The 127,354-nt window shown below is 40.2% G+C and overlaps 1 protein-coding gene across 4 annotated transcripts; it reads left to right on the top strand.

The window, feature by feature from the left end:
• The first annotated feature begins 7,059 nt into the window (after positions 1 to 7,059).
• Positions 7,060 to 101,029, top strand: TGFBR1 (transforming growth factor beta receptor 1). 4 transcript variants are annotated; one of them, XM_060300700.1, is made up of 9 exons: positions 7,060 to 7,086; positions 67,948 to 68,193; positions 71,055 to 71,297; positions 76,761 to 76,991; positions 81,004 to 81,171; positions 82,950 to 83,106; positions 92,491 to 92,615; positions 93,619 to 93,749; positions 96,754 to 101,029. In XM_060300700.1, the coding sequence occupies exons 2-9, from the start codon at positions 68,058 to 68,060 to the stop codon at positions 96,877 to 96,879; spliced, it is 1,317 nt and encodes a 438-aa protein (XP_060156683.1). In that variant the 5' UTR covers positions 7,060 to 7,086; positions 67,948 to 68,057; the 3' UTR covers positions 96,880 to 101,029. The 4 variants fall into 4 exon arrangements, with proteins under 4 accessions (XP_060156683.1, XP_030685690.1, XP_030685689.1 ...); XM_030829830.3 differs by lacking the exon at positions 7,060 to 7,086 and adding an exon at positions 27,031 to 27,200 and having other exon boundaries at positions 71,067 to 71,297; XM_030829829.3 differs by lacking the exon at positions 7,060 to 7,086 and adding an exon at positions 27,031 to 27,200.
• Positions 101,030 to 127,354: the final 26,325 nt, after the last annotated feature.

The following is a 127,354-nucleotide window of genomic DNA, read 5'->3' as shown; positions in this document are numbered from 1 at the left end:
CCCACAGCTTCTCCCTTCCAGTTCATTCTCTACACCAGGAGACAGAACTTTCTAAAAAAAACTTGCCACACTGTCAGTGTTTTGATTTGGGGTCCTCCTTAGATGAGGATTCATTTGCCAGTAGTTTATGTGGGAGGTGATCCCAGGATACACCAGTAGGGGAATGGGGAAGTGAGATAGGGAAGGGAAGGCAGGCTTTAAAGGGGGCATCTAGTCACCAAGGGCACATCTGGTAAAATTTCTGAATTTCAAGTATAGTGTAAAAATCCTATAAATTTTCAGTACAGAAAGAAATTCAGACTGGCATTGGAGTTCTCGTTTGCAATATTAAAAATTAGAATACAATGGAGCAATGTGTAAATAATCCTGTAGATTAAGAATTATGACATTAAAATTTTGCAGCCAAACTGAGAACAAAGGAGAGAGACTTCCAGAAATGTCAAGACTCGAAATTATAACACCCAAGTACCCTTTGTGAGAAACAAACTTAGTGGAACAATTATAACCCAATATAAATGAACAGAGAATTAGGCGCTCACAAAGTAGAGGGCATTGTAATACACTAGAAATCTAATAAGAGAGTCAGGGTAATTTATAGTTGTGTCTAATCAGTGTTTCCCAATTTGTAATGTGTGTACCACATCTAGATTGAGGTGATTTTTCCTTTAATGGTTATATACTTATTTTCATATGTGTTAGAAATATATAGGGAGCACCAAATCAATAATTTCATGGTTGTTTTTATTCAATATGAAGCTTAAGTGGGTATTTAAGTTTTTAAAAATATGTTGGTTTAAAGAAAAATATTAGGTAACTAGCAGTACAAACGGTATATTGTTAAGATAGTAGGCAAATGAGTGAGTTTGGGGAAAGGTTGGACTAAATAATTGTTGATAGTGGGGTTGTAAAATATGTTCCAGACTTTACCAACTTGCGATGATGATAAAATAGGTTCATGTTTCCTTTAAAACCCAAATTATAAGTCTGATCTCCTAGGTGGGAAATTAACACAAAGTCCTTTTCTTCCCCAAATATTCTTCAATAATTCTACCTTCAAATATATAAGGTTTGCTTATATTTTCCCCAGGAATCAGGTCTACTCATCTTCTACCTGTGGGTACCTGCTGGGAGAGGGGAACTCAGAGATGTCCCTTGTGCCAGACTCACTTCCCCGGTGTCAGTGCTCCACCGGCAGTTAGCAGGGAGCTTATGATGCTGAGAACTGTGCTGAAGTCATGCTGGTCTTGAAGAGATGGGCTCTGACATGACCACCCTGTTCTGGTGTCTTGACACCTAGACCACCTCCCCCGTCCACTGCCACCAATATAGATCTCTGCCAATCCATGCCATGGTGCTTTCTCAGAACTCAAGCAAGGATGCTTCTTCTCACAATGTTCTCATATTTAAGGTGTCCCCAGTGTCACAGCTCTTAAATAGTACGGCATTTTGTGTTCATCCATAGTGCAATCTTCTTCAAGGCATCCCCACCAGCAGGAGGGAGGCTGACTTAGAAGTTCCACCATTAATCCTACTCTGTATCCACATCAAACATGTCCCAGACTGTGATGATGAGTGTTTTGGTGTCCCCAAATGCACAGCCTAAGACAAGACTTGATGCAGGTGATCCCAGGAAGCAAAAGAGAGGGAATGGGGAGAGTGAGACAGAGAAGGGGGAAAAGTCCATCTATGGATGGATCATAATCAATGATGTGCTATGAAAATGTAATGATCAAAACTGATGCAAAAATACATAGAAAATCTTAATATTCTAACCACAAATGAAATGTAAAAGATTATTAAAAAAATCTCATCTCCCCAAATTCTGCATTCTTAGATAGTTTTATGGCCGGGATAGGAGCAATTCCTCAAAGAAAGGATGATGCTACAGATGAAAGAAAAATTAAATTGGCAAATGAAAATGAAAGATGCCTATTACATTCGCCCTCTTGGGTTTCTCTCTCTCTCTCTCTCTCCATCTCTCTCTCTCTCTCTCTCTCTCTCTCCCATATGTACAATACAATTAACTCACGTACAATAAAAATGCACTCACCCCCTCCTTAAGATTTGACAACCAAAGTGACATTCAGCTATCACATCTAGCTGCTGCAAATTGAGGGTCTCTGGCTGATGTACATTCCACTCCACCAGGTCCTGATGCTGGTCATTAAATTATTATTTATTGAGCAAATTGGGGTATAGAAGAAGAGTAATTGCCCTTGAAGATCTTATATTCCAGTGGGAGGGGAAATATAAGCATGCAAACAAATAAATAGATAAGATGAAATCAGGTACTGAAAATATCTAAAAGAAGACAAAATAATGAGGTGTGATTTGGGCAGGGGGATGCTGAGATAGCTTTCTGAAGAGATGACATTTGAGTTGAGATGTTAGCAACTGGTGTATTGAGATGTCTTGATTAAGGTATAAACATAGAACTATTTGACTTCCTACAGATGCTATCCCTGGCCATACTATATTTGGGGCACAGTCCTTTGTAGTATAGAACCTCTGGGGAAGTATATGAGTTAAGGTCCATCCAAAAGACAAAAAGCACTCTCAGTATTTGAAACAGAGGGAATCTGATGCAGACAATTAGTTACATGAGTGTTGGGAAAGCTGAGGAACAGAATAGGACACAGTAAGACTAACCAGATATTATCAAAAGAGGGACAAAGGGAGGAGAGTGTGTTACCAGAGCTTAGAAACGAGCATCAGGCAGCAGAAGTTGGAACGGGCTGAGCCTGGAGTCATAAAGGAAGAAGAACCCACAGCCAGAAACTGCACTAGAGGCAGATAGGGGGAAGAAAAATGCCTTGATTCCTTCCTTCCTCCTGCTTTCCAATCCCTCACCTACCAAAGGTAGTCTGAAGTCATCTGAGCCAGTAGCTTGGGCAGCATGGCCTGCAGGGATCAGGCTCCCACCCCCAACATAGGGCAGAATTGGGAAAGAGTGAGAAATGCACCTTGAGGGCAAACAGGCCCGGGAGAGACACAGGAAGAGTCCATGACTTCTTGGGTATTAAAAGTCTACTTTAAGACTTCAGTCACGGGACTTCCCTGGTGGCGCAGTGGTTAAGAATCCACCTGCCAATGCAGGGAATGCGGGTTTGAGCCCTGGTCCGCGAAGATCCCCCATGCCACGGAGCAACTAAGCCCGCGAGCCACAACTACTGGGCCCACGTGCCTAGAGCCCATGCTCCACAGCAAGAGAAGACACCGCCACGAGAAGCCCGCATACCACAACGAAGAGTAGCCCCTGCTCGCCGCAACTAGAGAAAGCCCACGCGCAGCAACGAAGACCCAATGCAGCCAAAAATAAATAAATAAATAGAGAAATATATTAAAAAAAAAAAAAAAGACTTCAGTCACAAACTCTATTTCAATCTCTTTTCCCTTTCCCCTGCCCTCACGCAGAGCATTCTTGAGCTGAGATCCTGACCTCTAGGAATGAAGATGGGGAAGGAGTCTGATCAAGTTCTGAGGTATATTCTCCCCTTCCTTCTTCAAGGCTCAGCCCTTCAGGCGTGTTTGTGGTGGGAGGGAGGAGAGGAAACAGGACAAGGGTTTCTTTACTTACCTGGCCAGGGCTGTCGTCCTTTCTAGGTTGGCTGTTCCTATTTCTCTAGCTTACAGTGGCCACTGACACCCTCTCTGTGGCAGGCACTCAAATGCTGGTGAATCCTCTGGAGGACCTTCCTACAGGAGGTGGGACCAACTACCTTCTGTAATGTCCACTTAGCCCAACTGAGAATCTCACCAGGGCAACAGTAGAGGATAGGTAGCTCCCCTTTTGCCCCAATTCCCATCTTGAAACAAAGTCGATCTTCCTCTACCTTACTCGGCTAAGTCCAAGGGCAAATTAGAAAAGGCTAACTGACTTGAGGACAGCATGCTCATTTCCCCTTCTCTCAGGGACCCCTCTCTCTTGCTGATTCTTTGGAGCCTCCCCAATATTTGGCTTAGGGGGAGGTCACCTCTCATCACAAACACTGCACTCCCCACAAAGCAGATGATTCTTACTCTAACTCCCCTCCTTCTCTCCTTCCCCGTCATCTCATGAAGATTAGAAAGGAGGGATGGGTGGTAGGGACTGTCTGACACCTTTCCATGAGCTCTGGGAAAGGAACCTGGTGTCATGGTGGGCCGCTGTCTTGAGAAAGGGCCATTCTCCAGTTCTCATCTCTGGGCTTTAGCTGGAACTCCCGGACAACAGGAAAAGTCCCAGTGAACATCCTGTTACCTCTGTTTTGTTTTGTTTTTCATAAATTTATTTTTGGCTGCGTCGGGTCCTCGTTGCTGCACGCAGGCCTCTCACTGCGGTGGCCTCTCCCATTGCAGAGCCTGGGCTCCAGGCGCGCGGGCTTCAGCAGTCCTGGCATGTGGGCTCAGCAGTTGTGGCTCACGGGCTCTAGAGCTCAGGCTCAGCAGCTGTGGTGCGCAGGCTCAGTTGCTCCATGGCACGTGGGATCTTCCCAGACCAGGGACTGAACCCGCATCCCCTGCATTGGCAGGCGGACTCCCAACCATTGCGCCACCAGGGAAGTCCCCATCCTGTTACCTTTGAACAATGGAAGGGAGGCAGAGACCCGGGGGAATAGTGTCCCAGGAAGGAAGAACAGCAAATTTTGTAAAGGTCTTGAGATGCAAGCTCACTTGGTGTGTCTAAGGGACAGAAAGAAGCTGGAAGGAGCTGAAGGGAGAGTAAATGGGAGAGAAGACAGAGCAAGACAAGGGAGTCTAGGTAGGCAGCTGCAGATCACCTAGGCCATTGTAGACTAAGGTAAACGGTTTGGACTTTATGTCTGGTTGCTCTGAGAAGCTACTGGAGGATTTTAAGTGAGAGAGGGACATGAACTGGTTTTATTTTTATTTTTTGAGGCAGTAGTATCATCATGACATTATCCACCATCAGAAAATACAAAACCAGCATGGACCCCTTAAGTACACAAGGAGAGTCTCACAAGCACATACCTCCTGAAGCTAGCATTCATTTTATTACTGAGATAGATACAACTATCTAGATTTTTGATTTCACCAGATCTATTAGGTTTAAAACTATGTGAACTGATTTTTGTTTGAAAAGACCACTGTGACTTATGTGTGCTGAGTGGACTGTGGAGACAAATGGACCAGTTAATAAACTGTTGCCATGATTTAGCTGAGTGGTGATGATGTCCTGGGCTATGGCTGAAGCAGTAGAGATGGTGAGAAGTGGGCAGATTTGGGATGAATTTAGGAGGAGTCTGGCTGAAAGGTCTCAGTTATGAGAGAATGATTCCTGGGATTTGAGCCTGGCCCATTGCCTGGATGGTGGTACTATTCTTGGTATGGGAAGGAAGAGGAGGGCAAGATTTGGTTTCGGTTGGTTGTTTTTCTTTATTATCATATCTCCAGGGTCTAGAAGAGTATCTGAGTAGGTGCTCAGTAACTATGTGTTGAATAATTGAAAAAGCAATAGTTTGATCAGGTTCTAGTTGAGAGGCCAATTGGCCATACTCACGTTCTTGCCACCTGTGATTAAATGGTACATTGAACCACTCCATATATGTTTGTGAAATTCTATTTAAAAGGGGGAAGGGGAAACAATTCCAGTTAGTTGTCATTTGCCGAGTAGCTACATCCCATTCTTCTGCACAGGGACACCAAAAACTCATTTCTCTGGCAGAGGAGCAAATTCCTTCTGTCCTCCTATTGGTCCTACCTCTTGGGGGACTTGGGAGAATTCCACTGAGCAGTGGCAATCTGGACCCCAGAGTGGAGGGATCTCTGCTCTTCACCACAGGGTCCATTTTCTGGGGACTCTTCCTCCTGGCCTGAGCTGACTTGAAGCTCCGCAAGGTGATGAAGGTCCCCACAGGCCTTGGGCTGTGTTCCACTCAGTGGGGTTTCAGGATGAGATTCTCCCTCTTACTCCAGCTCCCCAGGGTACCCCTCTTCCCAACGACAGATTTCTGCTGTTGAATTACTTTAAGGAAGAATCATCAAAATCTCTGCACCCTGGAAATCTTGCTGCAAGGAGAAGGACCTCCCTTTTATCTCCCTGCTGTTCCCTACTGCTTTCAAACAGCCCGGCTTTGACGGAAGCATCCTTTTGGGTAGCGCAGAGCCAACCCACTCTGACACCCTGACATCTTTTGACCTAGACCTTTCCTCACAGCTGGCAAATATTGCCAGGCTGCTTACCAGCCCGTGGCCTGGAAGGCCAGCCTCTCCCCATCCTCCCGGCTCCTCACCACCTTGCCTCGCCAGTTCCACGTTTTAGAGTCTATTATTACTTACAGGTCCCCCTTTGCAGGTATCAATTTCTGTATTATTCAGACTTCTTTGGTTATGGGACAGAAATCAAGCTATACCTAGCTTAATTTTAAAAAAGAAGAGTTATTGGCTCCTGTAAAAGGTGGGCCTGGGGCTTCCCTGGTGGCGCAGTGGTTGAGAGTCCGCCTGCCGATGCAGGGGACACGGGTTTGTGCCCCGGTCCGGGAGGATCCCGCATGCCGCGGAGCGGCTGGGCCCGTGAGCCATGGCCGCTGGGCCTGCGCATCCAGAACCTGTGCTCCGCGACGGCAGGAGCCGCGGCGGTGAGAGGCCCGCGTACCGCAAAAAAAAAAAAAAAAGAAAGGTGGGCCTGGCACTGAGATCACTGTGTCCAGTAAACAAATAACATCGTCAAGTCCTCTCCCTCCGGCTCCCATCCTTTTGCCTCCATCACTCACCTTGACTTTTCTCTGTGCTCGGGCCTCATTTTCTCTTGCTTGAGTTGGCTTCATCCTGGCAAGGACAGGGCACAGAAGCTACGACCACCGGAAGCTCCTGGCTTATATTATTTAGCTCAGTTATGCCTAGGCAATGAGAAGGTGTCTCTTTCCTCCCCCCTGCTTTACTGGCTGTAAGTCCCAGCTGATCGCCCCAGCTTTTTATCAGTCTCCTCATTCAGTCCTGGAGGCCGGGGATGGGGTTCTGTGATTGGTCAGGCGCAGGTTGCATCATCATCTGTGCGGACAGGGGTCAAGAATCAGTGATTGGCAGCCTCAGTAAAATCTACGGCCTGGCTGAAGCAGGGGAGGAGCAGATCTCTAAAGGAAGAAGGTGAGTGTGCTCTCCCTTAAGAAAGGAGGAGGTGGACAGGGAAACACAGCAAATCCCTCTCGTAGGAAGTCAGATTTAATGCCAGGAACCAGAGAAAGAGTACACATTCAGACGCTGGTTTTGTTTTCTAGGTGAGACGAGAGAAGTGAACTTTGTCGGCAGGAATTGTAATGAGGAAGTGAGCGCAGGGGTTTTCTTCCGTGGAGAAATAGCACTAAGGGGGAAGTTGTGAGAGGAGGCCTACCCTGCAGCCCGGCCTGCGGGAGGCTCTTGGAGGTGGAAGCCATTTCAGGTGATGACTCAGTGCGGTGTATCACGCCTCCCTCAGTTCTGCTCTGTCCAATGCTCCAAAACCAAATAAATAGGAACTGTGGCAGACTGGGTTCTTTTTAGCAGCAGTACACTCGGGTTTGTTTTCATGGGCATGAGTCCACTGCAAAGCAATTATTTTCTCTTGCCTCTTTGCTGCGTTAGAGAAATTGAGCAATTTTAAAGAAATTGAAAGAAACAAATTCAAAGAAACAATTTTGTAACTTGCAAAATGGAATCACATAGTAACTGCCAAGTTGGCTGTGCTGATACATCATCATGACTGGTTCTCCTTTTTATAAAAAATTAAAATTATATGTATTTAAAATGTACATGTTTTGGGAGTTCCCTGGTGGTCCAGTGGTTAGGACTCAGCACTTTCACTGCCGTGGCCTGGGTTCAATCCCTGGTCGGGCAACTAAGATCCCGCAAGCCAAGTGGTGCAGCCAGAAAAAAAAAGTACGTGTTTTGATGTACATATACATAGTGAAATGATTACTATAGTCAGGCTAGTTAACATATCCATCTCTCCATATCGTTACCATTCGTGTGTGTATGTGTGTGTAAGATGAGAGAACCCGAGATCTATTCTCTTAGCAAGTTTCCAGTATACAATACAATACAGTATTATTAACTATAGTCATCATGCTGTACATTAGATTTCTAGAACATACTCATTATATATAACTGCAACTTTGTATCCCTTGACCAACATTCCCCCACCTTCCCACCCCTGGTAGCCACATGCTACTTTCTGCCTCTATGAATTTGACAGTTTTGGATTCCACATATGAGTGAGATCATACAGCATTTGTCTTTCTGTGTCTGGCTTATTTCACTTAGCATAATGTCATCCAAGTCCATCTATGTTGTTGTACATGGCAGATCTCCTACTTTTTAAAGACTGAATTATGTGTATATATATATATATATATATATATAATTTGTTTATCCATTCATTTGTTGGAAGACGCTAAGGTTGTTTCCATATCTTGGCTATTGTGAATAATGCTGCAATGAACATGGAAATGTAGACACCTCTTTCATTGGAAATGTAGACACCTCTTTCATTTCCTTCAGATATATACCCATAAGAGGGATCGCTAAATCATATGGTAGTTCTATTTTTAATTTTCTGAGGAATCTCCGTACTGCTTTCCATAACAACTGCACCGATTTACATTCCTACCAATGGTGTACAAGGATTCCATTTTCTTTACATCCTCTCTGATACTAGTTATCTCTTGTCTTTTTGATAATAGCCATTCTAACAGGTGTGAGGTGGTAGCTCACTGTGGTTTTGATTTGCATTTCCCTGATGATTAGTGATGTTGAGCATCTTTTCATGTACTTGTTGGTCATTTGTATATCTTCTTTGGAAAAATTTCTATTCAGGTCCTTTGACCATTTTTAAAATTGTGGTTTGTATTTTTTTTTTTTTTGCTATTGAGTTGTATGAGTGCCTTATAAATTGTGGATATTAACCGCTTACCAGATACATAGTTTGCAAATAGTTTCTTCTATTACATAGGTTGCCTTTTCATTTGTTGATTGTTTCCTTTGCTGTGCAGAAGCTTTTTATTGACAGTTTGATGTTGCCCCACTTGTTTATTTTTGTTCTTGTTACTTGAGCTTTTGGTTTCCTATCCAAAAAAATTACTGCCAAGACCAATGTGTCAAGACTTGTCCTGATCGTATAGTTTCTATTAAAATCTTAGCGTGCCAGAATCAGAAGGGATCTTAGAGATCATAGCCAACCCTCTCACATTACAGAGAAGGAAACTGAGGCCCAGAGAGGGGAAGGGGGGTGATTTAAAGGACCCAGTGAGTTAGAGGCAGAGTGAAGTCTATCACTGAGGTCTTCTGAATTGTTGCACGAAGATCTTTCTATTAAGTCACTCAAGGATGCTTATAAGGGAGTGTCTGCTACAAATTTGCTTGTAAATGTCCTTGAAAGCAGTTGATGGGAAATTTCAGCCTGCTGCTTCAAGTGAAATTGCTAAATGAATTCGATTCTTGCATGCCAAAAATATCTCTGCAAAGATGTAACTTCGTCCTGGTTTAAACACGGGACACTTGAATTCAGCCATCCAGGATGTGCCCTCACCTCCCAATGGCCTTTTTGTCTCTGAATCCCTGTGGTCTGAAGGTAGTCTTCCCAAATCTACTGTTTCACTGTGTTTTTGTTACCTGGTACCCTCTGGGTTCCCCATCTTGACTGTTGGGCTCTGCAGGCCTGTCGAGCTGCCCCCACTTTCACAGCGAGGCTGTGAGCCAGTTGCTCCTCCAGACCCACCTGATTCTGTGCCCTGCAACCTGATCCATCTGGAATACAGCAGTGGGTTCTCTTGCCCTGTGATGTCCAGTTAGGTTAGGCCAGTTGGCTGGAGATAGGAGGGAGGGAGAAGAGTGAACTTAGGGTACTTATTTGCCGGGTTCCCTGTCTATGGGATCTCTAGGTCTGGCTGCATTCCCCCATTGAAAAGCTCAGCTCCCATCAAGCAGCTCCCTGCACAGGACTCTCTCTCCAGGCACCAGTAGCTCTTCCTTCCCTTTTCAGGCCTGTGCTGGTAAGAGCACCTTCTGTTACCAGTGCCTCCATGAGCCCTTGGCGTTCTGCATTCTCCCTTGTGGTTTCTCCATACCTGGCCATCTCTTTGAAAATAATCCTTTTATGAAACTCCCCTCCAATGACCCCATTTGAGTGTGCCACCTGTCCAGCTGGGACTCTGACTGATAAACTACCTGATTCCAACCTGGGGTCTCAGTCTCCCCCAAGCTCTGGGGCATATTCTATCCCGGGAGAGAGAATCTTCGGAGCCTCAGTTTAGGCGTCAGTTTGTCTGTAGGGTCCTTGAGCCTGAACTCTTAGGTCTTAACAACAAATTCTAACCTTATTCTGGAGAACAAGCCTCCGACACCTGAAGGTGGAAAGGAGATGGCAAGGAGCCAGAAATCAGGACCTGCAGAGCTGGGCTGGGCATCTGGCCGATGTTAGGTGTGTCATATAATAGAGGACAGGGTCCAGCGATCCTGAAAGAGAGCCTACTCTGGCAGCATCAGAAGCCAGCGTGTTCCTGTGCTTTCAGAGGCTGAGGAGAGCTGGGGGAAGGCATTTGTGTCCACGTTCAGACCAGAGCACTGGGGAGACGCAGCACCTGCGAGGGCCCAGTGTGATCACGGCGGCAGGGGTCTGCTGACTTGACCGAAAGAGCCCCCAGGGAAGGTGAAGCACAGCACGCTCCTCTCAGCTCTGACACCCTCCCCCACCCCCAGTAGCATGCTAGTCCGAGTCCTGGGTCCCAATGGAGCCCTTAAGCTCCAAGTCCCTGATCTGACAATCACAAGCTATTCACTGGTAGCCAATGTCGTCTTTATTTGCATCTTTATCGTGCTAGACACAAAATTTGTTAGATTGAGAATAATTCACAGTTGCTTACAACCTGTTTCCTTTAGACTGCCACTTGAGCCCAAAACTGTGGGGTAGTGCTTTCACAGAAGAAATGCACAGTTGAAAATATGCCCAAAGTGATAATATTACCTCACATTTTTAAAGTGTTTCACAGTTTGTCAAAGATTTTCTCAAGCATCACGTATCAATTGATTCTCACAATAAACCTATTATATATGTGTATATGTATATATCTGTCATCTATCTATCATCTGTCTACTATCTATCGTCTGTCTACTATCTATCTATCTATCTAACATCTATCTATCTGTAAAATGTATCTGAAAAGCTTGAGGATTCAAGAAATAAAATAATTTACCCAAAGTCATAAGTCTAGCCAGAATGAATTGCTTCTTTATATTTCTTATGATCTCATGTGTAATATATTCATTGTGATTATGGCTGTCTTCCACTTAAGTCTGTGAGCTCATTAAGCATAGGGTTCATGGCTTATTATATTTTTTGTCATACATACCTAATAGGTGTGTGTATATGTATATACACAATGCGTCTACATTGCATTGTTAATGTTTAATAAATAAGAAAACAACCAGACATGTATCTACCAGATTAGGAAATGAAACGTTGCCATAACTGTTGAACGACCCTCTGTGTCCCTTCCCTGTATCTTTCTCTCTCAATCTCAACCACTATTCTGAATTTTGTCTTTATCATATGAATGTATCCTGAAAAATATATGATTTACTTATGTATGTCATTTAACTTTATATAAATGGGTACATGGCCTGTTTATCCTCACTCCTCCTGCACATCCTCCACATACACAGACACTGCCCTGCTCACAGTAGGTGCTTGGACTAGCCTGGCCCTAGCGTGACCAAGAAAGCCTCTGTCTGCTCACCATGCTCTCCAAAGAATTGAAGAAGTCTGCTCAGAGGTTGGAGTTGGGTTCTGGCTAAGAAAAATCGTAGAACAAAACAGCTCAGGGCATCCAGCTGTGTCGCATGCCCATACTGCCACTCCAGGGGAGTCCCTTGTAGTCCCAAATCTGATCTATTCAGGGGGATAGTCCCAGTGGACTGTCTCATTACTTGAAGCTGGAGTCCCACTTTGGAGCTCAAAAGTGTCTTCTCTCAAGGCTTTTTCTGAGTCACAAGTGGCAAGTACCACCCCTTAATGACCTTGTACCCTCTATTAACCCAACTTCCACTTCCTTACACATTTCCCTCTTAAATTCCTGGAGAATTTATGACACATTTTAACAACCATTTAAACAATGCAAGCAGTTTCTGCAAACCTTAAGAGTGGCACTTTTCAAACTGTGGGCCATGAACCATTAGTGAGTTGTGAAGTCAATCTACTGGGCTCAGACCAGGATTTTTAAAAATTGACATAGAATTGAGCATTACCTGGTCAAGAAGCTAGGATTACAAAATATCAGCATGCGTTCCCGGTAGCAAGCGGTAAATATTATCTTGTGAAAGTTCACAGAGGGATCACCTTGTGGTTTGGATGGGCTCTAGGTGTTTGAGTGTCCATGACTGACCTTAACAATTACCGTAATCCCAGCCAGTTGCCATATGGTTGGTTCAGGGATGGACAGTAATCCTCGGCCTCAGCCAGTTAGGATGTGTCACTCCCTGGCCACAGTTGGGGGGACACACGTCCCAATTAATCCAAGGATCTGTCTCTTAGGGAATCCAACCAAATCCTTTGACGGGCCTGGAAATTTCACAGATAAATACTTTGGAGATGCCAATCTGGTCTGAAACACAAAAGGGCTATTCACTGTTCACCCCACCTCCATCCCAGGTCAAAATTTGCTGGGGAGGGAGGAGAGACCAAGAGCAAACAAATAAGACACAGGGTAATTTCCAAGTTACATCATCAGTAACCTACTTATAAAAGTCATGGTTTCGCTGCCCTAAAGAGAGCTTTGTAGGCAGCCACAGGTCCGTCTCAAGCTCCAGGTAATCCTAAGGAGTACTTTACATACTGGAATTACCTATATAAAAATATATTATATACTGGATACTTAGGAGGCTGAATTCCTAGGGAAACAGGGGTTTGGGAATCAGCTGCATGCCCATGCCAGGGGTGGGTGGCAGGCAGGGGAGCATTTGAGGTTGTCCAGGAAGGACTGTAAGTTGAGTCAAAGTGAGAAGATGTGGGACAGACCCCAGGGAGAGCAATAATGCTTGGGGATGTACAGAGAGAAGAGTGGTAAGAGAGAAGGCCGCCACCACCACACTTGTACTGTTGCATCGTGGTGACACAAACAGGAGCAAATTGTCCCTCCTGCCATCTCTGGCAGCCTGCCAAGACCTTGTCCACATTTGCCTGTCAGATTCCCAAGGCTTTTGGGATAGAGAACTGGGTAGCGGGAGAAGTGGAAGGAGGAGGCTACTGGATATGCGTTAGAATGGATAGAGGGCCTCTCGGAAAGAAGGAAGAGCATGGGGTGGCACAGGATACATTGTGAGATTTCAATGTAATCCTTCTGGCACCATTAACAGTTTTTCTTTTCAGTAAAAACTTATATGACTTTTTTGCGTGTGTGGGGAAGTCAGACCATTGTTTCTTTTGATGAAACATTATGATAAAGGGGGCTAGGAGGTGGTCCAGCTCTACTGGAGTTATGACACTACAATAGGTATTAATCATGTGTAGCCATCTCCCTCCCTATACTGTGAGCTCCTAGAAGGAAAAAAGAGCTAGGCTAAAAGGAGGTGACCTGCCTATGTTTGAGAAGGAAAGAACAGTTGAGTGGAAAGATCTTATGCTGAAGTCTCGCCCCTCCGGGGATACCCGCCCTTCCCCCACTCAACTCTACCCATAAGGACTAGGAGAGAGAAAGCAGTGCGTCCAGGAGACCTGACCCCATACTGGCTTTTGGTTGGAGTTGAGAGGAAGAAACCCACCTCAGAAATACTACGGAGTCATGCATAAAAGGAACTCTCAAATAGAGTGTGGAATAGAACCTTCCAGAAGCTGAGACACAGATCCTATAAGCTTGGTGGGTTTACAGCATTTTCTTCTTTCATTTCCTTTAGCGTCACAGTTAAATTCCTTTGGAAAGTACCACGCTGTCTCAACTATCTTAACGGAAATGAGGAAGGAGTCTGAGTTACATTCTGGAGTCTGAAGGAGGAGTCAAGAACTGTCCTCTGGGGCGCTGGGTGTGAGACCCTGGGGGTGGAGTTAGCCATGCTAGTGTGCTCTGTCCCCACCTGAGCAGCGCTCATCCAACGCTCAGCTCTCCAAAATCTCTTCGAAAAATATGTCCTAGCTTTTGCTTTTGACTTACACGAGATGCTTCCCAGAACCTGGCTCCTGCAGCCATGTGCCTCATCCCTCAGCTCAGCTGTGGAGCCATGAAGACACTGGGACTCCTCAAGAAACAACCCCTCCTTCCCTTTTTCTCAGAACTCTGAAGGTGGCCAGGGCCCTGGGAATGCCACATGGCCTGGTTCTGATGGGCTCACACAAGAGAAACAGCACTTGCCCTGGTGTGATTAGTCTGCAGAACCTCCCTCGTGGCTCTTGTTTGGTCCAGCAAGTTCGGTCCAGCTGACTGTTGGTGCTGACTGGGGACGTAGGGACCCTCAGCCTCTTGGGGACAAAGTCCAGGGAGCATGTAGAGGAGTCAAAAACACAAGGGACCAGGAGGGCCTCCGTGCCAGGTGAAGGGGGATCGGTTTTGAGCTGGAGTCCTGAGATTTAGGATGTGGAGTGACTGAAGCCTGGGGACTGGTTGGTGGAAGGCGGATGGTAATGCTTCACCTTGGGAGCACTCACGTTTCCCCTGAAAGATGGGGGCAGAGGCCTGCAACCAACAGCCGTGGGGCTTTGTCTGCACAGCATCCCTTCTGCTAATAGGAACCTGGTGAGAATTCCTTTGGGAAATGACTCCTGCCCAACCACCGGTGCCTTATGTGTCTGGCAGGGTTGCCAAACCCAATGGCCCATCCATCCTGATCTCCACCACAGGAAAGGGCAGGTGACAAGGGCACCAATCACCATGCCCCGAGACCCTGGCTTCACTGTCTGGCACAAGGCAGTGGTTCTCCACATAAGGCAGTATTGCACCCCACAGCCCTGGCCTTGGAAAGGGAGGGGTGTGCAGTTTGGTGGTGGTTGTCACAATGACTGGGGAGCACTTTGGCATCTAGTGACTGGGGGTCCTAAACATTAGCAACTCCCAGGACAGTGCTCCATAACAAAGAATTGTCCTATTGAAAGGCTAGTAACCTCTCTGTTGAGAAACCCTGACCCAAATGATGGGCACCTGACCCCAGCTGGGCCATTCAGAGTCTATCCCTGGGATTTTTTTTTTTTTTTTTTTTTTTTTTTTTGCGGTACGTGGGCCTCTCACTGTTGTGGCCTCTACCATTGCGGAGCACAGGCTCTGGACGCGCAGGCTCAGCGGCCGTGGCTCATGGGCCCAGCCGCTCCGCAGCATGTGGGATCTTCCTGGACTGGGGCACGAACCTGCGTCCCCTGCATCGGCAGGCGGACTCTCAACCACTGTGCCACCAGGGAAGCCCCTATCCCTGGGATTTTGTTTCAGAACGTCTGGCAGGAGAAGGTGGTGCTCATCCCCTCTACCCCAATACTTGCAAGAGTATGTCTGCAGGAGAGAATGAGGACCAGGCAGAGAAAAGGCTGAGATGAGAGATGAAGAAAAAGAGAGCTTGAGAGCTAATGACATCATCTGCCCTTGTTCTTTTCTGGTATTTCAGCCAAGTTTTTCTTCTTTTGTTTTTTGCCTAATGCTTTTGAGTTGGCTTTCTCTTGTAAACCAAAGAATCTCCACTAGCAGAGGCTTTAGGAGGCAATGTTGCTCCTCCCTGGCCACAGGTGTAGGGGATCCAGATTTTAGAAAGCAGCTTTAACTCTCTGTCTAGTCTTCCCAAGCATCCCTCCATACTTTCCACAGATAAGGAAACAGATCCAGAGAAGGGTCAAAAAGCAATACGTCAAGGCTTCTGCCTCAGAGCTCGGAAAAGAACAGAACAGCCTACTCTTATTTAATGAGATCAAATCTAAGCTCCGGCTATTGAGTTGGGGGTGCGATTATGTCTTTAACGTGCCATTTGGCATTCAGGGGAATGCTGAGAGACACCAAGGGGAGGTTCACCAGGAAATTTCAACCTGGTTGGGGCCAGCATGGCTGCTTGGATCCTGTTGGTCTGGCTTAAAAAGTGGCATATTCAGATGGAACTGGAAACACGGGGCACCCAAACTGAAGGGCAGGGAATTTCAAGCCCACTAAGGCTCACCCTCCTTCATCCTAGTTTTTCCAGTTCAGGTAACTTAACAGGTCTGTAGGTTCTGCCATTTCCTTTGCAAAAGACCTTCAGGAGAGAGTCGGCATCCCTCTTGGGCCCAGAGAATTTTTAGAGGTTGCTTGTGGCCAAGATACTATAATTAGATGAATGGGATCCTTTGCCCTTGCCCTGTAGGTTGGAAGGAGTTGTAGGGCTGGTGCTTGCTGACTTGGGTGGAGGCTGCCCTGGGGGCTGTGGGCCACCTGCTTGCCTGTAAGTGCAAACTTCCATCCCGACCTGTTGGGAGATCTGATCCGTTGGAATGTCCACTCTCCACTCTGGCCCCCACCTTCCCACTCCCCGTCTCCCCACCCATTGCACAAACTTAAAAGTCACCGTCAGTTTTTTCTGGCACTGAAATAGTCTTCATTGCTATTGGTATCGAAGGGAATTCAAACAAACTCTATTGGCAATACAGTACAAGAGAAATTCAGCTTCTGGTGTTATCTCCCCTTCTCCAACTGTGAGAGCATGCTCACAGGCTGTCGTTCCTCCTCCCTCTTCCAAGCTGATGTCTCCAAATGCTTGGGTTACTTTAGGAAATTTTTGTAAGTGGTTTTTGAATTTGTTTTCACTTGAACTTTTGTTACAAATGCCCAACTTTAAACACACCAGAGACAGGGATTTATCCTCTACTGTTGCTGCTTTGGAGGAATTTGTTGAGGTTTCTTCATGTATGATTCAGTTTTGTAAATATCCCATCGATACTGAAAAACAGAAGTACTCTGCATTTTGCACACGTGACCTTGTGTGTGTTGGTGGGGGTGGGGTGGGGGGAGTGTGAGCGCTTACTCAGCCTTGGTATTTATCCTTGATCGTTTTTTGACTGCTTGATCTGCCACTTAGAGTTGTATTAAGCTCTCCCCAGTGCTGCTGTGTTTCTGTTGAATTCTCTCATGAAATGTGGGTGCTGTTTTTTGGATGTCTAGTTCTAAATGTGCAAGTGAATTTGTATGTGTGTGTGTCTGTGTGCGTGTGTGTGTGTAAAATTAAACTTGTGCAGATCTCCTACAAAGAGGCCACATGGCTGTGTGCTCCATATCTTCTGGCTTTTTTTTCTCTTTATACTTTTTAAGAACGTGTGGTTAAAGGGAAATTTGATCCAAGGGGAAGGGGTAGGGGCAACCTATTGAAAACCTTCAATTTGTCTTGCCCACACGGAATCTTCCTGGCTGACCAGGGGGAAAAGCTGGGCTCTCCCTGAGACAATGTAACTGGCTAGGGCAGACCAACCCAGAGGAAGGGTAAGCGACCTTAGCGAGGCACCGAGTCTAGTCAGGGCAGGCGGCAACTGAGGGAAGAGTGACACATGACCACGTGCAGACAGTCCACTCTGGAGATTCTAACAAGGAGCAAGACGCTTCCGCAGACGAAGAGAGAGCAGCAATGGGTACTTGAAAAGCGGAGGCAACCACATTAGGAGGTCCGTCTGCATGGAGCAAACACTCATCCACTGAGCTCGGTTTTGGCCAGAGATTCCAGTCTTGAAAAGGGGGTGATAAAAAGGAGTCTGGGCCAGACGGAGGGTGTAGGCAACACAGGTGACCAGTGCAGCAGCCTAGACTTGAGAACAAGGCAGAACCTAGTTATCAGCCCACTGGAGGCCGAGTCCCGGAGAGGGAGGCCGGGATTGCTTAACGTCCAGCTGTCTGAGAGCAGGACTGGTGCAAACAGAGCCACAGTCTGCAGCTTGGGACTGTTTCTCGGGGCCAGAGAGAAGACAGCTCCAGCCTGCTAGCCCCCAGCCCTAACTCACAGGGGCCAGGAGATTGGCATTACTTTTTGGCTCTCTTATGGGGTAAAGAGGGTGGTCAGGCCCAGAAGATGTGTCTCTGGGGAAAGAGGAAAGCAGGAAGGAGAGCTTAATGTACCTGTATCTGTCTTTGCAGATCAAGCAGTCAAAATGAGCAAAGGTAAACTACCAGGATTAGATATACACACACACACACACTCACAAATTCATGTGAGCAGGAAGAGTCCACTTCTGTTTTCCAGTATCTGTGGGACGTTTACTTAATCTAAATAAATAAATAAGTTCTTCAAAGCAGAGAAACTTTCCACAGAGCAATCCTTTGTCGGTAGTGTGTTTAAAATTAGACTTTCATAACAAAAGTCCAAGTGAAAACAAAACAATAAAAAACAAAAACCAAAACATTTTCTTAAAAGTAACCCAAGCATTTGGGGAAACCAGCTTGAGAGGCGAGTGGGGAGAGACAGACTGTGAGTATGTTTTTAATGTTTGAGAAGGGGTAGAGACACTGCCAGAAGCAGGGTTTTTCACATACTGTATTGCAAAACAGCTTTTGTTTGAACCCCTGTGAGACCTATAACAGTTACAACTGCATTCTGCTCTAACAGAAAACTGGATAGCGATTTTCAAGATGTCTGCAGGATGTTAGGTAGTAGGAGTTCCATTCCTGTTAACTGGTGGATTGACCCTTCCAAGGAAAAAATTCTAAATGCAGAGGCAATATATCTTCCTAAATGCATTTATGAGCTGGCAAGAAAGTAAGAGAGTCTCAGGCAAAAATCCTAAGTGAGTACTAAGTGAAAGAAGGACTGCGCTGGCTGTGGCTCTGAGGGCATTGATTGAACCAGGTGGACTTGAGCTTCTGTTGTCGGGCCTCACAGAGGACAGAGAATCATGAATTACAGAGACCAGGGCCATCCAAGGCCCCTAGACACCTCGTCCGTAAAGGTGAGGTGTCTAGGGGCTCAAATGTCAACCCCCAAATGTCTACACTCCCAGTTTGTGTAAATGGGAAATAGCTACTAACCCCATCAACCACCAGGGGGTTGCAAGACCCTAGGTGCTAAGCAAAAAAAGGGAAATTAATGTCGTTACGGAGCCTGTGGGACCACAATCTGCCCCTCATGTAGTTTGAGGCCCAAATTCATATTACCTGTGTGTTCTAAACAGTAAACAACAAACAACCCACGCCCCCCAAACTCAAGCCAATAATTTGTTAGGTTAATCTGAGACTGGTAGCGGTACAGGTGGCAAGAACTAGTGCAAATCCTTGATAGAGGAACCTACCTTTATCTCAGACCTTAAAGAATTTCCACAAATAAAATCTCAAGGAAATGCACAGCTTTCAATAAAAAGGAACCATCCTTACACAGAGGCACTGTAAATGAGAAAACAGACGGAAGAAATAGACCCACAAGAGTTCAAATACTGGAAATATCATACACAAACAAAAGTAGGAAATAACTATGATTGCTATATTGTTTTTTTAAAAAGAACAAATTGAAAAACAAGGAGATATAAGGAAAGATCAAGCAGATTTGGAAAAGGTCCAAATATGACTTTTACAAATGAAAAATCAAATAAAGTGAAAACTTAATGGAAATGACAAACGATTAGAAAATGAAATTTAAAAATTAATTACAGGGAATTCCCTAGTGGTCCGGTGTTTAGAGCTCTGTGCTTTCACTGCCTAAGGCCGGGGTTCAATCCCTGGTCCGGGAATTAAGATCCCACAAGCTGTGTGGTATGGGCCCCCAACCCCCCCAAAATTAATTAATTCCACTTACAATAATGTACAAATTTACCTAGAAATAAATTTAACAAATGTTACAAAAGGCTTGTAGCAATAAAAACTACAAAACATTGTTGAGAGGAATTAAAGACTTGAATAGATGGAGAAATATACCATGCTCACAAATTAGAATAATCAATATTATAAAGATGTACATTCTCCCAAAATTGAGTTATAGATTCAATGCAATTCCAATAAAAATTCTAGCAGGCTTTTTGGAGATATTGACAAACTATCATTAAAATTTACCTGGAACTGTAAAGGTCTTAGAATGGGCAAAACGACATTGAAGAAGAACAAAGTTGGGGGGGTTACTCTACATGATTTTAAGACTTACCATAAAGTGTAGTAATCAAAACAGTGATATTGGCATTAAGACAGACAAATAAACCAATGTAAAAGAAAAGAGGATCCAGAAACAAACCCACAACCAAATGATTTTTGACGAATGTACCAGTGTAGTTTTATGAGAAAAGAACATTTTTTTCAAGTCACGCATCGACCGAATGTCAGTATGGAAAATATTGAACCTTGATTCATACCTCACATCCTACACAAGAGTTAATTCAAAATGGCTCAAAGACTTAAATGTAAAAGCTAAAACTATAAAGCATCTAGAAGAACGTATAGGAGAATATCTTTGTGATTGAACGTAGGCAAATATTTTCTGGACAGAACACAAAAAGAACTAACTATAAAAGAAAAAGTTTAAAATTACTGCTCTTTGAGGATAACAATAAAATAACAGTCAGAGTGAAACTATTTACCATACACACATCTGACAAAGGACTCGTATCCGGATTATATAGATAACGCCTATAAATTATTAATAAAAGACTTGGGTGAAAGACTTGGACAGACACATCATAAAAGATGATACGCAAATGAGTAACAAACACAGATGCTCAACAGAGAGCAGCGCTCAGCGAGCCTGCAGCTGCTAGAATTTGCAAGGCAAGAGTTCAGGAGAGAAAGGAGCTATGTAGGATGTTTAGAAAGCTGCATAGGGGATCTGTTTGAGTCTGTGGTTGAATATTCATCTACGCACACAGGGAAGGAAACCCCACAAAGCCAGCAATAACAACTTTAGAGGAAAGAAAAATTACTGAGATGCTATAATGTTCTCAGGTAATTCTGAGCTCAGACCAGGTCAGGAATCATTTGAGCTCTCTCCAGCCAAAGTAGAGACACTTTGTTGAATATATAGAGCATTTAACAGAGATCCCAGAAAGGCCGTACCTTACAAGTGAGGAAAAATTAGTCTTAGATTAATGGCTACTTCGGACTTGTCCTAAAGGAGTTTTAAAATAAGCCTCAAAAGAATCAAATTAATCTGCAAGTAACCTAGCTCACTGTCAGAAAAATTTCAAGATTCTTTAAAGGAATACAAGAAAATCAAGCATGTCACACCCTAAAATTTGCAATGTCTGGCATCCAATAAAAAAAGTCACTAGAAATACAAAGCAGTAGGAAAATGTGAGCCCAAAATATCAGTAAACAGAAACAGACCCAGAAACAACAGAAATGATGGAGTTATCTGACAAGTACATACATTAAAACGGCTAGTATAGCTATGCTTCATATGCTTAGGGATATAAAGAAATACGTGGACGCAATGAGAGGAGAAATAGAAGATTTTTTAAAGAACCAAATGAAGCGTCTAGAGATGAAAAATTCAACAAAATAAAGCATCCAGATATGGAGCAACAGGACTCATTCATTGCTAGTAGAGATGCAGAATGGTATAGCCACTTTGGAAGACAGTTTGGCAATTCCTTACAAAACTAAACATACTTTCATCATATGATCCAACAATCATGCTCTTTGGTATTTACCCAAATGAGTTGAAAACTTATGTCCACACAAAAACCTGCACTCAGATGTTTACAGCAGTTTTATCCATAGTTGCCAAAGCTTGGAAGTAACCGAGACATCCTTCAGTAGGTGAATGCATAAGTAAACTGTAGTAAGCCTGTAGAGTGGAATATTATTCAGTGCCAGAAAGAAATTAACTATCAAGCTATGAAAAGATATGGGGGAATCTTAAATGCGTATTACTAAGTGGAGGAAGCAGACCTTAAAATACTACGTATTGTATGATTCTGACTATATGACATTTTGGAAAAGGCAAAGCTATGGAAACAGTAAAAAGTCAGTAGTTGCCAAGTGATGGGGGAGAGAGGGAGGAGTAGGCCAAGCACAGAGGATTGATACTATATCAATACTCTGTATGATACTATAATGGTGGATACATGTCATTATACATTTGTCAAAACTTACAAAATGTTCAAAACCAAGAGTGAATTCTAATGTAAACTATGGACTCTGGGTGAGAATGATGTGTCATTGTAGGTTCACTGATTGTAATTAATGTACCACTCTGATGGGGGATATTGATAGTGGAGGAGGTTATGCGTGGAGAGGGCAGGAAATACATGGGAACTCTATGTAATTTTTGCTCAGTTTTGCTGTGAACCTAGAAAATAGGTATTCTTATTTATTATTTATACTTTATTTATAAAATATAAAGTCTATTGAAAAAGCAGAGAGAAAAGACAGATTACCTACAAAGGAGAAATCAACTAATATCTGATTTCATAAAAACAACAGTGGAAGCCAGAGACAGTGGGATTATGTCTTCAATTGTTGAGAGAAAACAATTATCATCCTACAGTTCTATATCCAGTGAAAACACTGTCCCATAATAAGGATTAAATATAGACATTTCAGTCAAACAAAACTAAAATTGTTTGCCACTAGTTAACTCTCACTAAAGGGAATTCAAAAGGATATACTTCAGGCAGAATGAAGGTGATTTGAGATGGAAAGTCTAGAAGTAAAAAGAATGAAGATCAGAAAAAGTGGTAAAAAGTGTATTCAAAAATGGCCACACTTACTCCCCTCTTGGTCTCCACGCCCTTTTGCAATGTGATTTTGCAGATCCTTTTATCAAGAGAGGGAGTCTATTTCCCCACCCTTTGAATCTGGGCTCAGCTCAATTCATGCCAAATCAATGGGATGTGGCAGAAATTATGTTGTGCCAGTTGTAAACTTCCATTCACTATTTTGGACCCCTGAACTGTCATGTTAACAAGTTCAGACTAGCTTGCTAGGATTAAAAACCACGTAGAAAAGCTGACCGAGACTATTATAGATCTGTTCAGCATCAAGTTGATCTGCCACCCGACAGCAGATTCATATGGGAGCTCAGCTGAGATCAGCTTAAATTTGCCTAGACCAGAAAAACTGCCCAGCCTACCCACAGTCTTGTGAGAAATAATACATGGTTACTATTCTAAGCCACTAAGTTTTGAGGTGATTTGTTATTCAGTTAGGAGCACCAAGAGTTAGCAATAGATAATAATGGTATAAATTGATAATGTCTTATGGGTTAAAAAATAAGATAGAAATAAAATATACAGCAATAGATAGATAGCATATGACTAGAGTTGAAGTGTTCTAGGGTTAAAAGAAAAGATGTTTATTTTTCTCATGTAATAAGAACTCCAGGGATAAGCATTTCAGAGCTGGTTCAGTTGCTTAAGGAATTTATCAAGGACCCAGACTGTCTCCATTTTTCTCTCTGTTATTATTAGCTATGGCCATCATCCTTATGTTCACAAGATGGCTGCTGCACCTCCAGTCATTGCAGCTGTGTTCCAGGCAGAAAGAGGGTAAGAATGTGATACGTCTGTCTCTTCTTTATGAGGAAAACAATATCTTTCCCAGAAGCTCTACCTGGTAGACCTCTGATTATATTTCATTTGCCAGAAATCTGCCACATGGCGATATCGAGGTGCCAGAAGCCTGGGAAATTTTTAGTTAAGTGAACTGCTTTGCCAAAGAAAATGAGGATTCTGTTATAAAGTGAATGTAGCAGTGGATGTAGATTAGGCAACTAGCAGTCTCTGCTCTCTACTTAAGAGAAAACATCTTCCTTGAGGGAATAATACAAAATGAAAAGCAAAGCAAACAATGTACTTAGCATAGAGATGGAGAGGTAGCATTGTGCAGGGGACAGGGCACTAGAGTGAGAGTCTCCTAGTCCTGGCTCAGAAGCTGACTTGCTGGGGGACGGTACCTCATTTTCTTCCCCTTTAAATCACGACGTTGGAGTAAACAAACTACACATTTTTGAGGGCCTGTAGAGACTGTGAAGGGAACTAACGTTTATGATCGATTCTTCACGTGCAAGAGCACATTTAGACCTTACAACAAATACATGAGTGTCATTATCCCAGTTTACACCGGGGATGTGAAATCTCAGAGAGATCAAGTAGGGTGCACAGATCCCACATCTAGTAAATGGCAGAGCCAGAATTCCAACTAGGGCCTGCAGACCTCCAAAGCCAGAGGCTTCCTTCGATTGCCCATTCGTTTCCAGAAGGTGAAATAAGCACATGCATTTTTATTTACTGAGTTTTAAGGTCACACTTCCTAAACGAAGTGTCTTTTAAAGCATGACCTGGTGACACTTCCCCTGGGGGTGTTTATTACATACGCAGACTCCTGGACCTCCTTCAGATGAACTGGAGCAGACTCTCTAGGGCTGACACCAGGAATCTGCGTTTTAAAAAGCTCCCCTAGAGACCTCCCCGGTGGCATGGCGCAGTGGTTAAGAATCCGCCTGCCAATGCAGGGGACACAGGTTAGAGCCTTGGTCCGGGAAGATCCCACATGCCGCGGAGCAACTAAGCCCGTGCGCCACAACTACTGAGCCTACTCGCCACAGCTACTGAAGCCCGCGTGTCTAGAGCCTGTGCTCCACAACAAGAGAAGGCACAGCAATGAGAAGCCCACGCACCACAACAAAGAGTAGCCCCCGCTCCCGCAACTAGAGGAAGCCCGCATGCAGCAACGAAGAACCAGTGCAGCCAAAAAATAAATAAATGAATAAAAATTTAAAAATAAAAAAATTAAAAGCTCCCCTAGTAATTTAGAGACATTTTAAATTGGAGAACCATGATTATAAACGTATAATGTATTGCTCCATTCTAATATAGTTTATTTATAGATCAGTGGCTCATGGAAATTTCCTCCAAATATCAGGAAAATAAAATTTAAAAATAGTCTGTTTCTCCTTCCTGTTCCTTAGTTTCCTAATGAATATGCTCAATTCCATGGAAATGTGAAGAACCTGGAAGTATGTCATAGAAGATATCTGATTAATTGAGGCTCTGTAAGGCAAAGGCACGGATTACTGTGAATGTGAACGCTGATTAGAATCACACAAAGCTGGAAGGGGATGGGCAAAGGAAATGACGTTACTAAATATTTACTATGTTCCAGACACTATTCAGACACATTATGTCATTTAAGTGGTCTAAGACATGTGATTCGATCCCTTTTATTTATAAATGGGGCAGGTACTATTATACTTCCATTTTAGAGATGAAGAACTTAATGATGAGAGAAGAACAATCACTTGTCTGAGATGACTCATTCATTCATTAACTCATTCACACAGTATCTCTTGAGGGCTTATCTTAAGCAAGACATTGAGACCAGAGCAGCAAAAAAAAAAAGCAGTCTAGAGACCTCAGCTGTCACAAGGCCCTGACCTACCCACCAGGTCTCCACTGAAGAAACCAGAACTGAGAAAGCAGATTGGGGCTGAAGCCTGGCAGAAACAGGCTCCCTGGGGTTGGACTGCCTGCTGCAGGGAGCAAGAAGAAAGCTTCCTGCTGGTGGTCTCAGGCAGCCCTAGAGAGCAGGCGGTAACCTTGGTTCCAGCAGTAGCTGCATCCCTGGTTAGGTGGTTCAGTGTATGTATACCAGACCCTTACTTGCCCAGAGGAGAGGAGCAGGTGAGGGGTCCGATGAGAGAGAGCCTAGAAGTAGAATTTGAAAGGGAAGAAGGGGAGCCCCCAAATCTGAACATATCCTCTCACTAACCTTGGGAGATAGATATTATTTCCATTTTATAGATGAAGAAATGGAGGCTCAGAAAGGTTAACTGACTTTCTCAAGTAAATGTTCAAGCCAGAAGGGGAATAGTGCCTGTCTCAGACTTCAGCTCCAACACCTCCACCTTGCCCCTTTAATGCTCAGGAGGGAGGTCTTCACAGGGTTGTAAAATGCTCACCAAGTAGTGCTAAAGTAATTTACAAAGCGATACTAGAGGCTGGTTCTGATTCCTGTTACTAAGGTTTTTTTAACTCCAAGTTCAAATCGCACAGAAAATAAAATTTTCTCCCTAAAAGGTTCTGTGGAAAATGTTCTCTGTTCTATGTAACAGCCTCCTCATCTGTGTTTGTGTCTGAAGAGAGGACTAGTCTGACAGGAAGAGTGATAAATCTGGAGCTTGTTTTGGCGTCCCGGAGGAAAGGTGGGTGGAGCGTCTCACAGTAAATTAGGAATTCAGAATGAAAACGTAGCCGAGTTTATTTGGGTTTCTAGTGACACCTCAGAATTATTGTGCAGGCGTGTCAAAGGCGGCTCAAAGTAATGACTGCTCCTCCTCCGCCCTCGGGATGCTGCGTGCTAAGAAGGGGGAATGCCTCTCCTTTGGGGATGAGGGTGGGAACCTTCCCTTTCCCACCTGAATCAGGAAGGGACAAGAGGAAAGGATTGTGGTTTGGAGTCCAGTCTGGCTCTGCTGAGTTCCGGAGAGGGGCGGGAGGCAGTTCGGGGGCGTGTCTGAGCTCGGGATTTGAGGTCTGACGCCAGGATTTGGAGACTTTCTTCAGAATTTTTTTTGGGGGGTATCTACGTTTGGGGGTGGACGCTGACAGTGGGAGGAAACAGGAGACTGGGTCGTATCTGAAAGGCACTGAGGTAGGATCTTGGGGCGGGGGGCGTTGAAAGTTGAGGCGAGGATCTGGGGGGTGGAAGTTGAAGCCTGCCTGAAGGTACTAAGGATGTGGGTGAATGTGTCGGGTATTGATGGTGCAGGGCTGTGAATGGGAATCAGGCTCAGTACCAGATCTTAGGTGAGAAGTAAAGAGGCTAGAAGAAAAGAGCGTCGAGCAGCCACAGCCTTTTCCTAAAGCGACTCACACCCAGACACACCCATCGTCCCAGACACACCCAGTGCCCTCGGTGGCTGGAGGCAAGGCAGTACCGGGGCCGGCTAGACCCTGCTCCCACCGGGCCTTCTCCGAACTCCCAGCGGCTTCCACAGCTGCAGGGGTCTGGCGGGTCCCCCCAGCGGGGAGTCTGAGGGCGTGGCCAGCGGCCCGGCGCCCGCGGCTCTGGATTGGCTGCCCAGAGGGCCCGTAGGCGGGGCTCTGGGTTGGGTCCCGCTCGGCTGTTCGCAGACGGCGGGGAGGCGGGGCCGGCGGGAGCCCGGCAGCCAATGGACGCGCAGCCCCGGAGCAGTTACAAAGGGCCGAAGCGAGGCCGCCGCGGCGGCGGGGGAGGTGGGGCGAGGCGAGGTTTGCTGAGGCGAGGCGGCTGCCGGGCCGGGCCGGGCCACAGGCGGTGGCGGCGGGACCATGGAGGCGGCGGCCGCTGCTCCGCGTCCCCGGCTGCTCCTCCTCGTGCTGGCGGCGGCGGCAACGCTGGTCCCGGAGGTGACGGGTGAGCGGCGGCGCGGCGGGACTGGCGGGCGGCTTCGGGGCGCGCGGACCGGGCCCGGCCTCTGGCTCGCTCCTTCTCTTTCTCAAACATGGCGCGGGGCCGGGGGCGCAGGTGGCGGCGCCTGGGCCGGGGCCGGGCTTTCCTGCTCGGGCCGCCGCCACGCTAGCCGCGGGTGGGGAGCGGAGGCGGGGCTAGGGTCTGGGTCCGAGCGCGGGTGGACTTGCCCGGCAGCCCGCGGCCGCCCCGGCTGCCGGCTCTCCGGGGGAAGTGGCGTCGGGCGAAGCCGTCCGGGGTCGGGGCTGCCCTCTGGGGAGCGAGTGGGCGCGGGCCGACGGCCGGAGGGTGTGAGGCTGGCCGGGACCGGCAGAGCTGGGACTGCTCCCCATTCCCCTCGGGGCGCTGTGTGGCGTTGTCCCGGGCACCGCACCCTGAACGAGTAGGTGCTCCAGGCTCCGGGGTCCCGGGAGGGATTGGGGTCCGAGGAGGCTTCCAGGGCGGGGTGTGAGCTCTGAGCCTCCAGGGCCTCCCCTAGCAGTGGGAGGGGGGGATGTGTGGCAGAGACCCCCGGGTCAGCAGGGCCGCCCTGGCCTTTGGCGCCGGCCTGACCCCGCCGAGAGGGGCCGCTTCTCCAGACAGGGGTGGCTTTGGAAGGGGAGCTACTGTGAAGCTTTGTGTGAGGACAAGGAGGCACTAACATGTGCGGAGTGCTTCTTCTTTCGTGCTTCTGGGGAAGTGTTGAAGTGAATCCAGTAACCAGAGGCTACAGATTGTTTTCGTAGTAGAAACTTGAACGTTTGCTCACTCTGCGGGGGTTTGGAATGTTTGAATGGAAATGACTCTGAATTGATCAAACGCTTTTATTTCCTCGAAGGAACATCGCTAGAGATGTTCCATTTCTTGAGTGACAGTAGTTTGAATCAGTCGTCTGTGTAGCTGGTTTTCGAGGGAGTGTTTCCAGCGTTTTCCAAAATATTAAATTAGGATGGGGTATGGTCGTCACCTACCTCGCGGAAGGAGAAGTGAAAAACTTTGTTAGCATCCAAGTTATAGTACTAGAAACTGAAATATAGAGCCTTAGTGTAAGCAACTAAGATAAAGTGAAAGTACGTTTCTGTGTCTGTAATTGAACACCAAATGTTTTTAAAACAAAAACTTCAAGACTTAGGGTGCCAATTATTATTAATAGCTACTGTTTTTTAAGAGCTTACTATGATGCAGATGCATAAAGTACACCAAAGTACATTATCTAATCCTCACAACTAAACCCTTAGGGCTATGTGGCATTTGCCCCATTTTATTTATTTATTTATTTATGTCTGTGTTGGGTCTTCGATTCTGTGCGAGGGCTTTCTCTAGTTGCGGCGAGCGGGGGCCACTCTTCATCGCGGTGCGCGGGCCTCTCACTGTCGCGGCGTCTCTTGTTGTGGAGCACAAGCTCCAGACGCGCAGGCTCAGTAGTTGTGGCTCACGGGCCTAGTTGCTCCGCGGCATGTGGGATCTTCCCAGACCAGTGCTCGAACCCGTGTCCGCTGCATTGGCAGGCAGATTCTCAACCACTGCGCCACCAGGGAAGCCCTGCCCCATTTTATAGATGAGAAAACTGAGGTGTGGAGAGGCTAAGTACTCAATTATTAAGAGCTGGAGTTAGTACACTGAGGGTTCAGTGTTTCCAAAACCTATACACCTTAATATATACACCTCACTGTCTGGCATAGCCCATTTTTCTTTTTTAGTCCTCTAATAGTGATCTTTATTATTCACTTTTAGATTTTTGTCCTCACAATTAGAAAAACAGGTTGGCTTCTTTCTGACTCCTAGTACATTCCTTTTTTCTGGCCCTGCCACGCAGTGGTATCTAAATTCCCCAACCAGGGATCGAACCCGTGCCCCTGCAGTGGAAGTGCCAAACCCTAACCACTCCTAGTACATTCTTGGAGTCCCTACACACTGGGCCTACATTAGAGGAAACAATGGAGTTTTGACATTGGCCTGAGAAGGGGGACAAGATAAATGTGTGGACAGGTGGGAGAATCAATATAGTTATGCATCAAGCATAAGTAACATTTCCACACCACTATTAACTCAAGTAGCGTAGTTCACTCTTTTCCACCTAGCTTAGCACACAAAGTGTTCGTGTATTCAAGCTTCAGTATTGGACTTAATAGATGTACAGAGTATTGCTCAGCCCATGCCCTGGAGGAGCTTACAGACTACCCTGGCATGCCTACAATACAAAGCCGATCCAGGAGCTATTACTATGCTTAAGCCTAGACTACCTCAATTGGTCTGCCTGTTCTCCTTGATTATGTTGATGTTTCCATTCATCCTTTCATATATTCTGAAGAAGCGCAAATGCTTTTTAAAATTTATAATTTGACTTCCTTTTTAAGAGTTTGCAGTTGTTCCTTATTGTCTCGGCATCAGTTTTGTATTTCTCTGCCCAGCTTCTGCTCTCTCCAACATAGATTTCTCTAGGGAAATTGGTTCCTTGTCCGTGGTACACAGTTTAGTACCACTATGTCTACATATATATCCTGTGTGAGAATGCTTCCTTTCTGCCATTTCATAACCTTTTCTTTCAAAACATGCCTAAAACCCAACTCTTATTTACATTAATGCCTCTTGAATGTTTTGTCCTTTCTTCATATGCAGCCATCAGTTTAGTCCTGCCTGTTACCCCTCAAATCCATTTGCTTTCCAGAGTTTCTCTCACCTAGGCTTTTTTATAGGCTGCTGCCAAGCTAATCTTCCTTAGCCATCCCCACAGAGGGTTTACGAGATTTCCCATTTGTATTCAGTGCTTAGAGCAGTACTTGAGGCTTATGATTAGGGCCATCTCTGTGTATCCAACCAGAGATCTCACATCCCACTACTGCAAACCCTCGATTCCAGCATTTTCTATTTTTCCACCCACTCCACTTTTCAGCCTTTTCACTACATATTTAATTTTGCCCCTTTTGGGAGTGTGAGGAGAGAAGTTCTCAGTCCTGACTTCCTATACTGCTTTAGTTTGTGAACTCTTTATTTCCCTGAACTGTATAGAACTTACACTTTGTGTTGTCTATTTCTACCATGTTGCACTGTTACTTAAAAATACTCTCGAATGTGTTATAAGTACCCAGAGGGCAAGGATCATGCCTTTTATTTCTTTTATGGTCTCAGAACCTAGCACTATGTTTTATATTCTGTTCCACTTAAATGCTTGTTGTTTAAATTAATTCTGTTTGACTTGAGTATTCCTTTAGTGTTTATACTGTTATATGTAAGTACAGTTTATACAATATTAATTGAGAATTCTGTGTACAATCAGGAAAAGCCATGTGATGTGGTAAAAGAAGCAGTTGGTTATTAGATTTGGTTATTAGCCCCAACTTCTAGATATGCAGAAAATGGAGATGATGCCTACTTTGTCTAGTTTATGAGATTGTGAAGATCAAATGAGAAAATTGTATTGGCATTTGAGGTTGCTATTTTGTATTGTTATTAATAGGAGGGCTGATGTTCAACCAGCAATTCCCACTGGGCCACGTGTGTTTTGATTGGTTAGACATTCTTTCTGATTGGTTGGTACCACTGGGTTGCTAGTTGTTAATACTTTTAATATCACCCCTGCAGAGAGGCATCAGTATTCAAAGAGGGAAGTGAGTATTCTAGACTGAAGTGACTGGGGGAGGCTTCCTGGACACTTTAGGACTTAAACTGACTTTGAAGGGTGGCTAGAATTCAGTTGGGCAGAGAGGGGGATTTGATGAGTGTTAAGCTCTCTCTTTGTAAGCTGTGTCCCCCAACTCCCCTAGGGCAGGAAGCAAAAGCTTCTATTGTCTGGCTGGCAAGTTACTCTTTATAGAGTTAATTTCCTTATTCTGAAATGTGGGGTTTGGATATATTAACCACTGTTATTTTTTCCCAAATTCTAAAAATTCTCTAATATGTGACTGGAAACAGAAAGGTAATCTAAGTGGGATGAGTAAGGGAGAGTAATATAATGGGATGCCCACCAGGGCTAGGCATTCAAATGTTGAAAGTCATAAATCACTGAGTTTACGGATGGAAAAGCATAACTCTAGAGCTTAGGTGAATTTCTCAGGGTTGGGCAGAACCAGGACAGGAACTTTGATTTTTCTGATTCTAGATCTTGTGTCCTATATGGCAGTTTAAAATGTGAAGGATTTGGAGGGGGGAGGAACAGAGTTAATGGAGTGACTTACCTAAGTGAAGTTACCTTGAATTTCACAGAGCTTAAGAAAAGTGAGTTCTGAAAGTGGGAGGGAGGGGAAATAATTATAGGTTATAAAGTCCTCAATAGAAGGTCAGTACCTTTTTTATACTGCTGAAAAAAGGGCCTGGTGTAGTGCTTTTTTTTTTTTTTTTTTGCGGTACACGGGCCTCTCACTGTTATGGCCTCTCCCGTTGCGGAGCACAGGCTCTGGACGCACAGGCTCAGCGACCATGGCTCACGGGCCCAGCCGCTCTGCGGCATGTGGGATCCTCCCGGACTGGGGCACGAACCCACGTCCCCTGCATCGGCAGGTAGACTCTCAACCACGCAGGGAAGCCCGTGTAGTGCTTATTGATTGAGAAAAGTAGGCTTATAGTAGTTTGGAAATTTTGGTTTAATTGAAGTGGGATGTAATTGAAAGGCCTTGTAGCACATGGTTAGGTTTAGAATTTTAGATGATCTACTTTGTTGTTGAAATTAAATGGGGAGGAACTTCCCTGGTGGCACAGGGGTTAAGAATCCACCTGCCAATGCAGGGGACACGGGTTCGAGCCCTGGTCCGGGAGGATCCCACATGCCGTGGAGCAACTACTGAGCCTGTGCTCTAGAGCCCGTGAGCCACAACTACTGAAGCCCATGCTCCTCAACAAGAGAAGCCACCTCAATGAGAAGCCCTTGCACCGCAACAAAGAGTAGACCCTGCTCACAGCAACTAGAGAAAGCCCTGGCACAGCAACGAAGACCCAACACAGCCAAAAATAAATAAATTAATTTAAAAAAAGAAATTAAATGGGGAATGGACATGTTCAAAATAATGAAGAAGGAGATAAATCTTGTTCCTGTGGGGAAGGATGCTCCTGTGAAGACTTTCGTTGACAGCTTCTCCTAGGCCTAATTGAAACAGTTGCCTGAACTCAATGCTGTTCTTTAGTACAGTTGTATTGTATCAGATATGTTCATGTCTAATGAAGTGGGTTTTGAAAATGCCAGTATCCTATGGATGGCCCTTTTGATATGAGAACATGTCTTTTCAAACCACAGAATCGCCTGCACATGTCAAAAAACCTCATGCCTTTTGCTGTTCTTTCTTGGTCATGGCTTGCATAATGCAACTTTTTCTGAAAAGATGGACGCTGGTTTGATACCATGTGATTGGGTCACATCTTCGCCTCTTGGTTCTGGAATTGACAGCAGATGCTGGCATGTTTCTCAGGAATTTTCATGTCTTGTTACATAGAACTGGCTGAAAAAAACTTTTGGAATCTTCTCAAAATTTATAGTCTGTCTTGACCCAGCCTAACTGCAATACTTAGGATAATATTTAATGCATTATTTAATGTAATTTTCTCAATATCAAATCTAAGCAGTTTCCATAAACATTAAGATTTGCTGCTACGCTGAATTAGATCCAGGTTTAGCTGTACAGTTTTAGTCCAAAACTGCAAGTAAGTTTCTTATGGTTACCCTTTTTACATGTGAACTTAACGATTGATTGACTTGTAGGCTTTTTGCCTTAGACACTTTCTCAAACACTAGGTAGAGTAAGTCTGATTGGTTTTATGGGTCAAATTTTATAGATCACATCTGGCCTTTTGTAAAGCTGCTCTTTCATTTTGGCAATCTGAGAGCAATATACATTATACAGAATGATTTATAACAAAAATATTATGACTTGCAGGATGTACACACAGGTTGCTTTGACATTTCTGTGAAGGTTCAGTGGTCCTTGCATCATTTTATCAATCTGTAAGGAATATATTTTAAGAATGTGCTAGGAATTCTACCTGCCTTGTCTCATTTAATTCTCATAACCAGCCTTGGATGATAGTTGTGTAATAGTACAAAAGCTTCTTACTTTTGTACCAGTTAATTTCCAAAAGACTCTCTTTTTTAAAAAAAAAATTAATTAATTAATTAATTAATTTTTTTGCAGTACGCGGGCCTCTCACTGTTGTGGCCTCTCCCGTTGCCGAGCACAGGCTCCGGATGCGCAGGCCCAGCGGCCATGGCTCACGGGCCTAGCTGCTCTGCGGCATGTGGGATCTTCCCAGACCGGGGCACGAACCCGTGTCCCCTGCATTGGCAGGTGGACTCTCAACCACTGCGCCACCAGGGAAGCCCTGTCGTTCATATTTTAATCATAAATACATTTGTAAAAGGAAGACACTGCTTCAAATGGAACAGATAGTGACTAACAGTAGTCCAACCACTGAGACTCAAATGATTGTGCATTACCATTGTGCATTACCATTAACTCCATCAGCCTGGGTAGGCAGAGTTGTCAGGATTTTGCTCAGATTGGAACTTAGTTTGTTCCTTTGAAAGTTTGTAAATAGAAGAGCTTCTGTGTTTCCATTCTACAGACCAGGAAACTGAGGTCATGATGTTAATGAATGATGGAGCCTGTGTTTAACCTTTGCAGAGTGTGTACTCTTTCCTCTACATCATGCTGCTTTCATACACAGTAAATATCTTTTTTTTTTTTTTTTTTGCGGTTCGCGGGCCTCTCACTGTTGTGGCCTCTCCCGTTGCGGAGCACAGGCTCCGGATGCACAGGCTCAGCGGCCATGGCTCACGGGCCCAGCCGCTCCGTGGCATGTGGAATCTTCCCAGACCGGGGCACGAACCCGTGTCCCCTGCATCGGCAGGCGGACTTTCAACCACTGCGCCACCAGGGAAGCCCAGTAAATATCTTATAATGCTCATTTTGTCAGGAAGGTTTTCTTCCTTCCTTCCTCCCTCCCTCCCTTCTTTCCTTCCTTCTTTCCTTCACCATGAGAATATGCTTCAGCTTGTTCTTATTACAGTTTGCATCTTTGCAGCTTACTCAGATGCTTGCAGTCTTTCTTTGACGTTATATTTTTCGGTAATTCGAATCTCTCCAATGATTCTAATGATGGTTGATCCCTCACTATTTGTGTTGATTTATTTATATTCATAGCAAACTCTTTGCTTCTCAAATTAACATAGGCACAGACCTGAAAATTTGAATCAGAGAAGAGAAAAAAGCTATCATTGTCCATCGTTAACATTTTGGCTTATTCTATCCCTTTGCATTTTTTTGTATAATATAATCATTCTTTAATCATTCTGTCTCAATAGTTTATCAAAGCTAAATAAATATGTTTTTAAGATGGCAGAGCTTTGGCTTGTAGAAGAAATAGCTCATTTAATCTTAGCAAATATTTAGTAATGGTCAACTCAGTAGGAGGTATAGAAAAAGACGCACACTTGCTTTCAAGGAGTATGATGCTGGGGAAATATGAATACAGATTCAGTAATAGCAACCACAGGGATTGCTCTCTAAAGGTGATAGGACTTGATCTTGTGCCTTGCAGAATAGGTAGGGTTTAGAGAGGATGAGGGGCAGAGGGAAAGTACTCCTAGGTAGGGGAGGATGATGTGAGTGAAGAAGGAGCATGCTAAGTTTAAAAATTTTAAGGGGAGGAATGGAAGTTCATGATTTAAAGGGTGGGCTCAGAGAATTATGAACCTTGAAAATCAGGAAAAAGAATGTTTAACTGCACCACAGAGGAAATGGAGTAGGGTGGCTACCTAGGAGGTTTTGGAGTAGGTATGATGGCCTTGGGAATGGAGTGAATGGGTGGCTCTGTGACATTTTAAAGAAGTAGGAGCAGCTGGTAGTCATGCCTTTGCATGGCTGTTGCCTTGCCTGCAGGCTCTTGGCTTCCTCCCTCACCTCTTCTATGTCTTTGCTCACATGTCACCTTTTTCTCAAAGAGACTTACCCTGACCACCCTTTTGTAATTGTCATTACCTTGCTTTGCTTTTTCTTTCTTTATTTTTTATTTTTTTTTGCGGTACGCGGGCCTCTCCCATTGCAGAGCACAGGCTCCGGACGCACAGGCTCAGCAGCCATTGCTCACGGGCCCAGCCGCTCTGCGGCACGTGGGATCTTCCCAGACCGGGGCACGAACCCGTGTCCCCTGCATCAGCAGGCTGACTCTCAACCACTGCGCCACCAGGGAAGCCCTGCTTTTTCTTTTTTTTAACACTACCTTCTGAAATACAGTATTTACTTATCATATTTACTTATTTACTATGTTTATTGTTTCTCTCTAACTACTAGGATATAAGCTTCATGAAAGTGTATATCTTTGTTTTGTTAATCAGTGTATCTAGAGTGCAAAGAAAGTGCCTGGTGCATCGTAGGCACTCAGTAAATATTTGTTCAATGGCAGTCAGTGGCTCTTAACTGTAAAAAGGTGGAGTACAAAAGTTAAGAAGGACTCTATGAAGTAAAAAAAGAATGACTCCAGGATTTTTATACCTATATAATGCCTTTAACTAGTAAGGAATTTGGTGAGAGAAAGATAGAAGGGTAGTGAATTCTGATTTGAGCATGTTGAGTTTGAGGTGAAAGTAGGATAGGCAAGTGAAATGGTTCAGTAGGCAGCAACAATATAAGACTGGAACATGGTTGGAATGGGAGAGGACCTTAGGCAGAGAAATGATTATCAGCATTTCCTTCCACCCCATTCTTTTGGATTCTCATGCCCCGCAAACCACCTTAAGTGGAGTATTTATTTTGATCCTGAATTCCTGGCTTAGATGTGGAGCCTTGCTCAGTTCACTGTTAGATTCTTCACTCCCGGTTGCAGGTCCATGTTTTGTTACCCACCCCCACCCCCACCCCCAAGCCAAAGAAGTATATATTCAGAATCATTTGTGAACTTCTGGTTCTACTGAAATTGGCCTTTAGGCTATGCTGCTTTCTCTGCAGTAATATGACTGACTTCCTGGGAATCTGCTCTGGTTCCTGGCTGAGGTACAAGAGAGGGAGTTTCTTGTTTGAGGCCTGCATTTACTCCACTGGCTTCACGTCACGGTTGTGACGTTAATAGGTATTACCTTACTGTCTCTTGGAGCTTCCTGATGGCAATATTGTTAAACGCTTTTCATGCTACTGTTTTTCTCTGTGAACCAAACACTGGTGCAGTTGTACATATCTCTAGACCATCTTTATTTTTCTCTTTGGATTGATCTAACTTATTTGTTTTCCTTCCAATTTTGAAGGCATTTAAATCATGTGACTTGGTTGCCAGAAATGTAATAAAATCTTTATGGGAACAGGTATAAGAGCCCCCACATATTTGTCTGGCATTAGATTCTAATCAGTGTGTCTCTTTGTCTGGCATTAGATTCTAATCGGTGTGTCTCTCTGGGACTCACTTTTCGCAGGAGGATAACACCTAACTTAAATGATGATTGTGAAAATAATATGTATCAATAGTAGTGTTTATAGAGTACCTAGCACATAGCCTGATACTGATAAATATTCAATAAATGAGACATACATTTAAATAAGTGAAGAAATGCCTTTTGGAAGAGGAAATACATGTCTGTGTAATGAAGAACTATGATTAATTGGTAGACTGAGAGGCAGATTTCACTCAATATAAGAAAGGACTTTGTATCAATGGGAGCTGTCATGAAGTGGAACATTATAAGGTGTTATGTTCCCTGTCACTGGAAATATTCAGGCAGAGGTGGGAGGCAGAGATAACCTTCTGTCCAAGAAGTTGTAGAACACATTTCTTGCATTAGGTGAGAGGATGGAATTGATTATCTCCAAGCTCTTCTTCTATCCCAGAATTCTGTACTTACAGGTGTAGTCCAGGCTTCCTTGCTCATTGCTTTTAGCCAGCATACAGACTCTCAACTTCCCTAGCATTCACGGCTTCAAGATGAGCACTGTTTTATAACTTTATCTTATTGTATGGGAAAAATTTATTCAGTGCTTGGCTTGTCCTCTGGCCGTTTTCTATAAAAGAATTTAGGACGCTTGAAATAAAAATATATGCAGTAAGACCAAAACTAGTGATCAGAAGGATAAGAACCAATAAGTAAAAGAGGAAAAGAAAGAGAAAAATTAGCTATAACTTTTACCTGAGGAAAGCTTTAGTAGTTGAGCACAATAATTAACTTTGAGTTTTCCAGGATTGAGGGCAATAAGGGAACCCTGAGAGTTTGCATAGATCTCATTGCCTGTTGTTGAGAACACATGAGGAGGCTGCCACCTTCCTTAATAAAATGGAGCCCCCAAACACGAAGACTGCAATGCAGGGAGAATTTCCAAGTGTTAAAAGAGTTCCAGGACCTGGCAGCCCTGATTCTTGTTCTCAGCCTTCCTCTTTAATATGTTTGAGGATTCAGTTTAGTGCTGCTGCTACCATTTTTATTCTGTACTCTAAGGACACACTAGTTTTACCTTAATGCCAGTGAAACAGCTGGTATAAGGCTGGAATGTTTAAATCAAGCTATCCTAAAAGCTATGGATAGAAAGCAACATAAAACTATTCATTCTGGTTTACAAAGACTCTGTCTTCAGGTCCTTATCTTTTGGCCTGTCTCCATTTGGCAGACAGAGTCTGAATACTGCCACCAAGTGAACTGAGCCAGACATCTACCTCTTTTCCCACAGGCCCAACTCAGCAAGGTCCAGAGTGTGTCTTTGCTTGGGTTTCCTGTTTGAAGAACTGCCTCCTTTCTGGGTGATGAATTATGGGAATGATGACTTCCTTTAGGAGAGACTGCAGTTACCTAGAGAGCATATGTTGGTTGTATAGTAACCCAATATTCATATGAAAGATACCCACGTATGTTACCATAAAGGACATTCTTTGGTTAGAGACATGCTTATTTCACTGGGGAAAACAAGTTTCTCTCTGCTCTTGAGCATAATCTATTATAGAAATCTTTGTATAAGGGGCATTGGGAAAAAAGTGAAGAATTTGGGTTTATCACTCTCCATGACTTGAATGAATTCACTTGCCTTGCGTATTCTGCAGTTGCAGAGTTACTTTAGGCCTGTTCCAGTGTTTCCTTGTTCTAATCAACAGGCTGAACCTCCTTATTTTTGTTCACTTGCTGCAGGATAACCATTCCATCTAGATTTCCGAGGTGTGAACCTCACTGATTGCATAATAGTGTATATTTATAGTTCTAGGACACCTTGTACAGGCATCCTGTTACATTTCTACAATATAAGATCTTTAAATATGTATGGAAATAACAAATAGCTCCCATGCAGAAAAGCAAAGACAAATTTTTTTTTTTTTACTAGAAATAAGGACTAATATACATATATCAGAGCACTGAACATAGAGGAGATAAACCTGAAGAGGAATATAGAGATAAAAGCAGTAACGGTGGCTTTTCATTTATACAAACACACAAACTCTTACCCTCTCTCTCTCCTCTCTCTCTCCTCTCTCTCTCCCTCTCCCTCTCTCTTTCTCTCTCTTTCTCTCTCTCTCTCTCTCTCTCTCTCCCCCCCTCTCTCCCTCTCTCCTCTCTCTCTCCTCTCTCTTCTCTCTCTCTCTCTCTCTCTCTCTCTCTCTCACACACACACACACACACATACAATATGTGTATGGGGCTTTTTTTTTTCTTGATGTATTCATTCCCAAACCAAACTATAATGTGCTCTAATTGAGTCTCTTTGTTTAGCACATGGCTATTGATTTGAGTACTTTCTCCAATTGAAAAACTGACATTTAAATTTTGTTATTCAGTGTACAACTGATTTGAATAAAACACCAAGATTGTGTATTGTAGATTTCCTTCAACAATAATTATATGTAATTATTTTACCAAAATAAACAAGTTAAAGTAGTTTTAGCTATTTTATCTCATTTCACATTTGGGGAAAAAATTACAGACCAGGGATAGAGTTTGCTCTTGTTTCTCAATGAGGAAAGCTAATTTCTGATTGCTAGTTCCAGCTGGTTCCACCAGAGAAGTGTATAGTTGATGCTAGTAAAGAGCACTGAGCATGTGGAGAGGAAGCACAACTGGAAATAGGTCAGGCTGGCCACATGCTGCTAAAACAGGTGACAGTTTTCATGAGTGTGGTATCTCAGAAATTTTAAGGAACCTGTGAAGATTAACTGAGTTTATGCTCCTAAACTTGGAGCATACTTCCTGGCACATAGAAAACATGAAGTAAATGATTGTTATTAAGAAAATTGTTTTTTATAGAATCATAGAATTTTTAGACTAGAAAGGACCATGAGACCGTGATTATCATTTTGTCTAACGTTATAAGTTAGGAAACTGGAGCTCAGACATTACGTGGTATTTCAGGATAAGCAGGATAATTTCAGGATAATAATTCAGCTAATGACTGAACAGGAATCCACTCCCTCCTCACAATTTTATTTAGCATCCCTTTTCTGACTCAAGCCTCCATTAGGGAGAATGATGTTTTTAAAATCGCCTAACTTTGTGGAAGATTTCTTTAAATACTATCAAATCAGACCCTAACAGATGGATGCATAGATGGATACATAATGATAAAATCAGTATAGCAAAATAGTAGCAGTTATGGAATTTAAATGGTGGTTATAGAGGTGTTCACATTTCTGTCAATTTTTCTGAATGTTTGAAAATGTTCATAATATAATGTTGGGGGGGACTAAAAAAAATCTATACCATCTCCTCACCCCAGATATGTTTCTATTACTGATTTCTTTGAACACAGACCAACCAGCGGTACTTGCTACAGCCAAAGGAAATAAAACAACTGGGGGTCCAGGGCCCTCTGGCATGCACATTCTAGGCCCTTTCCTTGACAGTCTCCAGGGATTGAGAACCACAGGTCTGTTTCTGTCCTTTTCTTTCTTTTCTCTATCCTTTTTTAAAATTACAAGTGATAGTTGTGCATTGCAAATTTGAAATTCCCTACTCACCAACAAACAAGCCAATTAACACAATTAGCACTATAGGTGACTTTCCTATGAACAAAGGCTCTATTTTTTTTCTTTCTATTGTTTTGCTTTCTCCCTTTCCGTGGTAAATTTTACTTTTGTTCTTTTCCTTCTTATTTTTAATGCCTTTATAATCTTGAGTATTTCTATTCTTATATAATCTTTCTCCCCAAGATCACAATTGTTTCTTCCACCTTATCCTTTAAAAACAAAACAAAAACAAAAATGTGGCCACATAAATATTCTTTTAGCTGGGGCCTTTCCGCCCTTTCTTATATATCACCTAAGTTTTGTCAGATCCAGCCTACCCTTGCCTTGTGATCGGAGAAGGCGAAGGAGGGAGTTTCAATAAATTGGGTTTTAGGACTCAGGCAGAAACCTTAGGGGATACTCTTCAAGGGTCAGCAGACTCAGAATTAGCTGTGCATTGCAAACAGATGGTATGCCCTAAGGAAATAGTTGCTCTAAGCAATTGGGTCCTTGCATCTAATTTAGCTTAGAGATCCTGGAACAGGGAAAACAAGTCTCATGAAGCAAATGAGTATAATCACCTATGAACCATTATAAACCATAGCTAGGGCCTAATAACTATTAACTTATGTATAGACGTCATAACTCTGTGCCGCCATATACACATGCTGCATAATTCTGTACAACATAATTCTGTGCTGTATCTTCTATTCTCCAAAGGATAAGTAACATCAAGCCTTAGCAGACTCTAACCAAGCCCCTGCTAGAGGCCTTCTTCAGTAACCAAAATGGTACTAGTAATTGGAAAGCTGAATTCCTAATGCTAAGTCTTGGGACGTCTAGATTTTGAGGTCTGAAAACTTTTAGGTTGATTACAGTACATCCCCAAGCTCCAGTTTTTATATACACATAGTTTAGTCTTAAAAGGGTAGTGTTCCTCAAAGGAGTTCAGACAACCCTAGCTGCTTGCATCCTCATGCCCCAAGGGAGGCCATGGATTCAAAGGTTAGAAATATTGTAACAATATAACTATTATAAAAGCGTCTCATTTTGAGTGGGCTTTTCTGCCCTTGCTTGGTTTAGTTCAGGTTTCTCTAGGAGACTGTAACTAGAATTGAACTGCTTTCTTTGACTTTTTATTTGACAAGGGAGATGACCATTTCAGACTAGGGAAGGCAAGAAGGTTATAGCCTGTGTAAGTTGTGGTTCACCAAGTCTCAGATTTCTAACAGTATCTATCATCTTCCTTTTGGCTAAATTCTGTTATTTTTTCCTTTGTTTTGCAAAGGGGTGGGAATGACATAAAGCTAAATACCAAGAGACTCAATTAAGAGTAGAAAATGTGATTGCTTCTGTGGAGCGGGAAATAGGAAGGGTTGATTGTTCAGGAGTTGTTACCTTTTTTTTTTTTTTTTTGGTAACAGTCTTGTAGAACTATTTGACACCTTAAACTCTATACATATACAACTTTGATCAAAATAAATCTAAGTTAAAAAAATTAATGGTAAATATATGGCAGTTATAAATCCATGAGTGCTTAGTAAATATGAAGGATTGAATTCCCCTGTTGAAAAGACAGACTCTTAGATAGGATTAATACAGACACAGAGGCCTGCAATCTAACAAAGTTTTTCAAGAGACACTTAAAGTGACATCAAAGGTTGAAAGAGTGGAATAGAAAAAGGCAAATCTGACCCAAAAAAAAGTAGGTATGATAAGATTAGTACCTGACAAAATAAAATTCAAACTACAATAGCATTAAAGGGAAGAAAGAGATGTATTATATTTTATTTTAATAAGAGGTACCATCTCTTAAGACATGTCATGAATCTTTATGCAACTAATAATATATTGTCAAAATATGTAAGGCCAGAATTGTTAAAAATACAAGAAGACATTGATAATTTCACTGTTTGTAGATTAAGAAAGCAGTGCTTGAATAACATAATAATAAATAATGTATTCCAATTTCATAATCATGAATAATATTTTTGCAAAATAATTCTGCAATTTTCCAGGAAATTGATGATTTGGAAGTCTATAAAGAAAGGTCAGATTAAAAATTAACAACCAAAAAAAAAAAAAAACCAAAATAAAAAATGTATCTACTTGGAAATGTAAGATTCTTCTTCTAAATAATCCTCAGGTTAAAGAAGAAATTACAATTGTAAATTACAAGCCATTTAGAAATGAACAAGAGCATATCAAACCTAGTGGGAGTTTTGCTGAAGGAGTACCCAAAGGAAAATCTGAAAGTAAGAATATTCAAAATCAAGCCATAGACCAAGTAAATACAAAGAAAATAAGGATTTAGAAACAAATGTAAAAAAACAGATATGGTACATAGAACCCCAAATCAGTTCTTTGTAAACACATTATTAAAATAGACAAATATTTGTTAAATCTAAAACAGAAAGACATGGATAGAAAAATGGCAAAGGAGAATGGTGTCTTTTTGTTGAACTGTAATGTATTTTAATGTCCAATTTCAGTTTTTTTCTCTTTAAGGTTAGTGCTTTTTGAATGCCATTTGATTAATATTTCCAGATTCAATGTCTTGACAATGTTTTTCTGTGTTTTCATCTAAAAGGCTTCTTGTTTTACCTTTCACTTTGAGATGCACAGTCCATTTGGAGTTGATTTTTGATTATGGTACGAGATTTTATTTTATTTTTTTCATTTTAAAAATATGTATGCCCAGTTGACCCAGTACTATTTGTTGGTAACGCCTTCCTTTTCCTAGTACACTGTGTTGTCACGTGTACTATAAATCAAGTAGTTGTATATGTGAGTCTGTTTCTGGAATCTCTATTCTATTTCATTGGTCTATTTGCTGTTGTGCCAATACCACACTGTCTTAGTATTATAATGTTATAATGGGTCTTGATATCTAGTAGTTAGGTTTTCCAAAAGCATTGTTTTTGAAGATTGCTTTGGCTGTTCTTGGGATGTTTTTCCACATAAATTTTAGAATCACCTTGTCAGTACACACACACACACACACACACACACACACACACACACACACACACACACACACACACACACACACACACACACACACACACACACACACACACACACACACACACACACACACACACACACACACACACACACACACAACCTGTAGGATTTTTTCTTTCTTTTTTTTTTTTTTTTTTTGCGGTACGCGGGCCTCTCACTGCTGTGGCCTCTCCCGTTGCGGAGCACAAGCTCCGGACGCGCAGGCTCAGCGGCCATGGCTCATGGGCCCAGCCGCTCCGCGGCATGTGGGATCTTCCCAGATCGGGGCACGAACCCGTGTCCCCTGCATCGGCAGGCGGACTCCCAACCACTGCGCCACCAGGGAAGCCCAACCTGTAGGATTTTGATTTGATTTTGTTGAATGTACAGATCACTTTGCAGAATATTGACATTTTTACAGTATTGAACCATCTAGTGAGGAGGCTGGCATGTTTCTCCATTTATAGATAAATACATTTTATTTTATATTTTTCATAATGTCTATCAAGTATTGTTTTGAAGCTTTCGCTGTAAAGGTCTTACATGTTGTTTTTTGTTAGATTTATTCCTAGACATTTGATTTTGGGGGATGCTTTTGTGAATGATAATATTTTATAATTTGTGCTTTCTATTTGTTGCTGGTTTAAGAAAAGGCAATAACTTCTTTGTATAGTGACTTTGCTTTATCTTGAATAGGTGTTGAATTTTATCCGTATTTTTGTTTATGTGATCTATTCACATTTTCCTAAACTGCCTAAATAACTCTCTTATTCCTGAGTCTACATACAATATCTTTGTATATCACCGCCCTTGAATGACCTCCTTTCCTTTTTTAGCCTTCCATAAGCCTCAGTTGAGATGTCATCTTTGAGATAAGTCTCCCATTTCTGTGCTGCCTCTGCACTTTGTCCATATTACCCTTTATCAGTTGCATGTTTGTTCTCCACATTACATTGTGAGCTCCTTGAGAGTAGGAGTCTCATCCTAATCATCTGTCTTCCTAGAGGTGTGTTCTTTCTTCCTTCACAGATGACAACACAGTGTTCTTTTCTGGTAAAAGGTGTTCAGGCCTTATTCTCTGCTTCTAAAATTACTAACTACACAGGCCTTCGCCTCATATCTTCAACTATGGCTCTAGTAGGTCTTTTGCTGTTTGCTGGCCGAGGTGAAACTCTCCTCTGCCCTTAATTCAAAGGCAGCTGGTGGGTGGTTACCACTTCATTCTCTTACAAAGTTCTGTTTCAAACGTCATTCCCCTATTCCAGAATGATATGCTACTTTCATTTAGGTTCATCACCATATCTTGGTATGTATGCAACCAACTCACAATGTCTCCTACAGCCACTCTTGCTTTCCAGAGGGAAAGGGTTGAATCCTTTGTCTTGTTCTACTTGGGAGAGATCACCCTAGATTATCTAATAATCCTTTTTTTCTTTTTGTGCTTTTAGAATAAATCTAGATTACATTGGTATAACTTTTAGGGCACTCCTGTTTACTCATCTATAAAATAAAGGGTTAGGATCAGGTAATTATCAGTTGCCTTCCAGCGTTAACATTTTATGGTTTAATGAATTATGATTCTTTATCATTTGGGGGTATTACATATAAATGTGTGTACTGGATGTGTCCCAACACTTCGTTAATTTGGGTTGGAACTGAAAACGTACTTCCCTGTAGGTATCTCTCACATGCTACAAGAGTGAAGTTCTTGGGTTAACCCTGTTCAAGCAGTCACATTGCTGAAAAACTCTGTATGGATATTTGTGAATGGAGAGAGAAACAGCTACCATGAATGCTCGCTTAGTGCTGTATGTGTGCATGTTTATATTATATTGTGTCAGTGTTGCCTCCTAGAGCTGTATAAAGGTTTGTGTTGGTTCTCTGTCCAGCATCTAGAACAGGAACTGGCACATTGTAGGTGTTAAAAATACTTGTTGAATGAGTGCATAAATGAATTTTTGAGCATTTTATTATGTGCTAGGCACTGTTACTAAATCTTCTGTTATCTCATTTAACCCTCAAACCTTCTGAGATTGCTATTATGCATTTAGGAAACAGGCTCCAAAAGTTAAGCAACTTCCTCAGAATTACTTAGAGGCTGATTGGCAGAGATAGGATTCGAACTTGTTTGTTTGTTTGTTTGTTTGGTCTCTGAATTTCATGAAAGAATGAAATGAATTACTGTTCTCTTGTAATACCCACTAGTCAACATAGAATCCAGTGAGAAACTGTATAAAAGTGTGTTTAGATTGGGGAAAATAAGAAATTCATTTATTTATTTTTTAGCACTCCCCATCATAAATACTAGTTTGTCCATTTTTTTCATGGGCTAGGGTGAGGCAGAGTGCACACATCTGCTCTGTATATTAACATACCCCCTCAACTCATTGCAGTGGAACAAAAACAAGAAGATCACCTGATAGGAATGGAATTATAATCACTTTGTATACAGCTTTAATAGTAAGATCATTCCTTTGTCCTTAAACATACTTCTATGAAGTATCAGCTTTAATGGCTATATAGTGTATAACTTACAATTGTATCATAATTTATTCTGTCATTGCCCTGTTGTCACTCATATAGGTTGTTTTCAACCATAAAACGCTGTAACAAACATCTGTGTGCTTATATCTTTGCTATCATCTATTGTTTTCTTAGACTAAATTTTAGGAAGTAGAATTAATGAATTAAAAGATATAGACTTTTTTTGTGTGTGTGCGGCACGCGGGCCTCTCACTGTTGTGGCCTCTCCCATTGCAGAGCACAGGCTCCGGACACACAGGCTTAGCGGACATGGCTCATGGGCCCAGCCGCTCTGCGGCACATGGGATCCTCCCGAACCGGGGCACGAACCCATGTCCCCTGCATCGGCAGGTGGACTCTCAACCACTGCGCCACCAGGGAAGCCCGATATAGACTTTTTAAAGGCTCTTACTATATCTTTGCAAATTATTTTCCAGAAAGAACAGTTTGAAATTGACAATCCTTAGGGTTAAATATCCTGAGTTGGAGTTTTGAAGACAAGATAGGGAAGAGGGATGGAGCACAGAGGGGCATATTAAACATTTTTTATAACTTTGAAGAGATATAATACAGTCACATTTTTAAAAATTCAAAATGTGCAAATGGATTTATAGTGAAAAGTCTCCTTCCACTCCTATCTTCTGGGTACCCAGTTCCCTTCCTTGGAAGTCAGTGTTACCTGTTTCTTTTATATCCTTCCAGGGAGATATTTTGTAATATTTGCAAGCCAATATATGTATGCATTTTCCTCCCTCCCTCCATTCCTTCTTCCTTCCTTCCTTTTTCTAGCACAAATGTTACTATCTCTGTGATGACCTAGATGGGTGGGATGGGGTTGTGTGGGAGGGAGATCCAAGAGGGAGGGAATTAATGTATACATATAGCTGATTCACTTCACTGTACAGCAGAAACTAACACAACATTGTAAAAAATTATACTCCAATTAAAAAAAATAAAATTTATATTAAAAAACAAATACAGTGTTGTGCACTATGTGGATTTTCACTTAATATGTCTTCAGGTAAGTCTACAATGTAGTACATAGAAAACATCGTATTTTTGTGTGTGTTTGTGGCTATATGATCTTCCATTTCATAGTGGTACCATTATTTTACCAGTTCTATTGATAGATGCATAGGAAAGATTACAGTCTAGTATAACTGATTAGGAAATTAATAACCTATTATGTAAGTATATATAAGCCACTTTACACATGTACAAATTTATCTATAAGTTATTTTCCTTCTGGGTCAGAGGGTATGTTCATTTGTAATTTTGAAAGTGTTGGGTTGTCCTCCATTTATATGATGAGAGAAGTTATTCTGGGCAATAGGATATTTTACATCAAATGGGCTTGAGAGGTACCTACATGGGAATTTTGGACAGTTGAAAGGAGAGCACTGAGAATTGGGGAAAGGATTTCAAAAATGAAGGTAGTAAGGGATAAAAGAGAAAATTTGCTTGCTTGGCCATTTTATTGAGGACCCTGCTAGTAGCAACCAGCCACATACTAAAGAGATATTCCTTGGATGTTTTTTTAAGAAACACATACTAGATCTCTCCTGTGTGCCAGGATCTAGGGATGCAGAGATGCTTAAAGCATTAAACTAGTTCCTGACCTGAAGCAGTTCATAGTTTAATGGAGGAAAAAGAATAAACGATTATAAAATGAGGTGCACTGCTGTAGTTATTGCACCTTGAAGATGTTAAGTTGAACTAGGTCAAAAAATGAAAACATGGATATTTAACATTTGATGTAACTTGTAAAATAATAGAATCTTACTATTTAAAGGATTGTTGAGTTTTGGACTAACTTTTCATTTATCACAGAAGATCCCTACTTCACGAACTCTGGCTATTGGTCATTAAGCCTCTGCTTAAATATCTCTAATGACAGGGAAGTCATAACCTTCTGAGCAGCCAATTCCATTGTAGGGAGGAGCTGTAGTTAGGAAATGATTCTTTATGAAACAAAATTTACCACATCCTGACCTCATGATTTGATTTAGTATTGGAGTAAGATAAATTGACTCAGTTGCTACATCTATAAAATGAGATTGTCTTCACAGCGATGGTATCTTTCAGATCAAACTTTGCTGAATTAATTCTTTGATTCTCTGACTCATTTACATGGCAGATTGATATTCAAGTAACACTTACTGATTAGTTGTTATATTGGACATTTGTGGGATTTTGTGCCCAGTTCTCCCTCTGTCTCCCCCATCACCATGGCTACAGTTAACAGTAAATGTTGTTGACTCTTTTTAAATCTGTTCTTAAACAGATTCCCCAAATCTACTAAGCAATTATCCTGCACTTGTGCAGTTTATTTTGAACTTAAGTGAAGGCCTTTGTAGTAATTGCCCCTATTAAATCTCATCTTGCCATTTAGGCAGCCTTTTCGTAGTGTGCTTTTCTCTGATAACAGTTAACATTATATCAGCTAATTCTGTGGAGCTTTGGAGACTAGAAAATGGAGGTATTGTGAAAATCAAGTGATTGAGAATTTCAGAGTGCCCTCATTCATTTGTTGAATTATATAAATGATTCTTCTTAAGTGCTTTAAAGGTGACAGAAGTAAATGGAATTTATCTGAAGAAATGTTTGGATAAGTCAGGTTTTTGTTTTGAAGCCCAACATTTTGGAGTGAAATGTTATCCAGACTAAAGGAGAACTTACTTTCACAATGTATGGTGCTGTTATGTTGATAAGCTTGCGTTGACATTACTGCTGCAGAGCGACCCAGAGGGTGTGGAGTTAAGAAGAACCACTGAATCCTTTGAGGAACAAAGCCCTTAGCAGCAGGGTTTTGGCCTTGTTTATAGAGATATGCAGCATATTTTAAAAAGAGGAAGAGAACCTATGTGGTTCCCTAGACTTGGAAGAGGGAGAAGAGGAGAGGATAGGCCTCCTTGAGATGGGAGTGGAGAGAAGAGAGAAAGGTGGTTTACTCAGAGAAGCTTGAGTAGACCAGTAGACTAGATGGTAAATTGACATTAGTACTGGAAAGGATTTAACTTTGAACTTTTGCCTTTGCCTTTGCCAGCAATGGCGTGATCTTCTGCTTTTAAGCTAGCTAAGCGGACTGAATGAAAGGCATTGTGCGTGTTAGTTCCTTTACCTGTCTGTTGGTGTGTATTTGTTATATTTGGAAATACTGACTGTGCTGTAAAGAATAACTGTGCTGTAATAGACAGGGTAAGGGAAAGAAGTGTCGTTACCAGCAAAGTCAGAGTGGTGAAAAGATTGGAATCCAGTGTCTGGTGAGAGCAGTCTTCATCCTCCTGTTCCTTTTTAGCTGCTGATCTGTCTTATGTCTTAGCAAGAAAAAACCTCTGAATCCTTCCAGGGGCCTTTTTTATCACAGATACTACTCTTGGAGGAATAGTGCTGTATTTGGTTTTGAATGTGTTGACTCTGCACTAACAGGTAAGACAAAGTACGCCCTGGAAGGCAGTTAGAAAAGGAGTTTGGAGCACAAGTGCAAGGAACGGGGAGTTTAGAGACAGATGTGAGCTGCAGCAAAGGGCTGAGTGTGCTGGTGGGCGCAGTGTCATGTGACTGAGACAGAAGGTTGTTAGTGTGTCTCATGTCCTAAATATTTAGAAAAGGATGAATTCAATCAAAAGGGCATCACGAGTGAATTTCAGTGAGATGTTTCAGTCTAGTTCTTGATGGGGGAAGATGGGTGATAGAAGGATAGAGAGACCAAATAACAAGGGTTGAAAAAGGAGAGAGTATTTAAGGGTATGCCTAAAAAGAAGGGTAAGTTGTATAGACACTCTAGGCCTGGGAAGACAAAGTTTCTGGTACTAATTTTTATTTCATCAACAAGGCTCATAGAAATGCCTGTTCCATATAGTATTCACAGGCTGTCTACCTCTCCACTGTCAGATATAAGGGCTCGTGAATCAACCCTTGGTAGCCCTGGTATTATTAGGTAGAAGTAATAATGCCTTGATATGTGACTGCTGGATACACTGAAATGAAGGAATCATGGAAATTTCCTTTATAGATGGGACCAAGAGCCAGAATCTCAACTTGGAATTTATCCCTCTGATACTAGAGTATAGTGAAAATGATAACCCCAGGGGTTCTGCTCTTTTTACTCTTCCCACTTCCCTTGACAGCTAGATGTTTGGTTTCTGACAGTCCTTCACGTCACACCAACATCTTCAAACTCAATAATTCTATGATCTATTCTGCAGTATTTGGAAATTTCTACTGCTAATAATTGTATTCCTGGCCTGGGACTGACAGTTTTCTGTGAACACAGTAACTTTTCATTGCAGTGCTGAATCACAGAGAAATCTTTGTGAATACATTTTAATAGGGATCAAGCTTAAGTTAAATTTTAGTTGCAGGAGAGCTACCAGTGCAAATAGTTAAAGTGATAATTAACTGAGTAATACCTTCCATGCATAGGCAAGTTCGCACATGCATAGGTTGTAACAAGTACATCATGTCTTACCTTTCTGTCTAGAGGCTAGAGTTTTGTGTTTTGTTCGACCTTGATTGTGACACGAGTGCAGATTTCCAAAATGTTAAAGTGTGGGAAAATGTGCATCTTAGAATTGAGGAAGCTGTGGCTACTAGTCGAGATTGGGGCACAGAAGCAAAAGGTGGCTAAGGTAGGAGAAAGGCACTAAACAGGGAGTTTAGTTCTTACCTTTGCAATCAAGCAGAAAAGTCAACAGGAAGCTGTACTATTGAAAAGTTTTGAGTTACTTCACATATGGATACCAGTATAGAAAAGAACCACATATACTTATTCAGGTTCATGATGATAATTTACTCACATCCACCTTAGGCTGGGTAGAATATTGTTATAAGTCATTTTGTACTCCTAAGTTTTGGTTTCTTCATTAATAAAATGGTAGAACTGCATTAGAACTAGATAACTTTCAAGGTTTTGTGTGGTTCTGTCAGTCCAGGATTCCACAGTGGAATTTAGGCACTACATTTGGGAATAGGTGTTTCTTTGGTGGCCTACAGATAAAAATCATGTTTGGAACAATGCTATGTATTGTATGTGATAATTCTGTATGTTCACATAATTTATATTAGTTTCAGAATATGTTAATGTATCTCATTTGATAATCTCAATGAGATGATGAAATAGGTCAGGAAGGTATTATATTCATTTTGCTGATGAAAAGCCATTGTGGTTAGCATATTGAATAGTTATTTAAATTTGATGATCTTATTAACACTTGAGATACTAGTCACGAGGATGAAATCTTGCCGCTGAGGAAGAAAACCCTGTCAAAACAACTTCCCTACCTTCATCTATCTGGCAAATTTACATATTCTCCAGTTCTGACTTGAATATCCTGCAAAGCTTTTCTTGATCTTTCTTATACCTCAGCATATTTGAAGCACTTTGATCAGCCTGCTCAGGACTCTGGATTTGAATGATCTGTTTAATGCCTTACTCATTCACCCTAGTGAACTCCTTAACTCCAGATACCTTACACCCCACAGCCTACATAGCACCTGGCATATAGAGATGCTCAATGAAAAACTGCAGAATGAAATGAAAGAGCCCAGTTGATGGGCTGGTGTTAAAAGGGTGCTGTGGAGGAGGGGAAACTTGGGCTCTGGGGTGGGAATAAGACATCTTGTATACTTTTTTTTTTAGATAGAAATTTTGCCCTGTACATGGATTTAAAAATTAAAAAAACAAAACAAAACAATAACCTAGTTTAATAAAAGGGAGGTAGCTAGGGATCAGATCTATTAATGAAATAAATTTGGATTTTTAAATAATGGGAATTAAAGCTCATGAATTCATGGGAATTTTTAAATTTCTGTTTTTTTTCCCTAAACTACATTACTATATCATACACATTTAACAGCAACTTTATATTTAATTAAGACTGATTTAGAGTACTGCAATAGAATTTTTAAATTCCCTCAAGAAATAAACCCGTACCTGGTTAAGCACTGTGTTATATGATGTTTTTATTTATCTAGAGACCTGTTCTTATTGAAAGACTCTTGTTAAGAGAAGCCCTTTTTTAGCACTGACTTTCTCAAACTTGCCATAATGTAATGACCCCTTTTAAAAGAAAAATACAAATGTATTTTTCATAGTAGTTGTATAGACATGAAAGTAGATATAAAATCTTTGTTTTTGGCTCATCGACAACTATAAACCAAGTCTGCAAATTAAATATAAAGACAATTATACAAAGCCAAAAAATTCAAATTAATACAGTTATTCAGTGTGACGGATGATATTTAGGTTTCACAGTAGAAAAAAATAGCCTTGGGTTTGATTTCATTTTAAATCTGTTTCTATATTTTAACTTCAGTGATACTGAAAGCAGCAAGTGCTGATTCTCAGATGTAATGTTGTGCAAGGTGGTATTAATTTCTGCAAGGCTTTGTAAGTTCAGGTTTATCAGACCTCATACCTAACCAAACACTTGCCCGCACACATTCCTCAAATACCAATTTTAATGAGATGTCAACTGTTACGTTCACTTGCTGATGAGGTTAACATTATGACATTATTGAAATCTTTGTTAAATGGCTCTCTAACACAATTAATGCTGGAAGTGAGAATGGAAAAATGTCATTGCATACTTACAACCACATTTACTGCTAATGAACTTTTGCAGATTGTACTACAGAGGTGGGACCCATGTAATACTTGTAGCGTGTATTTGGTATTGGCTTTTGAAAATACCATGAATATACCATGCCTATATCACCATATGCTTTGATGATTCAAGTTCCCTGTACTTTTCACTCTTTCAATTACAATTACTATGAAACGCTTGCTCGTAGAATGTGCCATGAGGACATTTGAAGGAGATCTTAACCTAGCTGAAGAAGCAGCAGTGAAAGCCTACTGACAGTACTTGTTTAGATAGCAGTTACTCATGATCCAGAATGTTTATCATTCATCTTAGATTATCTTTTAAATAAAAATATTAAAAAAAATTTTGGGGGCTTCCCTGGTGGCACAGTGGTTAAGAATCCGCCTGCCAATGCAAGGGACATGGGTTCAAGCCCTGGTCCGGGAAGATCCCACATGCCGCAGAGCAACTAAGCCCGTGTGCCACAACTACTGAGCCCGCGCCCTGCAACTACTTAGCCTGCGCTCTAGAGCCCGTGCTCCAGAACAAGAGAAGCCACTGCAATGAGAAGCCCACACACCGCAATGAAGAGTAGCCCCCGCTCACCACAACTAGAGAGAACTGACAGCAATGAAGACCCAACGCAGCCAAAATTAAATAAATAAAATAAATAAATTAAAAAAACAATTTCTTTGTACACAATTTTAGACTCCCCTTCTTCTCCCAACATATTTGTGACCTCCTGTTTGGGAAACACTGCTTTGGCAAAAAAAAAAAAATTTTTTCTTTTTTTCTTTTTGGCCGCGCTGCACAACATGTGGGATCTTAGTTCCCTGACCAGGGATGGAACTTGCATCCCCACTGCAGTGCAGGCACCCAGTCTTAACCACTGGACCACCAGGGAAGTCCCTGGCAAATATTTTTATTTCTTTTAAAGAAATGTTTTTTATTTTATCTTTTTACTTTATTTATTTTTGTTTGTTTGTTTTTGTTTTGTTTTGTTTTTTGCTGTACGCAGGGCCTCTCACTGCTGTGGCCTCTCCCGTTGTGGAGCACAGGCTCCGGACGCGCAGGCCCAGTGGCCATGGCTCACGGGCCCAGCCACTCTGCGGCATGTGGGACCTTCCTGGACCGGGGCACGAACCCGTGTCCCCTGCATCAGCAGGTGGACTCTCAACCACTGAGCCACCAGGGAAGCCCCTTACTTTATTTTTTTAACATCTTTATTGGAGTAAAATTGATTTACAATGCTGTGTTAGTTTCTGCTGTATAACAAAGTGAATCAGTTATACATATACATATATCCCCATATCCCCTCGCTCTTGGGTCTCCCTCCCACCCTCCCTATCCCACCCCTCTAGGTGGTCACAAAGCACCAAGCTGATCTCCCTGTGCTATGCGGCTGCTTCCCATTAGCTAGCTGTTTTACATTTGGTAGTGTATATATGTCCATGCCACTCTCACTTTGTCCCAGCTTACCCTTCCCACTCCCTGTGTCCTCAAGTCCATTCTCTACGTCTGCGTCTTTATTCCTGTCCTGCCCCTAGGTTCACCAGAGCCATTTTTTTTTCTTTTTAGATTCCATATGTATGTGTTAGCATACGGTATTTGTTTTTCTCTTTCTGACTTATTTCACTCTGTATGACAGTCTCTAGGTCCATCCACCTCACTACAAATAACTCCATTTCGTTTCTTTTTATGGCTGAGTAATACTCCATTGTATATATGTGCCACATCGTCTTTATCCATTCATCTGTTGATGGACACTTATGTTACTTCCATGCCCTGACTATTGCAAATAGAACTGCAATGAACATTGTGGTACATGACTCCTTTTGAATTATGGTTTTCTCAGGGTATATGCCCAGTAGTGGGATTGCTGGGTCATATGGTAGTTTTATTTTCAGTTTTCTAAGGAACCTCCATACTGTTCTCCATGGTGGCTGTATCAATTTACATTCCCACAAACAGTGCAAGAGGGTTCCCTTTTGTCCACACCCTCTCCAGCATTCACTGTTTGTAGATTTTTTGATAATGGCCATTCTGACTGGTGTGAGGTGATACCTCATTGTAGTTTTGATTTGCATTTCTCTGATGATTAGTGATGTTGAGCATCCTTTCATGTGTTTGTTGGCTATCTGTATATCTTCTTTGGAGAAATGTCTATTTAGGTCTTCTGCCCATTTTTGGATTGGGTTGTTTGTTTTTTTGATACTGAGTTGCATGAACTGCTTGTAAATTTTGGAGATTAATCCTTTGTCAGTTGCTTCATTTGCAAATATTTTCTTCCATTCTGAGGGTTGTCTTTTTGTCTTGTTTATGGTTCCTTAGCTGTGCAAAAGCTTTTAAGTTTCATTAGGTCCCATTTGTTTATTTCTGTTTCTATTCAATTTCTCTAGGAGGTGGGTCAAAAAGGATCTTGCTGTGATTTATGTCATAGAGTGTTCTTCCTGTGTTTTCCTCTAAGAGTTTGATAGTGTCTGGCCTTACATTTAGGTCTTTAATCCATTTTGAGTTTATTTTTGTGTGTGGTGTTAGGTAGTGTTCTAATTTCATTCTTTTACATATAGCTGTCCAGTTTTCCCAGCACCACATATTGAAGAGGCTGTCTTATCTCCATTTTATATTCTTGCCTCCTTTATCAAAAATAAGGTGACCATATGTGTGTGGGTTTACCTCTGGGTTTTCCATCCTGTTCCATTGGTCTGTATTTCTGTTTTTGTGCCAGGACCATACTGTCTAGGTTACTGTAGCTTTGTAGTATAGTCTGAAGTCCAGGAGCCTGATTCCTCCAGCTCCGTTTTTCCTTCTCCGGATTGCTTTGGCTATTCGGGGTCTTTTGTGTTTCCATACAAATTGTGGAATTTTTTGTTCTAGTTCTGTGAAAAATGCCATTGGTAGTTTGATAGGGATTGCATTGAATCTGTAGATTGCTTTGGGTAGTAGAGTCATTTTCACAATGTTGATTCTTCCAATGCAAGAACATGGTATATCTCCATCTGTTTGTTATCATCTTTAATTTCTTTCATCAGTGTCTCATAGTTTTCTGCATACAGGTCTTTTGTCTCTTTAGATAGGTTTATTCCTAGGTATTTTATTCTTTTTGTTGCAATGGTAAATGGGAGTATTTCCTTAATTTCTCTTTTAGAATTTTCATCATTAGAGTATAGGAATGCAAGAGATTTCTGTGCATTAATTTTGTATCCTGTTACTTTACCAAATTCATTGATTAGCTCTAGTAGTTTTTTGGTAGCCCCTTTAGGATTAGTAAACAGTGTAAACAGTGACAGCTTTATTTCTGTTTTTCTGTTCTGGATTTCTTTTATTTCTTTTTATTCTCTTATTGCTGTGGCTAAAACTTCCAAAACTATGTTGAATAATAGTGTTGAGGGTGGACAACCGTGTCTTGTGCCTGATCTTAGTGGAAATGGTTTCACTGTTGAGAACGATGTTGGCTGTGGGTTTGTCATATATGGCCTTTATTGTGTTGAGGCAAGTTCCCTCTATGCCTACTTTCTAGAGTGTTTTTATCATAAATTGCTGTTGAATTTTGTCAAAAGCGTTTTCTGCATCTACTGAGACGATCATATGGTTTTTATCCTTCAGTTTCTTAATGTGGTGTATCACATTGATGGATTTGCATATATTGAAGAATCCTTGCATTCCTGGGATAAACCCCACTTGATCATGGTGTATGATCCTTTTAATGTGCTTTTGGATTCTGTTTGCTAGTATTTTGTTGAGGATTTTTCCATCTATTTTCATCAGTGATATTGGCCTGTAGTTTTCTTTCTTTGTGACATCTTTGTCTCATTTTTTTATCAGGGTGATGGTGGCCTTGTAGAATGAGTTTGGGAGTGTTCCTCCTGCTGCTGTATTTTGGAAGAGTTTGAGAAGGATAGGTGTTAGCTCTTCACTAAATGTTTGATAGAATTCGCCTGTGAAGCCATCTGGTCCTGGGCTTTTGTTTGTTGAAGATTTTTAATCACAGTCTCAATTTCGTTGCTTGTGATTGGTCTGTTTATATTTTCTATTCCTTCCTGGTTCAGTCTCGGAACGTTGTGCTTTTCTAAGAATTTGTCCATTTCTTCCAGGTTGTCCATTTTTTTGGTCTATAGTTGCTTGTAGTAATCTCTCTAATCTTTCTAATTCTATTGATTTGAGTCTTCTCTCTTTTTTTCTTGATGATTCTGGCTAATGGTTTATCAATTTTGTGTATCTTCTCAAAGAACCAGCTTTTAGTTTTATTGATCTTTGTTATCGTTTCTTTCATTTCTTTTTCATTTATTTCTGATCAGATCTTTATGATTTCTTTCCTTCTGCTAACTTTGGGGTGTTTTTTGTTCTTTTTTCTCTCATTGCTTTAGATGTAAGGTTAGGTTGTTTATTTGAGATGTTCCTTGTTTCTTGAGGTGGGGATGTATTGCTCTAAACTTCCCTCATAGAACTGCTTTTGCTGCATCCCATAAGTTTTGGGTCATTGTGTTCTCATTGTCATTTGTTTCTAGGTATTTTTTGATTTCCTCTTTGATTTCGTCAGTGATCTCTTGGTTATTTAGTACTGTATTGTTTAGCTTCCATGTGTTTGTATTTTTTACAGATTTCTTCCTGTAATTGATACCTAGTCTCATAGGGTTGTGGTCGGAAAAGATACCTGATATGATTTCAGTTTTCCTAAATTTACCAAGGCTTGATTTGTGACCCAGGATATGATCTATCCTGGAGAATATTCCATGAGCACTTGAGAAGAAAGTGTATTCTGTTATTTTTGGATGGAATGTCGTATAAATATCAATTAAGTCCATCTTGTTTAATGTATCATTTAAAGCTTGTGTTTCCTTATTTATTTTCATTTTGGATGATCTGTCTATTGTTGAAAGTGGGGTGATAAAGTCCCCTATTATTATTGTGTTACTGTCGATTTCCCTTTTTATGGCTGTTAGCATTCGCCTTACATATGAGGTGCTCCTATGTTGGGTGCATAAATATTTACAATTGTTATATCTTCTTCTTGGATTGATCCCTTGATCATTATGTAGTGTATTTCTTTGTCTCTTGTAATAGTTTTTGTTTTAAAGTCTATTTTGTCTGATATGAGAATTGCTACTGCAGCTTTCTTTTGATTTCCATTTGCATGCAATATCTTTCCCTCCCCTCACTTTCAGTCTGTATGTGTCCCTAGGTCTGAAGTGGTCTCTTGTAGACAGCATAAATACACGTCTTCTTTTTGTATCCATTCAGCCAGTCTGTGTCTTTTGCTTGGAGCATTTAATCCATTTACATTTAAGGTAGTTATCCATAGGTATGTTGCTATTACCATTTTCTTAATTGTTTTGGGTATGTTATAGTAGGTCTTTTCCTTCTCCTGTGTTTCCTGCCTACAGAAGTTTCTTTAGCATTTGTTGTATAGCTGGTTTGGTGGTGCTGAATTCTCTTAGCTTTTGCTTGTCTGCAAAGGTTTTAATTTCTCTGTCAAATCCGAATGAGATCCTTGATGGTAGAGTAATCTTGTTTGTAGGTTTTTCCCTTTCATCACTTTAAATATGTCCTGCCACTCCCTTCTGGCTTGCATAGTTTCTGCTGAAAGATCAGCTGTTAACCTTATGGGTATTCCCATGTATGTTTTTGTTTTTCCCTTGCTGCTTTTTTTTTTTCAATTGTGAAAAGATATATGTATTTTTTACATCTTTATTGGAGTATAATCGCTTTACAATCGTGTGTTAGTTTCTGCTTTATAACAAAGTGAATCAGTTATACATATACATATGTTCAGATAGCTCCTCCCTCTTGCGTCTCCCTCTCTCCCATTCTCCCTATCCCACCCATCCAGGTGGTCACAAAGCACCGAGCTGATCTCTCTGTGCTATGCGTCTGCTTCCCACAAGCTATCTGTTTTATGTCTCGTAGTGTATATATGTCCATGCCACTCTCACTTTCTCACAGCTTACCCTTCCCCTACCCCATATCCTCAAGTCCATTCTCTAGTAGGTCTGTGACTTTATTCCCATCTTACCCCTAGGTTCTTCATGACATTTTTTTTTCTTAGATTCCATATATATGTGTTAGCATACGGTATTTGTCTTTCTCTTTCTGACTTACTTCACTCTGTACAACAGACTCTAGGTCCATCCATCTCACTACAAATAACTCAATTTCGTTTCTTTTTATGCCTGAGTAATATTCCATTGTATATATGTGCCACATCTTTTTTATCCATTCATCCAATGATGGACACTTAAGTTGTTTCCATCTGGCTATTGTAAATAGAGCTGCAATGAACATTTTGGTACATGACTCTTTTTGAATTATGGTTTTCTCAGGGTATATGCCCAGTAGTGGGATTGTTGGGTCATATGGTAGTTGTATTTGTAGTTTTTTAAGGAACCTCCATACTGTTCTCCACAGTGGCTGTAAAAATTCACATTCCCACCAGCAGTGCAAGAGGGTTCCCTTTTCTCCACACCCTCTCCAGCATTTACTGTTTCTAGATTTTTTGGTGATGGCCATTCACCACTGTGAGATGATATCTCATTGTAGTTTTGATTTGCATTTCTCTAATAATTAATGATGTTGAGCATTCTTTCATGTGTTTGTTGGCAGTCTGTATATCTTCTTTGGAGAAATATCTATTTAGTTCTTCTGTACATTTTTGGATTGGGTTGTTTTGTTTTTTCGTTATTGAGCTGCAAGAGCTGCTTGTAAATTTTGGAGATTAATGCTTTGTCAGTTGCTTCATTTGCAAATATTTTCTCCCATTCTGAGGGTTGTCGTTTGGTCCTGTTTATGGTTTCCTTTGCTGTGCAAAAGTTTTTAAGTTTCATTAGGTCCCATTTGTTCATTTTTGTTTTTATTTCCATTTCTCTAGGAGGTGGGTCATAAAGGATCTTGCTGTGATTTATGTCGTAGAGTGTTCTGCCTATGTTTTCCTCTAAGAGTTTGATAGTTTCTGGCCTTATATTTAGATCTTTAATCCATTTTGAGTTTATTTTTGTGTATGGTGTTGGGGAGTGTTCTAATCTCATATTTTTATATGTACCTGTCCAGCTTTCCCAGCACCACTTATTGAAGAGGCTGTCCTTTCTCCACTGTACATTCCTGCCTCCTTTATCAAAGATAAGGTGACCATATGTGCGTGGGTTTATCTCTGGGCTTTCTATCCTGTTCCATTGATCTATATTTCTGTTTTTGTGCCAGTACCATACTGTCTTGATTACTGTAGCTTTGTAGTATAGTCTGAAGTCAGGGAGCCTGATTCCTCCAGCTCTGTTTTTCGTTCTCAAGATTACTTTGGCTATTTGGGGTCTTTTGTGTTTCCATACAAATTGTGAAATTTTTTGTTCTAGTTCTGTGAAAAATGCCAGTGGTAGTTTGACAGGGATTGTATTGAATCTGTAGATCGCTTTGGGTAGTAGAGTCATTTTCACAATGTTGATTCTTCCAATCCAAGAACATGGTATATCTCTCCATCTATTTGTATCATCTTTAATTTCTTTCATCAGTGTCTTATCATTTTCTGCATACAGGTCTTTTGTCTCCTTAGGTAGGTTTATTCCTAGATATTTTATTCTTTTTGTTGCAGTGTTAAATGGGAGTGCTTTCTTGATTTCACTTTCAGATTTTTCATCATTAGTGTATAGGAATGCCAGAGATTGCTGTGCATTAATTTTGTATCCTGCTACTTTACCAAATTCCTTGATTAGCTCTAGTACTTTTCTGGTAGCATCTTTAGGATTCTCTATGTATAGTATCATGTCATCTGCAAAGAGTGACAGCTTTACTTCTTCTTTTCCGATTTGGATTCCTTTTATTTCCTTTTCTTCTCTGATTGCTGTGGCTAAAACTTCCAAAACTATGTTGAATAAGAGTGGTGAGAGTGGGCAACCTTGTCTTGCTTCTGATCTTAATGGAAATGCTTTCAGTTTTTCCCCATTGAGGACGATGTTGGCTGTGGGTTTGTCTTATATGGCCTTTATTATGTTGAGGAAAGTTCCCTCTATGCCTACCTTCTGCAGGGTTTTTATCATAAATGGGTGTTGAATTTTGTCGAAAGCTTTCTCTGCAACTATTGAGGTGATCATATGGTTTTTCTCCTTCAATTTGTTAATATGGTGTATCACGTTGATTCATTTGCGTATATTGAAGAATCCTTGCATTCCTGGGATAAACCCCACTTGATCATGGTGTATGATCCTTTTAATGTGCTGTTGGATTCTGTTTGCTAGTATTTTGTTGAGGATTTTTGCATCTATGTTCATCAGTGATATTGGCCTGTAGTTTTCTTTCTTTGTGACATCCTTGTCTGGTTTTGGTATCAGGGTGATTATGGCCTCATAGAATGAGTTTGAGAGTGTTCCTCTGCTATATTTTGGAAGAGTTTGAGAAAGATAGGTGTTTGCTCTTCTCTAAATGTTTGATAGAATTTGCCTGTGAAGCCATCTGGTCCTGGGCTTTTGTTTTTTGGAAGATTTTTAATCGCAGTTTCAATTTCAGTGCTTGAGATTGGTCTGTTCATATTTTCTATTTCTTCCTGATTCAGTCTTGGCAGGTTGTGCATTTCTAAGAATTTGTCCATTTCTACCAGGTTGTCCATTTTATTGGCATAGAGTTGCTTGTAGTAATCTCTCATGATCTTGTGTATTTCTTCAGTGTCAGTTGTTACTTCTCTTTTTTCATTTCTAATTCTATTGATTTGAGTCTTCTCCCTTCTTTTCTTGATGAGTCTGGTTAATGGTTTATCAATTTTTTTTATCTTCTCAAAGAACCAGCTTTTATTGATCTTTGCTATCGTTTCCTTCATTTCTTTTTCATTTATTTCTGATCTGATCTTTATGGTTTCTTTCCTTCTGCTAACTTTGGGGTTTTTTTGTTCTTCTTTCTCTAATTGCTTTAGGTGCAAGGTTAGGTTGTTTATTCGAGATGTTTCCTGTTTCTTAAGGTAAGATTGTATTGCTATAAACTTCCCTCCTAGAACTGCTTTTGCTGCATCCCATAGGTTTTGGGTCGTCGTGTCTCCATTGTCATTTATTTCTAGGTATTTTTTGATTTCCTCTTTGATTTCTTCAGTGATCACTTCGTTATTAAGTAGTGTATTGTTTAGCCTCCATGTGTGTGTATTTTTTACAGATCTTTTCCTGTAATTGATATCTAGTCTCATAGCATTGCGGTCAGAAAAGATACTTGATACAATTTCAGTTTTCTTAAATTTACAAAGGCTTGATTTGTGACCCAAGATATCTATCATGGAGAACATTCCATGAGCACTTGAGAAAAATGTGTATTCTGTTGTTTTTGGATGGAATGTCCTATAAATATCAATTAAGTCCATCTTGTTTAATGTATCATTTAAAGCTTGTGTTTCCTTATTTATTTTCATTTTGGATGATCTGTCCATTGGTGAAAGTGGGGTATTAAAGTCCCTTACTATGAATGTGTTACTGTCGATTTCCCCTTTTATGGCTGTTAGTATTTGCCTTATGTATTGAGGTGCTCCTATGTTGGGTGCATAAATATTTACAATTGTTATATCTTCTTCTTGGATCGATCCCTTGATCATTATGTAGTGTGCTTCTTTGTCTCTTCTAATAGTCTTTATTTTAAAGTCTATTTTGTCTGATATGAGAATTGCTACTCCATCTTTCTTTTGGTTTCCATTTGCATGCAATATCTTTTTCCATCCCCTCACTTTCAGTCTGTATGTGTCTCTAGGTCTGATGTGGGTCTTTTGTAGACAGCATATATACGGGTCTTGTTTTTATATCCATTCAGCCAGTCTGTGTCTTTTGGTGGGAGAATTTAATCCATTTACATTTAAGGTAGTTATCCATAGGTTTGTTGCTATTCCCATTTTCTTGTTTTGGGTTTCTTTCTTTTTTTTTTTTTTTTTTGCGGTACATGGACCTCTCACTGTTGTGGCCTCTCCCGTTGCAGAGCACAGGCTCCAGACACGCAGGCTCAGTGGCCATGGCTCACGGGCCCAGCCGCTCCACGGCATGTGGGATCTTCCTGGACCAGGGCACGAACCCATGTCCCCTCCATCGGCAGGCAGACTCTCAACCACTGCGCCACCAGGGAAGCCTGGGTTTCTTATTGTAGGTCTTTTCCTTCTCTTGTGTTTCTTGCCTAGAGAAGTTCCTTTAGCATTTGTTGTAAAGCTGGTTTGGTGGTTCTGAACTCTCTCAGCTTTGGCTTGTCTGTAAAGGTTTTAATTTCTCCATCAAATCTGAATGAGATCCTTGCTGGATAGAGTAATCTTGGTTGCAGGTTTTTCTCCTTCGTCACTTTAAATATGTCCTGCCAGTCCCTTCTGGCTTGAAGAGTTTCTGCTGAAAGAAGAGCTGTTAACCTTATGGGGGTTCCCTTGTGTGTTATTTGTTGTTTTTCCCTTGCTGCTTTTAATATGTTTTCTTTGTATTTAATTTTTGATAGTTTGATTAATATGTGTCTTGGCATGTTCCTCCTTGGATTTATCCTGTATGGGACTCTCTGTGCTCCTGGCCTTGATTAACTATTTCCTTTCCCATATTAGGGAAGTTTTCAACTATAATCTCTTCAAATATTTTCTCAGTCCCTTTTTTTTTTCTCTTCGTCTTCTGGGACCCCTAATTCAAATGTAGGTGAGTTTAATGTTGTCCCAGAGGTCTCTGAGACCATCCTCAATTCTTTTCATTGTTTTCTCTTTATTCTGCTCTGCAGTAGTTATTTCCACTATTTTATCTTCCAGGTCACTTATCCATTCTTCTACCTCAGTTATTCTGCTATTGATCCTTTCTAAAGATTTTTAATTTCATTTAGTGTGTTGTTCGTCACTGTTTGTTTGCTCTTTAGTTCTTCTAGGTCCTTGTTAAACGTTTCTTGTATTTTCTCCATTCTATTTCCAAGATTCTGGACCTTTACTATCATTATTCTGAATTCCTCTTCAGGTAGACTGCCTATTTCCTCTTCATTTGTTACGTCTGGTGGGTTTTTACCTTGCTCCTTCATCTGCTGTGTGTTTTTCTGTCTTCTCATTTTGCTTAACTTAAGGTGTTTGGGGTCTCCTTTTCGCAGGCTGCAGGTTCATAGTTCCCGTTGTTTTTGGTGTCTGCCCCCAGCAGGTATGGTTGGTTCAGTGGGTTGTTTAGGCTTCCTGGTGGAGGGGACCGGTGCCCGTGTTCTGGTGAATGAGGCTGGATCTTGTCTTTCTGGTGGGCAGGTCCACATCTGGTGGTGTGTTTTGGGGTGTCTGTGGCCTTATTATGATTTTAGGCAGCCTCTCTGCTAATCGGTGAGGTTGTGTTCCTTTCTTGCTAGTTGTTTGGCATAGAGTGTCCAGCACTGTAGCTTGCTGGTCGTTGAGTGGAGCTGGGTCTTAGCATTGAGATGGAGACCTCTGGGAGAGCTTTTGCCATTTGATATTACATGGAGCTGGGAGGTCTCTGGTGGACCAATGTACTGAACTCGGCTTTCCCACCTCAGAGGCACAGGCCTGACACCCAGCCGGAGCATGAAGACCCTGTCAGCCACGCAGCTCAGACGAAAAGGGAGAAAAAAAGAAAGAAAACAATAAAATAAAATAAAGTTATTAAAGTAAAAAATAATTATTAAAAATAAAAAAAATTAAAGAGTAATTTAAAAAAAAGAAGAGAGCAGCCAAATTGAAAAACAAATCCACCAATGATAACAAGCACTAAAAACTATACTTAAAACAAAACAAAAGAAAAAAGCAAAAACAGACAGAACCGTGGGACAAATGGTAAAAGCAAAGCTATACAGACAAAATCACACAAAGCAGCATACACACACACACTCAGAAAAAGAGAAAAAGGAAAAAAATATATATATCATTGCTTCCAAAGTCCACTACCTCAATTTTGGGATAACTCATTGTCTATTCAGGTATTCCACAGATGCAGGGTACATCAAGTTGATTGTGGAGATTTAATCCGCTGCTCCTGAGGCTGCTGGGAGAAATTTCCCTTTCTTTTATTTGTTCGCACAGCTCTTGGGGTTCAGCTTTGGATTTGGCCCTGCCTCTGCATGTAGGTCACCTGAGGGCATTTGTTCTTCGCTCAGACAGGACGGGGTTAAAGGAGCTGCTGATTAGGGGGCTCTGGCTCAGGCCAGGGGGAGAGAGGGGTACGGAATGCGGGTTGAGCCTGCGGCGGCAGAGGCCAGTGTTACGTTGCAACAGCCTGAAGTGTGCTGTGTATTCTCCCAAGGAAGTTGTCCCTGGATCACAGGACCCTGGCAGTGGCAGGATGCACAGGGTCTTGGGAGGGGAGGTGTGGTTAGTGACCTGTGCTTGCACACAGGTTTCTTGGTGGCTGCAGCAGCAGCTTTAGCATTTCATGTCTGTCTCTGGTGTCCATGCTGATAGCCGCAGCTCGCACCCTGAAACAATGGTCTCTTGCTTCTTAGGCAGTTCCAGACTTTTTCCCGGACTCCCTCCCGGCTAGCTGTGGCGCACTAGCTCCCTTCAGGCTGTGTTCACGCAGCCAACCCCAGTCCTCTCCCTGGGATCTGACCTCCAAAGCCTGAGCCTCAGCTCCCAGCCCCCGCCCATCCCGGCGTGTGAGCAGACAAGCCTCTCAGGCTGGTGAGTGCTGGTTGGCATCGATCCTCTGTGTGGGAATCTCTCCGCTTTGCCCTCTGCATCCCTGTTGCTGTGCTCTCCTCCATGGCTCCACAGCTTCCCTCCCACCATACCCTGTCTTAGCCAGTGAAGGGGTTTCCTGGTGTATGGAAACTTTTTCTCCTTCACAGCTCCCTCCCAGAGGTGCAGGTCCTGTCCCTATTCTTTTGTCTCTGTTTTTTCTTTTTTCTTTTGCCCTGCCCAGGTACGTGGGGAGTTTCTTGCCTTTTGGGAAGTCTGAGGTCTTCTGCCAGCATTCAGTAGGTGTTCTCTAGGAGTTGTTCCACATGTAGATGTATTTCTGATGTATTTGTGGGGAGGAAGGCGATCTCCACGTCTCACTCCTCTGCCATCTTGAAGGTCTCCCTTGCAAATAATTTGCTGATCACTGCCTAGGAGTACAGGATTCAAAGATGGGAAAATAAAACAAATTTTAAATCTTGGCCCTTCTTAATGTAATGAGAGACACTTAACGGCAAAGTGTAAATAGATTGATTTGTGCTAACCTAAAGGTATGCAAAGAGGGCTATGGGAAAAAATTGAAAGGAGTCACCCAGTTGTCTTATGGGTAGGGGAGAGGTTTAGATCACATCATGGAAAAGATCTTGTTTGAATATGGTCTTAAAAGATGAGAGGGTGGTTTCAAGTAGGCAGAGAGATAGTATGTGTAAAGACCAAGGTCATGAAAGACATGATTATCATAATAATGAGACGTGTATGGCCCAGGATAGCATTTGTAATGTGAGCAATAAGTTGGAACCCCAAAGTAGAAGTTTTCATTGTTAGACCCACTGTTTAGCTCTTATTTCATATACTCTAAGGGAGCCATGAAGATCATAGAAAAGGGAGAGGTATTCATGGTAGTATTTTTATATATAGCGATTACCATAGTGTATTGTAATGTTCTCCTTCACTGGCTGTTGGAGCTACTCAAGGGCTATGACCATGAGTTATAAATTTTTGTATACTAAGCTTTTGGTAGAGCAGCTGTTAAAGCTAATGCTTAGAAAACATTGGTTGAATGACTAATCATGAGTAAAGAGGATTCGGGAGAGAATAATGACAATCTCCTGTGGTGGTTTTAATTTTTTGTGGGTGATAGACCACTTTGTGGTTCTGTTGAAAGCTATAAACCTTCTCCTTGAAAAGGTAAATACGTACAACATTTGGCCTACAGTTTCATGGGATCCTTGTATCCCTGAAGCCAGTCCGTGGATTCCTGGTTCAGAATCCCTCCTTAGGAAATTATACCCAGGGAACCTACAATCACCGCCAAACCTCACCATGAATAAGCTACTGTCTTTTAACAGTCTTTTAAATGTTAGATTATAACTGTATCTTTTTCTTATAATTTTCTTGAATTCTCTTCATGCTTGGGAGGATTTAGTTTAAAGAACTGAATTATCTATGGAGAAAGAAAATAATTTTTATAATGATTGAGGTAAAACTTTGCTGGTCTGTAAAGATAATAGACAAGCATGCTAATTAAGCTAGCAACCAGGAAGCAGCTGCTTGAGGTAATGCTGATGTTCCTTGAGTTTGGGTTTAGCAAGTGAGTTAGGGGTCCTCAGGACCATCCTCTAGCCTGATGATTTGCTAGAAGAACTCACAGGACCCAGAAAAGCTGTTATACTCATGGTTTTTATTTATTACAGTGGAAAGATACATATTAAAATCATCTAAAGGAAAAGGGACACCTCATGGGGCAAAGTCCAGGAGAAACCCAGTACAGGCTTCCAGATGTCCTCTCCCAGTGCAGTAGCACAGGTGCACTCCATAGCTTAGCAATGATGTATGATAGCACATGTGAAGTGTTGCCAACCAGGGAAGCTCACCAGAGCCTTGGTGTCCAGGGTTTTTACTGGGGCTCAGTCACAAAGGGTTTGCAGCATTCTTATCAGGGAAAATATTTCAAGGTGTCAGAGCTCATCTCCCAGGAACTGGCCAAGGGCCAGTCCTGAAGACAGGCCTTTCTTGGGGATGTGTAAGGTTTGAGCAACTTGGGCCTGCTGAGTGAACCCTTTCCTGCACACCAAGTTAGCTGTTCAGAGTTAGCTAGCTTTCTTCTGGCCTGCCCGCCTAGCCACTCTTTTTCTAGTTACAGTAGGCCTCTCATCACAGATGGCCATTCTGCAAACCTGGACTCTTCCCTTTCCCTTACCAACATGTAAAGTTTGATTGGACTCAAGGACATATGTGTGCTTTGTTGTTTCATGAGATCCTAGTGATCTGTCACTCATTCAGCACTTTTTGAATGTTGCTGTGTACCAGGCCTAGTTTTAGATGTGGATCATGAGGGAGAGGAAAAAATAACAGTTCTGGTAAGCAGTGTATGCTTTGGGGAACACTTAATCTTGTTGGAGCTTAGTGAAAGGTTGTGTGTGTGTATGGGAAGGTGTTGGTGATAATTAGAAGACTTCCCTTAAGTTGAGTATAAATATCAAATAGATAAAAGTGGGCATGGAGCTAGTGTTTCTCCAGTCATTTCTGTAGCCAGTTGCCTGTGTGATTGGAGCACATATGTATTGTTACCTTGCTTATGAGAAAGTACCCTAATCCTAGTTAGAAGATACATGTCTTTTGGGGATTTGCAAAGGAGAAAGGAATGTCTGGCTTAATACAAATCTATTTCCATTACTCCATTACCATAAACGTACCCTGACATTTCCAACCTACAGTGAGGAGGTGGTAGTATTTTCACATTGCTCCCCAGTCAGGGGAATATATGAATGCCTAGTTTTGGACCAATAAGAATAAGTATAACATTTATAAATTTCAGTGTACTTTGTTTCAAATGGGAGGGCAAATGCTTGCCTTACATTGATGAAATTGCATGTAACAGTTTTTCTATACTTGGAAGCCAAAAGTTTTAGGAAAAAGCCTGGGTCCAAATTTCAACATGTTTGGCTCCTACATATGTGTGCTTCTTAACAGAATTTGGAACTTCTCAGGTTAACAAAGAGTTTGGTTTTTTGAACAGAGCAAAGAAATTGTATAATTATAATAGAATCAGGAATGTATTAGTACAGAGAATATGGGATAATTTAAAATTGTTAACCTTGAGAATTTTTTCTGACAGGATCTTTTCTTTTCCCCCCAGCATTACAGTGTTTCTGCCACCTTTGTACAAAAGACAATTTTACTTGTGTCACAGATGGGCTCTGCTTTGTCTCTGTCACAGAGACCACAGACAAAGTTATACATAATAGCATGTGTATAGCTGAAACCGACCTAATTCCACGAGACAGGCCATTTGTATGTGCACCATCTTCAAAAACTGGGTCTGTTACTACAACATATTGCTGCAATCAGGACCACTGCAATAAAATAGAACTCCCAACTGTTGGTAAGTTGTTGTATAAGTTTTTTCTTGATACTACAAGAAAAGCTCTTAGACTCTATGATTTTAGAGCTGGAAGGGATCTTAGAAATTGTCTATCCCAGTTTATTCAGTATAGAGGCAAGAAGTAACTTGTCCAAAGTAGTAGAGTTATAAGGGTAGCCAAGATCCTGACTCCTGCGTGTGTGTTGAGAAGGTGGTTCCAAGATACTTTCTCTGAGGTCTGTTGTGCCTAAAAGGGTAGCCTCTTTAGAGAATACTGATAAAGCCCACCATAGCAATATGTCCTCAGAGTGAAATTTTTTCCTTGTATAATGCTCCAGTCTTTTAAAGCAGTCAGTAATGGGAGGGAATTGAGAACAGCACTAAACAGTCCAGGTGCCTTCATTTTGTAATATCACCTTGCCTTATGATCTTTATGTATAAATTATTATATACGATTTCTAGGTTTTTGGTCCTTCACCATAGTTTACATTTTAAAATGTCCTGGAAGAGCCAGGAATTTGAAAGCTTCATAAATGCTTAGGATTAGATTAATTTTAAGGTTCTGATTTAAGATGCCAGTCTAAGCTCATCTGTTTAACTCTTCTGACACTTTCCCCAAATCCAAAATACCTACTGTAATAATCAAAGGAATACAAAAATGAGGAAAACCTATATTAATGCTAAGAGAATTAATGGAAGAAATGCTACCCACTTGCCTATAGTTGTGAGGAACTCTGCAGTTTATAGTGCAGATTATAACAGACTAGTGAAGAACTGACTAACTATAGGAAAAGAAGTAGGTGAAAGACCCTCTTGCAGAATCCCACCAATACCTTAAGCTGAGGGGCTGGGTGTGAGGCTAGGCTACAGGGGCAAACTCTCAATTCTCCTTTAGGAAGCACCTGCTTTCAGTGCTCACTTTCCACTCAGAGTTGGTCTAGGCATCATGCTAATTAAAGTAGGAAGCACTGCTGTAGCTCAGAGGAAAAGGGCCAGTCCTGCCAGTTGTAGAAGGAAGGCAGTCCTCCACCTAGTTCGAGTGATAACAGCAAAGTAAAACCAAATCTTCAGCATGATAGAGAAGGTCCCTGTGGCAAAGCTCTGTCAGACTGTAATTTTTCTTTTATATAGGCATCTGCAATTCTAATATGACAAGGAGAATGATAATTCCAGAATTTCCCATTTCCATTATTTGAAATGGCTTGAAATATCAGAATGGAGACTCACAAAACCTTATGAAGAGCTCACTTTATTTTTAATGCTAAAATACACAAGTACCTCATTCCCAGGTCCCTGATAATCAGACAGCAAAAAAATTTATCAAATGGAAAGATTGCATGGTTCAAAAGAAGTGAACTGAACTGGATAAATGAGAGTAGATGTCATCCTATGAAATACACTTACAACATGTTAGGGAAGAACTTTCAGACAGTCCAAGGTCTGTTTTCAGTTGTTCACAATGAAATGAGAACATTGCACAGTTGTTAAGATCGCTTTCAGATGAAAAGCTCAATTGATGAATTATTTTTAAAAATGCAGTATTGAAAGTGAACAGCAGACTGGATGTTGTAACTTTATTGTCAAGTGTGAGACAAGCTTAAAGCAAGACAAACTTGAGAAATTGTGTTACAATTCAGAGAAAAAGATAGTTGGTGAGCAAATTAAGAGACATAGAGGACAGATCTAGGTGATCCAATATGCTTAGCATAAAACCAGAAAAAGGCAAAAGGACAGAAGAGAGAAGAAATACTATGTAAAATTAATGAAAAAATACTTAACCAAATATATATAATGAAAAAACTATCAGTTTTCAAGAATAAAGAAAAATTGTGCACACATTCAGCACAAGTGAACACTGGTTACCTATAAAAGGAAGAAAAAAGTTCAGATTTTTTCCTTTTTTTAAATACCAGAAGGCAATGGAATATCATAACATTGCTTGTTACCCAAAATTCTTTAGATGAGCCAAGATTTTTCATATATAAAGGCAACAAGCATCTTTAGATAATTAAGTATTCAGTGTATAAGGACCCATATACTCTTTCTGAAAGGAATTACTAGAATTAGGATTCTTTATCATATGAAATCAATCTAAATAAAAATCTCAAGAATGATAAAGATGTGATGTGAAAGAAAGGGTGGTGAGCCATGAACCAGCATGTGTCAGAATGAATGCCGAAATAGCTGTAATTAATGTGTTTCTGAAACAATGCAAATTGTTAATTGTTAAAAGAGATTATAAAAAAAGATCTTTAATTAAAAGTCTAAGTGATTAAAATAAACTAGAAAGTATACACATGCAAACTATTAAAAAAAGAGGATATATTTTTGCATGAAAAAAATTGGTGGAGATATATACACAGGTGAGTTTGGGGGGATGGTGAGGCTGTAGTTAATTTTTTTTTTTAATTTTGCTCATCTGTATTTATATTTTTTAATTTTTTTTCCTGCTATGAGCATATACTAGCCTTCGAATAAGAAGATAAGCCAAACTATTTTTTAATAAAAAAGAAAAAGAAGACAATGACTTAAGAAGAAATATTTAATGGGAGTTGTTCCAGATTATTGGTTCTTCTATTAGCGATCTGACAGGGCTAAGGGGGGTGGGTGGTGGTCCTACAGTGTTTGTGGTAGCTGGCCTTGTTATTTAGGGGATGGCTCAAGACTTCAGGAAGACTAAGTGGATGTTCATAGCGATCATAAAAGGAGAGCCAATGGGAGAAGATTAAGTGCTTCACTTGTTACGGGTTTGAGCTTTATGAGCTGCTATGATGAGGCTCTGAATAATGGTAGTAGTGGCCAACTGCAGGAAATGTGGAGGATTTAGGAAATTGTGGATGCCGCCTACAGTGTTATTGTTGTTGATGTTTATTTCACTTGAGGCCCTTTTCCAGGAAAGCCATCATCTGGCCTTGGTCCTGTCGAACTGGCAGCTGTCATTGCTGGACCAGTATGCTTCGTCTGCATCTCACTCATGTTGATGGTCTATATCTGCCATAACCGCACTGTCATTCACCATCGAGTGCCAAATGAAGAAGATCCTTCATTAGATCGCCCCTTTATTTCAGAGGGTACTACGTTAAAAGATTTAATTTATGATATGACAACATCAGGTTCTGGATCAGGTAATGTATTTGTTTTTTTCTTTTTCCTAAGATATCTTTTTAAAATTAACTGTGTTATTTATTAGTTGGCTAAGCCAGTTGGCTTAGTATGTTAAAACTTGGGATAGTGTGAATACTACTCCAGCTTTGAACCTAATAAAGGTCTTTAAGCTAGGTCTGTATCTGACTATGGCTAGTTTAGTAAGGACAAATAAAATTGACTGACTTATTTGAGCAGTAAAAGTAAGTCACCTTCACATTTGTGTAACTTTCAAAACATTCTCACCTTCTCATGACTCTGTGAGAATAAGGACAGTTATTCCTCTGTAGCTGAGGCCGAAGTTCACAGATGTTCAAATAATCTGCAGTTTACCCATTCTCTTCAGGACTGTTTAGCAGCTTTATTTTTGTATTGAAAGCAGGCATGACAGAGAGTGTGTTTGGAATTGTGAAGGTTATTTGCTTTTTCAACATTAAATTGCTGTCTCTGGCTCAGGCCTAGTTTTTTATTAAACTAATGAATTTTTAGTCATTTTCTCACTTTAGAAAAAAGTCTGACCACCTTGTTATTTAATATAGGTTTATGGATCCATGGCCCTTCTGATATTTGCTTTTCTCAGTTCTCTTTGCTTTTTGTGGGATCAGAAATAGATTATCTAATTACCTGAAGCAAATTTTGGCATAGCAGTCAGTGCTTCGTATTTAAATCAAAAGGGAATTTAATTTTCACTTTTTCTTACATGTGCTTTGGAAGGATACTAAGAGAAGATTCCTATCCTCTACAGTATTGTAATTTGACACTTAATGCCTAGCCAGGAATTAAGAGATCTAGATTCCAGTGCAAGCTTTGTCATTGATTGGCTGTCTGATCTTGGTTAAACCATGTTTTCTCCTTGGGCTTCTGTTTCCTCATCAGAAATATGGGACAGATACTGTTGATAATAATACTTAAAGTGGTTTGTTAGGACTTTTAAATGAGATGTACTGTCCTTTAAAAAGTATAAATTAACTTCAAATAAGGGCTAGATTCATGGATAAAAAGATTTAAAAATATATGTATAATGAATTTTATAATCAAGTGATTAAAGGAACTTTATTGGTTTTTTAAATTAATTAATTTTAATTTTTGGCTGCGTTGGGTCTTTGTTGCTGCGCGCAGCCTTTCTCTAGCTGTGGCGAGCGGGGGCTACTCTTCATTGTGGTGGCTTCTCTTGTTGCGGAGCACGGGCTCTAGGTGCGTGGGCTTCAGTAGTTGTGGCACGCGGGCTCAGTAGTTGTGGAGCACGGGCTTAGTTGCTCCATGGCATGTGGGATCTTCCCGGACCAGGGCTCGAACCCTTGTCCCCTGCATTGGCAGGCAGAGTCTTAACCACTGCGCCACCAGGGAAGTCCCTGAAGGAACTTTAAAGCAGAAATTGTGATTGGGGGAGGAATATGACTCTGAAGCACAAAATCTCACCTGATGATACAGAAAGTTCACATAATGACAAATGTCTTTAAGGGAATGAAGGTATATTCATGTATATATATGTATGTTTATTCATTTAAATATGAAGAAACTGACTTCATGGCATAAAGTTTTCTTCTGTAGAATTTGGCCGTACATATTCAGTAAGTGAGTTCTGCCCATGACTGCTAGGATACATACAGGCTTACGGTGGAGCCCGGGTCTCTTAAGGCAGCCTTTAGGGATCCCTGTGACTGTTGTGAGGAGGGAGGCAGTGACTGGCTGGATTGAGATGGAGCAGCCTTAGTACTAAAGATGTGACAGTCTTTGGGCAGGAGTGGTGGAGGAGTGGAGAGAGATTATTTTAGGGTTCCCCTTTGATTCTGAGTTAGTTCAAAGGGTTCCCAAAGAATATCTGGCTCATTCTAGAAGCTAACCTGGACCAACAAAATATGATAAGCAAGGGCCAAAGTCACAGAAAATTAGGGTGGCTTTAGATCATTTGGAATTAATCCCTTGGACCTGCTCTCTTGTTGCCACACTTACACCCAGGGAAATCAAAGCAGTTCCTGCCACTTGGCACAGTGGTATGTATCAGGCCTCAAGGAGAGCAAGCCTACCTAAAGGATTAAAACAAATTGCTGTCTGGATGGCAGTTTGTTTCTGAATAAGAATATATTTATTTACCTTTTAAGATACAGACATGAAGTAAAGAATGGAATTGTAGTAAAGAATGGAATTGTTCTTTTTCCATTTTATCTATATTTCTATATATGTCAGGGACCCAGCTCTATTGTTGAAAGCTTCTCTCCCTCCTTTTATGCCTCCTTTTACACGCTGCAAAAACTTGTCTGCATTGTTTGCCAGCTCTGTGGCTTTGGGCAGTTAGCTGATGTCTCATGCCTGAGTTATTTCGTCTTTAAAATGAAAGTAATGAACCCTGCCCAGTGTACATTACTGGATTGTTGTGAGGTTCAAATGAAACGAGATGTTTGTGTGAAAGCACTTAAGCACTTGGTAGATTGTAAAGTTATATCCAAATGACAGGTGTTATTCTTATTGAAAAGATATTTGGAAAAAATCTGATATACAGTATGAATTTGCTGCATTTTACAAAAAAACTAGTTTAAGGCCTCCTTCCCTGTCATAGTTTATTCTGTGTTAATGGCTTTCAGATTTATCCAGACAGAAGGTATCTTCTGTTGAATGACAGCAGAAAATTCCATTGCTTTTCCTTCTATTTATTATAAAGACTGAATGCCATTTCATGAATGGGACTCATGCCTCTGAGTAAGTCAAATGTCTGTGTATAATATCCTTTTTAGTTCTTTCACTCATTGAGGAAAAGATAAAACATTTTATGTTATGAATTCAAATGTTTATTACTCAGTACTATGACCATAATTGAGGAAAGGCCCTATCTCTCTCTCAAAGACTGTACTTTTAACTTAGGAATTGCAGGGAGACAATGGAGAGATGTGTTCTGGAACCTAGCTCTAAACTTAAAGCTAATCGTATCCCTGTTGCATTTATTTGAATCACAGGTTGTGCATGTGCCCATATTTAAGCTGTCATTAGATTGCAAAGTATGTGGGAACACGCAAACATGTGCCAGATTTATTTATTTGGTTGTGCAGGGTCTTAGTTGCGGCAGGCAGGCTCCTTAGTTGCGGCACATGGGCTCCCTAGTTGTGGCACTCACACGGGATACAGCTCCCCAACCAGGGATTGAACCCGGGCCCCCTGCATTGGGAGTGCGGAGTCCCATCCACTGCACCACGAGGGAAGTCCCCTGTGTGCCAGTTTTTGAGAGTGTGCGTCTCTTAGGCCAATGTTTATTATGTCTCATTCATGCTTACGATCTCTTTAATGCATGCATGTCCTTCAGGTCTTATTTTTGTTGTTCACTGCATGTAAAGGTGCTTGGACCCTGTTTCCCCATTAAAGTTTTCGCTCAAGCAGTTCTAAAAGGTACAGAAGTAAAGCAGAGAATATAGAGATCTGAATTAGGCCTGTTTATTTTTGTCTTTAGAAAAAAACTATTACTTTTTAAAAAATGCTCAGATTTTCATGTGGGTTATGGTAACCAAATACAGATAATATGATAAATCTAGATTTGATTTTTAATTCTAGTTCTGCATCTAGAATCCAGTTGTGAAGGGGAAGACAAAGACTTTCTTTGTCCTGTTAGGCTTTCTTGACCCTGCGTGAGTCCTGAATATGTCAGGCATTTTCAGACTTCCCATTTGCTATTCCCTTTCTTCTTTATTCCCTGCATTTCTAACTTCCAGATCAGCCTCCTGAAATGAACTCTTAAGTATACTTTAAATCTTTAAGTACATGGTGTGGCCCTGTTCAAAGGCTTTAAGAAAATTTTGTAAGTTAGTGTCTACTGTAAACAACATAATTAGGAATTGGTTATTCATAATACAAAAGAGCTCCTTGACTTAAATAAGGATTTTTCACAGATTTATTTTTAACCAGCAGTCTCCTTATAAAAACAATTGTTTACAATTAGACTGCTAACTACTTTGCAGGAAGTACGGAGGATGGATGGAGCAAGGGGAAGGAAGGATCTATTTGAGAAACTTAAAGATGAAAAGAGACAACTTAAAGATTTAACATTTGGATTTATTAGTATTTCACACCAGAGAATCAAAGAGACCAGATAATTTTATTTACTTCCATTAGTTTAATTTGATCTAGCAGGCAACTCAAGATAGATTATAAGTGACACCAATTTATGTGTATTAGACTATAAATAAAATACTGTAGAACACGATGTACACTGATATTTTGTCAGTGTCAGTATAATTCGACAGTTCTTAGTCCATGGGGAATTGGACTAGTCCCAAATATAGTGTTACTTAAATTTTGTAGGTAGTTAGTAAATACTTTTATGTAAATGAAATAAGTGTGGTAATATTTAAAACTATGTATTTTATAGTAAGGTAAGTTCAGTTAGTGAGAAAATTGCCAATGTTTCATCACCAAGGTAAGTTACTTGGCATCTTTCCTTAAGATATTAGTGTTGCCTAGGCAGCCAGTTCCTGGCTCGTAAATTGGTAAATTGCTTGCCTTGAAATGGTTTCTGTGATAATTTTTACTGATTTATTAAAAGTTAGACCAGAATTTACTTCTTCATTTCTTATGCTTACACACTTTTCTCCTCCTTTTCTCCTTACACACTTTTCTCCTCCTCCTTACACACTTTTCTCCTCCTCCTTTTGTAAAACTGTTACCAGACTCATCTTTCTGAAATAAGATTTTTAAATTATTTCTTTCCAGTCATGAAATGAATGGAAATGTTTACTAGTTCCTCTTTCACCCACAGCTCTCATTGGTCATCTTGAGCCGGGCATTCAGTACTCTTCACATTCTGGTGCAGCTTCTCTTCTACTGTTTTACTACATACATCTTTTTTTTTTTTTTTTTTTTGGCAGTATGCAGGCCTCGCACTGTTGTGGCCTCTCCGGTTGCGGAGCACAGGCTCCGGACGCGTAGGCTCAGCAGCCATGGCTCACGGGCCCAGCCGCTCCGCGGCATGTGGGATCTTCCCGGACCGGGGCACGAACCCATGTACCCTGCATTGGCAGGCGGACTCTCAACCACTGCGTCACCAGGGAAGCCCCCCATACATCCTTTTTCTGCTTATCTATTTAAGTTGGTTCCCTAAACATGTATCATCCATTTCTTCTACTTTTGCTTGCATATTCCTCCTACCTAAACACCTTACCTCCTTGTCTTCTTCTTTGTCCTATCCCTTCTGTAAAGGACAATCTAAATTCAGCTTATCTTTTAAAGCCTACCTTGAGTCTCTAGGCAGGAGTTTCTGGATTCTTTTATTGTATTTATTATTTTCCTTTTATCATGAATTATTGTTTTTTGCAAATTTACTCTATATTTCCTCAGTGAGATTGTAAGTTCCTTTAAGGAGTTAAACCTTTCTGAGTCACTCTTTTAACGCCTATCGTGGTGTTAGAAACAGGTACCGATATTGGTTGTTTGTGTCGAATACTATTTATTTTTATCTTTAGGTTTACCATTGCTTGTTCAGAGGACAATTGCGAGAACTATTGTGTTACAAGAAAGTATTGGCAAAGGTCGTTTTGGAGAAGTTTGGCGAGGAAAATGGAGAGGAGAAGAAGTTGCTGTTAAAATATTCTCCTCTAGAGAAGAACGTTCATGGTTCCGTGAGGCAGAGATTTATCAGACCGTCATGTTACGTCATGAAAACATCTTGGGATTTATAGCAGCAGACAATAAAGGTGAGTAACATTTGCTTCTCCTTTGAGTGTTACAAAATATACTTAATCCTTTCCACAAAGAAGACTACTAAACCTTGTCATATTTGATGAGAAATGGATGTTTGTAATATAAATTAGACCTATTAAGTAAAATAGAATATATTAGAAGCCTTTAGGAACAAGAACTTCTTAAAGATTTTCTTGACTCTTGACAACATGTTCCTAAACCTCTAATTGCTTTATAAAATGTAAAGAGCTATTTAAAAAAAGGTTACATGCTTTTGTTGTTTGGTTCTGGGAAGTTAGTTACTGAGGATAGTCATAACGTAGAAAAAAAATTTATCAACTCTGGTTGCCCAGAGTTTTGAGATAGGCTAGAGCTCATATGTTTCCTTTTAATCTCTTCCTGACCATTAGGGCATTCTAATATTTCTTAATGACCTTATGTATAGGGAGAGTAAGAATAACTTCTCAGTGTATTCTGTGTTTAAATTGCTAGGCTAAATAGATTAATCTTTTAAGTAAACTCACTTAAATAGAGAAATGGTTTCTCCAAAACCACCTTGCCCTTAGTAACCATGTGGACCTTTTCTTGCCTGTGGTACACAGGTGCTTGAGGCCTGGGGGCAGATGCTGAAGCAAGTGAGGAAGCCATGTCAGTAGGTAGCATGAGAGGTGACTGTGAAAAGTGAAAAGTGACTTCAGACTGCACTTCATTTACTTTCCTGGCTTCAGTTATTATAGTAGTGCCCACAATCGTACCTTTATAGCTTTTGTCAGAGGCTTGTATTGGGTTGGCCAAAAAAGTTCATTTGGGATTTTCCATGAGATGTTACAGAAAAACCCAAATGAACTTTTTGGCCAACACAGTATTACAACTCGACTCTCATCACACCCACCCTGAATCAAATGTATTTCCCAGCTTTCCTATTTTTTTAAAAAAAATGCTATCATCTTTTTTAAAGGCCATAACCATAGTCATCTTTTTACTTCTCTCCCTTCCCATTTTCTTCAACAATATTTATTTCTTTGAAATATTAACAATGTTTAATCTCAGTTTGTGTTCATGGGTGATTTTGATTTTTCTTTTTGCTTCTCTGTATTTTCAAATTTATTTACAACAAATATTTATTACTTGTTTTTTTAAACTTTTATTTATAGAAAATTTCCAGTATATAGAAAAGCAGAGAATAGTATAATGAACCCCCATCACCCAGCTTCAACAATTATCAGCTCACTGCCAACCATATTTGAGCTCTGATTCCACCTACTCTGCCCCCTCTGAATTATTTGAAGCTAATCCCAGAGAGCATATCTTTTCATCCATAAATATCTGTTTGTATCTTCAGATTATGGGGAATCTTTTTTTGTGAAACATAACAATACTACCATTGTCAATTTTTAAAATGCCATCAAATATCTAGTCAGTTTCACATTTCTGCAGTGGTCTCCCCCCTTTTTTTTTTTTTTAACAATTGGTTATTCACTTTAGGATCCATTGCATTTGGTTGATATTTATCTTAAATCCCTTAAAATCACTAGGGTTACCCTTTGTCTTTTTCTTCTCGGAGTTTATTTGTTAAAGAAACTGGATTGTTTGTCCTATAGGGCTTATCATTAATTGAATTCTTATAGTATCTCTGAACTTGCTCCTTGTATAATTTGAAAACTGGTAGTTAAAATTAGAGACTGAATCTGATTATTTTATTGGTTTCCTGAAAGTATATACGTTCTACATATTCTTTCTATTGCATCAAATCAGGAGGTGTATAAGTGTGATTATCTGCTTTTCGTGACTTAGGGGCGGTGATGGATGTAAGCAGGGATTATCAATAGATACTACCAATTCAGTATTACTTAATTTAAAAACAAAACAAACAAAAGCAGTGATCATAGTCTGACCAAGTCCTTAGTTTTCACTTTCTTCTGTCTTCGACACCATTTAGCTTCTCCCCCAACCCTTAAAACAACCTTTGTTTTCTGTGACTCTGGACTTTCTTATTTCTTAATAGGTGTTTTTGTTTTCTGAAACTCTTCTTAATACATATGAAGGCTCTAATTCTACAAATAGTAATTTCTCCCTCAAAGAACTTACCCACATTTTTGCTTTCAAACTCAATGGTAGGTAGTGGTGACTTTCAAATATACATTTTGAGGTTCAACCCTGACCCAGGCCCAGCATGTTTTAGGCTTGTTCCAAGTTGTAAACACACTAACTGACACAAAATGTTCCTGCTGCTGGTGCCCTGAACTCTTCCCTTTTGCTCAGGCAGCAGCCAAGCTGTTACTGTCATCTGGAGGTTACCATGGGAACTGACAACCCTGCTGGCTTTTCCCTACACCTCCTTTCTTCTTTGTCAGGGTTAATGGACTTTGCCTAGAACCTAGCCCCTCCATCCCCTATTCCCCTTTTCTTTATCTTTCTCATACTGATTTAGTTAATTCCACCTTAGACAACCCTTTATGTGGGCATAGCCTCTAATATGTCCTTCTTCCTTCCACCTCTCTTGTCACTTACCTCAGAAAACCTCCCATTCTTCCATCTTGCTGTGTTCCTATTTATTTCTTGTATTTGTGAGCCTTTCTGAATTCAGGTATGGTTAATAAGCATGCAGATAAAGCTAGTGATGTACCTGTATCAAGGAAAGGTATAAGTTTGAACAGAATCAGTTTACAAAGTTTATGAAGAAACAAGTTGATAAAGAACTAGTATCATGAATATTTAAATCCTTTCGAAAATACCCAGAAATCTCCTCCAGAATCTTCTGAAAACATTTCATTCCTTAATCTTTTCTAATCAGAATTGCTTTCTTTCAATTAACAACCTTCAAAATATAGAAATTGTTTTATGTCAATCAGTTTTTCTTTTGTTTTACAACTAATGGGGAAGTTCTTATGTGCCATGCATTGTACTGAATGCTTTTTAAAAATCTATTATCCTATTTTTTAAAATCTTCTTAGTAGTCTCACAAAGTAAGGTATTCTTGTTGTGTAAAAGAAGGAACAAAGGCTCATTGGTTAAGAAACTTGTCTGAGGTCATGTAGTCAGTGACAGCCAGGCCCTGATTCCAACCCAGGTCAGAATGACTCCAAGTGTGCATCTTTTACTGAATTGTCCTGCCTCCTAGTATTGTTGTAATATTTTTGCTTTCATGATTTTGTGAAATATATGACTTGCCAGCTACTCCTAGGTTAAATTGGCTTTTGTGGACCAGCCTAGCCTAGAAGCCCAGCCAGAACCTTTACCATGATTCTCATGGGAACATACATTTCCAATTCATGTACTGGCTTACAAATGAACTTTTGGAAGGACACATATTCCTAGTTGTTGAGGTTCAAAATCACCTTGTGTAAAACTGGATTCAGTCCTAGCCTTTTCTCCTCATGACATTTTTAGCTCCTGTCTCAGCTTCCCCATGTGTCAGTGATACCACTATTTTTATATTTTTCTAATCTGGAAACCTTGGAATTGTAATCTTTTCTGGCTTCTTTGTGAACGGTACACACAGTCTGTTTGTCATTAAAGCTTGCAGTTCTCATTTAAGCTCCCTTTCAGTTTCCAATAATATTCCATTCCCACTATAGCCACACTAGGTTCCAGGTACTTCTCATCTTCTTCCCTCCCTCCTCCCTTGTTTCCCTCCCCCCTTCCAGAAACAATCGTTGAGCACCTAACCTGAACCAGGCACCTAACTTGAACCAGGCATTCCTCGAAGCATTATCCCAGCCCTGCTACCATCTGTGTGGACTCAACATCACCATTTTTTAACTATGATTCCCTCTCTCTTGAATGGGATTAGTTATCCTTGCCTTATCTCAAGATTAAAGGGGCTTACTTTAAGGATCTAAAGGATACATACGTGAAAGTATAAGAAAACTGAAATATAAGAAAATATGAAAGAAATATATACAAATTTGAGGTACCAACATATTGCAGTTGTGTGATTCAGGATTGAGAGTAAAAAATGATAACTTTTGAATAAGTCATAAATGTTCTATAGCCCATCTGAAATATTGTTATTCTACTTGGCAGACAATGGTACATGGACTCAGCTCTGGTTGGTGTCAGATTATCATGAGCATGGATCCCTTTTTGATTACTTGAACAGATACACAGTTACTGTGGAAGGAATGATAAAACTCGCTCTGTCCACAGCAAGTGGACTTGCCCATCTTCACATGGAGATAGTTGGTACCCAAGGTAACTCAAAGCAATCCTGTTGTTTAAGCTTTAAATTCCCATGGATCTAATGTCTGTTCAGAAAATTTTTGCAAGAAGTCAGCTTAATTGGAGATATTTAAAATGAGTTTTTAGATGAGAATATTTTACCTTTCTGTTGAAAATCTAAGGTGGATTTATGAATCTGGGAATTCGTTCAGAGATTCTCCAGTCATTGTAACAATACTGATATTTTTGTAAGTTCTTAAAAGTAGTAGCGTTTAGTCTTTCTTGTGATTTTTGAGGATCTTGATTTTGGAATTTAGTTTATGTGCAGTACCATATGAAATGTGAAAAAGCTTTGTAAACATCAACATGCTCCATAAATGCTATCTGGCTATCTAATAATTATATTTGACCCTAGGATAAGGAGACTGCATGAGACAGTTTTACAGTTGAAAAATTGAATACTAAGTTTATGAAATTTTTATGCTTTGATTTTTGTGCCATATAAGATATCAGATGCCAATATATTCTCTGCTGTAATGATTATCCACTTGCTACCTGATGACTCCCCCAACTCCCAACTTTACAACACACATGCTGTTTTACTATCTCAGCCAGCCCCATCTTTGTAAATTTTATTATTGTTGATTATAATAGCTTTATTGAGTTATAATTTACCCATTTGGTATACAATTCAGTGGGTTTTAGTATATTCACAGAGTTGTACAGCTATCACCACAATCAGTTTTAGAACATTTTCATCATCTTAAAAGAACCCTGTAGTTCTTAGGAGTCATTCCCCATTTCCCCCCAAACTCTTTAGCCTTAGGCAACCTCTAATACACTTTCCATCTCTATAAATTTGCTTATTCTGTACATAGCATACAAAAGGAATCATACAATATGTGATCTTTTGTGACTGGCTTCTTTCTCTTAGTGTATTTTCAAGGTTCAGCCATGCTGCAGCATTTATCAGCAATTCATTCTTTTTTATGGCTGAGTAATATTTCATTGTATGGATATACCACATTTTGGGTATCCATTCATCAGTGATGGACATATGGGTTGTTTCCACTTTGGGCTGTTATGAATAATGCTGCTATGAACATTGTTGTACAAGTTTTTGTGTGGACATGTTTCCAGTTCTCTTGGATATATACCTGGGAGTGGAATTACTGGATCATATAGTTACTCTAAAGATTTGTGAAACTGCCAGACTTTTTTTTCCAAGTGCCTGTACTATTTTACATTTCCATCAGCAGTCTCTGAGGGTTCCAAGTTTTCCACATTGTAATTATTACTTTTTAATTTTAATTATTTTTAAATTACTTTTAAAATTTTATTTTTTTTCATTTTAGTGAGAAGACTAAATAAATAGATTAAAATACATAGTCCCTGCATAGTACAACTTTTTCTAGTGGTATTAAGGTATATTATACATTTAGTGAGTACATTCCAGTTGATAGACAAAGGAAGTGATTGAGATTCTTGGTTCTTGAATTCGAATATCAGTGACTAGGATTCCTGTAAAAAATTCATAGGGTATCAACAAACTAGTATCTTTAACCCCCAGTCTTTGCATATTAGACTTATATTTTTTGAGCATCATCCATTTTCTTTGAAGAAATGTAATTTCAGCAACTTTTTGTGTAATGATTCCCTTAAGGTGGTTTAGTAATGGCCTAGGTATTGCGGTGATGGGGGTTGAAATGCTTCGACACTGGGATGGGAGGAGAAGCTTTTGAACCTAAAGGTGGGATTTGTGATTGGTATTACCCTTTAAGCAACCATGTTTAATTTTTTTCTTTCTTTAGGAAAACCAGCCATTGCTCATAGGGATTTGAAATCAAAGAATATCTTGGTAAAGAAGAATGGAACTTGCTGTATTGCAGACTTGGGACTGGCAGTAAGACATGATTCGGCCACAGATACAATTGATATTGCTCCAAACCACAGAGTGGGAACAAAAAGGTATACTTATGGCTACACAGTGATTAATATGTTCTGAAATTGACTTCTTTTCCTTCTCATTTCTAGATACATATCTTTTCTGAAACTCGACCTTGTACTTTATTAGATTGCTCACAGGTAGAAGATCTCATGGTCTTGCCTGCTCTGAAACCAAGGTTACCTGACTTAAAAAGGTAACTGCTGATGAAAGGTGGCCTTTCCAGAAAATATTACCGTTATCATAATAGTAGCTAATGTTTATGGGGTACCTACTATGTGCCAATCATTTTAATGGGTCTTTTATGTATATCATTTATTGTTCTCTACAAATGTTGTGCTGTAGTTAGCCCAACTGTTTTCATATTTTTATCTCCTGAAAACATGCCTTTCTCTCTTCAAACTTTCCCATGTGCTGTATCCTAGAGCATAGTTTCTGCTTTTATTTCCCTAGCTTGTACTTAGTCTTCCTTTCTCATAGAAATCCTTTTCTGGACTGTTAGATGTCCTTGGCAAGGGCCCTCACTGCATGCTGAACTTGGACCATTGAGGCACTTAGCACATTATAACTGTCCATTTATTTGTCTGTATATTCCATTGGATCATAAGCTGCTTGAGAGCAGCCTTGTATTCCCAGCATCCATTTGTGCCTAATACATAGTAAGTCCTCAATAAATATTTGTTGAGTCTATGAGTACTCAAAGGACCTAATTAGGTAGGTATCACTACCCTCAATTCAGAGATGAGGAAACCGCCTTGTGGAGGTTAAGTAATGTGGCCAACCAACCTCATGGATGGTAAGCTGAAGAGCCGAGATTTGAACCTGGGCCTTTCTGACCCAAAAGGCTTTGCTCTGTGTATCACACAGCATTTGCCACCACATATCTTCAAACTGCTACCTTGGACTTGAATAGAGCCAATGTTCTATCTCAGTCGTATTTGTGACTTACGGATTCGACAGGGACTCTCAGATCTCTTGACTCAGTGTTCCAGGCAGTGGTTGCTGCAGGTCTTTGTGAGTCCTGGGACTTTTGAAGCCTCAGAACTGTGCAAGGTGGTATCAATAGGAGAACTGGCATTCATTTTTATCTATTATTTTGTTCCCTGGAGTATGTCTTTGTCTTTCCTTTTATCCTGTATTAGTGAGAAGACTTCTAGATTAAAATATAGTACATAGTACATAGCCAAGTAGGTGGTGTACATTAGGACACCTAGGATAGTCAGTTATTACTTGTGGGTCATTGGAAACTTAGATCATAAGGCAGATAGCATAAAATTGCTGTTTCAGCTTTTCATGGGATTTGGTTGACATCATTAATTTACAAACTAGTTGGGATATTTAATATTTTTCTTGAGTCTAATATGATCTCAGTTATGTGTGGAAGCTTGAGCTTCAGAGATCAGACCCAGGGAGAGGACAGGGGTGGGCTGTGTAGAAACAATCTGAAGGGGCTGGAGGCTGGTGCAACTGACTGCACCTGAGGTTATACACAGAGGAAGCCTGGGCTGCCTTAGAGGCCAGGTGCCATTGTGTGGGCAGTGCATGAGGGGAGGGTTGGGACCTGCCATTACAGCCTTTTTCCTGGCATGAGCTCTCAGGCAGCAGGACACAGCCTACACAAACTCCTGGAGCAGTCACAATACATACCCCACCCCCCCACCCCAGGCTCCAGGAGCAATCGATCGTGAGCTGCCTCTGCTCCCCTCATGCGCTCTGGGGGCACACGTGAGCTGCCACCACCACCAACCCCAGGACCAGGCATCCGCCGCCACATCTGCACACCCTCTTTCAAGGGGATAACTGCCAGCACATGCTGAGGAAAGAGGTGACAGGCATCCATACTAAAAACAGCCCTTGCACCAAAAGTATTAAACCCACACAAGGTACACAGGGACACCCCCACATATAAACAGTCTTCCAAGATCACCATCAATAACTGTTTCTCCTAAACTCACAGAATAAGAAATACAAGTAAAGTGAAGAAGCAGAGGAACCACTCCCAGTTAAAAGACCATTAGAATTCCCCTGAAAGAACAAACAATGAAACAGACCTCTTCGGTCTAGGGGACACTGATTTCAAAAAGGAAATAGTGGAAATACTGAAGGAATTAAGAAAGGCTATCAACAGAAATGCAGAGTACTATAAAAAGGAACTAGAAACCATAAAGAGGAACCAAGAAAAATTAGAAGAAAACTCACTTGTTGAGACGAAAACTAAAGGCAATGAATAGCAGAATAAATAATTGAGAAGAACGAGTAAGTGAACTGGAAGATAGAATATGGAAATCACCCAATCAGGATGGCAGACAGACAAATGAAAAAAAGAGACCTATGGGATAATATAAAGCATGCCAATCTAGGCATAATAGGGATTCCAGAAGGGGAAGAAAGAGAAAAGGGGATCGAAAATGTATTTGAAGAAATTATGACTGAAAACTTCCCAAACCTAAGGAAGGAAACAGATATCCAGGTACAGGAAGCACAGAGGGTCCCAAACAAGGTGAACCCAAACAGATCTACACGACGACCTATTATAATAAAAATGGCAAAAAGAGAGGATTCTAAAGGCAGCAAGAGAAAAACAAAGAGTTAATTACAAGGGATCCCCCATAAAGTTATCAGCTGATTTCTCTACAGAAATGTTGCAGGCCAGAAGGGAGTAGCAAGATATATTCAAAGTCCTGAAAGGGAAAAATCTGCAACCTAGGATACTCTACCCAGCAAGATTATCATTGAGAATAGAAGGAGAGAGAAAGAATTTCTCAGACAAGCAAAAAACTAAAAGAATACAGCAGTACTAAAGCTATCCTAAAGGGAATATTGAAAGGTCTTCTCTAAATAGAAAAGGAGTAACAGTCTATAGGGAAGAGAAAATCACAATTGGAAAGCAAATTACCTAAATAAGCCAGTACACACACAGATTAAAAAAAAAAAATTCTGTGAAAGTAATGGTAACCACAATGAACAGCAAAAGGATGAACATGAAGATGTAAAAGAGGACATCAAACTCATAAAATGTGGGGAAGGAGGGTAAGAAAATGTAGATTTTTCTTTTTTTTTTTCATTTCCTAGATGTGTTTGAGCCTGTATGACTACCAGTCTAAGGCAAGTAGATATAGGACGGGGTTAATATATTTCAGAAACAGAGTAAACACAAATCAAAAACATATAGTACCTTGACAGAAACAAAAAAGAAGAGAATGTCAGTGTAATACAAGAGAAAATCATCAAATCACAAAAGGAAAAATAATAGAAAAGGACAAAGAAGAAACATAAAATCAACAGGAAAACAAGGTCAAAACGGCAATGAATAACATATCTATCAATAGCTACTTAAATGCCAATGGACAAAATGCTCCAATCAAAAGACAGAGTGGTAAGCTTCTGCACAGCAAAGGAACCCATAAACAAAACAAAAAAACAACCACAGAATGGGAGAAAATATTTGCAAACTATGCAATGGACAAGGGCTTAGTCTCTAAAATTTACAAACAGCTCATATGGCTCACTATCAAAAAAAGCAACCCAATCAAAAAATGGGTGGAAGACCTAAATTGATATTTCTCCAAAGAAGACATACAGATGGCCAAGAGGCACATGAAAAGATGCTCAGCTAATTATTAGAGAAAAGCAAATCAAAACTACAATGAGGTATCACCTCACACCAGTCAGAATGGCCATCATCAAAAAAATCTACAAACCATAAATGCTGGAGAGGATGTGGAGAAAAGGGACCCCTCCTACAACTGCTGGTGGGAATGTAAATTGGTACAACCACCATGGAGAACAGTATGGAGATTCCCTAAAAAAACTAAAAATAGAACTACTATATGATCCAGCAATCTCACTCCTGGGCATATATCCAAGAAAACCATGATTCAAAAAGATACATGCATCCCAATGTTCATTGCAGCACTATTTAAAATAGCCAAGACATGGAAGCAGTCTAAATGTCCATTGACAGAAGAATGGATAAAAAAGATGTGGGGTGTGTGTGTATTCACACACACACAGGTATATATACATATACACACACACACACACAATGGACCATTAGCCATTAAAAAGAACGAAATAATGCCATTTGCAGCAACATGAATGGACCTAGAGATTGTCATACTAAGTGAAGTAAGTCAGACAGAAAAAGACAAGTATCATATGATATCACTTATATGTGCAATTTAAAAAATGATACAAATGAACTTATTTACAAAGTAGAAACAGACTCACAGACTTAGAAAACAAATTTATGGTTACCAAAGGGGAAAGGTAGGGGGGGAGTGATAAATCAGGAGGTTGGGATTAACATACACAATACTATATATAAAACAGATAATCAATAAGAACCTACTGTGTAGCACAAGGAACTCTACTCAGTACTCTGTGATAACCTATATGGGTAAAGAATCTGAAAAAGAATGGATATATATATTAACTGAACAACTTTGCTGTACACCTGAAATTAACACAACATTGTATATCAACTATACCCAAGTATAATAAAAAATTAAATTAAAAAATAATAAAAATATACTCTCTCTCAAAAAAAGATCTCTCAATATCCTGTGGTAAACCATAATGGAAAAGAATATGAAAATATATATATATATATGTATATCTGAATCACTTTGCTGTACAGTAGAAATTAACACAACATTGTAAATCAACAATACTTGAATAAAATAAATTTTTTTAAATAGAAAAAAAGAGTGGCAGATTTGATAGAAAAAAACAAGAGCCTACAATATGCTGCCTACAAGTGACCCACTTTAGGGCAAAGGACACACATAGATTGAAAAGTGAGGGGATGGAAAAAGATTTCATGCAAATGAAAATGAAAAGAAAGGGGAGGTTGCGATACTCATATCAGACAAAATAGACTTTCAAACAAAGCCCATAAAGAAAGATAGAGAAGGACACTATATAATGATAAAAGGATCGATACAGGAAGAGGATTTTATACTTGACAACATATATGCACCTAATAATATAGGAGTACCTAAATACATAAAACAAATACTAACAGACATAAAGGGAGAAACTGATGGGAATACAATAATAGTAGGAGACTTTAACACCCCATTCACATCAATGGACATATCTTCTAGACAGAAGATCAATAAGGCAACAGAGATCCTAAATGACACAATAGAACAATTAGGCTTAATTGACATTTTCAGGACATTACATTAAAAAAAAAAACCAGAATAAACATTCTTTTCAAGTGCACATGGAACATTCTCTAGGATTGACCACATTACTAGGGCATAAAACAAGCCTCAACAAATTTAAGAGTATAGAAATTATCTCAAACATCTTTTCTGACCACTGCAGCATGAAACTAGAAATCAACCACAGAAAAGAAATGAGAAAAAAAAAAGATTACATGGAGACTCAATAGCATGCTACTAAAAAACCAATGGGTCAATGATGAAATCAGAGAGGAAATTTTAAAATACCTTGAGGGACTTCTCTGGTAGTCCAATGGGTAAGGCTCCGCACTCCCAATGCAGGGGGTCTGGGTTCGATCCCTGGCCAGGAAGCTAGATCCCACATGCATGCTGCAACTAAGAAGTCTGCATGCTGTAACTAAGAAGTCCACAAGCCGCAACTAAGTCTGCATGCCACAACTAAAGATCCTGCGTGCCACAGCTAAGACCCAGCGCAGCCAAAATAAATAAAATAAATATTTTTAAAAATACCTTGAGACAGATGACAAAACACAACCATACAAAATCTATGGGATGGCAGCAAAAGCAGTTCTTAGAAGTTCATAGCAATACAGACCTTGCTCAAAAAACAAGAAAAATCTCAAACATCCTAACCTACTACTTAAAAGAATCAGAAAAAAGGAAAAAGGAGAACAAACAAAACCTGAGAGCAGAAGGAAGGAAGTAATAAAGATCAGAGGGAAAAATAAGAGATTTTAAATAAAATAGAGATTTTTTTAAAAAAATAGAAAAAAATCAATACAACCAAGAGCTGGTTCTTTGAAAGGATAATCAAAATTGACAAACCTCTGGCCAGGCTCACCAAGAAGAAAAGAGAGAATCCAAATAAAGTAAATGAAAAAGGAGACAGACATAACAACTGATACTGCAGAAATACAAAAAACCATAAGGGAATACTGTGAACAATTAAATGCCAACAAATTTGACAACCTAGAAGAAATGGACAAGTTTCTAGAAACATACAGCCCACCAAAACTGAATCAAAAAGAAATAGATACATACAGCTGATTCACTTTGTTGTAGAGCAGAAACTAACACAACATTGTAAAGCAGTTACATTCCAATAAAAAAATAGATAATTTGAACAGACTGATCATTAGAGGTGAAACAATCTGTAATTTAAAAACTCCCTACAAACAAAAGTCCAGGACCAAATGGCTCCACAGGTGAATTCTACCATACAAAGAAGAACTTACATTGATCCTTCCAACTCTTCCAAAAATTGAAGAGAACACCCCCAAAGACACTCTATGAAGCCACCATCACCCTGATACCAAAACCAGACAAATACACCAGCAAAAAAGAAAATTACAGGCCAATATCATTGATGAATATAGATGCAAAAATTCTCAACAAAATATTAGCAGACTGAATCCAAAACACACAAAAAAGACCATACACCATGACCAAGTGGGATTCACTGCAAGTTCACAAGCATGGTTCAACATTCACAAATCAATGTGATACACCACATGAACAAAAGAAAAGACAAAAACTGCATGATTGTCTCAATAGACGCAGAAAAAGCATTTGACAAAATTCCATTCATGATAAAAAAGAACTCTTACCAATGTGGGTACAGAGGGAACATAACAAAAGCTATTTATGACAAACGCACAGCCAATATAATACTCAGTGGTGAAAAGCTGAAAGCCTTCCCACTAAAATCTGGAACAAGACAAGGATGTCCACTCACACCTCTTTTATTCAACCTGGTATTGGTAGTCCTAGCCACAGCAATCAGACAAGAAAAAGAAATAAAAGATATCCAAATTGGAAGGGAAGAGGTAAAGTTGTCATTATATGCAGATGACATGATTCTACATATAGAAAATCCTGAAGACTCCACACATCAATTACTAGAACTGATAAGTGAATTCAGCAAGGTAGCAGGATACAAGATTAACATACAGAAACCGGTTGCATTTCTTTACACTAACAATAAAACATCAGGAAGGGAATGTTAAAAACAAAAAACTTTCAAAATTGCACCCTCAAAAATAAAATACTTAGGGGCTTCCCTGGTGGTGCAGTGGTTGAGAGTCCGCCTGCCGACGCAGGGGACACGGGTTCGTGCCCCAGTCCGGGAGGATCCCACATGCCGCAGGGCGGCTAGGCCTGTGAGCCATGGCCACTGAGCCTGCGCGTTCAGAGCCTGTGCTCCGCAATGGGAGAGGCCACAACAGTGAGAGAGGCCCGCGTACCGCGAAAAAATAAAATGCTTAGGAATAAACCTGCCCAAGGAGGTGAAAGACTTGAGAACTCTAAAACATTAATAAAGGAAACTGAAGATGATTCAAAGAAATGGAAAGATATCCCATGCACTTGGATTGGAAGAATATTGTTAAAATGGCCATACTACCCAAAGCAATCTACAGATTTAATGCAATCCCTACAAAATTACTCATGACGTTTTTCACAGAACTAGAATAATCCTAAAATTTATATGGAACCATAAAAGACTCAGAATTGTCAAAGCAATCCTGAAGAAAAAGAACAAAGCAGGAAGCATAACCCTCCCAGACTTCAGACAGTACTACAAAGCTACAGTAATCAAAACAGCATGGTATTGGCACAAAAACAGACATATGGATCAGTGGTACAGAATAGAGAGCCCAGAGATAAACCCACACCACTACAGTCAATTAATCTTCGACAAAGGAGACAATAATATACAATGGAAAAAAGACTCTCCTTCAGCAAGTGGTGTTGGAAAAGTTGGACAGCTGCATGTAAATTGATGAAGTTAGAACACACCCTCTCACCATACACAAAAATAAAACTCAAAATGGCTTAAAGACTTAAACATAAGACATTACACCAAAAACTCCTTGAAGAGATCACAGACAAAACATTCTCTGACATAAATTACACCAGTGTTTTCTTAGGTCAGTCTCCCTAGGCAGTAGAAATAAAAACAAACAAACGGGACCTAGTCAAACTTCCAAGCTGTTGCACAGGAAAGGAACCATTAAAAAAATGAAAAGACAAGCTACAGAATGGGAGAAAATATTTGCAAATGATGTGACTGACAAGGGCTTAATTTCCAAAATATACAAACAGCTCATACAACTCAACAACAAAACAACCCAATCGAAAAATGGGCAGAAGACCTAAATGTGCATTTCTCCAGGGAAGAAATACAAATGGCCAACAGGCACATGAAAAGATGCTCAATTTCACTAATTATTAGAGAAATGCAAATCAAAACTACAGTGAGGTACTACCTCACACCAGTCAGAATGGCCATCATTAAAAACTCTACAAATAAAAAATGCTGGAGAGGATGTGGAGAAAACGGAACCCTCCACTGTTGGTGGGAATAATGTAAGTTGGTACAGTCACTATGGAGAAAACTAAAAACAGAATTATCATATGATCCAGCAATCCCACTGCTGGGCATATATCCAGAAAAAACTGTAATCCAAAAAGATACATGCACCCCTGTGTTCATACCAGCACTATTTACAATAGCCAAAACATGGAAACAACCTAAATGGCCATCGACAGATGAATGGATAATGAAGATGTGGTATACAGATACAATGGAATACTGCTCAGCCATGAAAAAGAACAAAATAATGCCATTTGCAGCAACATGGATGCAACTAGAGATTATCATACTAAGTGAAGCAAGTCAGAAAGAGAAAGACAAATACCATATGATATCACTTATATGTGGAATCTAAAATATGACAAATAATCCTATCTACGAAACAGAAACAGATTCAGGGACAAAGAGAACAGACTTGTGGTTGCCAAGGGGGAGGGCGTTGGGAGAAGGATGGAGCGGGAGGTTGGGGTGAGCAGGTGTAAGCTATTATATGTGGAATGGATAAACAACAACGTCCTACTGTATAGAACAGAGAACTATATGCAGTATACTATGATAAACCATAATTGGAAAGAATATTTAAATAAGAATATATATATGCATAACTGAATTTCTGTTGTATAGCAAAGTGATTAACACAATATTGTAAATCAACTATACTTCAATTAAAAAAATTTATTTTTAAATTTAAAAAACAGCAGAAGCATAGTGAAAGGGGGAAAAGGTCAAAATTAATATTGACCCTCCCCCCACCTCCCCACCCAGGAGTAAAAGGAAGTTTATGAAACAGTTTAAAAGTAATGTCACTATTACATAAAATAAAATGCTGACTTCTTTTTTAGGTACATGGCCCCTGAAGTTCTAGATGATTCCATAAATATGAAACACTTTGAATCCTTCAAACGTGCTGACATCTATGCAATGGGACTAGTATTCTGGGAAATAGCTCGACGATGTTCCATTGGTGGTAAATCTCTCTCCCCTCCCCCAACATTTTGTCATGAACAAGTGGTTCAAGAATTGCCTTTTTTATTGAATGAAATTGTTTACCCAGTGATCACTGAGAGTGCCAGAAAAAATGAAAGAGATAAATGACATGACATGCTTTATCTTAGTGTATAGTTTTATCCTAATACACAGCTTTATTCCAGTGTAGTCTTTTTCTATTTCCACTTGAATTTTGGGGAGCAACAGAAACCAACCCCTTGTTATGTTGCAATATAGATATTTAGAATGGATGACTACTTGAGAGGCCACCCAGGAAGCTATTTCTAGCATGTACCTGAGTCAGACTGATTTTTTCCCCCTGAGATTATGGTTATTTTCTCAATCTTGAGAGCTGGAAATTACATATACAGAATACATATACTGCGTTGCATTACTTTTTTAAAGTAAGTTTGTGTTAGACTGAGCACTTTCAATGTTTACTTGAGAAATAGTCTCTTATCCTTGAGGACCAGGCTCACCAGACTAGTGCCTCAGGGTTTTGAGGCAGTGAGGGGTGGAGTAGCAAATAGGACAGGTTATTGACAGATGCAAGTAGAGGAAGGGACTTGCACCTCAGGCTTGCCTTGTAAGATTCACACCTTAGTGATAGAGTGTGTGTATCCCCGTACCAACTGAGAGGCTGTGCACTTGTAGAATAAAGGTTTCATTTCTTGCGCATTAGGGTTCTGGGAGAAAATCTGGTCATCACAGCTCATAGTTAACCATCATTAAAATAGCCTTTGCTGATCCCATGGCAATACTTAGTTTCAAGGTGTGGGCTCAGTACTGACTCCAGGAGGTGGGTTGTTGATGGAGATGTGGATGAGAGACTGCAGTCTGTAAGCTGTGTTCCATTTACCTGATTTAGTAATGGGACACTGTAACAGGACTCTCAGCTGTTCTTTTTCTGTCTGGTCAAAGAATGCTCTGACATTATCTGAGTAAATCCTTCAAAATAGATTTTTTTTCCTCTACCAATGTAGGAATTCATGAAGATTACCAGCTGCCTTATTATGATCTTGTACCTTCTGATCCATCAGTTGAAGAAATGAGAAAAGTTGTTTGTGAACAGAAGTTAAGGCCAAATATTCCAAACAGATGGCAGAGCTGTGAAGTAAGTATTTATTTTGGATACTACACAGTTCTCTAAACTGCTTCTGGTTAGTAAGTGGAAATTTGCTACTTTAAGGAAAACAGACATTAAGAATCCCCATTCCTTTATTTTTCATGGCTGTTAAACCAGTGAGTAAAAGTAGAATAATTCGTTTTTTATGTTCAATTTTAAGTATATTGAAAGGGCTGTGGAACGTTTTCAGTGGCCATTAGTGTATCAGAACAGTGTTTAGATCTGCCAATGAAACAAGCCTCCTACATTTTTAATTAAAGCTTCCCTTCAATCAGGGCAGCCCAGAATAGTGGGATGAGTGCTGGATGGAATTAGGAGGCCTGTATTCTAGATCAGCCTGGCTACCATTTCAGAGTCTGACTTTGGGCAAACCACTTCTGTTTTCTGGACCTTAATACGCCTTTTTGTAAAATGAGGGATTTGGATGATTATGAAGATGGTTCAGATGATTTTACATTTTATTCATCTCACTGCCCATATGACTATTCACCAGGAATTTGGGGAAAGTGCTTTACAGCAGTGCCTGAGCTTTTCAATCCCAGCTCTTACAAAAAGTTTTAGAAATATTTTTGTAGTTGTACCTTTAAAGAATTCATAAGAAAAATTTTATTTAATCTGTCCTTAATTGCTAGCTGTTACTATTATAATACTATTATAATATTGGTGAAACAAAGCATTTCCCTCCAGATTTGATGTTTTGTAGTTTAGGAAGAATAAAAAGCTGGTTACTTAAGTAGTTGATTTTACATCTTAAAATAATGTAGGCCTTAGTAGACACCTCTGACATCAAGAGAGTTCCTTGGCTACCTCCAACCAAATCAATTATCCAGGCCCAGATAAAATATATTGTGTGCTCACAGAATCTGCATGTTTTAACGAATGGAATTGGGCTAGATCTTGTCTTGTAAAAATTTGATCTTGATACTACAAAGCAGTTACAAATTGGAATTACTCATGTACTCATTCAGTGATTAGAGCAGATTAGTATTAAACAGATGGCTTTTTAAGCATGAAGGAGAGTTAGCAGTTAACATTAAAAATGCACATGCAATTTGCACTTACTCTCACAGCATGCTGAATTAATGCCATCACTGGCATTTTTGTTTTTTTCTCCATTTGGCTAGTTTTCTATGTACTTATCACTAACTCAATCTTTCACTTTTCTAGGGTTTTACAAATCTCTCAATAGCTGAAACACATCAAGAATTTGAAACTGATAGGATACCTACAGAAGTATCTTCAGAACCGTCTGACTTTTTCCAGTCTGGACTGGTTGTTCTCTAGGCCAGCTTTCATCTTGGGATATCCCTCACCTTTCACCCGTGATTCCCTTTGCCTCTTTTATGGTGAATCCTCCTTCCTGGATCCCACATCTTCCTGTTTCTTGGTTTGCTCATTTTCCCCCTCTCTCAGCTCTCTGCTCAGATGTTACCTTGTCAGTGAGACATTACCTCTCAACCTATTTAAAATAGCACCTTCCTTCCCTGGCATATTTTATCTCCTTCTCTAAACGATGTTTCTCCTTAACACTTACCATTGACAGTCCATGTATTTTGCTTATTTATTAATTATATGCTTTAGCCTTCTAGAATATCAGCTTTATGAGAGCAGAAATTTTGTCTGTTAGTTCACTGCTGTTAGTTCCCTAACACCTAGGATGGTTATCTAGTAGACTATAGGCACTCAGTTTGTTGGATGAATTCATGTATGGGCTGGGCCCTTGGTCATTTTTATCTGGAAACAAATGTTCATTTCTAGGGAATTTTCCTCAAGTATTTCCTTGATGTGTTCCTTTCCATTTTCCTCTGTTCTTTTTGTTCAACTCTGGTTATGAATGTAGATGTCCTGAACAGGCATTCTAATTTTCTTATCTTTTCCCTCCTATTATCCATCTCTTTGGGGTTTTTTTCCTCAACTTTCTGGGAGATGTATCAGCTTTTATCTTTTGAGTTTATTATTATTATTATTATTATTATTATTATTATTCAGGTTTATCTTCTAGTTCTGTAAAGTTTTTCTAAAACCAAACAAAACCCAAAAAATTATCGATAAGTCCAATATCAGTGTTTTCTTTTATCTCTTTGAGGATATTAATGATAGATTGTTGATACTGTCTTCTTTCTATACACCTTCTGTTTTCTCCAAGGTGCTTTTTTCTGTTTTTGTCAACTTCTGCATTTCATATTACTTTCCTCAAATGTTTGATCAAGCTCATACTCTTCATGTATAAAAGGGGCACTGAAAGCTGATGGGAAGCTTTGTGCACACGAATGGAGCTTATCATCATCAACTGTGATGTGAGCGTGATGTAACTGGGTTGCTTCCTTGGGGAACCACTGATGTCAGTCTCTTCAGGCTTTTCCTCTTGGGCGAAAGACTCTTCCAGTCTCTTACCTGGAGGATTATGTAAAGTCAGTGGCCGTGTTTTCGGAAGAAAGTTTATGGTCTTAGCGTTCAGTGTGTTGTCAGTGTGGAACTTCGCCATGTTCCCCAAGACAGAAATCTCAGTTCTACTCTCCCAGGTGCGAACCTCTCGACTTCTGCTGGGGTGGGGGTAGGGCAGTCACCCAGCTGTGTGAGGTTGGGCGGGGGGCGGGGGGGCAGCTATCTGGGGTTCTAGCTCCTTTGGCTGATCCTATTTTTAGCCTGAACTCCACCCCAGGGGTACTTGATGCAGTTAATTCCTCACTTCTGGGGGGCATTTCATGGTGAGTCAGGTTCCTTCTTTGCCTTGAACAACTCTGCTTTAGTATTCAGCCTTTTCAGTCTACAAAGCAAATCACCCCTTGTCCATCTGCTTTCCAGCTCCTGGCACCTGTACCCTGTTGGTGGGTATTTAGGTCATTTCTACTCACTTGCTATTACAAGTAATGCTGAAACAGAAATACTTGTATATATGTTATTTTAAAAGAAAATTTACAGGTAAAGATTATTATCCAAATCAGTGAAAAGTGGTGCATGCGTTAATGATCTTTCTTGTCTTTTCTTGTAGGCCTTGAGAGTGATGGCTAAAATTATGAGAGAATGTTGGTATGCCAATGGAGCAGCTAGGCTTACAGCTCTGCGGATTAAGAAAACATTATCACAGCTCAGTCAGCAGGAAGGCATCAAAATGTAAATTCTGCGGCTTTGCCTGAACTTTACTTTTTCTTCAGATCTGCTCCTGGGTTTTAATTTGGGAGGTCAGTTGTTCTACCTCACTGAGAGGGAACAGAAGGATATTGCTTCCTTTTGCAACAATGTAATAAGGTCAATTAAAAACGTCCCAGGATTTCTTTGGACCCAGGAAACAGCCATGTGGGGTCCTTTCTGTGCACTATGAACGATTCTTTCCCAGGACAGTTAACAAAATGTTGTGTGGTCTACCTTTATTTTTTATTAACACAAAACGTTTTTTTAAATGATTGCTGGTCTTAACTTTAGGTAACTCTGCTGTGCTGAAGATCATCTTTAAGGGTAAAGGAGCTGAATTGCTGAGTTATATGAAACATTTCTTATTTTTAAAGAAAGTGATTTACTCCTGGTTAGTACATTCTCAGAGGATTCTGAACCACTAAAGAGTTTCCTTGATGCAGACTTTGAATGTACTGTTCTATAATTTTCAGGATCTTAAAACTAACACTTATAAAACTCTTATCTTGAGTCTAAAAATGACCTCATATAGTAGTGAGGAACATAATTTATGCAATTGTATTTTGTATATTATTATTGTTCTTTCACATATTCAGAACATTACATGCCTTCAAAATGGGATTGTACTATACCAGTAAGTGCCACCTCTGTGTCTTTCTAATGGAAATGAGTAGAACTGCTTAAAGTCTGTCTCTGTGTGTTAAAACGTGTAGTGTTTTAATTCAAAAGTTTATTTACCTGGATAACCCAGACTTTTTCTGTTTTGTTTTTTGGAAGAGTTTTTCTGGTATGTCATTTGGTATTCCATTTTGAAAATGCCTTTTTCCTACCAAAATGTGCTTAAACCACTAAAGAAATGAAGTGGCATTAATTGGTAAATTGTTATCATGGTCATGTTTGAATATTCTCACGTCACGCTTTTGCATTTTAATTGTGTTGTCTAAGTATACTTTAAAAGAATCAAGTGGCACTCTAGATGCTTATAGTACTTTAATAATTTAAAATCTGTAGCATACAGACTAATTTTTCTAAAGGGAAAGTTTGTCTAGCTGCTTGTGAAAAGTTGTGTGGCATTCTGTAAGCCATTTTTTTTCTTTATCTGATCAAAGACAGTGTTATTTTTTTAAGAAATGAGCTACGTTTAAAATTAGAATATGGTTAATGTTAAATGATAGGCCTTTTTCTTGGAAGGTAAAGGTAGTTAATAATGTGGATAACAGTGTGTGAGAGAGTCACATTTGTTGTGTAGGAGTCAATGTTCTGTGGATTTTCTGTCTTTGTACCTAAGGTTAGAGTTAGTGTGGTTTTGAGGTCTCACTACACTTTAAGGAAGGCAGCTTTTAATTCAGTCTTTCCTTCTCTGTGCAGATACTGCAAATGCCTAATTCACATGGTTATGGAATGAATTCGGTGCACCCTTGATATTTGGGAAAGTGGTAGCTAAGGAATATTCTGAGGAGAGGTTCTCCATTTACAGATGTTTTTGGTCAAATTAAATGTTTAAGGCAAATTTGTCATGGTCTTCTCACATTAAGTTGAAACTAGCTTATAATAACTGGTTTTACTTCCAGTGTTAGAAAGTCTGCAAGATTTTTACAGTTTTCGAAGTCCTCTTTATCACTGTGATCTTAATCTGGGGGTGGGGGTGGGGAACCTATCATAGCTGTGAGGCAAGACGTTCACCTTATAGTGCTATCAATTTCCTGATGAAAGGGTCAGAATAACCTGTACAGTATTTTGGTAAGAGATAGTGGCCACTTATGCTGACTGCGCTGCATTCTGTTAATGTCTTATCTCTTATACATAGAACAAATCTGAAAGACTATTTGGTCTTAAAGCCAAAGTAATTTCAGAATGAATGACATATTACATAGGAATTTAGTGTCAATTTTATGTGTTTAAAAACATCACGAGGAAAATATGTTTAGAGGTTCATATTTTGAGTCCAAATTTGAGGGGTTTTTGTAGTTACCATGATTTCATCAAAGCAAATGAGTGAGTTTGAGAGGTTTGTTTTTTGTAATTGTGTTATATTTCCTGTTTATTAATCTCTAGCTCTGTGATCAGGTACTTTAAAAAATTTTTTTGGCCATTTACAAGCCTACCAGATCTGCTTTATGAAATCCAGGGGACCAATGCATGTTAATCACTAAAGCTATTTTTATATAATTTTAAGAACATACCAAAAGTTCTTCTCTGATTTAAAGTTGTGATACATGATTTCTCACTTTCATATAAGGTAATCAACTTTTGCTGAAGATACTCTTCATTAAGTCAAAAAATAAGTTACAATTTTACTGTTCTTGCCTAAATGGATAAAATGTACTTTTGATGAATCAGGGAATTTTTTAAAAGTTGGAATTTAGTTCTAAATTGGGTTTACATGTTACTCTAGATAATTCCATTTTCTTGGCTAATGATGGTTTGATAACCCCAATTGGCTAGTATTGAAAATGAAAGTAACTTAAAAGATTTATAGATCATGATTACTGTGGCTATAACTGCAGAAAAATTTGAGAATGAATTTTATTATTTAAAAACACAAACCTTTGTTTATACTGCCTATCTTCAGATGCTCACTTTCCAAGTTTCAGCTTGGCTAAAATATACCTTCAGGCAAATTATCTGTCCACGTCCACTTTGTTAGTGTCCCCAGAGGAACGGGGATGGGGGTCGGGTATGACCTAGTGGGGTGTAGACATTCCTGGTCCTTTCTTAATATCTCAGCTCTCTCTCTCCCAAACTGCCTTCCTGCTGGTCCCTGACTCAGATTGGGATGGCAGCAAGGTGGTAGCTGTGGCAATGAAGCAGTAGCCAGTTGTATCTTCCATAGGACAGGGTAAGGTCCAAAGAGCTGAGCCTCTAGTTATGCTGTAATGATAGTGCTCAGGAAGTGCCTCGAGTCAGGATACAGTGCCATGGTCATCAGAAATTCCAAATTTCAGTTCTTAAAAACTTTCATTGGTCACTTGGCCATTTTGCAGCTCATACATGGATTACCTTTTTTTTCCTCCTCTACATTAAAGAACTGTCACATACAGAATATTTTGTAAAACAAGATGGCAAAGTGCTAATTAAAATGCACAGCAAAATTAGTATTCCATTAGACATGTCATATCAAGAGTTTATTTTTACACCTGCACTGAAAGAGTGGTTGTAAGTAAACTGTTTCTTGACCATGGCAGTGTTCTGGCTCCAGATGGTAGAGAGTCCAAATACTGGTTCTGTCACAGCTTGGCAGAAATTGCCAATTCAGATGTTTTTGAGAGTCTAAAGAATAGCTCATGACATGTACTACAGCTTCTTGAGTGTTTTGTAATGCTGGGATGCCCATGGGCCCTCTCTCTAGAAATGCTGGACTTCTAGGACATTCTGAGGATTGTCAGTACATTTAAACTTTTCAACCCTATTATGCAGTCTTATTTGTAATTGTAAACTTTAAAAAATGTGGTTAATAACATTCAACCAGTTTCTTAAAACTTAAAAAGAACTTCAGTGAATGTTTTCATTTTTAAATGAATTTTGTGAATTGAATATCATGAACCATGTTTTGATACCCCTTTTTCACATTGTGCCAATGGAATGGGGTGTGTGGTATTTCTTTATATGTCAAGGAGATGCTTCAAAATGTCAATTGCTTTAAACTTAAATTACCTCTTGAGAGACCAAGGTACATTTACCTCATTGTATATATGATGTTTAATATTTGTCAGAGCATTCTCCAGGTTTGCAGTTTTATTTCTATAAAGTATGAGTATTATGTTGCTAAATTACTCAAATGGTACTGTATTGTTTATATTTGTACCCCAAATAACATCTATACTTTGATTTCTATATTTTATTGTATTTGTGCAAAATCCTTTTGGCTTTATCACTGTAATCTCTGGCCTATAAGATGTGTACAGAAAATGTCCATATAAATTTTCATTTAAGTTGGATGATTTTGAGAATCCTCTAAAGAGGAGAGAAAATACAAAAACTGCAGTTCCCCATAAGTTTTTTTAAACTGTATATTGTATTTGTAGTAATATTCTGAATGAACTGTAAATAGGAAGTAGAGGAATAATGCTTATGTCAAGTCCTAACACTACAGTAGAAAAATGGAAGCAATGCAAATAAATTACTTTTTTTCCCAAGTGCTAGTGGCATAATTTAAAATAAAGTGTGTATATTGGAGTGAGCCATGCTGTTATGAAATGCAGTTGCTGTAAATAGAGACTAGAATCTTTGGATGACTAGCTGGTACAGGTTACAGTATCAGAACATGTTTGAGAAGTCCCCACAGGTGCACACAGGTGCATCTGTGTGTGTGGAGGCTTCTTTCCACATGCTTGGAGGTTATTGATCTGTCAGTGGACAGGATGGGACATGTCTACATGTGAACTGCTTTGCCTCTGGCTCAGCAGATTTTGCTAAGTTTGTGTTAAAGTGGTGTTTAAGTTTTTCAATGATTTTCAAAGGAAATTTAGAGTATTTTCATCTTCTAAGTTTTACCTTATTTTTCCTTCTTTTCCTAATTTAAGGATTTGTGAGAAATAATTTGTAGAAATAAGTTTTGTTTGTTCTGTTTTTTGTTTTTTTAAGTAGATTTGAACAGTCTCCTGGGAGTGAGAACTTGGCTGATAAAAGAACTAAGGAAGTAGTGGTAGAGAGGGGAGATGTCATCCCCAAGCCCTCAATGGACTCTGGGAGAGGTTTTGCAGATGAGATTGTTCTTGCATTAAAGACTAGTCACTTCAATTCAGAGACTGGATTTAGGGATTTTTTTTTTCTCTTCATAATAAAGACGTATCACTAGGATGTAGAGCTTTTGTTGGAAGTTAGAAGAAAGTAAGATTATTTTTAAAACATTATATAGATTCAGAGAAAGCAGAACTAGCTTTATCTCTTTATCACCTCTTCTGCCCCTGGGGTTTCGTAATTTGGAGAAAGTGATTTTACATATATGGCCTGCAACTCTGCTTTTTTTGTTTCATAATTGAGGATTTAGAAAACAGTGGGGCTATTCCAAAAAAGTGAGTAGAAAATCTGATGTTACAAAAGCTAGGGCTTAGCCATGTATGACTTCTACGAGTTTGAAAATATTCAGTTAAATAATATTAAATCATTGTGGAAATAAAGGATTCTTAGTGTGAGTTGAAGAGAAATGGAAAAAAGAAGAAACTTAAGATGACTATTTTCTTTCCTATTATGAAAGAATAGAATTATAAAGGGATATTGGCAACTTAAAGTATTTCAAAGAAGGGAAAGGGACCCTAGACTGTTGAGAATTACAGGATTTGGATACAACTAAACCAGCTTTCAAAAATGAAAACCAAAAAAAGAAAAAAAGTGGCAAAGTAAGACTAAAATGATTTGTTCTCTGTAGATCTACCTTACAGGAAATACTAAAAGAAATTCTTCAGAATGAAAATGATACCAGGTGGTAACTTGAATCCACAGAATGAAATAAAAAGTACTGGAAATGGGAAAGATAAAAGACTGTATAAAGGTATTGCTGCTGTAACAAATTACTACAAATGTACTGACTTAAAATAACACCTACTTATGATGATGTCACATTTCTGAAGTCCAGGTATAATGTGGCTCAGTTGATTCTCTGCTGCATATTTCGGAAGTCCAAAAAAAAAAAAAAATCAATGCATTGGGTGTGCTACATTCCTTTCTGAAGGCTCAGGATGAATTGACTTCCAAGCTTATTCAGGTTGTTGGCAGAATTCAGTTCCATGTGGTTGTAGGACTGACATCCCCATTTCCTTGGGGACTATCAGCCAGGGGTTGTTCTTCGCTTCTAGAAAGCGCTTACATTCCTTGGTCCCCACTGCCATCTTCAAGGACAGCAAAAGCAGTTCCAGTCCTTCTCACACTTCATCTCTCTAATCTCCCCTTCTCTCCATCTTTCCTCTGCTTCTCTTTTCCACCACATCTCTCTCCAATGGAATCTTCTACTTTCTTCTTTGCCTTTTCAGGGATCATGTGGTTACATTAGCCTAGATTATCCAGAAAGGCCCAATCTCCCTATTTAGTAACCTCAATTTCATTTGTAAAATCCTTTCACAGCAGAACCTTGATTGAATAAACAAAGGATGGGAATCTTGAGGAGACATCTACCTACCACAATACCTATTTTCTCTTTAAATGGCATGTTATTGTATGACACAAATAATAATACTGTATTGTTGGTTTTATTACATAGATGCAATGTACATTACAATAGTAGCACAAAGGAGTGGGTAGGAAATGGAACTATACTGGAACAAAGGGGGATTCTGTATTTTATTGGAATTACATTAGTATTAATCTGAAGATATTGGTTAATTAAAATACATACTGCAGTCCCTAGAGCATCCACTAAAACACTCAAAATACAGTTGAAGAAAACAAATCTAAATGGCACACTAGGGACTTCCCTGGTGGTCCAGCAGTTAAGACTCCATGCTCCCAATGCAGGGGGCCAGGTTCGATCCCTGGTCAGAGAACTAGATCCCACATTCTGCAATCAAAAGATCCCACATGCCACAACGAAGATCCCGTGTGCTGCAACTAAAGACTCGGCGCAGCCAAATAAATATTTTTTTTTTAAATGGCACACTAAAAAATATTTAACACAAAAGAAGGCAGCAATAGAAAGATGGAGGTGCAAAAACATTTGAGACATTTAGAAAACATAGTAAAATGGTAACCATAAATCTAACCATACCAATGATTTCATTAAATTTGATTCAAGTATTTAGTCCAATCATAAGGTAGAAACTGTCATAATGGATAAAAAAGCAAGACTTAACTATATGGTGTCTACAAGAGACACTTTGGATTCAAAGACAAATAGTATAAAAGTATGGAAAAAAATATATACCATGAAAACAGAAACCATAAGGGAGCCAGAATGGATAATGTCAGACAAAGTGGGATTTGAAACAAATTACTAGAAATAGAGGACATTTCAAATGATAAAGGGTCAGTATATGAGGGAGATATGTTACCCAACCAAGCTTGGGTTCGCTCTCCTGCATGCGGTAAAGCCAATCTAGTGACACCAGGTTGTGGTGAAGGAAAGTAGTGTTTATTGCAAGGCACCCAGCGTGGGGCCAAGCAAGAATGGGCAGCTCGTGCTCGAAAGACTCGAACTCCCCCGTGGATTTTAAGGAAGGGTTTTTAAAGACAAAGTGAGGGAGGGGGCCATAGGGTCAGTGGTCAGGTTCAGGCCATAGGGTCAGGTCAGGTCAGTCAGGTTCATGCATAATTCTGACTGGTTGGTGGTGAGGCAACAGGGTGATGTTTTGGGACTCTCAGTCATCAACTTTCTGGTTCCCAATGGTCTGTGGTCTACATGCTTGTGGTCAGAATGCAGTTAACTTCTTCTAGCTGGTAGGGGTTTTATCTGCAAAACAATTCATGGATATGCCTCAGGATATTATCTATAGCCCTTGAGGAGGAACTAAAGGTCCTTGACTTTGTTTTATATATATATTATTTTGTCTTGCTTGACTGTTTTCTTTTGTTTCTGCATTTTCTCACTTCTGATTAAATTTGCCCTTTGGTACTTGGGGAAGGCCTTGGAGGCTAAAACTTTTCTACAAAGAAGGCGTGGGGAACACGGGGATCTGCCCCTGGGAGGGGACTGCAGGGTCCTGCTTGGTTTCAGATATAACAGCTATTAATGTATATGCACCTAAAAACAAATACATGGAGAAAATAGTGACAGAACTGAAGGAGAAATGGACAATTCAGCAATGATATTTGGAGATTAATATCACATTCTCAATAATTGATAGAACTTGACAAAAAGCAAAAAAGAAAATATCATCACCCAACTTGTCCTGACATGTGTAGACCAACCACCACAGCAGAACACACATTCTTTTCAAGTCCACATGGAACATTCTCCAGGAAAGAGCACATACTATGCCATAAAACAAGTCTCAATGAATTTGAAAGGACTAAAATCATAGAAAGTGTATTCAACCATGTTGAAATTAAGTTAGAAGTCACCAACAGACATTTTGCAGACCCTCAAATATGTGGAAATTTAACACATTTCTAAATGCCTGTGTATTGAAGAAATCAAGGGAAGTTAGAAAATTTTAATGGAATGAAAAAACAGCATATTGAAATTACAGTATGCAGCTAAAACAGTACTGAGAGGGAAGTTTAGTTTTAAATACCTATATTTGAAAAGGTATTTAAATTCCATGAAGATAGATGCAAAAGTCCTTCACACTATTAGCAAACTGAATCCAGCAACAAATAAAAAGGTTTCTACACAAGGACCAGATAGGATATATCCTGGAGGTGCAAGCTTGATTTCACATCCAAAAAGTTGTATACCATATTAATAAAATGATAAAACCCATACGGTCAACTAGACACAGGAAAAAGCATTTGACAGAATTTGACACCCATTCATGATAAAAACCCAAACTAGGAATGTAAGGCACGTTCCTCAACCTAAGTGAAGAATTTTTTCAATCTATGAAAATCCCACAGCTAATAAACTTAGTGATAAAAGAGAGCTTTTCTTCTGAAATCAGGAGCAAGCAAAAATATCCACTCATTTTTATGCAACACTGTAGTGGAGGTTCTATCCAGCTCCTGATCTCCCTCCCCCCAACCCCTCCCAAAGATTAAAGGAATTCAAATTTGAAAAAGTAAAACTATTCACATGATCTTGTATGACCCTAAGACATGATCTTGTATGATCCTAAGGAATCCACAAAAACGCTACTAGGATAAATTGCAAGGTTGTGTGATACAAGATCAATATATAAAAATCAATTGAAATTCTCTATTAGCAATGAGCAATCCTCTTAAAATTAAAAAACTTCCACGCACAATAGCATTAGGAATACAAGAATAAATTTCATTGAAAAATTATAAAAGTTTCTGAGAGGGGCTTCCCTGGTGGCACAGTGGTTAAGAATCTGCCTGCCAATGCAGGGGACATGGGTTTGAACCCTGGTCTGGGAAGATCCCACATGCTGCAGAGCAACTAAGCCTATGCGCCACAACTACTGAGCCCGCGTGCCACAACTACTGAAGCCTGCGTGCCTAGAGCCTGTGCTCTGCAACAAGAGAAGCCACTGCAATGAGAAGCCTGTGCATGGCAATAAAGAGTAGCCCCCACTCGCCACAACTAAAGAAAGCCCATGTACAGCAATGAAGACCCAATGGAGCCAAAAATAAATAAATTTTTTAAAAAAAAGGTGCTGAGAGAAATTAAAGATCTAAAAATAAATGGAAAAATGTCCCACATTTGTGGACTAAAAGATTCAGTACTCTTATAATGGTAATTGTCCCCAAATTGTTCTCTAGCTTCAACTCAATCCCTATCAATATTCCACAGGCTTTTTGGTTTGTTTAGAAATTGACAAGCTGATCCTAAGACTTGCATGGAAATACAAAGTATCTAAAACGGCCAGAATTATTTTTTTAAAAAACTGAGGAATTACCCTACCCAATTTCAAACTTATAAAGCTGTGATAATCAAGACAGTGTTTGTTGGCATCAGGATAGGCAGATAAAGCAATGGAACAGGATTAACAGTCCAGAAATAAACCCTTACATATACGAAAAATTGATTTGACATATGTGCCAAGACATTTCAGAGTGAGAAAGATCAGTCTTCAATAAGTGGTGCTGGGACTACTGGACACCAATATGGAAAAAAAAAAAAAAGACAGGAAGAGAGTTATTTAGACCCTTAGCTTATTATAGACCTAAAGATAAAAGCAAAGGCTGTACAACTAGAAGAAAATGGGAGAAAATCTTCATGACCTTGGGTTAGGTAAAGACTTCAATGTGACACAAAAAGCAAAATTAAAACCATGTTGATAAACTGGACTTCAAAATTAAAATCTTTTGGGGCTTAAAAATAATTACTGTTGTCTGTGATCAAGGTGGTGGAGGAGTAGGACGTGAAGCTCACCTCCTCCCACAAAAACATTAAAAACACACCTCCAAGTAGAATGATTCACACAGAACATCTGCTGAATGCTACCAGAAGACCTCTGACTCCCAGAAGGGCAAGAAAACCTCCAAGTAACTGGGTAGGACAAAATGAAAAAGAAAAAGAAAGGAATTGTGACGGGGCCTGCACCCCAGGGAAGGAGCTGTGAAGGAGGAAAGGTTCCCGCATTCCTGGGAAGCCCCTCACCAGTGGGGAGACCAGTCTGGATGGAGGGGGAGCTTCAGAGCCTAGAAGGAGAGTGCAGCAACCAGTCTGAGAACGGCAAAATGGGGAGTAATATGCACAGAAGGTCAGCACCACCACCCTGCACTCCCCAGCATGAGAGGCTCATCTGTCGGTGTGGGTGGGGGCTGGGGGCTGAAGCTCAGGCTTCAGAGGTCAGACCCAGGGAGAGGAGCAGGGTTGATTGAGAGGGGACAGCCTGAAGAGGCTGGACTGTGGCAACTGAGAAGGAGCCTGGGCCCACCAGTGAGGCAAGGTGCCATTGTTGGGGGGCATACAAGGAGCGAGGTGGGACCACCATAAGGGCTTCTTTCCCTGTGAGTGCTCTCAGGCAATAGGCCACCACCTACGGGAGCTCTGGGGGTGGGGGCAGGTTGCCGCCACCATCGTGGGCTCCAGAGGCAGGCATGGGCCGCCGCTGCCATTATGAGACTCGAAAGCAGGTGCCAAGCCCTGCCCCCGCCATCCCAGGAGCACACAAGTGCCACTGCACCTGCACACCCCACATCGAGGGGATAATGGCCAGCACATGATGAGGAAAGAGGCAGCAAGCATCCAAACTAAAAGCAGCCCCTCAATTCTGGACAAGATGGCAGGACTTGAGCTCACCTTCTCTCACAAAAACACCAAAATCACAACTCACTGCTGAACAACCAAAAAAGACTGGAACCTACCGAAAAAAGATATTTTACATTCAAAGACAAAGAAGAAGCCACAATGAGATGCTAAGAGGGGCGCTTCTGTGACATAATCAAATTCCATACCCACCAGGTGGGTGACCCACAAATTGGAAAATAATTATATCACAGAGGTTCTCCCACAAGAGAGTTCTGAGCATCATGTCAGGCATCCTAGCCTGAGGGTCTGGCATTGGGAGGAGGAACCCCCAGAGCATTTGGCTTGGAAGGCCAGCGGGGCTTGAGTGCAGGAGCTCCACAGGACTGGGGGAAACAGGGGCTCCAATCTTGGAGGGCACACACAAGGTTTCACATGCACTGGGACCAGCACAAAGCAGTAACTCCATAGGAGCCTGGGCTAGACCTACCTGCGAGTCTTGGAGGGTCTCCTGGGGAGGCAGGGGTTGGCTGTGGATCACTGGTGGGGGCAAGGACGCTGGTGGTAGAGGCCCCAGGAAATACTGGTCAGTGTGTGCTCTCCAGGAGGTCACCATTTTGGCACCAAGACCTGGCCCTACCCAACAGCCTGCAGGCTCCAGTGCTGGAACACTTCAGACCAAACAACCAGCAGGATAGGAACACAGCCCCACCCAGCAGCAGACAGGCTGCCTAAAGCCGTACTGATCTCAAAGCCACCTCTAGACACACTCCTTTACACAGCTCTGTCCACCAGAGGGACAAGACCCAGCTCCACCCACCAGTGGGCAGGCACCAGTCCCTCCCAACAGGAAGCCTACACAAGACCTAGGACCAACCTCACCCACCAGGGGGCAGACACCAAAAGAAAGAGGAGCTACGATCCTGCAGCCTGCGGAAAGGAGACCACAAACACAGAAAATTGGACAAAATTAGATGCCAGAAAAATATGCTCCAGATGAAGGAACAAGATACAAACCCAAAAGAACAACTAAGTGAAGTGGAGATAGGCAATCTACCTGAAAAAGAATTTAGAGTAATAATAGTAAAGATGATCCAGGATCTTGGAAAAAGAATGGAGACACAGACCAAGAAGATACAAGAAATGTTTAACAAAAGAGCCAGAAGATTTAAAGAACAAACAAACAAAGATGGACAATACAATACTGAAATGAAAAATACACTACAAGGAATCAATACCAGAATAAATGAGGCAGAACAATGAATAAGTGAACTGGAAGACAGACTGGTGGAAATCATTGCTGTGGAACAGAATAAAGAAAAAAGAATGAAAAGAAATGAGAACAGTCTCAGAGACCTCTGGGACAACATAAAACACACCAACATTCACATTATAGGGGTCCAGAAGGAGAAGAGAGAGAGAAAAGCCTGAGAAAATATTTGAAGAGATTATAGCCAAAAACTTCCCTAACATGAGAGAGGAAACACTCAAGTCCAGGAAGTGCAGAGAGTACCGTACAAGATAAACCCAAGGAGGAACACACCCAGACACATATCAAACTCACAAAAACTAAAGACAGAGAAAAAATATTAAAAGCAACAAGGGAAAAATCGACAAATAACATACAAGGGAATCCCCATAAGGTTGTCAGCTGATTTTTCAGCAGAAACTCTGCCGGCCAGAAGGAAGTGGCACAATATATCTGAAGTGATGAAAGGTAAAAACCGACAACCAAGAGTACTCAGCAAGGCTCTCATTCAGATTCAACAGAAAAATCAAAAGCTTTACAGACAAACAAAAGCTAAAGAATTCAGCACCACCGGACCAGCTTTACAACAAATCCTAAAGCAACTTCTCTAGGCAGAAAAGGCCACAAGTAGAAACAAGAAAATTACAAATGGGAAAGCTCACCAGTAAAGGCAAACATAAAGTAAAGGTAGAAAATCATCCACACACAAATATGATATCAAAACCAGCAACTGTGAGGAGAGTACAAATGCAGGATATTGGAACGGCATTGGAAATTAAGAGACCAGCAACTTAAAACAGTCGTGTATATACAAAGACTGCTATGTCAAGACCTCATAGGAACCACAAACTGAAAATCTACAATAGATACACAAAAAAGAAAAAGCAATCCAAACACAACACTAAAGATAGTCAAGAAATCACAAGAGAAAAGAACAAAAGGGAAGAAAAAAGACCTACAAAAGCAAATTCAAAGCAATTAACAAAATGGTAATAAGAATATACATATCAATAATTACCTTAAATGTAAATAGATTAAATGCTCTAACGAAAAGACAGAGACTGGCTAAATGGATACAAAAACAAAACCTATATATATGCTGTCTACAAGAGACCCACTTCAGATCTAAGGACACATACAGACTGAAAGTGAGGGGATGGAAAAAGCTATTCCATGCAAATGGAAATCAAAAGAAAGCTGGAGTACCAATACTCAGCTGACAAAATAGACTTTAAAATAAAGACTGTTACTAGAGACAAAGAAGGACACTACATAATGATCAAGGGATCAATCCAAGAAAAAGATATAACAATTGTAAATATATATGCACCCAACATAGGAGCATCTCAACATTTAAGGCAAATTCTAACATCCATAAAAGGAGAAATCGACAGTAACATAATAATAGTGGGGGACTTTAACACCCCACTTTCACCAACAGACAGATCATCCAGACAGGAAATCAATAAGGAAACAAGGACTTAAATGACACATTAGACCAGATGGACTTAATTTATATTTATAGAACGTTCCATCTGAAAGCAGCAGAATACACTTTCTTCTCAAGTGCACATGGAACATTCTCCAGGATAGATTCCATCTTGGGCCAGAAATCAAGACTCAGTAAATTTAAGAAAATTGAAGTCATATCAAGCATCCTTCTGACCACAGTGCTATGAGATTAGAAATCAACCACAAGAAAAAAAAATGTAAAACATGCAAACACGTGGAGTCTAAACAATATGTTGCTAAACAACCAATGGATCACTGAAGAAATCAAAAAGGAAATAAAAAAAATACCTAGAGACAAATGACAACAAAAACATGACAATTCAAAACCCATGGGACGCAGCATAAGAGTTCTAAGAGTGAAGTTTGTAGCAATACAATCTTACCTCAGGAAACAAGAAAAATCTCAAATAACCTAACTTTACACCTAAATCAACTAGAGAAAGAAGAACAAACCAAACCCAAAATTAGTAGAAGGAAATAAATCATAAAGATCAGAGCAGAAATAAACGAAATAGAAATGAAGAAAACAACAGAAAAGATCAATGAAACTAAAAGCTGGTTCTTTGAAAAGATAAAGTTTATAAACCTTTAGCCAGACTCATCAAGAAAAAAAGGGAGAGGGCTCAAATCAATAAAATTAGAAATGAAAAAGAAGAAGTTACAACTTACACCACAGAAATAAAAAGGATCATAAGTGGCTATTGCAAACAGCTATGGGCCAATAAAATGGACAACCTAGAAGAAATGGACAAATTCTCAGAAAGGTACAAACGTCCAAGACTGAACCAGGAAGAAATAGAAAACATGAACAGACCAATCACACGTACTGAAATTGAAACAGTGATTTAAAAACTTCCAACAAACAAAACTCCAGGACCCGATGGCTTCACAGATGAATTCTATCAAACATTTAGAGAAGGGTTACACCTATCCTTCTGAAACTCCTCCAAAAATTGCAGAGGAAGGAATATTCCCAAGCTCATTCTATGAGGCCACCATCACCGGCTACCAAAACCAGACAAAGACACCACAAAGAAGAAAATTACAGGCCAATGTCTCTGATGAACATAGACACAAAAATCCTCAACAAAACACTAGCAAACCAAATCCAACAATACATTAAAAGGATCATACAGCATGATCAAATGGGATTTATCCCAGGGATGCAAGGATTTTTCAATATACACAAATAAATCAGTGTGATAGTCCACTTTATTAAACTGAAGAATAAAAACCATATGATCATCTCAATAGATGCAGAAAAAGCATTTGACAAAATTCAGCACCCGTTTATCATAAGAACTCTCCAGAAAGTGGACATAGAGGGAACTTACCTCAACATAATAAAGGCCATATATGACAAACCCACAGCTAACACCATTCTCAAAAGTGAAAAGCTGAAAGCAATCCCTCTAAGATCAGGAACAAGACAAGCATGTCCACTCTCGCCACTTTTATTCAACATAGTTTTGGAAGTCCTAGCCATGGCAATCAGACATGAAAAAGAAATAAAAGGAATCCAAATCAGAAAAGAAGAAGTAAAACTGTCACTGTTTGTAGATGACATGATACTATACATAGAAAATCCTAAAGATGCTACCAGAAAACTACTAGAGCTCAACGAATTTGGTAAAGTTGGAGAATACAAAATTAATACACAGAAATCTCTAGCATTCCTACACACTAACAATGAAAGATCAGGAAGAGAAATTAAGGAAACAATCCTATTTACCATCACATCAAAAAGAAATACCTAGGAGTAAACCTACCAAAGACCTGTACTCTGAAAACTATAAGACGCTGATGAAAGAAACCAAAGATGACACAAACAGATGGAAAGATATACCATTTTCTTGGACTGGAAGAATCAACATTATCAAAATGACCATACTACCTAAGGCAATCTACAGATTCAATGCAATCCCTATCAAATTACCAATGGCATTTTTCACAGAACTAGAACAAAAACTTTTAAAATTTGTATGGAGACACAAAAGACCCTAAATAGCCAAAGCAGTCCTGAGAAAGAGAAACGGAGCTGGAGGAATCAGGCTTACTGACTTCAATAATCAAAGCTACAGTAATCAAAACAGTATGGTACTGGCACAAAAACAGAAATATAGATCAATGGAACAGGAAAGAATGCCCAGAAATAAACCCATGCTCCTATGGTCAATTAATCTATGACAAAGGAGGCAGGAATATACAATGGAGAAAAGAAGCCTCCTCAATAAGTGGTGATGTGAAAACTGGACAGCTACATGTAAGAGAATGAAATTAGAACATTCTCTAACACCATACACAAAAATATACTCAAAATGGATTAAAGGCCTAAATGTAAAGCTGGATGCTATAAAACTCTTAGAAGAAAACATAGGCATAACACTCTTTGATATAAATCACAGCAATATCTTTTTTGATCCACATCCTAGAGTAATAAAAATAAAAACAAAAATAAACAAATGGGACCTAATTAAACTTAAAAGCTTTTGCACAGCAAAGGAAACCATAAAACGAAAAGACAACCCACAGAATGGGAGAAAATATTTGCAAATGAAGTGACCGACAAGGTCTTAATTTCCAAAATATACAAACAGCTCATGCAGCTTTATACCAAAAAGCAAAAAAACCAAAAAACACCCAAACAACCCATTTGAAAATGGGCAGATCTAAATAGACATTTCCCCAAAGAAGACATACAGATGGCCAAAATGCACATGAAAAGGTGCTCAACATCACTAATTATTAGAGAAAAGCAAATCTAAACTACAATGAGATATCACCTCACACCAGTCAGAATGGCCATCAAAAAGTCTACAAACAATAAATGGAGAGGGTGTGGAGAAAAGGGAACCCTCCTACACTTTTGGTGGGAATGTAAATTGGTACAACCACTATGGAGAACAGTATGGAGGTTCCTTAAAAAACTAAAAGTAGAACTACCATATGATCCAGCAATCCCACTCCTGGGCATATATCTGGAGAAAACCATAATTCGAAAAGACACATGCACCCCAATGTTCATTACAGCACATTTACAATAGCCAAGACATGGAAGCAACCCAAACGTCCATCGACAGATAAATGGATAAAGAAGATGTGGTACGTATGTACAATGGAATATTACTCAGGCATAAAAAAGCAAAATAATACCATCTGCGGCAACGTGGATGGACCTAGAGATTATCATACTAAATGAAGTCAAAAACAAATATCATATGATATCACTCATATGTGTAATCTAATTTAAAAATATGATACAAATGAACTTATTTACAAAACAGACACAGACTCAAAGATTTTGAAAACAAACTTATGGTTACCAAAGGGGAAACTGGCGGGGGTGGGGGTGGAGGGAGGAGGAATAAATTAGGAGGCTGGGATTAACACATACACATTACTATATATAAAATAGATAACCAACAGGACCTACTGTATAGCACAGAGAACTCTACTCAATATTATGTAATATCCTATATGGGAAAAGAATCTGAAAAAGAATGAATATATGTATAACTGAATTGCTTTCCTGTACACCTGAAACTAACACAAAATTGTAAATCAACTAAACTGAAATAAAAAATTTTTAAATTACTTTCAAGAGAAAAGATGAACCAAAGATTGACAGAAAAAGTTTACAAATAATGTAGCTGATAAAAGACTTGTATTTAGAATACATAGAGAATTCTTATAATTCAAGACAAATGATATAATTAAAAACGGTCAGAAAGCTTTATAGACATTTTGCCAAGATATACGAATGGCTAATAAACAATTTCTTATGACTATTGATAAAATTAAAACCGTAATAAGCAACTACTCCATACTAGAATGACTATAGTAATAATTTTTAAAAAAATACTAAGTGTTGGTGAGGATGAGAAACTAAACTCTTCAAACATTGATGGAATGTAAAATGTTACTACAGTCCCTTTGGAAAACAGTTTCTTTTCTGAAGGACAGTTTCTTCAAAAGTTAAATATAGACCAAAGGGGCAGGGATCAAGATGGAGTAAGAGGATGTAGAGCTCACCTTCCCCCATGAACACATCAAAAATACACCTACATTTGGAAAAATTTTCATGGAAAACTATCTGGAAACTGGTGGAAGAACTATACAAACAAGGCTTAAAGAAAGATTCCCAAGTAGCCAGGTAGGACAGGAAAAAAAGCACTGAGTTGGGACTTGTGCTTCCAAAAGGGGTCTAAGAGGAAAAGAAAGACTGTGCAGGCAGACTCTTGCCCTGGGGAGTGAGTGGGCTGAACCACAGACTGGGTGTCCCAGTCCTGGGGTCCTACACGGGGGAGACAAGCACCCTTGGCTGCTGAGAGAACCACTGGGACAGAGAGAAAGGTTGGAGAAGCCTAGACTCCACTTGCTAGGAGTTCATGGATGCTGGCTTGCCAACAGACAGGGTGGAGAGAGACCTGCCCTAGTGGGTGCTCCTTCACTTCATTTCCCAGTCCATGCTGGGCAAACACCCTGGCTCTACCCACTCCATATATGGCTTGGCACAGGATCTAGGGCAGCCAGGCCCTGGGAAAAGACTTTATCTAGTGACACAGAGGTGGGCTGGGCTGTGGTCCAGGTGGGGCCATTGTTGGTACTTACTCAAACAGCGCCAGGAAAGCAGCGCTGACCTCCAACAGCAGTGCAGCCACTTTAATTCTTGCAACCACATGCCCCAAGCCTCAGTCCCAGCCTAGTGAACACTCTGGCCCTGCTCACTCCATGCCACAACGTTGCACTAGATCTGGGACAACCACAACAGGAAAAGACACAACCTTGGGCTGTGACTGAGCAGAGCCTAAGATGCCTACACAGGGAGCACATCAGACCTCTGTAAGCACGCAAGTGTCACTTAATTCATTGCTCCCCTCCTTTGGGCCAAAAGCCCTAGTGTGGGGAGAAGGAAAAACACTTAAAAGGAACAGAGTCTGACCCTGAGTCTGAGTCTGCTTGAGTCTGACCCTGAGGGCTTCTGCTCCAGCAACTTGGGAGCTGACCCCAAGCCCTGGCAGGGCTGTGGCAGATACTGAGCAGGGAAGAAATCCCACCTCACACCCTGCACAGGATTTAGCTCCTCCAACACTAGCCATACTCTCTATCAAACTGATAGTGGCCAGCAGACCCTGAAGAAAGATGTGGCTGTGTCCACATTAAATACAGCTCTCACACCAAAGACATTAAACACATACCATCTATATAGGGATATTCCCACATAAAAACACCCCTTCAAGATCACAATAGAGAACTGTTTCATCTAAATTCACAGAGAAAGGAAAATGAAAAGGCAGAGGAAGTACTCCCAATTGAAAAAGCAAGAGAAAACCCCTGAAAAACAATTAAACAGAGGTAATCAGTCTACCAGACACTGAGTTTAAAGATTAGTAATAAAAATGCTAACTGAAGTAAGAGTATTGATATAAACAGTGGTCATTTTAACAAGGAACTAGAAACTATAAAGATCTAATCAAAAATAGATTATTCAATTTTTGAGATAAAAGCACTCTAGAAGCAATGAATAGCTGAATCAGTGACACAGAAGAATGAACAAGTAAGCTGGAAGACAGAATAAAGGAAAATTGCCCAATCATAACAGTAGACAAACAAATGAAAAAAAACATGAAAGCAACATATGAGATCTATGGGATAATATAAAATGTGCCAACATATGCATAACAGGAGTTCCAGAAGGTGACAAGAGAAAGAAGGAGATAGAAAATGTATTTGAAGAAACTACAGATGAAAATTCCCCAAACCTCAAGAAGGAAACAGATATCTGGTACTGGAAGCACAGGAGGTCTCAAACAAGATGAACCCAAACAGGCCCACACCAAGACATCATAATTAAAATGTCAAAAGTTAAAGATAAGGAGAGGATTCTACAGACAGCAAGAGAAAAACAACGTTAATTACAAGGGAACCCCCATAAGTCTATCAGCTGATTTCTCTGAAGAAATTTGCAGACCAGAGCCCTGAAAGGGAAAAACCTGCAACCTAGGATGTTCTATCTGAAAGATCATCATTTAGAATAGAGGTGGAGATAAAGAATTTCTCAGATAAGCAAAAACTAAAAAGAATTCAGCAATACTAAACATATCCTAAAAGAAATGTTGAAGGGTCTTCTCCAAATGGAAAAGCAAAAATCTATAGGAAAGGGAAAATCCCAATAAGAAAGGCCAGTATATAGTAAGGATTGAAGATCACTTAAATAAGCTAGTACATTGATTAAAAAACAAACAAAAAACTGTAAAAGCAACTATAACTGCAATAAACAGTAAAGGGATAGGCATGAAGATGTAAGATATGGCATCGAAAACAATGTTGGGGAAGAGAATAGAAAATGTAGATCTTTTAGAATGTGTTTGAACTTAAATGACTAACAGTTTGAAGCAAGTAGACATAATTATGGGTCAAAATATATGAACCCCATGGTTACCACAAAATCAAAACCCTACAATAGATACAGAAAAACCAAAAAGAAAGGAACTCAAGCATATTACAGAAAAAAATCAAACCACAATAGGAAAAACAATAAAGAAATGAACAAAAACAACTGGAAAATAAGGAGTAAAATGGTAGTAAGTACATACCTATAATTTAAGTGTCAATGGACTAAATGCTCAGTCAAAAGTCATAGGGTGGCTGACTGGATAAAAAAAGACTGTTCAATATGCTGCCTATAAGAGACTTGATTCAGGGTGGAAGACAGACACAGACTAAAAGTGAGGGGATGGAAAAAGATATTTCACGCAAATGGAAACAACAAGAAAGCTGGGGATAGCAATACTCATATCAGACCAAATAGACTTTAAAACAAAGGCTATAGAAAAGACAAAGAAGGGCATTATATAATGATAAGGGGATCAATACAAGAAGAGGCTATTATACTCATTAACATATATGCACCCAATACAGGAGCACCTAAATATGTAAAGCAAACACTAACAGGCTAAAGGGAGAAATGAATAAAGTAACAGGTGACTTTAACACAACACTGACATTAATGGACAGACCATCCAGACAAAAAGCAATAAGGCAACAGAGATCCTAAGTGACACAACAGACCAATTGGACTTAATTGATATCTACAGAAAACTATACGCAAAAAAAGAATACACATTCTTTTCAAGAGTGCATGAAACATTATCCAGGATAAATCACATACTAGATCACAAAAGCAGCCTCAGTAAATTTAAGAAGATAGTAATTATATCAAGCATCTTTTCCGACCACAATGGCATGAAACTAGAAATCAACTACAGAAAGAAAGACAGGAAAAGAACAAACATACAGACTAAACAGCATACTGCTAAAAAAAACTAATGGGTCAACGAGGAAATCAGAAAATATCTCGAGACAAATGAAAATGAAAACACAATTTTCCGAAAATCTATGGGATGCAGCAAAAGCAGTTCTAAGAGAGAGTTCATAGTGGTACAGTTCTCTCTCAAGAAACAAGAAAATTCTCAAACAATCTAAACCTAAAAGAACTAGAAAGGGAACAAAGCCCAAAGTCAACAGAAGGAAATATCAGAGAGGAAATAAAATAGAGCTAAGATGAAAACCAAGAAAAGATGAAACCAAGAACTAGTTTCAAGAGCTAAAGTTTTTTTTTAAAAGATAAACAAAATTGATAAACCTTTAGCCAGGCTCACCAAGAAGAGAGAAGACCCAAATAAAGTAAGAAATTAATGAGGAGAAATAACGAATATGACAGCAATTCCAAAACAATCATAAGTAAGTATTATGAACAGTTATGTGCCAACAAAATGGACAACCGAGAAGAAATGGACAAATTTCTAGAAACACACAGCCTGCAAAGACTGAGTCAAGAAGAAACAAACAATTTGAACAGACTAATCACTGGAAGTGGAATAGAATCTGTAATAAAAACAAAACAAAAAAAACCCCAAAACAACAACAAAGCTTTCTGCAAACAAAAGTCCAGGACTGGACTGCTTCACTGGGGAATTCTACCAAACATATGGAGAATTTAGACCTATCCTTCTCAAACTATTTCAAAAAAATTGAGGAGGAGAGAATATTCCCAAATTCATTATATAAGGTCACCATTACCCTGATACCAAAACCAGACAAAGACACTACAAAAAAAATTACAGGCCAATATCCTTGATAAATATAGAAGCAAAAGTTCTCAAAATATTAATATTAACACACTGATGACAACAATACATAAAAAGATTCATATACCATGATTGAGTTGGATTTAGTTCAGGGTCATGAGGATCAATCAACAATCACACACATGGGGGAGCTTCAAGATGGCGGAAGAGTAAGACGTGGAGATCACCTTCCTCCCCACCAATACATGAGAAATACATCTACATGTGGAACAGCTCCTACAGAACACCTACTGAACGCTGGCAGAAGACCTCAGACCTCCCAAAAGGCAAGAAACGCCCCGCGTACCTGGGTAGGGAAAGAGGAAGAAGAATAAACAGAGACAAAAGAACAAGGATGGGACCTGCACCAGTGGGAGGGAGCTGTGAAGGAGGAAACGTTTCCACACAATAGGAAGCCCCTTCGTGGGCGGAGACTGTGGGTGGCGGAGGGGGGAAGCTTCGGAGCCGCGGGGGAGAGCACAGCAACAGGGGTGCGGAGGGCAAAGCGGAGAGACTCCTGCACAGAGGATCGGTGCCAACCAGCACTCACCAGCCTGAGAGGCTTCTCTGCTCACCCGCGGGGCGGGTGGGGGCTGGGAGCTGAGGCTCGGGATTCGGTCAGAGCGCAGGGAGAGGACTGGGGTTGGCGGTGTGAACACAGCCTGAAGGGGTTAGTGCACCACGGCTAGCCAGGAGGGAGTCCGGGAAAATGTCTGGAGCAGCCGAAGAGGCAAGAGACCTTTCTTACCTCTTTGTTTCCTGGTGCAAGAGGAGAGGGGATTAAGAGCGCTGCTTAAAGGAGCTCCAGAGACGGGCGCGAGCCACGGCTAAAAGCACGGACCCCAGAGACGGGCATGAGACGCTAAGGCTGCTGCTGCAGCCACCAAGAAGCCTGTGTAAAAGGACAGGTCACTATCCACACCTCCCCTCCCAGGAGCCTGTGCAGCCCGCCACCGCAAGGGTCCCATGATCCAAGGACAACTTCCCCGGGAGAACACACGGCACACCTCAGGATGGTGCAACATCACGCTGGCCTCTGCCGCCGCAGGCTCGCCCTGCACTCCGTACCCCTCCCTCCCCCCGGCCTGAGTGAGGCAGAGCCCCCCAATCAGCTGCTACTTTAACCGTGTCCTGTCTGAGTGAAGAGCAGATGCCCTCAGGTGACCTACACACAGAGGCAGGGCCAAATCCAAAGCTGAAAGCCAGGAGCTGAGCTAACAAAGAAGAGAAAGGGAAATCTCTCCCAGCAGCCTCAAGGCATCAGATTAAATCTCCAGTCAACTTGATGTACCCTGCATCTGTGGAATACCTGAATAGACAACGAATCATCCCAAATTGAGGAGATGGACTTTGGGAGCAACGATATATATATATTTTTTCCCTTTTTCTTTTTTTGTGAGTGTGTATGTTTATGCTTCTGTGTGTGATATTGTCTGTATAGTCTTGCTTTTACCATTTGTCCTAGGGTGCTATCTGTCCAGTTTTATTTTGTTTCTTTTTTTTTTTAGTTTACTTTTTAAAGTTTGTTATCATTGGTGGATTTGTTTTTTCGTTTGGTTGCTCTCTTCTTTCTTTTATTATTTAAAAAAACTTTAATAATATTTTATTTTAATAACTTCATTTTATTTTATCATTTTCTTTCTTTTGTTTTCTCCCTTTTATTCTGAGCCATGTGGATGACAGGCTCTTGGTGCTCTAGCCAGGCATCAGGGCTGTGCCTCTGAGGTGGGAGAGCCAAGTTCAGGTCATTGGTCCACAAGAGACCTCCCAGCTCCACGTACTATCAAACGGTGAAAATCTCCCAGAGATCTCCATCTCAGCGCTAAGACCCAGCTCCACTCAACGACCAGCAAGCTCCAGTGCTGAACACCCTATGCCAAACAACTAGCAAGACAGGAACACAACCCCACCCATTAGCAGAGAGGCTGCCTAAAATCATGATAAGGCCACAGACACCCTAAAACACACCACCAGACATAGACTTGCCCACCAGAAAGACAAGATCCAGCCTCATTCTCCAGAACACAGGCACTAGTCCCCTCCACCAGGAAGCCTACACACCCACTGAACCAACCTTACCTGCTGGGGGCAGACACCAAAAACAACGGGAACTACGAACATACAGCCTGCGAAAAGGAGACCCCAAACACAGTAAGTTAAGCAAAATGAGAAGACAGAGAAATACACAGCAGATGAAGGAGCAAGGTAAAAACCCAGCAGACCTACCAAATGAAGAGGAAATAGGAAGTCTATTTGTACAAGAATTCAGAGTAATGATAGTAAATATGATCCAAAAGCTTGGAAATAGAATGGAGAAAATACAAGAAACGTTTAACAAGGACCTAGAAGACCTAAAGAGCAAACAAACAGCGACGAACAGCACAATCAATGAAATTAAAAATTCTCTAGAAGAGATCAATAGCAGAATAACTGAGGCAGAAGAACGGATAAGTGACCTGGAAGATAAAATACTGGAAATAACTACCGCAGACCAGAATAAAGTAAAAGAAATGAAAAGAATTGAGGACAGTCTCAGAGACCTCTGGGACAACATTAAATGCACCAACATTCGAATTACGGGTCCCAGAAGAAGAAGAGAAAAAGAAAGGGACTGAGAAAATATTTGAAGAGATTATAGTTGAAAACGTCCCTAATATGGGAAAGGAAATAGTTAATCAAGTCCAGGAAGCACAGAGAGTCCCATACAGGATAACTCAAAGGAGAAACATGCCAAGACACATATTAATCAAACTATCAAAAATTAAATACAAAGAAAAAATATTAAAAGCAGCAAGGGAAAAACAACAAATAACATACAAGTGAATCCCTATAAGGTTAACAGTGGATCTTTCAGGAGAAACTATGCAAGCCAGAAGGGAGTGGCAGGACAAATTTAAAGTGATGAAGGGGAAAAACCTACAAACAAGATTACCCTACCCAGCAAGGATCTCATTCAGATTTGACGGAAAAACTAAAACCTTTACAGACAAGCAAAAGCTAAGAGAATTCAGCACCACCAAACCAGCTTGACAGCAAATGCTAAAGAAACTTCTCTAGGCAGGAAATGCAAGAGAAGGAAAAGACCTAAAATAACAAACCCAAAGCAATTAAGAAAATGGGAATAGGAAAATACATATCAATAATTACCTTAAATGTAAATGGATTAAATTTTCCAACCAAAAGACAAAGACTGGCTGAATGGATACAAAAACAAGACCCATACATATGCTGTCTACAAGAGACCCACTTCAGATTTAGGGACACATACAGACTGAAAATGAGGGGATGCAAAAAGATATTCCATGCAAATGAAAATCAAAAGAAAGATGCAGGGGCTTCCCTGGTGGCGCAGTGGTTGAGAGTCCGCCTGCCAATGCAGGGGACACGGGTTCGTGCCCTGGTCCGGGAAGATCACACATGCCGCGGAGCGGTTGGGCCCGTGAGCCATGGACGCTGAGCTTGCGTGTCCGGAGCCTGTGCTCCGCAACGAGAGAGGCCACAGCAGTAAGAGGCCCATGTACCGCAAAAAGAAAAAAAAAAAGAATGCTGCAGTAGCAATTCTCATATCAGACAAAATAAACTTTAAAACAAAAACTATTACAAGAGACAAAGAAGGACACTACATAATGATCAAGGCATCAATACAAGAAGAAGATATAACAATTGTAAATATTTATCCACCCAAGAGAGGAACACCTCAATACATAACGCAAATACTAACAGACATAAAAGGGGAAATAAACAGCAACACAATCACAGTAGGGGACTTTAACACCCCACTTTCACCAATGGACAGATCACCCAAAATGAAAATAAATAAGGAAACACAAGCTTTAAATGATACATTAAACAAGATGGACTTAATTGATATTTATATGACATTCCAGCCAAAAACAACAGAATACACTTTCCTTTCCAGTGCTCATGGAACATTCCCCAGGATAGATCATACCTTGGGTCACAAATCAAGCCTTGGTAAATTTAAGAAAATTGAAACCGTATCAAGTATCTGTTCCGACCACAACACTATGAGACTAGATATCAATTACAGGAAAAAATCTGTAAAAAATACAAACACATGGAGGCTAAACAATACACTACTAAATAACCAAGAGATCACTGAAGAAATCAAAGAGGAAATCAAAAAATACCTAGAAACAAATGACAATGAAAACAGGATGACCCAATACCTATGGGATGCAGCAAAAAGCAGTTCTAAGAGGGAAGTTTAGAGCAACACAACTCTACCTCAAGAAACAAGAAACATCTCAAATAGACAACCTAACATTACATCTAAAGCAATGAGAGGAAGAAAAACAAAAAAACCCCCAAAGTTAGCAGAAGGAAAGAAATCATAAAGATCAGATCAGAAATAAATGAAAAAGAAATGAAGGAAACGATAGCAAAGATCAATAAAACTAAAAGTAGGTTCTTTGACAAGACAAACAAAATTGATAAACCATTAGCCAGATTCATCAAGAAAAAAAGGGAGAACTCAAATCGATAGAAATAGAAATGAAAAAGGAGAAGTAACAACTGACACTGCAGAAATACAAAAGATCATGAGAGATTACTACAAGCAACTCTATGCCAATAAAATGGACAACCTGGAAGAAATGGACAAAGTCTTAGAAGTGCACAACCTGCCGAAACTGAACAAGGAAGAAATAGAAAATGTGAACAGACCAATCACAAGCACTGAAATTAAAACTGTGATTAAAAATCTTCCAACAAACAAAGGCCCAGGACCAGATGGCTTCACAGGTGCATTCTTTCAAACATTTAGAGAAGACCTAACACCTATCCTTCTCAAACTCTTCCAAAATATAGCAGAGGGAGGAACACTCCCAAACTCCTTCTACGAGGCCACCATCACCTTGATACCAAAACCAGACAAGGATGTCACAAAGAAAGAAAACTGCAGGCCAATATCACTGATGAACATAGATGCAAAAATCCTCAACAAAATACTAGCAAACAGAATCCAACAGCACATTAAAAGGATCATACACCATGATCAAGTGCAGTTTATTCCAGGATTGCAAGGACTCTTCAATATATGCTAATCAATTAATGTGATAGACCATATTAACAAACTGAACGAGAAAAACCATATAATCATCTCAACAGATGCAGAGAAAGCTTCTGACAAAATTCAACACCCATTTATGAAACAACCCTCCAGAAAGTAAGCATAGAGCGAACTTACCTCAACATGATAAAGGCCATACATTACAAACCCACAACCAACATCATCCTTACTGGTGAAAAACTGAAAACATTTCCACTAAGATCAGGAACAAGACAAGGTTGCCCACTCTCACCACTATTATTCAGCACAGTTTTGGAAGTTTTAGCCACACCAACCAGAGAAGAAGAAGAAATAAAAGGAATCCAAATTGGAAAAGAAGAAGTAAAGCCATCACTGTTTGCAGATGACATGATACTCTACACAGAGAATCCTAAAGACACTACCATAAAACTACTAGAGCTAATCAATGAATTTGGTAAAGTAGCAGGATACAAAATTAATGCACAGAAATCTCTTGCATTCCTATACACTAATGATGAAAAATCTGAAAATGAAATTAAGAAAACACTCCCATTTACTACTGCAACAAAAAGAATAAAATATCTAGGAATAAACCTACCTAAGGAGACAAAAGACCTGTATGCAGAAAATTATAAGACACTGGAGGGAGGGGTAAGATGGTGGAAGAGTAAGACGCAGAGATCACCTTCCTCCCTACAAATACATCAGAAATACATCTACACGTGGAACAACTCCTATAGAACACCTACTGAACGCTGGCAGAAGACCTCAGACCTCCCAAAAGGCAAGAAACTCCCCCCACCTACCTGGGTAGGGCAAAAGAAAAAAGAATAAACAGAGACAAAAGAATAGGGAAGGGACCTGCACCAGTGGGAGGGAGCCGTGAAGGAGGAAACGTTTCCACACACTAGAAGCCCCTTCCCCGGCGGAGACTGTGGGTGGCGGAGCAGGGGAGCTTCGGAGCCGCGGAGGAGAGCGCAGCAACAGGGGTGCAGAGGGCAAAGCGGAGAGATTCCCACACAGAGGATCAGTGCCGACCAGCACTCACCAGCCTGAGAGGCTTCTCTGCTCACTCGCCAGGGCGGGTGGGGCTGGGAGCTGAGGCTTGGGCTTTGGTCTGAGCGCAGGGAGAGGACTGGCGGCGTGAACACAGCCTGAAGGGGTTAGTGCACCACGGCTAGCCAGGAGGGAGTCCGGGAAAAAGTCTGGACCTGCCGAAGAGGCAAGAGACTTTTTCTTACCTCTTTGATTCCTGGTGCAAGAGGAGAGGGGATTAAGAGCACTGCTTAAAGGAGCTCCAGAGATGGGTGCAAGCCGCGGCTAACAGCGCGGACCCCAGAGACGGGCATGAGACGCTAAGGCTGCTGCTGCCGCCACCAAGAAGCCTGTGTGCGAGCACAGGTCACTCTCCACACCTCCCTTCTGGGGAGTCTGTGCAGCCCGCCACTGCCAGGGTCCCGGGATCCAGGGACAACTTTCCCGGGGAACGCACGGCGCGCCTCAGGCTGGTGCAACGTCACGCCGGCCTCTGCCGCTGCAGGCCCGCCCCGCACGCCATGCCCCTCCCTCCCCCCGGTCTGAGTGACCCAGAGCCCCCGAATCAGCGGCTCCTTTAACCCTGTCCTGTCTGAGCGAAGAACAGACGCCCTCCGGCGACCTACACGCAGAGGAGGGGCCAAATCCAAAGCTGAACCCCGGGAACTGTGCGAACAAAGAAGAGAAAGGGAAATCTCTCCCAGCAGCCTCAGGAGCAGTGGATTAAATCTCCACAATCAACTTGATGTACCCTGCATCACTGGAATACCGGAATAGACAACGAACCATCCCAAATTGAGGAGGTGGACTTTCAGAGCAAGATTTATTATTTTTCCCCTTTCCCTCTTCTTGTGAGTGTGTATGTGTATGCTTCTGTGTGAGATTTTGTCTGTATAGCTTTGCTTTCACCATCTGTCCTAGGGCTCTATTCGTCCTTTTTTTTGTACTTAAAAAAATTTTTTTTTCTTAATTATTTTTTTATTTTACTAACTTTATTTTATATTACCTTACTTTATTTTATTTTCTTTTATCCTTTCTTTCTTTCTACTTTTTCTCCCTTTTATTCTGAGCCGTGTGGATGAAGTGCTCTTGGTACTGCAGCCAGGAGTCAGTGCTGTGCCTCTGAGGTGGGAGAGCCAACTTGAGGACACTGGTCCACAAGAGACCTCCCAGTTCCACTTAATATCAAATGGCGAAAGTCTCCCAGAGAACTCCATCTCAGCACCAACACCCAGCTTCACTCAACGACCAGCAAGCTACAGTGCTGGACACCCTATGCCAAACAACTAGCAGGACAGGAACACAACCACACCCATTAGCAGAGAGGCTGCCTAAAATCATAATAAGTCCACAGACACCCCAAAACACACCACCAGACGTGGACCTGCCCACCAGAAAGACAAGATCCAGCCTCATCCACCAGAACACAGGAACTAGTCCCCTCCACCACGAAGCCTACACAACCCACTGAACAAATTTTAGCCACTGGGGACAGACACCAAAAACAACGGGAACTACGAACCTGCAGCCTGCAAAAAGGAAACCCCGAACAAAGTAAGATAAGCAAAATGAGAAGACAGAAAAACACACAGCAGATGAAGGAGCAAGATAAAAACCCACCAGACCTAACAAATGAAGAGGAAATAGGCAGTCTACCTGAAAAAGTGTTCAGAATAATGTTAGTAAAGATGATCCAAAATCTTGGAAATAGAATAGAGAAAATGCAAGAAACATTTAACAAGGACCTAGAAGAAATAAAGATGAAACAAGCAATGATGAACAACACAATAAATGAAATTAAAAATACTCTAGATGGGATCAATAGCAGAATGACTGAGGCAGAAGAACGGATAAGTGACCTGGAAGATAAAATAGTGGAAATTACTGCAGAGCAGAATAAAGAAAAAAGAATGAAAAGAATTGAGGACAGTCTCAGAGACCTCTGGGACAACATTAAACACACCAACAATCAAATTATAGGGGTTCCAGAAGAAGAAGAGAAAAAGAAGGGGACTGAGAAAATATTTGAAGAGATTATAGTTGAAAACGTCCCTAATATGGGAAAGGAAATAATTAATCAAGTCCAGGAAGCACAGAGAGTCCCATACAGGATAAATCCAAGGAGAAATATGCCAAGACACATATTAATCAAACTTTCAATTAAATACAAAGAAAACATATTAAAAGCAGCAAGGGAAAAACAACAAATAACACACAAGGGAATCCCCATAAGGTGAACAGCTGATCTTTCAGCAGAAACTCTGCAAGCCAGAAAGGACTGGCAGGACATATTTAAAGTGTTGAAGGAGAAAAACCTGCAACCAAAATTACTCTACCCAGCAAGGATCTCATTCAGGTTTGATGGAGAAATTAAAACCTTTACAAACAAGCAAAAGCTGAGAGAGTTCAGCACCACCAAACCAGCTTTACAACAAATGCTAAAGGATCTTCTCTAGGCAAGAAACACAAGAGAAGGAAAAGACCTACAATAATGAACCCAAAACAATTAAGAAAATGGGAATGGGAACATACATGTCGATAATTACCTTAAATGTAAATGGATTAAATGCTCCCACCAAAAGATACAGATTGGCTGAATGGATACAAAAACAAGATCCATATATATGCTGTCTACAAGAGACCCACATCAGACCTAGAGACACATACAGATGAAAGTGAGGGGATGGAAAAAGATATTGCATGCAAATGGAAACCAAAAGAAAGCTGGAGTAGCAATTC

The sequence above is a fragment of the Globicephala melas genome, chromosome 6 (genome assembly GCF_963455315.2).
Source record: "Globicephala melas chromosome 6, mGloMel1.2, whole genome shotgun sequence".
In the NCBI taxonomy this organism is placed as follows: domain Eukaryota; kingdom Metazoa; phylum Chordata; class Mammalia; order Artiodactyla; family Delphinidae; genus Globicephala; species Globicephala melas.
This window is presented reverse-complemented; position numbering and strand designations above follow the sequence as displayed.

Coding starts and splice junctions, on each gene's coding strand:
- TGFBR1 (XM_030829829.3), top strand. CDS start 27,116: ATGGAGGCGGCGGCCGCTGCTCCGCGTCCCCGGCTGCTCCTCCTCGTG. Junction 27,201..67,947: donor GCTGGTCCCGGAGGTGACGG/GTGAGCGGCGGC, acceptor TTTTCCCCCCAG/CATTACAGTGTTTCTGCCAC. Junction 93,750..96,753: donor ACAGATGGCAGAGCTGTGAA/GTAAGTATTTAT, acceptor CTTTTCTTGTAG/GCCTTGAGAGTGATGGCTAA.